General features: G+C 43.4%; 1 protein-coding gene and 1 pseudogene across 4 annotated transcripts; both read left to right on the top strand.

Annotated features, from left to right (window-relative positions):
* The first annotated feature begins 41,969 nt into the window (after window positions 1–41,969).
* Aplp2 (amyloid beta precursor like protein 2) lies at window positions 41,970–106,778 on the top strand. 4 transcript variants are annotated; one of them, XM_051156115.1, is made up of 18 exons: window positions 41,970–42,172; window positions 75,152–75,325; window positions 76,486–76,609; window positions 82,925–83,037; window positions 84,461–84,654; window positions 85,888–86,102; window positions 87,114–87,281; window positions 90,114–90,244; window positions 91,353–91,427; window positions 92,948–93,106; window positions 94,170–94,298; window positions 97,585–97,684; window positions 98,238–98,390; window positions 100,060–100,095; window positions 102,745–102,830; window positions 103,666–103,740; window positions 104,073–104,228; window positions 105,741–106,778. In XM_051156115.1, the coding sequence occupies exons 1-18, from the start codon at window positions 42,068–42,070 to the stop codon at window positions 105,840–105,842; spliced, it is 2,295 nt and encodes a 764-aa protein (XP_051012072.1). In that variant the 5' UTR covers window positions 41,970–42,067; the 3' UTR covers window positions 105,843–106,778. The 4 variants fall into 4 exon arrangements, with proteins under 4 accessions (XP_051012072.1, XP_051012074.1, XP_051012075.1 ...); XM_051156117.1 differs by lacking the exon at window positions 87,114–87,281; XM_051156116.1 differs by lacking the exon at window positions 100,060–100,095 and having other exon boundaries at window positions 41,971–42,172.
* Window positions 75,898–76,282, top strand: LOC127198254 (40S ribosomal protein S21-like; annotated as a pseudogene).
* Window positions 106,779–126,141: the final 19,363 nt, after the last annotated feature.

Below are 126,141 nucleotides of genomic sequence, written 5' to 3'. Positions count from 1 at the left end.
AGTGTGTGTGTGTGTGACACATGCGTCCTAGGCAAGCATTCTGCAGAGTCAGTTATACGTTCAGCTCTACTATTATTGTTTTCTTAAAACAATAACCAGCAGGATAGCCAGAGCTACACAGAGAGACCCCATCCTGAAAACCAAAAAACCACCAAAACAGCAAAAAACAACAACCAGCAGTTCAGCTTTCTTTTCTTTTCTTTTTTTGTTTTGTTTTGTTTTGATTTGATTTTCGAGACAGGGTTTCTCTGTGTAGCCTTGGCTCTCCTGGACTCACTTTGTAGACCAGGTTGGCCTCCAACTCACAATGATCTGCCTGCCTCTGCCTCCCAAGTGCTGGGATTATAGGCGTGCACCAACCACGTCTGGCTGCTCATTTTGTTAATTATTATTTTTCTTTTTTCTTAGCCTTTTCATTTATATTATTACACACAAATGCAATAAACTACATACAGCAAGAAGAACTATGAAACAATCAGGAATTATATAAATGTTACATTCATAATGTTTTGGCTGTATGAATTTGGCAACCTTGAAGAAAACATCTTTCCTATCTTGGTGTGTCTAAAATTCTGAATGTAAATCAATAACTAGCATATCTCATCTCTATCAACTTAAAATATCTATCTAGACCTAAAAACATCTTAACCCCTAAACAATTAAGCTTAATTGTAAAGCTAAACTATCTGGTCTTCAACCAGAAGAAGGAATAAAATTAATTACCTCAGTAAACAGAAAGTGCAGGTTAGTAGTTTCCAAAGTAAAAAACAAAAATGGCAGCGACAGTTTGCTGCCTGAACAGGTACCCAAAACTCTCTATGCCATCGGAGCATCATCTTCAGCCTTCTGGCCGAGTCTATCTGACAGATCTATTTGTGAGGCAGGAACTATTGAGGCCTTTCTTATCCTGTCTTGGCAGAGTTTGGCCATTGACTCTGCCTGCATCCAAGCTTGCCCGTTTTTAGGCAGAATTCTGCAGTTCAGCATTAAATGACTACAAAAGCCTTTCACATTAGGCTAGGCAAGTGGTGCCACAAGCAATCCCAGCATTTAAGAGGCAGAGGCAGGCAGATCTCTGTAAGTTTAGAGCCAGGCCAGCCTGGTATTCATAGCAAGTTCCACTATAGTCAGGACTACACAGAGAGACTCCGTCTCAAAAAAAACCAAACAGCAATAACAATAACAGCAAAATCTTTCAAATCACATTCATTGTACTGCTCACTATTATGAAAATTGGTACTCAGTTATTATTTTGCATTTTTTGTTGGTTTGGTTTGGTTGGGGGTTTGGTGTGGTTTGGTGTGGTTTGGTTGTTGTTTTGTTTTGTTTTTGAGAAAGGGTTTCTCTGTGCTAGCCTTAGCTGTCCTGGACTCACTTTGGAGACTAGGCTGGCCTCGAACTCACAGCAATCTGCCTGCCTCTGCCTCCCGAGTGCTGGAATGAAAGGCGTGCATCTTTGTTTTGCATTTATTTGTTTTTGATTTTTCGAGACAGGGTCTTTCTGTGTATCCCTGGCTGTCCTGGAACTCACTATGTAGACCAGGCTGGCCTCAAAGCTGGAGATACACTTGTCTTTGTCTCCTGAGTGCTGGGATTAAAGGCATGCATCACCACCACCCAGCTCGTTTCACTTTCTTTTCTTTCTTTCTTTCTTTCTTCTTTTTTGTTTGTTTGTTTGTTTGTTTGTTTGTTTTTCAAGACAGGGTTTCTCTGTGTAGCCTTGGCTGTCCTGGACTCACTTTGTAAACTAGACTGGCCTCGAACCCGCAGGGATCTGCCTGTCTCTGATTTCCTAGAGTGCTGGGATTAAAGGTGTGCACCACCATGCCCAGCTACTTAATTCACTTCCTTATTTATTATTATTTTTTTTTAAAACAAAACCAAAAACAAAACAGGGTCTTACTGTGTAGCACAGTCTAGTCTTGAACTTACGATCCTTCTCTTGAGCCCTCTGAAATGCTGGGGCTGTGGGCGTGCATCACCATAACCATTTCACTTGTTATTTCTCAATGAATTTCTTCTATTTTGAAGCATGGACACTTCTACAATCTTAAAATAACGATTGACCTTTAAAAAAAACGTCAAGATGTAAGCTGAATGAGTCAGTGATTCCACTTGGGGAAGAGTAAAAATAATCATTCACTTGCCATCCCTATACCTCCACCAGCAAGAAAAAAAGGCCGAAGAATTCGCTGACACCTCGCAAGCCTTATTGAATGAATATTGCTCTTGGCAGGTCAAAGCATCTGTCAATGCAACAGGAGGTCTGTGTTGAATGAACACTTACTTCCCACTCAGGCAGACACTCTCGAGTGCTAAGAATGAATAACCGGCCTTTCAAACAGAGGAGAAGGTGAAGAGTGAGACATCAAGCTACAGACTTTCTCAAGCTCAGGTCTCTTAGGATCTGCGGAAGGACAATGGCTTTCGTTGCACAGTAATGGACAGCCTTTAAACTTATTTGTTTCTTTGTCTTGGGTCAACTCATAAGTCAGTAGCCATGTTTAAAATACACAGAGAGGGCTGTAGTCCATTGGTAAAGCACTAGCCTACTATGCATGAAGCCTGGAATTTGAATCCTAACAATACAGATGTAGAAATAAAAATTAAAGAAGATGAATTTGCACCAGGCAGTGGTGGCCCACGCCTTTAATTCTAGCAACTGGGAGGCAGAGGCAGGTGGATCACTGTAAGGCCAAGGCCAGCCTGGTCTACTAAGTGAGTCCAGGACAGCCAAGGCTACACAGAGAAGCCCTGTCTCGAAAAACAACAACAACAAAAAGATGAATTTGGGGCCAGGCATAGTGGCACATTTTTATAATGCTGTTACTGAAGAGGCTGAGGCAGGAGGGTCAGGAGCTCCAGGACTGCTTGGGCTACATAGTGAGATCGTGTCTCAAAATACACACACACACACACACACACACACACACACACACACACACACACACACACGCGTTAGCTAATTACAATTATTATTTTTTTTTTCCAAGACTGGGTTTCTCTGTGTAGCAGAGCCCTGGCTGTTTTGGACACCCTTTGTAGACCAGGCTGGTCTCAAACTCACAGAGATCCACCTGCCTCTGCCTCCCAAGAGCTGGGCTTAAAAGTGTGTGCCACCACCGCCCACCTTACAATTATTTTTAAAAGACTGATTTGAGACAGGGATGTAGCTCAGTAACAGCACTTCCCTGTCTTATGCAGTGGTCCCTGAATTTGATCCATAGGCCTGCAAAAGTAAATAAACCATGCAGAAATGCCTTGTGTTGCTGCTGTCTCTTTGCAATGTAAATGGCAAAATGCCATTTTTCTTTAAGTTAAAAAACAAAACAGTGCATTAGATAGATATGTAAGGAGGCAGCCTAGGAACCAGGCTGGATCAAGGAAAGGTACGTAAAGAGCAGCCACTGAGAGGCTGATTGATTGATTGCCCTAGTTTAGGAAAGCTGTGAGGCAGGTCTGACGGTACAAGGCACCATGCCTTCCTCTGTGGGAAGATGAAGCTGAACAGTCGGCCCCTGGCGTACCTCCCCTAGGACAGTGGCACAGAGAGACATGGACACGAGAAGACGCGCTCTTATTAACAATCCCGCTACATATACAACTCCAGAAAGTAGACATTTTTTTCTCCATCTTTTCAATCTTTGGCATTTCCCGTGTCTTTATAGAATCATTCTGAGAACCTAGCCGCTGGTGTTTTGACAAATCAGACACCACAAGGTGACGTTGCCTGGACTTGTTAGCAGATGCAATTTCAGAAACTGCTCCATGACTCAGAGACAAGTAAAAAAATCTCCAGTTCTGCAGCTGCCCAAAAGAGCTGCAAGACTGTCAAAGTCAGCCCACCATGATGGGAGCCTCTTTATGCTAGCCGGCTTGCTCATGCACTGTGTTTGTTAAGTCTAGACTGAAGCCTCACCTCAAGTTTAAGAAGTGAACGAGTCATGTGAATCATTTCCGGGGCTTGATAATCCTGAACTGGGTGACAAAAAGACCAGACACTCTTTCTCTGGCCCGAGGCTCCATTGTTCACCTGATTTGTTTCAGGGACCACAGCCTGGGCTGGAGAAAAGCCACTGCATCATCCTCCCAGTGCCCCACATTGGGAAAGCAAATACTCAGCTACAGCTCATCCCAAGGCGGAAAGATGATGGGATGTGGGATCAGATTAGGCTGAATGCTGGCTTTGTCAGGGCAGAGTGGCTGCCTGCGAGTTAGTTAACCTCTTACAGACGCTGAGAGAAGCCAGACAAAGGAGATCACACACCTCCAGGTGTCTGTTTCCATAGGAAAGACAACATGACAGGGCTGGGGACAGCAAATGCACCGAGGGATCTTTCTGGGGCAATGAATGTAAATGTTTACCTTACTAAAAATGGTGAGTGCATACGGTATACAAATTATACCGAAATGACGTTGTTAAAGTGGGGTGGCAACAAGATGGCTCAGCGAGTGAATATTCTCCCCAGAATCTACATGGCATATGGAGAACTGACTCCTTGGAGCTATCCTCTGAGCCCCACATATATGCTGTGGAAATCAAAATAATAAAATGTTTTAAAAGAAAAAGAACCTGCTCAAACTATGGCACCAGTCAGGGACAATACGTGCAGTACACTTCAAACCCCTACCCAGATCTAGCCCATGAACAGGACATTCTCCACAGTTGAGTGGAGAATTAGGTCTGACTTTCACACGAACTCTGGTGCCCCATATTTGACCACGTCCCCTGGATGGGGAGACCTGGTGGCACTCAGAGGAAGGGTAGCCGGCTACCAACAAGAGACTTGATACCCTATGAGCATATACAGGGGGAGGACGTCCTCCTCAGTCACAGTCATAGGGGAGGGGAGTAAGGGGGAAATGGGAGGGAGGGAGGAATGGGAGGATACAAGGGATGGGATAACAATTGAGATGTAATATGAGTAAATTAATAAAATATAAAAAGAAAAAAGAAAAAGAAGGAAAAAAAAAAAACCCGCCAGTGTGTAGTAAACCCTCAATGCTATACTGAACAGCAGACATTCTAGAAGCATTTATTTGTGAACAAGCATTACTTTCCACATGACACATAAGTGCTGTGGTGGTTTGAATAGGAATGGGGCCTATAGATTCATATACTTGACTGCTTGGCCTTAGGAGTGGCACTGTTAGGAGGTGTGGCCTTGGAGGAAGTGTGAGGTGGGCTTTGAGGTCTCGGAAGCTCAAGTCACACCCAGTGTGACACACAGTCTCCTGCTGCCGCCTGTGGATCAAGATGTAGAACTCTCAGCTCCTTCCCCAGCACCATGTCTGTCTGCGTGCCACCATGCTCCCCACCATGACAACAGTAGCCTAAACCTCTGAAACTCTAAGCCAGCCCCAATGAATGTTCTCTTTCATAAGAGTTGCTGTAGTCATGGTGTCCCAAACCAAGACACACACCTTGGCTCAATTTCACCCCTCCTGCTGCTTTTTTTTTTTTTTTTTAAGATTTATTTATTATTGTGTATACAATGCTCTGCCTGTATGTACACTTGAAGGCCAGAAGGGCATCAGATCACATTATAGATGGTTGTGAGCCACCATGTGGTTGCTGGGAATTGAACTCATGACCTCTGGAAGAGCAAGTCAGTGTTCTTAACCGCTGAGCCATCTCTCTAGTCCAACCTGCTGCTTTTCTTCCTTTTCTCCCTCCCTCCTTCCCTCCCTTGTTTCCTGCGCTGGGACTTTGGGCATAATAAGGACAGGAGTTGCATGGATTCACACACACAACCCATATGCATGTGTCTATACATATGTACAATGCTAATATAAGTTAAATGTAAGTTTATATTATCATTTTTATTTTATGTGTATGAGTATTCCCCCCCCCCCAAGTATAAATGCACTCCTGCGCACCTAGATCCCGTGGAGACCCTGGAACTGGACAATTGTAAGCTACCATGTGGATGTTAGAAACCAAACCCAGGTCCTCTAGCAAGAGTGCAGCATGCCCCTAACCACTGAGCCGTCTTTCCAGCCCCTTATACTACTTCCCTCTTATTTTACTACTTTGGCTATACATTATTTTTAAGTATATGAAGAGCATAGATTTATTCCTACTTATTTAGTTTCAGATGCTGGAAAGTCCGTCCAAGATCATGGCACTGGCAAATTCAGCATCTCGCGAGGACTGCTCTCTACTTCCCTGTGTTGCCTTGAGAGCTGTGTCCTCATGTAGGAGAAGGGACGGGAAAAGGGGCCACTTACAAGGGGTCTTTTCCCTTACCCATTTGTTAGCTGTACAGATGTTTACCTATGATTTTGATCGAAATCACTGTGCTTATTCATGAACCCACTAAGTTCAATGTGCCGGAGGCAGGTACTCAGTCAACAGAGCTCATGGCGAGTCCTTAGGGTCTGATCCCCAGCACTGGAATCTGTGTCACCATGGTAATGAAAAAACAGTAACATTTGCTGTAAGTTACAGGCACTATAAAAGCTTGCTCAGAAGGCTAAAGGGTCTAGTCTGAAACTAGCTGTTGCCTTAGGAATGCCTGCTTCCTCTAAGTGGCAATTATAGAGATTAGGGAGCTGATTTCAACTGGCAACAAGGGACAAGCCCTCTTTGACATCGTCAGGACTTGAGGAAATCCAATCGCGCGCACTAGATAGTTTGCTGTTCTACTTGGCGGAGTGAGCCTTGGAGAGCGGGGCCTAAAAAACGAGACAGTCTAAAGTCTCATGCCATAGCCAACTTTATTGAGCGCATCAGACAATTTACACTGTGAGACTTAAGAGGAGTCACCTGAGTAAAGTGTGCAATTCCACACATGACAGAAACATGGTTTTCCATACAAGCGTATGAGTAGCAACAACTGAAGTAAACTCATTCCTATCTGCTACACCTGGGAGGAGCGTGAAAACACATTCCAAAAAGGATTCCATGTTTTGAAGAAATTGAGATCACAAGACTTTGGTCTCCCCCACCCCTTGGAGTTTTCTCACAAGCTCTGAGAATTCTCTTCACGCAGCTCCATTCTTGGACCCTGTTCCAACAGTGAATCTCTTGTAACCTCACCTTCCCCTCAGATGTGAAAACAACAGAGGAGGGTGCCTGCCTAAGGCATGCCACAAAAGCCTCAAGCTGCTTCTTCTGTCCTTCACCAGTACCACAAGTGTACTGCGCAGATGCTTAGAGTCTGCCTGCCGAGAGCACTTAGGGGTCTGGCTTATCAGACCTGGGCAGGAGTGAGGTAGCATGACTCGGGGGCACAGAGCCAAAACCAAAGACTGTAAGAGAGACTGCTATCTCGGGGAATAGAGTGGACAGAGTGTGCCCCTGAAGTACGGGTGACTAGAATATCATTCTAGTTGTGGGCCCTGGAAATGGGAACTTGGGACAGTTGATGTGGTCAGGCTGGGGTGACCCTCCCATGTCAAGGAATTACATGGGTTCCACTGAAAACCAGAAGGCATCAAGGGCCAATGAGAGGGGCTGGAGAGATCTCTCAGTGGTTAAGATCATTTGCGGCACTCACATGATGGCTCACAAACGCCTTTAAGTGCAGTTCCAGGAGGTTTGATACTCTCTTCTGACTTCCACAGGCAGTGGGCATGCATGTGGTCCACGTCCATGTATGCAGGCAAAACCCTCATACACAAATAAAAAGGCCAATGAGCGTGGGCGCGGGAAATATCTCACAGCATGAGGACCTCCGTATGAATCCCCGCCACCCTATGAAAAGCCGGGGGTTGTGACTTTGACCTGAAATCCTTTGGGAACACAGAGACTAGAGGATCCTTGATGCGTGCTCTTCAGCCAGTCCAGCCAATTGGTGAGCTCCAGGTTCATGGAGAAACCCTGTCTAAAAAAACAAAAACAAACACATTAAGGTAGAGAGTAGAAGATATGTAACACTGAATTCTGGCCTTCATAGGCACACACACATACATGCACATGGACCCACGTACACACATATGCACACATCCAAATAAATTGTGTGTGTGTGTGTGAGAGAGAGAGAGAGAGAGAGAGAGAGAGAGAGAGAGAGAGAGAGAGAGACAGAGAGAGACAGAGACAGAGAAAAAGAGAGAGAGAGAGAGACAGACAGACAGACAGAGACAGAGAGACAGAGAGAGACAGACAGAGAGAGAGAGACAGAGAGACAGAGAGAGAGAGGTTATGTAGCCAAGAAAGGCCATATGACACTTCTCTTATAAGATCAAATATTTAGGGAGGACACATTTGTCCCATTTCATAGAAAAGAAACTAGAAGAATAGAAAAAATCAGGAGGCAAACATTAATTTGGATATGAGAAGCTGAGAGCACAGATCAACGTAGAACACTTTCCTGGCACGTTGGCAACGCAGTGCTGGGTGGATCTCCAGCACTGCCAACAGTATCAGTAAGTTACACTGCACTTTTCTTCTTAAACATCTCTTTGTTTCATTTTATGTGTCTGAGATAAGGTCTCTCTCTCTAGCCTTGGCTGGCCTGGAGCTTGGTGTGTAGGTCATGTTGGCCTGAATCCACACCCTCATGCCTTTTCCTCCTGAGTGCTGGGACCAAAGGCATGCATCACCACACCTAGCAACCGGCTTTTCCTTTTGACGAAAAGTGTCCTGACATTTATGACTCTGCCCAAGGGGTGATTAAGGAAAATCTGCTTTTTCAAGTCAGTAACATCCCAGCAATAGGGGAAACATTAGGAAACAAAATAATCTTTCCTTCCTCAGATAAGGGAGAGAGACTGAGGGCTGCAGACGCAACAGGAGGGCACACAGGCTCATTTTGTTCCTGTGCTTGCTTCTGAATGTTCATTAAACTGGGTCAATAAGGATTAAACATTTTCAAAAGATCTCAGTCAATGACTATTGTCTTTGGTGGCTGCAGTGTTTGCAGCACTGTCCTAGGGGGTGTGAAGATCTGCTTGCAGCCCCATCCTCTAATCCTAGGGTTGCCAACTGGAGTAGGAAAGAGTACAGCATCCTGACATCCTGGCTTCCCATCAATCTCCATAAACTCTGGTCTGTCTTACCTAAGCAGTGAGCATCTGTATGTCCACATGCTTGGTCCAGATGGTCATTTCCTCTTCATTTGTTTTGTCCTCCCTCTCTTCCTTTTCTTTTCCTTCCTTCCTTCCTTCTTTCTCCTCCTCCTCATCCTCTTCTTCTTCTTCTTCTTCTTCTTCTTCTTCTTCTTCCTCTCAAGACAGCTATGCTGGAATTTGCTCTACAGATCAGGCTAGACTCAAACTCAGAAATCTGCCTGCCTCTGCTTCCCAAGTGCTTGGGACTAAAGGTGAGCACCACCACTACCTGGCTGTGCTTTTATATTTTCTTCTCTGGCTCTACTTTTCTTCTCTGTTATTCATTTCCTTCCTTCCTTCCTTTACTCCCTTGAGACAAGTTCTTGCTATGTTTCAGAGGCTGGCATCCTACCTCAGCCTCTCCAACAATTGGGACCATAAGTACATTGTTATGTCAGCCACCTCTTGCCCCCCTTCCCCCCATCTCTTTCTCACCTCCTTTTTAAAATTTTAAATTTTATTTATATTTAAACAAACAAATAAATTTTAAAAAACCCAAGAGGCTCATTATGTAGCCTTGGCTGGCCTTGAACTCACAGAGATCTGCCAGCCTCTGCCTCCAGAATGCTAGGCTTAAAAGTGTGCCACCATGCCTAGCTCCTAGCTCATTTCTTGACTCTCGCTTTGGTTCAGAAATGAGTCATTCTGCCTAGTGATTTTGCTCTCTACTGGAAGCAAAAGGGTAAAAGGAAAACTCACAAGGGGCTGGGAAGATAGCCCAGTCAGTAAAGGGTTTGCTTTGCAATCCTGAGGACCAGCCAGTTATAGAGGAGGGGTTTTAACCTAGCAACATGTCTACTCTGGCTGGAATACAGACATGGCCTTAGCACACACCTTTAATCCCAAACAGTGAAGGCAAAATTAGTTGGTAGAAGGAAGCATTCATATGTGAAAGTGATGTCTAGTAGTCAAGTGTGGTGGTGCACGCCTTTAATCTCAGCACTCAGGAGGCGGAGGCAGGTGGATCTCTGTGAGTTCGAGGCCAGCCTGGTCTACAAAGTGAGTCCAGGGCTCTGCTACATAGAGAAACCCTGCCTCAAAAGAAAGAAAGAAAGAAAGTGATGTTTAATTGAGAGGCAGATAAAGTGAGGAATCAGAGAAAGATTTGACAGAATAGGAGAACAGAGAGGAAGGAGAGCAGTGCAGAGAGAGGAAGAGAGGAAGCAATCTTTACCAGGACAGTTTTACAGAGTCAGGTCATAGCGTGAACAAACTAGATACAGGTGAAGACAGATGAGCCAGAGAATGAGGAGGAGCCAGAAGATTAGAACAGATTGCTAGAGTTAATCTGAGGCCAAGCAGAGCAAAAAGTCAGAAGCTGAGAGAGGCCAAATTGAATTAGTCAGCTTGAGTTTGAGCCATTTGTGTTAATGACTACTCCTGGGAGGAAGGAGCAGTGAAGATGGGCCGGAGACTTCAGCTATAGCTGAAGGAAGGAAGGAAGGGGCAGGAGGGGAGGAAGGAGGAAGAGATGGATGGAGTGAGGGAAAGAAAGAGAGAAGGAATGGAGGAAAGAGAAAAGGGAATGTTCAAAGCAAATAAAACAAACTAGGAAATATTATTCCAGTCTGAGTATGGTGAATGGTCACTGTATTAATCTCTTTTATGCTTTTCTTTATTGAAAAAAAAAATATTTTGCCCAGCAGTGGTAACAGGTGCCTTTAATCCCAGCACTGGACAAGCAAAGGCAGGCAGATCTATAAGTTCGAGGCTAGCCTCATCTACAGAGAGAGTTCTAGGATAGCCAGAGCTACACAGAAAAACCCTGCCTTGAAACCACCTACACACAAAGAAAAAATTATTTTATTTTTGTGTGTATGCTCATATGGAAGCCAGTCTGCTATTCTCCACTTTGTTTTTTTGAGATAGTGTCTCTCACTGGACACGGAGCTCACCAACTGCCTCGTCTCCCAAGCACTGGATTGTAGGCATGTGTCAGCATAACTGGATTTATGTATTCATTTATTTTATGTGGGTGCTGGGGGTTTGAACTCTGGCCCTCATATTTGGATAGCAAGCACGTTTACCCACTGAGCAATCTTTCCAGCCCAACCTCCAACTTACCTCCTCACCCCCACTCCCACACACAGCATCTCAGAGCCTGTAAACGTGGCCCTCTGGAGGGCAGAAACAACAGAATGTTCAAGGCTAGCTAGCATGGGATGCACGTACTGAAGCTCTGCCTCAACAAACCAAAACAAGACCAGCTTCAGCTCAGGACGGAAAATCTGGAGAGGGCACAAAGGGTTACCAATAGTAACAAGCGAGTCCCCGGCTTAACAGAAACGATCCACCAACAGTATGTTTGGCATATCCATTATTCATCTTTTTATTCACCCACACATATAAATGCAGCTTTAAAACAGCCGCCTGACTTTATTTTGTGACACTTGGGCTGCCTGCTGGCAGCTGGGTGAGACTGCCTTTGGCCCAGGTGTCAAACAGCAGGCTTCGTACAAACAAAACAATTTCCAACCCCTTTTATTATTGAAGCTTCCGGTTCGTAGACTTGCCCTTCACGAAAGATCTGCTGTGTAGTGTGTAAATATTTCATTTAATCCACATCCACTTAGGCCTTCTGGTGTTTGTTATTCATTTATATTTCACCACGCTACACAGTGCCAAATTTATCTGCCAATTCACTCCATTCCATTTATCTGAGGAAAGGAAGGAAGTGAAGGAGGGAGGGAGGAAGGGAGGGAGGGAGGAAGGAAGGGAGGGAGGGAGGGAGAGAATCAGAATAGTCTGTTGGTATCATATAGATACCAATATTTAGGCAGTCAACTACATTTTTCTTTATTATCTATTTGCCTTAAAATTATGTCTTTCCTCCTACCTAAATAATAAATGAAGATTTTTTTTCTTTTGATTCTTTGAGTTCTTAACGATCTATTTTCTTTGCATGCAAATTCAAAGTTACGGTTTGAATATTCAGTCTGGATTGGGTGCCTAACACGTGGGAACATAACCTTGTCTGTCTAGCAATAGTGACACTAGCTTCTTTGTGGCTGGCTGTGCAAATACAAGTTTATTAACACTACAGAGTTGATGGGGGCAGTGGCACTCAACTTTAATCCCCGCACTAGAGAGGTAGAGGCAGGCAGATCTCTGAGAGTTCGAGGGCAGCCAGAGCTACACATTATGAATCTGTCTCAAAAACTGTGGGACCCTGCTACTAAGGTTGAAGTCTGGGATTTCCAGATAGCCTCTGAGCTCTGTATAGGGCAGGGGCACCAGGAGTGGTGGCACGCGGGAGTGGTGGCACATGCCTTTAGTCCCAGCACTCAGGAGGCAGAGGCAGGAGGATTGATGTGAATTTGAGGTCAGCCTGGTCTACAAAGCAAGTCCAGGACAGCCAAGGCTAATCAGCTGGGTTTCCCCTTTACCTGATCTAGTGAACCCCAAATCTCCTACTGAGCATCACGTAACCCTCAGGAAGATTACAAGCCCAACCCTTTCCTGATAAGAAACCTGTTTAGCAAGCACCTGAGGATTCCTAGAGATACCCACCCTATGCTAATAAGATGTCTTGGTGTCTTGGCTTTCAACCAATGACCTTTGATTTTCCTGTAGATCTTTCCTCCACCCAGAGGATAATTAACTACCGTCCCCCCCCCCCCCCCCTCTTGTGGTAGGGTTGTTTGGTTACATGTAAATCAAGTATCCCTAGCATCCAGAGACCCAGCAAATCAAATACTTTAACCCTCAAAACCCCTCCCACTGCCCAAGGCTTATAATTCCCTGTTTCACGTGAAACAAAGAGGGCCACAACCATGTGAGATTCGTCATTTATTCTGGGGAGGGAAGGGCTCCCTTCTTCTGCTATTCACCAGCAAGTCAGCATGGATCCCTGATGCCATCTTTCTAGGGCAGTGCCCCGTCTGTGGGAGCAAGCGGCTGGCTGTTCCTGGGGCAGCCACTTTTGGGAATCCAACTTTGAACTCCCACCTCTGCCTCTCTTGGTTTCCGAGCTCTGAGTGTGCCTCCTTTACCAGCTGCTCACAAAGCGCCGTCGGCTTGTCCACATCAGGCTGAGCTCTGATGGCTTCCAGAGCCCTGAGCTCCTTTGACTCTGGTGTTTTACCCGTTTCTGCATGGAGCATGCACTTCCCACAGAATGGTAAAACAAAAACAATCCAAGCATAGTGGTGCACATCTTTAGTCCCAGCACTTGGGAGGCAGAGGCAGGCAGATTTACGAGAGTTCGAGGCCATCCTGGTCTAAAAAGTGAGTTTCAGGACAACCAGGGCTACCAAACATCCAACCAACCAAAACAACAGAGCTGAAAGTGCAGCTCAGTGGGTACGTTTCTTCCTCAGCATGCCCAAAGCCTTGCATGTGACCCCTAGCACTCCAAAAAGAGTGAATAGGTGGGTGGATTCATTAAAAGAAAAGAAAATTTAAAATTCAGCTCTTCAGTCACACTAGGCCTTCTGCATCTTTTCCTTTTTCTCTTCTCCCCTTGTGTCCGGGTTGGTGCTGTTCCCAGAGCCTTGTGTGTGCTACCCACAGGCTCTCCCTCTGAGCTACAGGCCCAGAGCATGCAACACACATCTCAAGTGTTCAGCAGTCACATGTGGTGTTGGGAGCAGACACAGAACACGTCTTCATCTCTACTGGGTGCATACGTTCACTTTCTGTCCTTCCCGGATCTCAAACTTTCATCTAGCTATGGAACCCTCTGCTGGTTTGTCGTGCTTGAAGAAGCTGTAATATGACAGATGGAGGCAGATGGACCAGAGGCCCCTCTCTTCAACCCTAGAGATGGTGATTCCTTTTTTGTTCTTATCTTTTTGGTGATACGGGACACCAAACCTAGGAGCTAGGGCCTTGAGCAAGGCAGGTCAGCGCTCTACCACTGCCCTATATCCTGGGCGTGTACTTTGAAATCCAAACTTTGATCTTTCCTCAAGCTAACAATTCACAGCATGGCTTCGTTTTTCTGAGTCTGAACAACAGCAGCACAGCGAAGCTGACGTCAGGAAACAGCCAAACTCTGTTGTTTACCCTGCTACTGTGTCTTGTCATACGTTACATGTGTTAAATGCATTTTTGAGACAAGTTCTCCTTATGCAGCACAGGGTGGGGCTGAACTTGACGTCTTCCTGCCTCAGTCTCCCAAATGATACAATTACAAGCACAATCCCACCATATCTGCCTTTTAATGTGTATTTTCACTTTTTTTTTTTTTAAACATTTATTTATTTAGAATGTGCATACACGCATGCAGACGACAGCTCCTGGGCGGAGGTCCGAGGACAAGGTTCAGTGATTAGCTCTCCCCTTCCAACATGGGAGCTCTGGGGATCATTCTGGAGTCCTGACTGGCCTGGTACATAGCCCACGCTAACCTTAAACAAGGTACTCCTTTCGCCTTGACCCCCTGAGTACTGGCCATATAGTAGTGTGCCATCACATGGGACCCTCAATGGATTTGCTGTTGCTGTTTTTCAAAACAGTCTCAAGTAGCTTGAATGACCAGGGTGGTCTTGAACTGGTTTTGTCTGTTTGTTTATTGGAGAAGGTCTCACTATGTAGCCCTGGCTGGCCTCAGATTCAAAGAGATCTACTTGCCAGTGCTGCAATTGAACTCTTTTTTTTTTTGTTTGTTTGCTTCTTTGTTTGTTTTTCAAGACAGGGTTTCTCTGTGTAGCCTTGGCTGTCCTGGACTTGCTTTGTAGACCAGGCTAGTCTCGAACTCACAGATATCCACCTGCCACTGCCTCCCCGAGTGTTGGGATCACAGGTGTGCACCACCATGTCCAGTTTGGTCTTGAACTCTTGCTCCTTTGCTTCTGCCTCCCAAGTATTGGGATTATGTATAGGTGTGCACTGCCACACCTAGCCCTCTACTTGTACTTTTCACCTATGAGTGATTTGTTTGTTTTCATTTTTGCAGTTCTGAGTATCAAATTCAGGGCCTGACAGATACTTGCAAGCACATCTCCATAAACAGTTACACCCCTGTCTCAGGTGATAGTGCCAATTTATGTTGGAGTTATAGGGGCTACACATTGTCAAAGCATATCTGAATTTCCTTTTCCAGAAGGTAAATTAATGATTCTCATCAATGCGGTGTATGGAAAGCGGGGATCGGCTAGTGAGTAGTGAGTGATCGTATGAGGCCATGAGAGGTTACAGCACTGAACCATTCCTACACCGGCCTTCTCTACTCAAAGACCGGACAAGCTAATAACATAACACCTGCTAGCCTTCACCTCAAGGAAAAACAATTAACAAATGAAATTTCCAGAGAAAATGTTTTTCTAAAATTCAGGAGGGGGTGTGGTTGTAGCTCAGTGGGACAAGATTTGCTTAGCTTGTGTGAGGTCCTGTGTTCCCATCGCTAATGTCTGCCAAAAACAAATCTTACCTAAACCACACTAAACTTCCAACATTTCCTGTGACTTCCTTGAGGTGCTGTTGAATTTTTTTTTTTTTTTTTATTCTCCTTCTGTATTTTTCCATTGGCTTTTACCAAGGTAGAGGGTATTGCTGTTATAGAATGACTCAATGTGCCGTTTAAGCATTAAATCACCTCATTTTATTAGAACACCTACAAAGTATTTATGATTTCAATTAATAAAAGTATGTCCTTTGCAATAATTGCCTTGGACCAAAAGCCCAAAGTTAAAAACACTCAGGAAGTTATGTAAAACTGTAAAAAAAAAAAAAAAAAAAAAAAAAAAAAAAAAAAAAAAACCTTCAGCAAATGACAAATGCGTGTGTTAGGCATTAAGCCATTTCAAACAATTTTGAAGTTGCCTTCACAAAATACTCTCAGTCAGAGAGGTCAACTGAAGAAAGGAAAAGTCCTGTGCCAAACTGTAGAAGAAGCCACACTGGGGCTTCACCAAGATCGGAAGAGAGATGCAGTTACATAAACAAGGTTGTCGAGAGTGAGGCCTCTGTAGGGGGAACTTGGGGACATAGGTGGCTGTACCCTTTCAAATCTCAGATGGCACAGGGCTGCAGGGGGGGGGGGTGGGGGAGGGAACAGCAATCACTGGGTAACCAAATCCCAAACCACCAAGGTCTCTAATTAGCACAGTCAAAATGTAACCAATGTCCTTCGAAGAGAACAGGCCACCGCTCCAGACCACCCACCACTACCCACCCGGTGCCCAGCACCTCCAAAGACAGTTTAGTGCACACTTGCAGTTTTGGGGTCAACGGCATATTCAGCTGTCATGGTCTATGTCTTTGCACTATAGACAAACACCAGCGTGGTGTGCCGTTACCATGCCTCTCCTCAGCCCTCGGGGGGGGGGGGCTAATCAGCGCTCGCTCCTCATCTTTGCCTCTTTGTATTAGCAATAATGAGCTCAGGGAGAGGTTCTGAGAAGCTGTGCTGATCTTAATCAGCCATGCAGAGTCACTAGCTGCAAACAATCTCAGTTGTTGAATGTTGTTTTAGGGCCGCACATACAAGAACAGTTGTGGGCTTATAAAAAGCACATTCCCAGGCCCCACACAGGACCCAGCCAATCAGAATCGTTAAAGAGAGAGAGGTCCTGGGAATCTGCACTTTAATAGGCTTTCTTTGTAATCCTTACGTTAAAATTTAAGCCTGAATAGATGGAAGATTTTGTCTTATTTTGTTTCTTTTTTTGTTTTTGTTTTTGTTTTTTTTTTTTTTTCTTTCTTTTTTTTTTTTTTTTTCAAGACAGGGTCTCTCTGTGTAGCCTTGGCTGTCCTGGACTAGCTTTGTAGACCAGGCTGGCCTCGAACTCACAGTGATCTGCCTGCCTCTGCCTCCCGAGTGCTGGGATTAAAGGCGTGCGCCACCACTGCCCGGCTTTATTTTGTTTCTTGAGATAAGCTTTCCCTAAGTAGCCCTGGCTGTCCTGGAACTAGCTTTGTAGAGCAGGCTGGCCTTGAACTCAGAGACTCACCTGCCTCTGTCCCCACCCCTCATCCCCAATCCCCAGTGCTAGAATTAAGGGCAACCATCACTCAGCTAGTTGGAGGTTTTTTTTTTTTTTTTTAAATATGCTTTTTACTGTGAAGAATCAAATTAGAAATTCAGCAAAATCTCTGCATCAGAATAAAGGAAAAAAAAATAATAATAATAATGCTTATGCAGTAACTCAGGGCCAGAACAGCAGCAGTGGGCACAGGGTAACAGGATACCGACTTCCAGGGTGTTCACTGATTGGCAAGCCCTCGGTGATGATGTATCTCTTATTTTCAAGCTAGTCTCCATTTCAAATATTGTCTTCTATGGACTGAGGGTGGTGCCCAGGGATGGAGAGTTTGTGTAGTGCGTAGAAGGCCTAGGATTCCATGGCTAGTACCACAGAACGAACTAAACTGGAGTGTAGTAGTTGGGGCCATCAGTGAGTTTTTATCTCTTATTTCCAGTGTGTGTGCTGTGTGTATGTGTTGTAGTGTATTCATGAGTGTGTAGGTGTGCATGCGTGTGCATGCAGAGGCCAGAAATTGACTTTGGGAGTTTCCCTCTATCTCTGTCTACCTTACAGCCTTGAGGCAGGGTCTCTCACTGAACTGGAAGCTCACCTATTTTGGCTAGACTGGCTGGCCAGTGAACTCTCAAGATCTGCACAGAACTTGTATGTAAGATGCTATCACTGCATTTAAAAAAAAAATGTAGGCCGGGCATGGTGGCTCACGCCTTTAATCCCTGTACCCTGGAGGCTGAGGCAGGTGGATCACTGAGAGTTCCAGGCCAGCCTAGCCTACCAAAAGAGTCCAGGACAGCCAGAGCTGTTACACAGAAGAAACCCCGTTTTGAAAAACCAATCAACCAACCAACAAATAGATAGATAAATAAATAAATAAATAAATAAATAAATGGGTGACAGTGAGCCAGCTCTGGGGGTACAAGACCCTTTTCAAGCCTGGCAACTTGAATTCCAAACTTAGAACCCACATGGTAGAAGGAGAGTATCAATTCTGAGAGGCTGGCCTCTGATCTCCACACACTTACATACACAACCAAAGTAAGTACAATACTTACTTTTAATTAAAAGGGGAGTTCCAGTGGCAAAGTCCATGTTTAGCATGTGAAAGGGGAAAAATAAAAATAGGAGAACATGTACATTTATATCTGTGTATAAAGGAAATTAAGTCTGAAAATATGCACATGAAGTCAATAATAGTGATTTTCTATGAAAGGGGGCGGGAATTAAATGAAGTGTAGGAGGAAGCGGTGTTTTATTTCATAGCTTTGCATACTTTTGACATTTCCTATTGTATTACTTGTTCTAAAAACCAAAAAAAAAAAAAAACATTAAGTGAACAGCAAAAAAGAAACAATATGAAGAAAAATGATGGGAGGGATAAGGGTTTAGATTGTGTCTGTACTTATGAATGGTTCTAAATAACTCATCTTATGAGAGTCTCCACAACCAGCGTACATTACCACATGGCTAACTCAATTGCAAAGACAGTGAATGGATTGTTCCACAGCAGAGTTCACTTGTGATTCAGACATGGTCCTAATTCACAGAGGAGAATATTGAATTAGTGGCTTTTTTTTTTTTTTTTTTTTTTTTTTTTTTTTAATGATAGAGCACTAGCCGTTGGAAGAATAATACAATTCTCTACTCCTTAGACTTAATAATTGTAAATTTATTGTTTATAAATGGCTTTCTTGTTTAATCTGCCTTTATAAAAATCCAGTCTGAAGTACATAGGACAGTATTTTCTGTCGTCTGGCCTACAAAGTGAGTTCCAGGACAGCCAGGGTTACACAGAGAAACCCTGTCTCAAAACACAAAATAAACTTTTTTTTTTAATGCAGTGGTAGCATCTTACATACAAGTTCTATGCCTTTCTTGCTTCATTTAACACTAAATCTTGGAGGCCTTTCCATAATAGCACCTTCCAGTGTTTTGAGGCAGGGTCTTGATATGCAGATCAGGCTGGCTTTGAACTCTGGGTCTCCTTGTCTTAGCCTCCGGACACTACCAGGAATGCAGAAGTGCACTGCTATGCCTCTACTCCTCAATCTTTTTCTTTTTTTTAATTATATCTGAGGTGATTTCATTATATAGACGTGCCATCATTCATGGATGGCTTCCAGTATTTTGCTTTTGCTCCAGTGCATGAGCTTTGTGCATTAGTACACATTTGAGTGAGTGTATCCATAGGACAAACTCCATGTGGCTTGTTTTCTAGCCTTTGAATGGTATGGTTGGTATTTTTGAGACTATTCCAAAGTCATGCACATCTTTATCCTATTAGGAACTAAAATTGTGCACAATACTCTATGTAAAATATTTACAGACCTGAATACACGAAGAGATTACATTCTTTTTTGTTCCTGCAAATCAATTCTGCTAGAACTGTATAGCAATTTTTAAACGGCCTAATAACTGCTCCAAAAACAAGGCTTATTAAAAATAATGGCCTACTGTTAATGGAAGAATATTAAATTTCTAAACACTGATTTTCAGTTATCTCGCACCATTAAAATTTAGACTTCTTTTATTCTTTAATACATGTTCTCTTTATTGATTCCCCTCTTAGTGGAAGTGTTTGATTAAGGCCAAAGTTGCTGAACACACAATAATAAAAGCAATTATAAACAAGGACCATAATGGGAAATATTATTTTAGCTGTCAAGAATGCATGGTGGCTAAATGCTCTAATTTAAAGCATTTTATCTCAGGCTGGAGAGATGGCTCAATAGTTAAGAGCACTGGACGATCTTCCAGAAAAGCTAGGTTCTATTCCCAGCACCAACATGGTTGCTTAGAACTATCTGTGACTCCAGTTCCAATAGATTTGAACTGCCTCAGGCTGCTGTAGGCACCAGGCATGCATAGTACACAGGCATGCATACAGCTAAAACATCCATACATATAACATTTTTAGTAGTCTTTTTATTTTATTTTTTTTTTAAGTTTATCTCAAGAGGCTGGAGAAATGGCTCAGTGGTGAAGAGCATTTGCTGATCTTGCAGAGGACCCAGGTTCTATTCCCTGCACCCACATGGCAGCTCACAAATATTTGTAACTCCAATTCCAGGGTATCTGATGACCTCTTCTTGCCTCCACATGCACCAGGCATGCACGTGGCACACACACATATTACATACAAACATAACACTCATACACGTACAACAGAAATAAATACATCTTCGAATATTTCATCTCCTTATCAGATCATATGTCCTAATTTTAAGCTTTAAGAAGTATAGCCACAATAAAAAATGCAGGGATTTTTTTTTTGTCTGTTTGTTTTTATTTTTATTTTTTGAGACGGGATTTCTCTGTGTAGACCAGGCTGGCCTCAAACTCACAGAGATCCACCTCCCTCTGCCTCCCTGAGTGTTGGGATTACAGGTGTGGGCCAGGATGCCACGCTAAAAATGTAGAATATTTGTTGTTATTTTTTGAAACAGAGTTTCCTTTAGTCCAGGCTAGCCTTGAAATTGTTGTGTAGTTGAGAAGATAACCCTGAACTCCTGATTCGCCTGGCTGCTACCTCCCAGGTGCTAGCATCGTAGGTGTGTAATGCTGTATTGAACAGCAAACAGAGAATTATTTTTTTTAAATTATTTTTATTTTTATTTTATTTATCATATATGCACAGTGTTTTGCCTGCATGCACACCAGAAGACGGCACCAGATCTCATGATAGATGGTTGTGAGCCACCATGTGGTTGACTGGGAATTGAACTCAAGACCTTTGGAAGAGCAGCCAGTGCTCTTAACCGCTGAGCCATCTCTCCAGCCCCCGGAGAATTATTTTTAAACTCTCAAAATAGTCTGGAATCTATCAGCATCTAAGGCAGTGGTTTTCAACCCATCTTTTGGGATCCCTTTGACAAATCTGTGTCTTCAAAAATGTTTACGTTATGATTCTTCACAATACCACAGTAGCAAAATTACAGTTACAAAGCAGCAATGAAAACAATTTTACCCAGGCTCGGTGGCCCACACCTGTAATCCCAGCACTTGTGAGGTAGAGGCAGGTGGATTACTGTGAGTTTGAGGCCAGCCTGGTCTACAAAGTGAATCCAGGATAGTCAAGGCTACACAGAGAAACTCTGTCCTGAAAAACCAAAAAGAAGGAGGAGGAGAGGGAGGAGGAGAAGGAGAAGAACTGTTTTAAAGGGAAACAGCATTAGGAAGGTTGAGAACCACTGCTCTAACATATAAGCAGCTGCTTGAAATTTTTCCAATTTTTCTTTAAAAACATTTTTTTTTTAGATGGTGTCTGGCTGTATTGTCCAGGCTTGGCCCAAATTTACAATCCTTTTGTTTTAGTCTCCTGAGTCCAGTACCATGTCTGGCCTTACTGCTGATTAATTCCCAAATGAGTGGAAGAGACTAAGTGGCAGGAGAAATAACCACTCACTCTAAGGCCATTTCCCAGGACTTGCTGGACCTTCTGAAAACAAGAGGCGCTGATTGCTTTGGTAAGAGATTATTAAGAGCCAGGTGTGTGTGTGGGGGGGGGGGGGCATGGCGGCTCCTGTAATCCCAGCACTCGGGAGGCAGAGGCAGGCAGATCTCTTGAGTTCCAGGCCACCCTGGTCTACAAAATGAGTTCCAGGACAGCCAGAGCTACCGAGAGAAACTCTGTCTTGAAAAATACAAAAATAGGGGCTGGAAAAATGGCTCAGTCGTTAAGAGTACTGCCTGCTCTTCCAGGGGTCCTGAGTTCAGTTCCCAGCAACCACATGGTGGCTCACAACCATCTATAATGTTATCTGATACCCTCTTCTGCAGATAAAGCACTCATATACAATAAATAAATGTTTTTCAAAAAAAGAAAAACACACACAAAAAAATAAATAAATAGGCAGAATTTCCTTAATGGAAAACCACAATGACCGTCCAAAGTCCACTTTCATTAACTGTCTCACTGTGAGGCCTTCAGCTGGAGCTCTGTATTTCTTCCTCTCATCTGGACCATATGACCTTTTACCAGGATTGTTCACACAGGAGTAAAATATACTGGGGGGTGGGGGGTGGGAGGCAGGGGATGGGGCGGGGAATGGTCTGGGCTGGCATTTCCTCAAGGAGATGCCTGAAAAGAAGGCTAGTAGGTTGAGAAACTAAGACAGAGGTCTTGGGCAGCACATAAAGCAGGTGGATAGTTGAATTTTCGTTGGTCAGTTACAATCAACACACAGCATCATTCACAGGAAACTGGAGCACTCAGGCCTGAACAGCAGAGAACAGTTTATCAGTGGTAAGCAGGCTGGCATGTAGATGAAGAGCCAGAAAGGAAGGCAGTCTTTATCAAATTTTAAAGACAAAAATCCTCACATCTGCTGCCACTGTCCTCACTGCAGAGTCAGCCTCCCAGATCCTGAGAGCTTTGGCCTTAAGCTCTGTAGGGAAGCAGCCAAGAGCTGGGGATCAAAACCAACACAGACGGATAGCTCCTCTTTGTACCGATAAACACATCAGCCTTTCTGACTCAAGTGCTAGCATCTTTTTTTTTTTTTTTTTATGTGCATTGGTGGCAGGGTGTCAGATCTTGGAGTTACAGACAGTTGTGAGCTGCCATGTGGGTGCTGGGAATTGGACCTGGGTCCTTTGGAAGAGCAGTCCGTGCTCTTAACCACTGAGCCATCTCTCCAGGCCATGTTAGCATCTTTTTATCTGGTGACACTGACTTGCTCTTGAGACATCCCGCCATCATTTATCCTCATCTTCATTTGTGTAGCTCTCCATACATAATGCTTCATAGTTGGCCTTGACTGCTCTCCATGCCAATAGTTTGCAAATAATTTCTATCAGATTTGAATGGTTCTTTTTTTAAATTTATTTGATTTATTTATTTTTATGTGTATTGGTATTTTGTCTGCATGTATGTCTATGTGAGTGTGTTGGATTGTCTGGAACTGGAGTTACAGACAGCTGTGAGCTGCCATGGGGGTCCTGCGAATTGAACCCTGGTCCTCTGGAAGAACAGTCAGGGCTCTTAACTGCTGAGCCGTCTCTCTAGCCCTGAATGGTTATTCTTAAATCAGCTGAGTGATTTAAGAAACAGCTATACACTTTAAACTGTTGTAACCTGCGTCACCTGCCTAAACTCTATAGCCCCTCTGATGAGACCTAATTTAGTTCTTAGCATAACTATGGCTCCATTGTGAACGCCAGCTAAGTTAAAAGTCTCAGGCCCTACATGCCTGAAAACTGGAAGGTTCAATGTTTGCTGCTTAGAATAAAGCAAAAGACGATAAATGCATGGTCTGCTTGGGTTAAAGATAAATGTATGTTCCATTAGAGTTAAGACCACAACAACCTGCTATGTTCCTTACTCCCAGAGAGCTGGAAAGCCCCCAAGAGCTCCCCTACCCTAAATTCTAACCAATCAGCTTAAAATGCTTTATCTAGCTACCTGGACATTGTGCTCAGAACAGAATCGATTCTTCTTGTGTTTAGCTAATCAAAATGATGTAATGCTGCCCTCCTCCTTGCTTCCCACCTGCTTGCCAGCTTGTTACCTGGTTACGGGTTTTCATCTAAAAAGCCGGCCTTAGAAGCAGACCAATGTCACAGTTTGGCTCCGGAGTCCACCGTGTCCCTGGCCATGGTCAGTCTTAGGGTGTGGCGTTCTAATAAACCATCTGTATCTCACTGAGATTGGCGCTCGAGTGGTTCCTGTGGCAGTTCCTGTTTTATAACAAAACTGTTTGTATTAGACATTCACTTGTCTCTCTTTCAAAGTCTCTCTCTCCCCCTATTTGCTTCTCCCTGGCCCCACCCTGTGCATATGTGAGAACAGTGTGTATGTACAGGCAAGTCCTCATGGAAGCCAGAGGAAATCAGGTGCCCCGCTCTATCAGTTTCCACCTCAGCCTTTTGAGTCAGGGTCTCACGTTGAACCTGGAGCTAGGCAGGCAGCCAGCAAGCCTCCCCTCTCTGCTCCCCACACCACTGGGGTTATAAGTACATACATCTATGCCCACCTTCTTTGTTCTGTTTCGCTATGTAGCCTTGCCTGGCCTAGAACTCGCTGTGTAGACCAGGCTGGCCTCCACTTCATAGAGATCTACCTTTCTTGAGTGGTGGGGTTAACAGCTTGTGTCACTATTGCAAGCACTTCATGCCCAGCATTGTATGTTGGGGTAGGCAGGTCCTCATGCTTGCATAATGGTTTCTAAACATGGCCATGCACCCAGACCATTTTATTTTTAATTTAAAAATGCCAGTGAGTGAGCCCTGCCTTGCTCCTAAATCTCATCTTTTTTTTTTTTTTTTTTTTTTTTTTTCAAGACAGGGTTTCTCTGTGTAGCCTTGGCTGTCCTGGACTCGCTTTGTAGAGCAGGCTGGCCTTGAACTCACAGCGATCCACCTGCCTCTGCCTCCCAAGTGCTAGGATTAAAGGTGTGTGTTACCACCGCCCGGCTCAGTCTCATCTTCTAAAGACAACCTTACTCTTTATTTTCACTCCAAATGCTTTTTTTTTCCCCCCAAATGCTTTTTAAAACACATCTCCAAAGGGAAAAGAGGTGTTTTGTTTTTGTTTTTGTTTTTGTTTTATCACATAACTATAATGCATTGTTTCAGCTAACAAAGTCCGAAAACATTCTCAAGGTGAGAGAGTTGGTGAGATGGCCCAGCAGTTCAGCGTCCTTGCTGTACTTTCAGGGGGCTAGACTTTATTTTCCAGCACCTCCATCAGGTGGCTCGCTGCCACCTGTAACTGCTGATCTGTCTGGGGGATCTGATCTGTTCCTCTGACTCCTGCAGGCACCTACACATGGGTGCACAGCCTTTCCCTCTACCACATAATAACTTTTTAAACTTCTCAAGGTGAGTCTGAGTCCCATGTTACTATGCCCACGTAACTAACCTAGATTTGAATATAAGCACAACACAGGCGCCAATCCTTCTGCTTTCCTGAGAATTTCTGACAGAAATCTAGACACCCCAGGATTAGTAATATCCCAAGGTGTGATGGCAGCGTTAGTCACTGACCAATGTCTTGTCTAGTCTACAGCTCTCCTCAGTTGGAGTGAAATCCATCTTACTGTAGTGGAACCGGAAACAACTCAAGCCTCCTGAAGCCCTTCATCGTGTACAACGTACCAGGAGATTTAAAAAGCTGATGCTGGAGTAAGTTTCTGGCCCAGTGGATACCAAACATTTTTTTTTTTTAATCTCAAAATAGTTCAGCCATCATTGAAGTCCCCGCAGCGCAGGCGTCCAGGAGCTGTTCTGAAGGCTGCTGACTGCGCGTTTGAGGGTGTGCCAGAAAGCATGGTGCTGAAGCACTTCTCCTCAGCAATCAGGACACAGAGAGCCACGTGAAGCCTTCCAGCGCTGGCAAACCAGGCCACTGTGTAAGAACAACACTACCTAGCTTTAGGATAGGCTTTTCTACCTGGTTAATCTTGGTTGTCAACTTGATACACCTGGGCAGAAGGAACCTCCGCTACAACATTGTTTCCGTCACATCGCTCTGTGGACACCGCTGTGGAATCTTTTGGTTGCTGGTTGACTTAGTGGTGCTTTGATGTGTCCTTCCGACTTCTGCAGGTACCTGCACACACATGGGACAGACAGGCCTGGGCTGCACTCTGGAAAAGCCAGCTGAGCAGCATTCCTTCATGATCCTAATTCAGTTCCTGCCTCTAGGGTCCTGCCTTGAGCTCTTGCCCTGCTTCCCTCGAAGATGCCTGAAACCTGTGAGCTGAAATAAACATTTCTCCCCCACGGCGTTTTTTACCTTGCTGTGTATCAGCACAACAGAAAGCACATTAGGATAAGCAGCACTGAAGAGGGGGGAGGGAGAGAGAGAGAGAGAGAGAAAACAAAACCAAAAAAGCAGGGAGTGGTGGTGCCTGCCTTTAATCCCAGCATTCAGGAGGCAGAGGCAGTCAGATCTCTGTGAATTCGAGGACAGCCAGGTATAAATGAGAAACCCTGTCTCCAGACGAGAGGAAAAAAAAAAAAAAAAGGATAAGCAATGCATGTCCAGTCTAATGCTTGGGAAGGAGTTCTGAAAGAGGCAGAACTGAGTTCAAATCCTGGGTTTCACTTACTTTCTATGTAAGGTAGGAGAAATAATTTTGTTTTGCTTTGTTTTGTTTTTTTAAAGCTTCAGAACATTTTGCAAGTATGGAGTTTGCCGTAGATATTTGGGCGATTAATCGGCTGGAGATGTGGCTTAGCAGATAAACTTGCATTGCAGAGGCTGAAGAGTCTGGGTCCTCACACTGGCTCCTAACTGCTTGTAACAGGAGTTCTGGCTATCTGCCACTCTCTTCTGGACCCCTTGGGCACCCACACTCACACATGAACATACTCCCTCAAACCAACCACAGACACTCAGTTACAAAATAAAAGTATGGGGCTGGAGAGATAGCTTGGGGGTAAGAGCACTTGCTGTTCTTGCAAAGGACCCAGGTCTAGTCCTTCCACCGACACGTGGCATACAGGCATCTGTAACCCCCCAGTTACAGAAAGTTCAACCCCCTGTTCTGTCTTCTACACGCACCAGGCATGCATGCAGTGCTCACACAACATGCAGTCAAAACACACACACACACACACACACACACACACACACACACACACACACACACTAAGAGCAAAATCCTTACTTTCCTTAAGTAAACTATTAAAAAAAGGAGTTGGCAAATTAATATTTCAGTTTCTCAGATATCTTAAGAAAGGGGTGTTCCCGTGTGGGCTATTATGAGCATTATGGCTCCCAAAATCTATAGTAGTTAGTTCACACGTGTCTTTTAATTCTTTGTAACAAATTTACCCATCTTGAGATGGTGCTTTTTATGTATGTGTGTGTGTGGTAATGGGATCAAACTGCATGCTACCACAACAGGTAAACCAGCAAATCAAACTTGTGTATACCAGGCAAGTGTTCTACATTCCTACTCTACGTATGTATGTAACATGTATGTCACTATGTTGCCCAGACTGGCACTGAATTTATGATTCCTGAATCAGCCAAAGTCCTGGCATTATAGGCATGTGCCAACACTCCCGGCCCCAAAGCATATTTAATAGCCCCAGTGATTGGAGGCTCACTGGAGTGGTAGAGCAGGATAATTGACACGTTCCTTTGTACAACAGACATATGCACATCCTTCTTTTTCTCTGTCTCTGTCTACACACACACACACACACACACACACACACACACACACACAAAATAAAATAACAATTGAGTTGGAAAGATGGCTAATTGGATAAGAGCACTGGCTGCTCTTCCCAAGGACGTGGCTTCAATTCTCAGCACCCACAATGGTGGCTCACAGCCATCTATAACTTCAGTTCCAGGGGACCCAACACCGTCTTCTGGCCTCCAAGGGCCATGCACATGGTGCACAGACATAAGAGTGTGCAGAACACCCATACCCATACAATCGCAATATTTTAACACTAAATATAATAAACAATAAAAAATATCTTAATAATATAGAAACAACTAAGAAATACCTGCTGAACATATAAGCCACTTTTAAAAAAAATGTGTTAACTATTGTACGCTTTATCTTCAAGTTGAGGATTTACTAAAGAAATTTAAAGCACAAGAATTTTATAAGCTCCACTTAAGAACGTACAGTCAATGATCACAGAATAAACTAAAAAATAAGGATTGCAGGAGTGATGTTAGTTAGACCAGTAAGTGGCAAATTAAAGGGAATATTGAGATAACATGAGGAATGTGGTCTTACTTGCTTTCCCAGTGCATCTTTCCTGTTTGATATTCATTTGTTTATCTACACCCCCCCCACCCCTGCCACTGTCTCCCTCAATTCCTGAGAGGGCCTAGATGGCTTAAGATACAGAGTACATTTTATTTCCACCTTCTCCTCCCACCTCAACCCCTGGCTATTGATTGGGGTGAGGATGTGACCTAAATTGTTCAGTCAGAAAAATCTCCGGACTTGTTTAGAAGGCTGTGAAGAAGCCATCTCTTCTGTGCAATTTCTGGTGAGGATACAGAAAAGGACGTGAAACTGCACATAGCCTGCCACACCAGGAGGTGCCACATGAGGAGGATCATAACAAAGATGCAAGTGGACTGGTGAGATGGCTCAGCGGGTGAAGGTGTTCCCTGCCAAGCCTAACCACCTGATTCAACTCCAGGGACTCACATGGTGGAAAGAGAGACCCCACTCCTGAAGTTGTTCTCTGACTGTCACATGACCACCATAAATGAATATGTCCTCTCATGTGCGTGCATGCATGCAAACTCTCTCTCTCTCTCTCTCTCTCTCTCTCTCTCTCTCTCTCTCTCTCTTTCTCTCTCTCTCTCTCTCAAGGTAATAAATATATTTATCTATTTATTTATTTGGTTATTTATTTGATGTGTATGAGTGTGCCTCAGTGTGCCTAGTGCCTGATGGGGCCAAAAAAGGGTGTCAGGTCCCCTGGATCTGGAGCTATAGACGGTTGTGAGCCACCATGTGAGTGCTGGGCACTGAATCTGGGTTCCCCGGAAGAGCAGCCAGAGCTCTTAACTACTGAGCCATTTCTCTAGTCCCTATAATAATTTTTATTTTATTTAGATGTGAACAAAAATTCTAATTGGAGTAAGGCCTGTTTTCTTCTTCAAGTAAGACTTTTCCAATAAGTGATTCTATGAATATTATTTCTTTTTATTTTTCCTTAATAGTAAGGATTGAGCCCAGGATTGAACCAATGAGTGTAACTGGGCTTCTTGGCTACTTTATTGGGTTCCTATATTTACCACCCTTCTCAACCCCAATCCCTTCCAAACCCCCAACATTAGGTAGGCAAGAAGGGCGGTTAGAGGGCAAAGGTTAGATTGCGTTCTGCTGATGAAGTGCATCAGGTTCCTAGGGGCAAGTCCAACTCCATCGTCAGAATATCCAGCAAACCAGCAATAGAAAATGCAGCAGCAGGGACCAGCAGTTGCCATCCCCCCACTCGTTCATGGCTCTCCCATTTATACCCTCTACAATGTCCCCAGGCTATCTGCCGCTGGCAAAAATCACACCCCTCCTGGAGCAGGTGACAATCATGGCTGTGGACAATCTGAAGCAGCCCCATATGTCACACCTGGGATTAAAACAAAAACATATTCAGAGAGAGGGAGGGGAACGGGAAGATACAACTAAGGGGATAACAATTGAGATGCAATCTGGAAAAATTACTTAAATAAAAATTTAAAACAAAAACAAAAAAAATTCAGATAACATAGCTAGGTTTTTTGTTTTTTTGGGGGGGCGGTGTTTTGTTTTGTTTGGTTGAGACAAGGTTTCTCTGTGTAGCCTTGGCTATCTTGGACAAGATTTATAGGCCAGATTGGCCTTGAATTTACAGTGAGACACCCCCTCTGCCTCCTGAGTGCTGGGATTAAAGGCATGGGCCACCACTTCCCGGCCAAAGCTAGGTTTTTGTTGCCTTTTTTTTTTTTTTTTTCGGTTTTTCAAGACAGGGTTTCTCTGTGTAGCCTTGGCTGTCCTCGACTCACTTTGTAGATCAGGCCAGCCTCGAACTCACAGTGATCCACTTGCCTCTGCCTCCCTAGGGCTGAGCCACCACCACCCAGCACATAGTTAGGTTTTTTTAAGAACCAAAATTCTCACTACAAATGAGCTACACCTCAGCATGCATTGTTGTTTAAGTCAGTTTGAGTAGACATGTTTATTATTTAGATAGACACATCTAATGAGACAGGGCTAGCTATGATTCTAAGGAATTCATTCCTAAAGAATTATAATGGCTGGCATGAGAAAGCTCTAAAAAGTGTTGTAGCTATTATATTGATGGAAGCATTAGTATTTTAAATGGAGATTATAGCAACTATCTTATCTACTTAACAACAGATTGTTAATAAAACAAAAACAAAATAGAAGGGATCCATTACTCCCCACATTATAAGAGTAATATATGTTTGCTATAGAAAATATATACAGCCAGGGTTGTATATTTTCGAAACCCTGTCTCAAAAAAAAAAAAAAAAAAAAAAAAAAAAAAAAAAATATATATATATATATATATATATATATATATATATATATATATATACACACACACACACACACACATATGGAGAAGACTAAAGCAACTGTTTATAATCCTACTATTCAGAAAAATTAATATATTGGCTTATTTCCTTCTAGTCTACTTTAAATGCATAATTAAAATTACTCTATGTATGCAATTTGCATTACATTTTAAAATAACTTATCATATCTTCCTGGGTATGGTGACTCACTCCTGTGATTCTAGCACTAGGAGGCAGAAGCAGGAGGACCAGGAGTTTGAGGACAGCCTGGGCTATTCAGTAAGCTCAAAGACAGCATGGTTACATAGCAGGCCTGTGTCTCAGCAAAACCAAGGTCTAGGGAGGGAGCTTACTTGCATAGTGCTTGCCCAGCCTACAAAAGACTCTGGGCTCTGTCTTCATCTTCAAACTAAGCAAGTAAAGAACTAATCTCTCAAATGCATTTTGAACATTTATTCTCATCTGACAGGATAGGAAACACCCAACTCTCACGAGAAGAGAGAAGAAAGGGAAGCTACTTAAGGGACAATGCAAAGAGAGAGAGAGAGACAGAGACAGAGAGAGAGAGAGAGAGACAGAGAGACACGGAAGAAGAGGAGGGGAGGGGGAGAGAGGGGAAAGGAGGAGGAGGCAAGGAGGGAAGGAGGGAGGGAGGGGGAGGGAGAGGAAGGAAGGAGGCAGTTTTACCAGGATTGTTTTGCTGAGAGAGGTCGAATGAGAGAACAAGCTGGACACAGGTGAAGGCAGAAAGAGACAGAGAATGAGGAGCCAGGAGATTAGAGCAGATTGCCTGAGGTTAGTTTCAGGCCAAGCAGGGCAGTTCAGAGGCTGAGAGAAAAGCCAGGTTGAATAAATCAGCTGGGAGAGACGTTTGAGCCAGAACAGCTGAGTTGAACCAGCCAGCCCAGAGCTCAGTTAGAACCAGAAAGGGTGAGGTTACTAAGCAGTAAGTCTCGGAGGCTGAGAACATTCTAGGCCCACAGTCTACATTGGATGGTATGAAGGCTAGAAGCCTCCCGGACTAGGCCTAGGTCAGCAGAAGCAGGCAAATAGCCGTTCTTTTTACACTCATCTTAGAATATTTTCTTTGGATGGGGTCCTAGAAATGAAGTAAGTGAGCTGCCCAGGGTGCACATAGGAAACTAGAGAATGTATACAAAAGAAATTTGAAAATTGAAAATCACCGTTCAAAATGAGCTATTATTGTTCTATTGCCGTCTCTGGTTCCTAGCTTTTTCCTTTTTCTTTTTGTTGTTTTTGTTTTGTTTTTTGTTTTGTTTTGTTTTTGTTTTGTTTTGTTTGTTTTGGGTTTCTTTGTATTAGCTTTGACTGTCTTGGACTTGCTTTGTAGACCAGGCTGGCCTCGAACTCACAGCGATCCACCTGCCTCTGCCTCCCAAGCGCTGGGATTAAAGGCATGCGCTACCACACCCTAGCTTTTTCAACTCTGCCAAACAGTGATCCAGGACTCTCTACCATCCTGTACCAAGCACTTACTAAGTACTGTGTACCGCGCTAAATACATGCTGCAATAATTCCTTTTCTTGGGTCTAGGTAAAACAAGATCTGCCCTCTCTTCCTAAAGTCTCAGTGACAACCTGAGGTATGATGCCAAAGTCCACTCTGGGGATTCAAGGAGGCTCTTACGCTTCCTTACAGAGTTTAGGGGAGGAGTTGCTAACGGGTGTGGATGCTCTTCCCTGCAGCTGGATGACAGGATGACGCTTTCACTGAAAAAGCTGTAGCAACATAGAGGGAGCCTCCCCTCCTGTAGGGTAACAGTTTCCTCCCAGATTGAAGCATTCTGTCCTTCCGGGAAGCTCCTTAAGCCGCTCAAAATAGCCTCAGGAAGTCCCTGAAAGTAACCAGGCCCCTCCCTGCCAGCATAAGAGAAAAAAGAAGAAAAAAAATCTGAGAGTCCCCCCCAGACAGAGAAGGAAGCTGGGCTGCAAAGACAGGTCTGAGAGTCAGCTCTGGGGAGGCAGAGGCAGCGGATCTCTGTGAGTTTGAGGGGAGCCTGGTTTAGAGAGTGAGTTCCAGGACAGCCAGGGTGTTTGTTATACAGAGAAACCAGTCTCGGGGTGGGGGTGGGGGGAATAAGGCCAATCTTCGTTGAAGATACAGTCAGGAACGGCAGAGAGGGGACAGGGATTCCGAATTGCCATTTAAAGTCCATCTGCTCTGCGTTGTGCATGGCTGTCAGCTCAGCCAAACCCTTAGCCCTTGCATTTCTTCTGCATCTCAGAAGACACAGAGCAGGGGCAGTTTGTAACTCCCGCCACTCACGGAATTACTGTCTCCATCCCAATTTGGATTCCTACTACGTGGCCTCTAGTTACTACAGTCTCTTGCGCGACCTCCCTAGCCTGTTCTCTAGCCCAGAGTGGTCTTTCTAAAATTCACAGCTGGCAGCCATTAATGGTTTTTTCTGTAGCTGTCGAGATACATGGCAACCTCTTTGTCCCGGAAGAATCCCCTTCTCCTTCTTCGTCCATAGATGTCATGCTGCTTTGTGTCCCATATCAGTGCCTATAGAGATGGTTTTGTCCCATTTTCAATTCCTCATTTCTGAGGACCTGATTATCAGTCTGTAGAGCTATAAGGATAACCAGAGTATCTGGAACCATCGGCACGCTTACAGCGAAGGAAGGACAGAGAGTGAGGAGGCCCAATGGAGAGTGGAGCAGTGCCTTCAGATGCATGAGCTCCGTAGACAAAGATCTGGAGGCTGGGCGTGCAGCTTAGTTGATAGAAGAGTTGCTCTAGGCTCAATCACCAGCACCTCATAAAGCAGGTGCGGTAGCACACGCCTGTAATTCCAGCACTGATATTGTGGAGACAGGAGAAGAAAAAAAGTCAGGGTTATTCTCAGCTACCCAGTACTAGCCAACAACTGAGGGCAAATGGGACCCTTTCTCTCTGCCTCTGTCTCTGTCTCTGTCTCTGTCTCTGTCTCTGTCTCTCTCTCTCTCTCTCTCTCTCTCTCTCTCTCTCTCTCTCTATATATATATATATATATATATATATATATATATATATGTATATGTATATATATATATATATCAGTAGAGCTGAGAGCTTTTCCATCTATTCATTACATTTGTGTAGCTTCATTGTTTTTGTTTTGATTGGGGTTTTTGTTTGTTTGTTTGTTTTTGTTTTTGTTTTTTGAGACAGGGTTTCTTTGTGTAGCCTTGGCTGCCCTGGCCTCACTTTGTAGACCAGGCTGGTCTTGAACTCACAGTGATCTGCCTGCCTCTGCCTCCCAAAGTGCTGGGGTTAAGGGCATGCGCCACCACCGCCTGTCCTTGATTGGGGCTTTAAGACGTTGCCCAGGATAGTCGCAAACTTCTGGGATGGAGAGGTTCTCATCCCTCAGTCTCTCTTCTGACAAGATTAGCAGTGTTCAGTTCTGAGCCCAGCTTCGTTATGAATACTGTAGAAAGGACTTCTGCACAGAATAGAAAGATGACCTAAAGGTATGCTTTCAAATTCTTTATCTGGACATCTCAGATTGAGTGACCTCACATTAGTATTTCCGAAAAGCAAGAAACGTACAGGGATCACAAACAATAAGAATTTGCAGTGGAGGCAGCTCCTGGCATCGGGATTTTCACCAGCATTTTACGTTTCTGCACTGGAAACTGAAGAGTCATTCTAAGAAGGACCAAAAAAAAAAAAAAAAAAAAAAAAAGAGCACTCAAAAAACCATGACATTATTATGGGCATCTGAGAAAAATAAGCACAGCAAGGAGGTAGAACAAATCAATTAAAGCACAAGCATGGCATAGCTTCTTTCAATGGAGACTTGGGAACAACAGTTGGTGAGGGAAACTCACCAGGCCAGCTAACCCACATGGGCCACTCCTCCCGCATCACTTGCAGCCAGAGACAGTTTTTCTGTAGTGCTAAGGAACATTTAGCTTCAAGGCGGCTGCTCTTTTGCCCACTAAAGCATCAGTGAGAGCCCTAGCAGTCTTGCCCAAGATGCCTTTAAAAAACCAAAAAGCCAAACCAAGCCTGTTTGTTTCAAGCCCACAAGCCAGTTTATTTATTAGTGGAACAAAACAACATATTCACAGCATGTTTGTTTTAAGTGTTCTTTTCAAGCATTTGATCTCAGACATACCTACATTGTACTCCAATTCTAAACAGTTCTAGCAATGTTATCAAACTGGGGGCTCTACCCTGAAAAAACGTATTTGATACTTGTCTCTTATTTGCCTTGTTTGACAAATCCTCGTTTTAGTTTAGACCAGCAGGGATTAGCGGTGGGGGGGGGAAGCTTTGTAAATTAAAATCTTCACTTCATAGTTATCCATTCATGTGGTAAATCTGTGACTCACATAAGGCCAAACCTGTTCGGCTTCAAGCAGCTTCTCTGTTTCCTTGAGAAGGATTTCCACCTGCTCAGCCTCAGTGGTAGACAGAACACGGAAGCCTTCCAAGCCTGAGAGAAAGAGAGGCTAGCTAGATAACTTTCCAATGCCTCCGGAGTCACACTTTTAATTAGCAGTAGTCACTCCTGGCAGAAAACTCATTGGCTGTGATACTGTCAATGTGCAAAGCTATGAGTCACCTTTATAGTGGCTTCTCTGTTTATTATTAGAAGTGTGATTCTACAGAATATCACAGAGCCATACTAAAACGCAAGTGAAAAGAAAGGCAAACCATTGATATATTTTCATGTGCCCACTGAAGAAGGGTTTATCAAAGTATTTTCTGACAAATCAAAACCAAGCAGGGAGCATGAGAGAGCATCTCTAAGAGATGACTGTGCTTGTTGGCTCTCCTCACTGAACAGCCACTTAGGACTTCTGTTCCTTTGAGTAGCTTTTATCCTTACAAAGAAATAGTTGAAGATCAAGTCCAAGGTCAATGGTCCTTTCCTAGTCTACACACTGCTTGACTTCGTCCAGTTGGCTATTCTCCGCTACCCTGCTTGATATTGATTGGATAGAAAAAAAAAAAGACATCTTTCTGACTTCTTTCTACTCTTTATGTTGGTGTGCCCATTAGCTATCTTTTATTTTATTTTTGGCTTGGTTTTTTGAGACTGGATTTCTTTGCGTAGCCTTGGCTGCCCTAGACTAACTTTGTAGACCAGGCTGGCCTCGAACTCACCGTGATCTGCCTGCCTCTGCCTCCCTGAGTGCTGGGATTACAGACATGCACCACCTGTGCCTGGCTTCCACTAGCTATTTTATGGGCTTAAGTTATAAACTTTGTGTGGGTAATTCTCACAAATGCTAACCCTGATTTTAACTTCCCTCTGAGCATTATTTCCCAAGTATTTTAGGCATCTTGTATAGGTACAGGTGCCATTCCTGGGATTTCACATCACACCCCCTGCCCCACCCCATCTCACAGTCATACTTTCTCTATTTCTGCTAATGGCAGCAGCAGCCGCACATTTTCCTAGCTACATGTTTAGATATTTAAAGTGTTTTATAAAAAAGATTTATTTATTATTAATTATTATGTATACAGTGCTCTGCCTGCATGTACACATTATAGATGGTTGTGAGCCACCATGTGGTTGCTGGGAATTGAACTCAGGACCTTTGGAAGAGCAGTCAGTGCTCTTAACCTCTGAGCCATTTTTCCAGCCCTTGAAGTTCTTTTTATCTCTCTTTGAAAATCTTCATTGTATACATGATTTCTCAGGCAGTTACTGGCTAAAACAAGAGATTTCCCCTTTGAACCTGGCGCCATCCAATCCCAGTGCGTCCCTATCAGCTCTTTGCCTACTTATTCCTTCCCCAGGATTACGGCAGATGTCTGCCTCTCCTTCTGCAGCCTCTACTTGATTGCTTATGTAGTTTTCACATTCATTCTGACTTAAAAACAAAACAAAACAAACAGCTTTAGGGGCTGGAGAGACAGCTCAGAGGTTTAGAGCACTGGCTGCTTTTCCAGAGGTCCTGGGTTCAGTTCCTAGCACTCACATGGCAGCTCACCACTGCCTATAATGGGATCTGATGCCCTCTTCTGATGTGTAGGCATGCATGCAGACAAAGCACATACATAGTATAATACATTAAATAAATAAATCTTTAAAAAAGCTCTTATTGAATTTTTATCTATACCTTCTTGGGTAAACTTATCAATTCTCCTGCCTTAACTATATTACAAACTCTCTTCCTGAACAGAGTGAACTGCCCACGTATTCCTGTGCACACTTCCCACAGGAAGTGCATTGTTTCTTCCACGTTCCTTGTTCTTCCCTGACATCGCTTATGTACATCCTGTGTACATGCTTGCTGAAACATGCCCAGGATATTTCATGCCTCATCTCCTTTACAATTTCTGGCTGTGCCGTTGAAAATATTTAGGCTACTTATGTGTACTATCAACCCATATAATTATTGTGGTGGATATTATTAGCCCGCTCTCATATCAGTAAAAGACACAAACACCTGACAGATTTTTAATAAACCCTGTTTCACCTAGGGCTGTGCAGATATTAACCTCCTAAACTACCTAGTTATCTCCCAGTCCCACATCTCATTCCGTTTGCTCTAATCAGAGCTATCTGGGCTATTTCCCATCCAAAATAATAGACTTGCACATGCTTTCCATCCGGGCTGCTTCTCTCCAGCCAGCTGATCCTCAGAGGCAGCCCCTCCCTGCCATGTGCATCTCTCCACACTAATTCATGTCTGATCACTTCTTGTTTCTCCCCTTCCCATGGCAAGCCCTCAAACCTTAGCTCCACCTCTCCAGTCCGCCCTACCCCGGTGTGTAGGCCTTTTATTGATCAAACAGGGATTATTTGGAGGCAAGGTTACACAGCAACATTTGGGGCACACTATAGTCTACTCCTAAAACAGCATGCAGACCTCGGGGAGCAAAATAATTAACAATCAAATCCAATGCACCAGACCATGCTGTAGCCAGCTGAGGTCCTCAGCACAGGTATGACTAACTTCCTCCTTCACACTCTTATCTTGAGAAACTGCAGTTTTCCTCTTCTGCCGGTTATGACTCCATCGGTACAATACTTATGTGTGCCTAGATTTTCTGCTCTCTGCCATACTTTGAAGCTCAGCTAGTTATACATCCATTTAACAATTTTACAAGAGTGTCTGGGATAGAGCCCAGGGCTTTGTGTACTATGAAGCTACGCCTGTGGCCTAACAAATATTCTTTGAATGCTTGTTAATAATCCCTATGCTAGGCTGTACAGGGCTTGTGCTATGAACAAATGGAAATATTCTGCCTACAAATAGTGTAGAGGGGTGTACATTGGCTCTTTGTGGGGACACAGAGGTGTTCTGAATTCTACAAGGAAAAAAGACAATTACCAAGTTACCCAAAAGGAAACAATACATGAACCAAGTCTTTTTGTTTGTTTGAAACAAGGTTTCTTTTGTGGTCCTGGCTGTTCTGGACTCACTTTGTAGAGTAGGCTGGCCTCGAACTCACAGAGATTTGCCTGCCTCTGCCTCCCAAATCCTGGGATTAAAGGATTAAAGGTGTGGGCCACTATGCCCAGCTGTGAACCAAGTCTTTTTTGTTGTTGTTGTTGTTGTTGTTTGGTTTTGTTTTTGTTTTTTTGTTGTTGTTTTTTGAGACTGGGTTTCCCTGTGTAGCCTTGGCTGTCCTCGACTCTCTTTGTAGACGAGGCTGGCCTTGAACTCACAGCGATCAGCCAGCCTCTGCCTCCCGAGTGCTGGGATTAAAGGCGTGCATCACCGCGCCCACCTGAACCAAGTCTTAAATACTGAGGTAGCCAAAGATCATCAGGAAAAAGACAATGTACAGAAAGAAGCAGGCGTGTGAAAGTGACCAGCATTAGCCGGACTATAACTCATTCGCATTTATTTCCCCTACTGCAATGGTTCCAACAGCTGATACACAGGAATATTTCATTAGAAGCATCCACAAGAGGGACTTTTAATGAGATAAGGGTATATAAACAGCAATTATCAGAAAGCACATTTTATCTAACCGTAAAAATTTAGAAGTCATTATCATTTTTACCTTTTTGTTGTTAGTTGCTCTATAATGAAAGTATGATGAGAATATAGCTATATCTCACTCATAAAAATATTTTTTCAAAGAAACAAAGTCTCTATGTTGCTCAAGTTACCCTGCAACTCCAGAACCAAAGGCCTCAGCCTTCTGCAAGTACAAAGTGATGACCCTGCCATGCTCAAGTTCTGTACGGTTCTTTAATGTTCATTTTAGAAAGCTAAAAACATTGGCAAATTTAAGTTTTCAACAACAAAAATTGTTTTTGTTTTGTTTTGTTTTGTTTTTGATGTTGGTAATAGAGGCCAGCAAACTCTCAGCGTTTGGGGAGTGAGGCATCAGAATCATAGTCTGAGCCTAGCCTGGGCCGCATAGGAAAGACGTCATCTCAACCCAACAGCCATGTTGCTCGCGTTTGTTGTGTTATTGCTGTTCACCATATCCAAGAATTGAGAAACCACTACACTATTTTCGAACACTGATTTCTTTCTTTCTTTCTTCCTTCCTTTCTTTCTCTTTTACCAATCTCCTCCTCCTTCTCTTCTTCCTCTTCTTCTTCTATTATTTTTATTATTATTACATTCTTTCTACTCTTACATTTATATTTTAAAGGATATTATTTATTTTATGTATACGAGTGCTCTATCTGCACGTATACCTGCATGCCAGAGGAGGGCATTAGAAGATACAGATGGTTGTGAGCCACCATCTGGTTGGTGGGAGTTGAACTCAGGACCTCTGGAAGAGCAGACAGTGCTCTTAATGGCTGACCCATCTGTCCGGCCTCTGCTCTTACATTTCTTATTGACGAACAAAAGTATAATCCATGATCCATAAAACCCAGACAAAACTAAAAACAGGGGAAAGCATATAAAACTAAATATGAATGCCAGCATTGACAGATGAACAGAGAATGTGATTTTTTTCCTTAAATTCTTAGCGGATGATAAAGTGTAGAAACTAAATACTTACACATTATTTAAAACCTGGAATCACTGACCAGAAAATTTACACGGTTGGATTATGGGAAAACAGCAGAAAGGGGTTGTGAGTGAACATACGGCAATGGACCGACACTGTTCCCATGGAGCACTGGTTCTTCAGAGGGTTAATGGGTTGGGATGCAGCTGAAGATAGAGTATGCTCAAGAGCTAATGTATGCCTACTATGCTAGAAGCCCTGTGTTCAGTTACCAGGGCTAAAATAAAGAAAATAAAACAAGTTCCTAGTGAATTAGGATGTACTAGGAAGCCTCATAAATGCATGCATATTCTGGTTCCCTTAGGTCATTTCAGCCTTAAAGAATCAGACTTTCTGGGCTTGTGGTCCTTTGCAGTAAAGATCTTAGCTGGTCCTGGAAAGCATCTTCATCCTGGAAAGCATCTTCATCCTGGAAAGCATCTTCATCATTTGGGGGCAACATAGACAGTCTGCATGCCCCATCTATGCAGGACACACACATCTGACAAGTGAGGACTTCTGCTTGAGTTAGAAATAGGACCCTGGGGGGCTGGAGAGATGGTTCAGTGGTTAAGAGCACTGCCTGCTCTTCTAAAGGTCCTGAGTTCAAGTCCCAGCAACCACATGTTGGCTTACAATCATCTATAATGTAACCTGGTGCTCTCTTCTGGCCTGCAGGTAAACAAGCAGACAACATTGTATACATAATAATAAAATAAATATTAAAAAAAAAAAAGAAATAGGACCCTGACCTTTGGGTCTTTTATTTAATTTTAAACAAAGAAATATTCTTGCTTTAAATGTATATGGAAGATAGCTGTTTCAGGAGAAAGTCTGATTCTTGTGAAAATACAACCAAAATATTATCTTAGGGCCTTTTACTTTTGTGCACAAAAGATAATAAAACATTAAGATATGTCACTCTTAAACCTTGAACACTGACATGAACATATTTGGGATGAATATTTATTATACAAGAGCTGCAAGACTAGGTACACACCAACACCATCAGTTAATAAAAACAGAGTACCGTTTCAGAGTCCAGAACATTGGCCACTGTGTCAGTCACTTCTCACAGACACTCTTTTTTTTTTTTAATATATTTTATTAATTTTAATTTATGTGCATTGGTCAGAGGGTGTCAAATCTTGGAGTTCCAGACAGTTGTGAGCTGCCATGTGGGTGCTGGGAATTGAACCTGAGTACTTTGGAAGAGCAGACAGTGCTCTTAACAGCTGAGCCATCTCTTCAGCCCACTCACGGACACTCTTTAGTGCCCTGAAAATGCAAATAAGCTTTTTTTTGCAGCACCAACTTGTTTTAGGCTGAAGACCACTTAAGTCATTTCCTATATTTCTTTTCTCCTCCCATACATTAGATGCCGTTTACTATGTCTTCATAAGGGCAGGGAGACAGGGAAGAGAGGGGAGGGTCCAGAAAAGGGAGGGCAAGCTCTTCAGTGGCTCTATCGCTTCATCCATGACCTCAGCTAAACCTAATTGCCTTCCAAAGGGCCCAATGACAAATGCCGAGACATTTGTTCAATGTATAAATGGCAAATTCAGCACATGCCAGTTCTATGGTCTTTGGATCGAATATCAACTTATATTGGATGAGGTTTCCATTTGGAGTCGAACTGGCCATCACACACACAAGTCTTGTCAATGATGTGAGACCTAGCCAGGGGAAAGTGCCACCGTGGGACACAGCCCCTTAGCATTTTGAGGTGGGTGAAATGATGTCTGTTTGAAGATGTTTCCTGTAGGTGGATAATGGAGGACTGTGGGAATGGAGCAGGAGCAGGAACTGTGCAATGGAAAGGAGCCTGGCATCTTTGGAGAATGAAGCAGAGCCAGTTTGACCACAGCAGGACGGCTCACCTTGGCGTGTAGTTGCGGAATGCTTTTGTAAAATACAGGGTTCTGACTGGCCCAGTCTGCCCACTAGGAGTTTCCTGCGGGGAGGAATCCGGTTCTCAATTTGGTTGACGCTAAAGAAATGAGTCCAGGTCTCTGCAGAGGGTGGTACATAAATTACCCGCTACGGAAAGGAAACAAAGCCAGCAGAGCCCTCGTGATGGGGAGGACAAGGTGCCAGTTGTGAACTGGGGCAGCAGGCCGCTTTCCCATGAGCCAAAATGCTGAGGGGCATGAAAAGAGAGAGAAAGCGAGTTTTTTGCTTTAGGGATCTTAAACTGAAGACAAGCGATGCCAGAATCCTATCCTGAAATACATTGTGTGAGTGAGTGTGTGTGTGTGTGTGTGTGTGTGTGTGTGTGTGTGTGTGTGTGTGTGTGTGTGTGTGTGGTGTGTGTGTACGCGCGCGCGCTGTGTTTTCAGTGGCCCCGGCCTTGGCCTTTCTGTGCAGCAGGGGATGCGGCGAGACAAGAGGGGCTGGGAAAGGACCTAAGGAGCAGAGGTCAGAGGCGTCCAGGTATTGCGGGGTTTAGGCATGAAACAAGGGCGCAGCGGTCTCAGGGAGGAGAGCGCCCCGTGCAGCGCTGGAAGAGCAGAACGCCTGCTTTCATCCATCCTCTCGGGCCTCGGGGACTATCCTCTGCAACCGGTACGGGACTCCCAACAATTCATCCTGTTTTTAATTAAAACATTTTCCAGAAGCCCCAAAGAGGGCGGTACCCAAAGGAATATGAAAAATATCCCGTAGGGGTGGGGGAGTGGGGCGTGCCTGGATCCTGACACTAAGGGCGGATGATGCAGAGCCACACGGATAGATAACCACACAGGCGCCTCCCGCCCTGGGAGCAGCAGCCCACAGTCGTCCGGGCGAATACTCTTGCGCCCCCCCAAGCCTCGGGGTCCGGGGCGGGGGCGGGGCTGGCCGCGGCTGGGGGCGGGGCCATGCGGGGGCGCGCGCTGGGCGGAGAGGGTAGCGGGTGCATCCATGCCCTGATTGGACCTGGACTAAGCAAGGGGCGGCATCTTAGGCCAGTTTTACCGGCTCGCATTGGATCCCGCCGAAGGAGGGCGTGGTTTTGTGAAGTCAGTTCCGGTCGGTGTAAAACCCCCGGGGCGGCGGCGAACGGGCTTCAGACGCTTCTGGGTCGCGTTGTGGAAAGCGCTCTAGTCCGGCTGTACGTTGAGAGCGGGAGAAGCCCAGCGCCACAGCGACCCGGAGAGGGATGGCGGCCACCGGGACCGCGGCCGCTGCGGCCACCGGCAAGCTTCTCGTCCTGCTGCTGCTCGGGCTCACGGTGCCCGCTGCGGCTCTGGCTGGCTACATCGAGGTGAGGACCGGGCGAGCGCCTGAACCGCATCTCCTTGGGCCGCCGGAGAGCGCGGCCTGCGGGCGGGGCGGGCGGGCGGGCGGGCGGGCGTGGGTCCGCGGCCGGGGGCGCGGCGCGAGGTTCGGCTCTGCGGCGGGTTGCTTTCCTCCCCCCCACCCCGCCCGCGCGCCTCAGCTCTGCGCAGAGCTTAGCGCCCCGAGGTCGGGCTGCCTCCGCCGCCGCAGAGGCCAAATGAAAGGCGTCGGGGCTGCGGGGCCGCCCCAGCCCCCCTACCCGCCGCCGTCGCCGCATCCTAGGGGACACCGCGCCGCGCGCGCACTCCCTCCCCCGGGACAGTGCGCGCCTCGGCCGTGCGTCCTGCGGCCCCGCGGTACTCTAAATGGGCCGGTAGGCGCAGGGTCCCTGGTGCCCGCAGCGGTCGGGAGGCCAGGGCTTCGGGCTCGCACCTGACGGACCGCGGGGCAGTCTTTGTTGGCCAGGTGGACCTGGCAGCGGGGATGCGGCTCCAGCCCTGGCGAGCGGCCGAGATGCCGAGGGAGCTGGGCGAGGAGGCGCCACCAGGGCAGCGGGGCGTTCTGCTCTCTCCGTTGCCTTCTAGCCGTGTGCCCAAGTCTGGCAAACTAGGGAGCCCCGGCTTTTCTGCTCCTGGGGACGTCGGAGCTTTCTTTAGGGAAAGTATCCACCACTACATTAGGAAAACCTTACAGAGGTTCCTTGCTTGGGTCAGGATCACAGTGGTTGCTCTGCACCAAACGTCACCCCCGATAACCTGGTCAAGTCGCCTGGGGTCCCCCGTGGTTAGCGGGAGTTCAGACCACTGGAAGAGGCAGGATGTCGGGTGTAGAACTTGTTCTGCGGAGTGGCACTTAGCCTCCCGGCAAGAAGCCCCCGTCGCCGAGGGAGACATGGGACTTTATTATTTACTTTCTCGAAATAGTGCTTGAACTGTTGGACTGGAATGTGTATTTCTGGTGTAGTTTATTTCTTCTTGTGCCTGTTTGTTGTATTTAAAAAAATCACCGTGGCTTTCTGCATGTTGATTAAATAGGCATTACCTGAGAACATTCTGATTAAAAACCTGGCTTAGAATGTATTCACGGCTACAGAATGTGTAAATATTCGGGTAAAAGAGAGCTAATGAGAAAAAAATTCTCCGGATGGAATAGTCCAGATAAACCTTTGCATTCGTCTTGCTTAAAACTTTTTGACTGAAGTGGGAGAAAGGATGTAAAGTCTTAAATAGAAATAGTTAATGTTTATATACACAAATTTTAGATTATTTTAGCCTCTACACACACATTAGGTAGGGTTGTTTCTGTGATACTCAAAAAGATGTCCCATAGAAAACAGCTACATTAAGCAGCATAAGAAGGGAAGGGGTTGGGGAGGGGGATTGTGTTTATGTATTAGGTGGGCCCTAAGGGGTCAAGGTGTCAAAAACCATCGTTTACACTCAGCCTCACTTCCCAGTGGTGTGAGGCACTTCTGGCACTAGTGAATTCACAACAAAGGATTGTCAGTTTTATAAAGAACCCATTTAACACATATGTCTGCACGGGAAAATAGCAATATTAGAATTAGTTGTTCTGAATTAATTTTGACCGTTAGCCACACTATTCAATTGAAAAGTTTGGCTAAACAAAGTAAGAAACATTTTTGCAAAATACTTTAAAAATAGTGTTTTGTGGAAACGTGGCTTCCTTGTAACTGTATTTTCCTTCACACTGTCAAGTTTCAAGTGGTCTTTCCTTTTGCTGACTGTCAGAATTTTATTCACATGTGTACTATTTGTTTATTTGCTGTCAGGCAAAGGATTGCCGAAGCCTTAATTTAGATGAGAAAGGCTTAAATCAGGATGTCTTTGAGAAGGCTTTTATTGAGATTAGCCAAAGAGATTCTGGCCAAATCCCTGATCAAGTTGCTTGGCACAGAATTATCGATTGGTGGATCTTTACTGTTGCTTGGTGTTGACTAAATTAATCTCTTACACCTGTTTTTTTTTTTTTAAACACCTCTCTGCTTTGGGCACTTCCTTTCTTAAATCCCAGGGCAAGTTCTCTTGTGTGCAAGTCCCACTTAGGAACCACAGGATAGTATTTGTGCCCAAACTGCTCTACTATGGATGGTTAGGCTCCTGAGAGCCAGAACTTGGATTTGCTCTGCTACATCTGAAAGAAATATTTTGATGGGCAGAAACTCCAACCGAGGTGGACAAGCTTTGTGAGGTTTTTGTGGAAGGTGGAGTTGTATCAGGGTAATATTTCTGTTAGAACTACGTTTTAAAGACTGGTAACTGAGGAACCAAATTAAATTTTACCAATCTGGTCCTCTTGTCAGAAGGACTTTATTTCATTCCCATGTAAAACTAAGCAGCCAACATAGTGTCGTCACCAGCGGTGTGTAGTCCTCCTTGCTGTGTGACTTTTATGGTTGAGGAACGAAATCTTCACTGAAGCTTATATTTGAAAGTTTTGGAGGAAAAACCCTTTAAAATGTTTTAGCAGTTGTATTTTATTATTTATGTGTATGTGTGTATCTGTGTTGAGTGTATGGCATGTCTGTGCCCTTGGAGGCCAAAACAAGTTGTTGGCTTCCCTGGAGCTGGAGTTACAGGCATTGTGGGCTACCTGACTGGGGTGCTGGGCTTCAGACAGAGGTCCTTTAGAAGAGTGGGAAGTGCTCCCAACCACTGAGCCATCTCTCTAGCCCCTTATTAAAATACTTCTAAGAATACATTCACTTACTTATTTTGTGTGTTGAGGCCCACGTGTGGTGGCCATAGAGCAAAGTGTGGAGTCACTTCTTTTCTTCCACTCTGTAGGTCCTGTAGAGCAAACTCAATCCATCTTCCATGACAGCAGTGCTTTTACCTACCCAGGCATCTCACTGGCTGGGAGAACATTCTGAAGCAAGTCCTTTTCCTTGGTCTCCTGAGTGCTGGGATCAAAGGCATGTGCCACCACAGCCTGGCCCTGAATCTACTTTTAAAAGCTCATTTAAGGGGGAGGGGGGGAATAAAGCTCATTTAAGGAAATGCCAATCAGGTATTTTCTATGAAAATGGAGCTTCTGGGTTGAGATGTGCTATCAAATATCACATACACACTGGGATGTGAAGACTTAGTATGAAAACATTAAAGTATTTCAATTTTCCTATTAGTGCATTGGGTAACTAAAATGCATTTACATTATTTTATTTTTTCAGTTTCTTTGTTCTCTGATGTGGCTGTTAGAAAACTGAATGCTACCTATGTAAGCTGCTTATTTCTCTTGCACAAATTTGCCCAATGCTGGTCCTACACATGTTGTTAGCACTTTTGAACATATTGCCATGTTTCCCTCAATGCTTCAAGATGCTGATATAAGTCCTAATTTTGTTTTTTGTTTGTTTTTTTTTCTTTGTTTTTTTTGAGTAGCCTTTTTAAAAAACACAATTATGAATGTTATTTTTTTCCCTTACTAACTTTATTTTTTTCAAATTGTATTAGAAATTATTTCAAGTTTACAAAAATGCAAAATTGTGCAAACAACTCTTGTGGAATTTACCTGAACTCAGCATCAACATTCTGCGTATTTAGAATTTGCTTTCACATGACCGGATGTAGCTCAGTGGCAGAATGCCCAGCACCCTGGAGTGGGGAAAGAATTTATCATTTGTTCTGTTACCATTATTTGATTTGTCGCTAATCTGCCTGAAAGTCAGTTGCATACATCGCCTTCTTTGCCCCTGAAAACCTAGAACAAAGGCATTCTCTTACATAACATCCGGACAGTTAGGAATCTGGGACATTTAATATTGATACAATATTTTATGTCCTGTCTGTATATCAGTTTGTCAGTTGACCTGGTCACTTTCTAAGACGCTAATATGCTTCTGAGCTATTGGCATTAGTATGTGAAAGGTTATATACTTTTCCAAATATAATGGTCAGATTTTTAACTTATCTGATAGTATTTTGACTTTGGAAAATCAAAATGTAACTTTGCAAGATTCTTTATTCACTATTACTGACTTATCAGGATTTTTGTTTGTTTGTTTGTTTGGTTTGTTTTGTTTATTTGAGATACAGAGTCTGTTACTATGTGTCCTAAGAGCCCATAAATGTCATAATCCTCCTCCTTCAGCCTGTTGAGTGCTGGGACTACCAGCATGTGCCACTGCAGCCAGCATGCATTTTTCCCCCTTGAAAGCAACAATGAAAATTTTGTATAGATGATGCATAGTCATTGTAAGATTAAAAAAAAATAACAGGAAATAAGTGAAAAAATAGCTTTGATATGTCATTCAGGGAAACCTGGAAACATTTTGGTATTGTTTATGTTTCCAGATATATGATGTGTAGAAGTTTTATAGAAGTGACAGACACTATGTATTGAAGCTGGTATCAGCACTGACTACTTTTGATTCTCTTAAAATGAACTTCTTACAGAAAATAACATTTCTGTGTGACTAAAATAGGGGCTAATTTTTGTTTAGCTTGCAGTCGCTCTGGAAGGGCCAGTTGAGAAGAGAATTCTAAATAGCCTCTAACTTGATTTTCATGTTGTTTTTTAGTGAGATAAACTAGATTACTTCAAAGCTTAATTGAGTTTAGTATACTGTACCTTGATTTATAGCTTAAATTGGAAAGTAGATCATGTAGGTGCAATCAGATAGAAGGGATTCCAGTCTTGTGTATAAAGTACAGCAAATAATTGCTTTTCTGTTCTTTGGTTTTGAGAATTGAGTCTTTTTTCCTCCCTTTGAGTCAGATTCTCACTATATAGCTTTGGCTGGCCTGGAGCCTTAAACCAATTTGGCCTCAAATTCACAGAGATCTGTCTGAAGGCATGTTATCACAGCCAGCTGAGAAGTGAATCTTCAGACTACATAGAGCATGCTAGATAAGCATTCTACTCCTCATGTGCATTTCCAGCTCAAGGTTTTTGTTTTTGTGTTTTTTTGGGGGTTTTTTTTTTTTTTGTTGTTGTTGTTGTTTGTTTTTTTCTGAGACAGAGTTTCTCTGTGTAGCCTTGCCTGTCCTGGATTTGCTTTGTAGACGAGGCTGGCTTTGAACTCACAGTGATCCACCTGCCTCTGCCTCCCTAAGTGATGGGATTAAAGGCGTGTGCCACCATGCCCAGTTCTGAAGTTTGTTTTTTTTAGTGAATTTGCCTTAAACACAGTTGTAATCTATTGTTTGTTTTAATTATTCTTACTATTACCATATGTGCATAGGTGTTTTGCCTGAATGTATGTCTGTACCTGAAGATGTGAGATTAGGGTGCCAGATCCTGGGAACTGGGTGGTTGTGAGTCATTCTGTGGGTGCTAGGGATTAAACCTGGGTTCTCCTGATGAGCAGCTAGTGCTCTTAACCACGAGCCATTTCTGCAGTCCCTGTAATCTGTTTATAAAATAGGAAGATTAGAAAGCTGACTGTTTGTTATTATTTGTCCAGGTAGTACTGACCTCTTAACTGGTTCTGAGGGGAATGCCAAATGGTGCAGCAGTGGCAGCTGAATCTGTTGCTTCCTGTGGTCCAGGTGCACTTGCATGTCATTTCAGGATTTCATTGGCAACATCAGGGATGCTGTTTTCTTTTCTTTAAAAAAAAAAAAAAAAAAAAAAAAATTAAATAATTTATTCAGATTACATCTCCATTGTTATCCCCTCACTTGTATTTTCCTGTTCCCTCCTCCCTCCCTCTTCTGCCCTATTCCCCTCCCCTAGACCTCTGACAGAAGATCACAGCCTATCAGGTATCTCCTGGTAGCCTGTTCCCCCTTCCTCTGAGTGCCACCAGGCCTCCCCACCAAAGGGGATGTGGTCAAATAAGGGGCACCAGAGTTCATGTCAGAGGTAGTCTCTGCTCTCCACACAGCTGTTAAGTATGCACTGTCCATTGGCTAGATCTGAATAGGGGCTATAGAGATGCTGTTTTCAAAAGCTCCTCAGGTAACTGAAATATAGACGGGGGAAAAACCTAACAAATGAGTGCTGCTCCCACCACCAGGTTCAGTATTTACTACCACCTAAAAAGTGAGTCCAGTAGATTCTAAGGTTTGAAGCTCATGTACTGTGGCCAGGGCTTGAATCTGTCTATTTAGTCTAAGTTCACTACTCTATTCCTTCCTCTCTGTCAGGGAGTTTCTGGTGTTTTTGGCTGTAGGTTTCTGTAAATTCATGTAGATTATATTATGAACTGATCTACACCAAACTTAACAACTCTTGAAGTCATTGTTATATTACTGAATACTTCCCATTTTACATTTCCACTGATTATAAAGACCTTTCAGTGGCGTTTCCTATAATGCCCAAGCTCTCTTTAATACTAAGCTTGTTTTATCTTTGTATTTTTAAGAGATATGTGTGTATGAGTTCTCTATTTGCATATATGCCTGCCTGCATGACATAAGAGGGCATCAGAGCCACCATGTGGGTGCTGGGAATTGAACTCAGGACTCTGGACCAGCAGCCAGTGCTCTTAACTGCTGGATCATCTCTCCAGCCTTTATCTTTGTATTCTGACAATGATGATAACAACAACAACCACCACCAAAAAAAAAAAAAAAGACATTATCTCCTGTAGGGGATTGTATCCGAGACAGGGGCATGTTATTATTCAAAGAAGAGGCTCCACATGTATTTTACAGATCTTCGTCATTGTGTTGTGTAATTAGTAGATTGAGGTTTAGAAAAAAGTTACTTGGGTTTTTGGCATGGGACAGCAGTAGTTAATTGAGCAACTCACCAATGACCTTTTACTTTGCCTTCCTGAGACTCGCTTCTCTAAAGATGGTAATGTCTAAAGGAAGAGGAAACTGCTTTGTATGTCTCCTTTTGTAGTGAAGAAACAGTTCCTAGTTTGGTGTCACAATACTTCTTAAATGTTGCTGGCCAAAATTAGTAATGTGTGCTTTTAACCAATGCAAGTAGAGCAGGGATAGTCCTATGTCAGTAGTCTCAGATTCCTAGGACCTGCTCTGGAGCAGAATGTAGCAGCCTTGAATCAAATTTGGCTTGGCTTAAAGATTTATTGATGGTAGCAGCCCATTGCCTGCCTATAATGAGGGCACTCTCCATTTGGGAAGCTCTGTGTATGATGAGTTGGCTTTCAGAGAAACAAGCAGTTCCTACCTACAGAATCATTCTGGGTTAGAAGTTAGCTGATGAGATTTGTCACATTGCTCCACTTCCTTTTTAAATACAAATGTATGTGCACATGGTGTGGAAGCCAGAGGTCAACATCAAGCTTTTCCCTCCTTTGTTTTTCACCTTATTTTTGAGATAAGGTCTCTGACTAAACCCAGAGCTCGACTTCCTGGTTGGCTTGCTAGCAAGCTTCAGGTACCCACCTTTCTCTGTCCTCCTCCCAGGCTGGGTTACAGATGTCACCACCATATGCCACTTCACATGGGTGCTGGGAAGGAGAGCTCAGGTCCTGGTGCTAGCATGGCAGACACTTTTACTGACCAAGCCAGTTCTCCAACCATTATACTTCATTTTTTATAGATGTCACCCCCAACAAGATGGCTTGAAGAATATAAACTGTGGATAAACTGTAAAGGGGACAGACCTCTACAAAGAAGAAAATGGAAGGTTTAGTAGTGTAGTAAGAGCATAGACATTTTCAACTCTTTTTCCTGGAATGCTAGATTTATGACTTGGTATGGCAGAAATAGGATTTTTATTTTGAGAGATGAAATGTTAGTGCAACATTTATTTTACCTCCTTTTATTATGAATACCACAGCAAAGAATCTTTTAAAAATGCGTATAGCCAACATCTGGCTTTGTTCGTCTTAACACTTACATTACTTGCTTTAGGCTTAAAACAAGGAGCCAGGCATGGTAGCATACTTTTGTAATGGCTGAGGGAGCAGGATAGAAGGTTAAAGACCAAAAGGTCAGACATACAGCACACCTCTGTGATTCCAGGACGTAGGGAATGGAAACAGGATAGGGGTGGGGGGACGGGGGATGGGCTCAGGGCCACCCTGGGCTACAAACAATAAGACGAAGACTAACACACAAATGAAGTAGCTGTTTGAACTTCTCAGTAGTGACTCCTCCCTTGGGTTTACTTGCTCAGCATACCTGTTCCTATTCATATCTTCATAAAATTTGCTGGGTATCTTATTGAACTGTAATATTTCTATCATTGATACAGGACTCATTATTTGAGCCTACAGTGAGGATTTCATGAGATAAGAATGTGAAAATTGCTTGTCAAGGTGCCTACCCACGTGCTGCCCTCCTTAACCAGGCTTTTCATAAGCCTTTTGTTATTTTAATAGTTTTTGAGAAGGACAGAGGATGTGTGTGAGTGAGTGCATGTGAGTGTGCACACGCGTGTGCAGGGCAGGAATCAGCTCTTTTTCAGTATGTGGATTCCTAAGATTATACTCAGCACAAAGTGCCTTTACCTTTCAACCATCTTGGTCCCGCATCCCACTCTCTCACCAAGACAGTGTCTCAGCTCAGGCTGGTCTTGAATTCCCTGGGTAGGAGAGGATAACCTTGATTTATTTTTTACTTTTAATTTAATTTATTTTATTTTTAAAGAAACCAAGTCTCACCAGATGCGGTGGCTCATGCCTGTAATCCCAGCACTTGGGGAGACAGGGGCAGGCAGATCTCTGAGTTTGAGGCCAGCCTGGACTACAAAGCAAGTCCAGGACAGCCAAGACTACACAGAGAAACCCTGTTTCTCAAAACAAACAAAAAAGAAAAAAACCAAGTCCCATTGTGTAGCACTGTCTTGGAACTCCCTTTGTACACCAGGCTGGCCTTGAACCACAAAGATCGACATGCCTCTGCCTCTGCCTCAAAGGTGTGCAGCACCATGCTCAGCTTTACCTTGACCTTTCTATCCTCTTGCTCTACTTCTTGGTTAGAATTACTGCTGTGTGCCTCCATGCCTGAGTTATACTGTGCTGGGGATGGAACCTGGCCTTGCCCACACTAGGCAAATCCTCTCCTTACTGAGATATGGCCCTAGCTGTCCCTTGCTTATTTTTCAGCTTTTACAAGTTACAAATACACAAAAGAAAGTAGCCAAGCATATTGTCATGAATCACTTCCAAGGTCAAAGGGAGGAGCAGCACCATGCCTTCTTTCTGTCCTCCAGAAGTAGCTGCGCCCCAGCTTTTCCATATTTATTCTTGCCTTTGTTTGTAGTCTTAGCAGACATCCTCATTAAAATTTCCTTTTTTGTTTTTTAAGATTCATGTAAATGGAATACTCAATAAATTCCTGAGTGTTTGGTATCTTTGAAGAAACTTTTTTGTTGTTGTTGTTGTTTGTTTGTTTGTTTTGAGACAGGGTTTCTCTGTGTAGCCTTGGCTGTCCTGGACTTGCTTTGTAGACCAGGCTGGCCTCGAACTCACAGTGATTCGCTTGCCTCTGTCTCCCGAGTGCTGGGATTAAAGGCATGCGCCACCATGCCTGGCTGAAGAAACATGTTTTAAAGTTATTTGTACTGAGTATAATTGTGACTCACAGGCTTCTGTTGATGTTTTGTATGAGTAAACCACAACTTACTTTGCCCTTGGACACTTGAGTTGTTTCCACTTGGAGTTAAGATGTGCTTTCTCCCCGTGGCTTTACTGAACATCTTTTTGTTTTCTTAGGCTCTGGGCATGGAACCCTGGGCCTCTAGCATGCTAAACATTTCCTGTTCTGACTCTAAACCCCCCCCCCCCCCCCATCTCCCAAAGGATTTATTTTTAAATTTTATGTATATGAATGTTTTTCCTGCGTCTGTGTATGTGTATCCTCTGTGTGCCTGGGGCCATCTGAGACCAGAAGAGGGTGTATAGCTAGTTAGGAGCTGCTATGTGGGAAACAAGTCGTCCTAACCACTGATCCATTCCTCCAATCTACCCCTTACTCTTTTAATAATGTCATTTAAGTACTGCCTTTTCCATCTAGACATCCAACACCTGTCACACAGCTAGTGAGTGCTGTTTACTGTTACAGTTGCCTTTTGTCCCATCTCTTTGCGGGGCTAGTACTGGTGGATATTGAGCCCAGGGCCTTGTGACTGAGAGTCTCAACCTTGCTGTTTTTTATTTTGAGGCCTGGTCTTGATGATAAGGAACCCCAGCCAGCCTTGAATTTGTGATTTTTCCTGCCTCATCCTTTTGAGTGCTAGAAGGCCTGTGCCCCCAGGAACTCCACTGTGCCACTTTTGTTAAATTTTCATTTGTAAATCTGTTTTTTAATATATTTTATTAATTTATTCATATTACATCTAAATTGTTATCCCATCCCTTGTATCCTCCTATTGCCTGGTGTTTTGTTTTTGTTTTTGTTTCTGTTTTGTTTTGTTTTCTAAACCCATTTCTTTCTTTGTTTACCACAGGTCACCAAAGCATACCTGTTGGAATTAATTTAGAATTGTACTGAATTTATATGATACATGTAAGTCCCACTGTGTAATAATAAGAGGCCTTTGGCTTACAAAGGTACTAAATAAGAATTTTTTTCACTAATTTTTTAATATGTATAGGTAGTTTGCCTCTGTGTGTGTCTGTGTACCACGTGTGTGCGCATTGCCTGCAGGGACCAGCAGAGGGTGTCATATTCCATGGGTTGATTTCTGGGAATCAAACCTTGGTCCTCTAGGGGAACAGCCAGTGCTTTTAACTGAGTTGACTCTGTGCCCCTGTGAATGTCCTTTCTTCTCCTACCTCCCCAAACCATTATGGTCTCATAGACTTCCTTTCTCCCCCTGCTTTGTTTCCTTTTTTGGGGGGGGGTGCTAAAATTTTGTTTAGAATTTTGCCTTCATGTCCCCAAAATGGGTTTGACATAGTCAGCCTTCTTATTCCTTAATTTCCAGCTATGTGTAGTTTTTTGGCTTTGTTATTTAAAGCTTGATTGTATTGTGGTCAGTATTTGGTTGGTTTGATTGTTGCCTTTGAAATTTCTTGAAACATGTATTAAAATTTTTTTTATGTGCATTGGTGTTTTGCCTGCATGTATGTATGTATGTCTGTAGGAGGGTGTTGGGTCCCCTGGAACTGGAGTTATAGATAGCTGTGAGCTGCCGTGTAGGTGCTGAGAATTGAACCCTGGTCCTCTGGAAGAACAGCTAGTACTCTTGACCACGGAGCCATTTCTCCAGCTCCAAAACATGCATTATTAATGATAGAATTTCTTTTCCTGTGTTCACAAAGAGAAGGTATACATTTTGTTTACACATGTTCTAATCTTGTTTTCATATTGTTTGGATTATTACTGTGTGTGACACATACACACACACACGTGCGCTCATGCTCATGTGTTATGTAACATTTTCTGTGACTGAAAAAGGCATGTTTTTAAAAATTCTCATTTTTTAAAGTTTTATTTTTGATTGATTTATTATTTTTTGCCTGCAGGCCAGAAGAGGGCATCAGATCACATTGTAGATGGTTGTGAGCCAAATGTGGTTGTTGGGAATTGAACTTATGACCTTTGGAAGAGTAGTCAGTGCTCTTAACCTCTAAGCCACCTATCCAGCCCCCAAATTCTCATTTAAGACTTATTTTTTTCTCTGTGTATTATGTGTCTGTCTTTCTGTCTGTGTTTGCCATGGGTGTGAGGTACCCAAGGAGGCCAGAAGATAGCATTAGATCCCCTGGAGCTATGAAGTACCTATAAGCTGCTGGACAAAGGTGCTGGGAACCAAACATGGGTCCTCTGGAAGAATACTAAGCAATCTTAGTCACCAAGGCATTTCTGTAGCCTCACCACTGCTGTGATTTATAGTTTTCCCTTCCCACTTAGTTGTAACAAGTTTTGCTTTCTCTTTCTCGAAGAAAAAACACCTTCATACTTTACTCTTTCTACCTAGTAATGTTTTTGCCTTTATCAGTTTTTAACAATATCTGTTGCACACATGTGTGCTTATGTGGATATGTGCATATATATTCATGTGTATGTGAGCACATGTGCCAGTGGTCAGCCTCAGGTGTCATTTCTTAGGAGCTGTCAACCTTGCCTTTTGAGATAGGCCTAGGGTTTACCTACACTTTAGGGTAGACTAGCGAGTTCTGCTGTCCCTGCTTCCCAGTGCTGGGACTAGCAGCATGTCTGCTGTGTTGTATGGGTTCTAGTGACTCGGCTTACAGAAAAATTACTGAAATCATGATGCAGCAAAAAAAGCTTAGAAATAACCAGGGAAAAGGGCCATAGATTCTCTTCAAAGAATTAATTATCCTAACAGCTAACCCCAGTAAGTGACTTAAAGCCTTCAATACACCAAAATGAAATATGATCTTTTTGTTTTGTTTTGTTTTTTCAAGACAGAGTTTCTTTGTGTAGCCTTGGCTGTCCTGGTACTGGTAGCTCTGTAGACCAGGCTAGCCTCAAACTCACATGTTCACAGAGATCTGTGAACTTGCTCTTTAAGTTGTGCTTTACTGGAGGACAGATGGCCCTTGAGGACAGGGTGGCTCAGAGCAGCATGACTACCAAGACATTTGGGTGAGCCTTGCCATTAGGCACTCATCATATAGGCAGTCATTAGTCATACAAAGTGACAGGAGAATGCTGCTTTCAGTGTTTCCTTCTCTCAGAATCCCTAGCACGATCAGGTTTCCCGTAGTTGCACAAGTACTCCTTAGACATATGGAGTACCTTACTAACTTACACTTGCTTCTTAGAGTGTGTTGTTAGAAACACCTACCAGGGACTGGTGGCTGTAGCCCCGTGCCTGAGTGTGCATTTAGCATGCTTAAACTTACCTCGTGGTACTTGGGCGCACACGCCTGTCACACACATGAAAAACGTTTTAAAATAGACTCTTCACAAGTGACATTTATTTATTTATTTATTTATTTATTTATTTGTGGTGACTGGTATAAATTCCATTAAGAAAGAATTATATCGTGAACAATGCAGGTACTGATAAGCAAAACAAAAACAGAAAAAGTAATTTACCATCCAGACCAATACCTGCTTTGTTTTTTCCATCAGTTGTTTCTCTCTTTTTTTTTTTTCCCATCAGTTGTTTCTCAAAGTGTAGAGGCCCCCTTAGTGTTTACAACCCATTTTCCCAGTTAACATTTGAGTAACTTTTTTTTTTTTAAAGCATCATTTTCAATTGAACCACCCTCCTGGTTAAGAAATTTTGGACTTGCTGAGCTTTTAGGTGGACAGTACTCACTCTCTGAAGGAGCCTTTCACACCCTGAATTTGGACTTGGACACATGCACTGTTGCATAAATGTTTTGAGTACATTTTTAGGGAAGGGGCTTGCCACTATTAAGTAGTTAGGTATTAGTGGCAATATTGGAACCACTGTTTAAATATTTTGATGTATTTTACACACATCTTAATAAGAATATGTGAGAAAATGACAGGAGTGCTTTCAAAATACATATATCAATGAAAGCAGTTGATTTGGTAAATTGTTGCTTTTTTGGTGCTTTCTAGTTGGAAACCTTTTGAATTTTGGTGATTACACTCAGTGGGCACCTTATATAGGGATATATTAAATGCTGTAAATAAGTCTTCAAGAATGATTTCCCCCCAAACACTGGAAGTAATTGAGGTTTGATTAACTACCAGCGTGCTAGAAGACCTGACGGATGTGCATCTCTTTGACCAGGGGGTGGGGATGGAGACCAGAAGTTGATGCCTTCCTGCGTTAGCAATTCATCACCATATTTTTGAGGCAGGGTTTCTTACTGAGCCTGGAGCTCTCAGGTTCAGCTAGACTGGCTGGCCAGTGAGCTCCAAGGGTCACCCCCCTTTCTCCTGACACCCAGATTACATACAGATAGCTGCCACTGTGCCCAGTTTCATAGGGATTCCAAGGAACCAAACTCTAGTCTTCATGATTATGCAGCAGGTGCTCTCAGCTGCTGCCTCATCTCTCATCTCCTTGTATTTCTAAAATCTGTCTAATGAAAATAGCATGCAGTGGAGTTAAACAAATTTTTAAAGCTATAACCTAAGTTGATATTTAAGAGAATGTCTGGAGGGCTGGAAAGATGGCCCAGTGGTGATGAGCATTTGATGCTCCAGCAGAGCCCCAAGTTCCATTCCCATCACCCACGTTGGGAGGCTCACAACCACTTTGCAACTCCAGTTCTCAGGGCTTTGACGCCCTCTTTTAGTCTCTGAAGGCACCTGCATACACATGTGCACATACAAAGAAGCAAGTGCACCCAAATTTAAAAATAATACACTTAAAACTTCTTTTTAAAGAACCTCTGGATATAACTTTTTCAAAAGCTGAAGGTGTTGGCATGGTGATTGGTTCATTTGAAGTTCTTCATAGTTAATCATATTAATGAACCTCAGTCGAATTGCTGTGCTAGGTATTATGACAGTGTAGCTGAAGGCACTATAAGTCCCTGAGAAGAGTGACAAATACGCTTCTGTTAGGCAAATGATAGTCAGTGCTTGTTCAGTGTTTCAGTATAGGAGATTCCAATCTATACCCCCCTTTACTATTATATAGGTTTATTTCATAGTACTTAACATGTCAGCTAAAAGATACAAAAATTCTCTAAATCACACAATTCAAAATCCACATCTTTTTGAGATTGTAGTAAAATATATATAACAGAAAATTTATCATTTTAAAAGCTAACTTTATTGTTGGCAAGAACATTTAATGTAAGATTGGGTCTCATATTGTTTCGTGTATGGCTGTATATTCATATGTTGGTGCATGTGTGTGTGAGTGCACATGTGCGCAGTTGTCAGCCTTATTTCTCAGGCACCTTTCACCTTGGTTTCTGAAACCAAGTCTCATTGGCTTGCCAAGTAGGCTAACTTGGCTTGCCAGTGAGCTCCAGAGATCTGCCTGTTCCTACTCTGCTCTGTGGGATTTATAAAGTATGCTAACCATACCTGGTGTTTTTTATATGAGTTCTGGTATCAAACTCAGGTCTGTATTCTTGTGCAATATGTACTTTGCCTACCAAGCTCTCTCACCAAACCTCTTAAAAATGTAAGCACACAACACACTGTTAAGTATTGGTCAGTGTTGTATAGTGGATCTCTAGAAGTTATGAATAGTCTATAAGGAAGCTTAGCACCTGTTGAATAGCAACTTTTTCTCACTCTCTTAGCCTCTGGTTGCAGAAATTCTGATCTCTGTTTTTATTAATTTTAGTATTTCAGATGCATATGCGGCTGGACTCATTCCTTATCTGCTCTCTGACTGGTTTGTTTTTTTCCTAACAGTGTCTCCCCTGCTCATTAGTGTCAGTGTGTAGGTGCTTTCTTCCCTCCCTTCTCATCTTCCCCTCTCCTCCTTTTGGTTGTTTTACTTCTGGTCCTCCAGCCACCACTAACCTAGTTCTGGGGTTACAGGCCTAAATTTATAATTATCCCTTGTTCACTTTTCTGTGCTGGGCATTGAAAAGGGGCCTGTGGGTATAGGATAGTGGCGTCTGCTGCCTTCATGTTAGCTCTGCAGTGAGCTGTGTCTCCTCCACACCATGTTCCAGTTCCTTTGGCTATGTAGCCATATGTGAGACTGCTGGGTCTTTGGCAAGTCTGTGTTTTCATTTTTGAGAAATTGCTAAACAGTTTTACACAGTGACTGTGTCTGCGCATTCCCATTAGCGCTGGGCAAGGGTTCCCAGGTTCTCCATATCCTTGATAATAATCTTTAACCCTCAGAATTATTAGTTTCAGTAACAGATGTCTCAGTTGTATGGAGCAGCACCTTGCTTATGGTGTGGGTTTGCGTTAGTCTGATAGCTAGTGGTGTTGGATGTCCTTTCATGCTGGCTTTTCTTTGAAGAAATGCCCTCTCGAAATGTTCGTTCTCGAACTAGACAGTTTGATGCTGTTGAAGTGTAGGAGTTCCTTTTATTTTTCTAGATGTGAATCAGAGGAGTGACTTGCAGATACACTATCATTCTTGATAGTGTCCTTTGATGCACAAAATTTTCAAATTTGATAAAGTATATTTCTTCCCTGTAGTTAGTTACCTGTTTCAAATGTCATATCTGAGAAATTATGTCATGAAGCTTTTCCCTTAAGATTTCTGAGAGTTGTAACTTCAAGCTTAGATGTTCCGTAGTTTTCAGTTAGGTTGTGTGAGAGTGTGTGTGCATATGTGCCTGAAGAAACCAAAGGAAGATGTCTAGCCCCTTCCTCTGAGACAAGGTCTCTCTGAATCTTAGACTGTTCAGTTAAACTGGCTGGCAGGCAGGCTCCTGAGATCCACCTGCCTCATCCTCCCAAAGCTGGATTACAGGTGTGCATGGCCCTGCCTGGCTTTGTGTAGATGCTGGGGTTTAGATTGCAAGTGTTTTGCTTTACCTGTTGACTCATCTCCTCCCTAGGCCTTGAACTCATTTTTATATGTACTTTCAGGTAGGGATCCACCTCATTCTTAGAAGACCATTTGTTTGAAAGGATCTGTCCTTTTCCTATTATATGGTCTTGGCAATCTTGTCAAAAATCAGTTGGCCTTATATGAGGGTTTATTTTTGAACTGTTTCTTTTCGAGATGGTGAGATTCCACAGTGACTCGTATGGTGGCCTTTCTATTTCTTTAAAAAGCCCCATCAAGGTTTTTGGTAAGCGATTGCATGAAGGTTGCTTTGGGTCATGGTGTTACCTTAACAATATTAAGTCTTCCCATCCTCAAATGCCAAAATTACCTTTTCCATCTTGAGGATGAGAGTAGGGCCTTGTGTGTTCTTAACACACACACACTGCCATGGAGTTACACCCTGTACCAAAATGCCAAGGTCTTTAGAGTTAATATTATAGTAATTTTGTAATTGACAGCATCAGTCAGATTTTAGCTTGTACTTTACCTTCTGGGCTTGCCGAGTATTGTTCTTTTAGATTGTCAGCTCTCTTTACTCTGAAGTCTGGTATGTTAAATTTAGGCTTACAAAAGAAAATATAAGGAAAAAAATGTAGCCTGTAAATAGAGTGTGGCCTCTTCCCATTTTATTTTGTCCTCACCTTAGACTTAATTGGACTTAAATTCTAGGTACACACTTCCACTTTCAATTAATAAAAAGTACTACCAGGTTTTGAAGAAATGAGGACATCTGACAGCAGGGACCAAGTAGTGGGTGTTTTCCATTTGTTTCTATCCTGTTTTCTATTTGTTATGCATAGGCATCTGGTTTTTCAACCCATGGTAAAAAAGGAAGAAGGCTTGGAAATGATCTCTTGACATTTTAACAGCCCCCTCACCTAGGAGAAGTCTGTTCCAGTGAGCCCTGAACTCTGAATCACTGTTTTTCTTTTCTTTTTCCTGAGCATTATAGCTCTATATATCTACATCTATGGTAAAGCTTAGTAAGTTAGGCACAGTAAGCTATACTAGGAAGTAATGAGCATGGCAGTGTTAACAATGCTGTATTTAAGACCGCGTAAAGATGTCTTACTGAACTGAACTTGCCCCATGTGATAGCGTAATATGGCATATGCGTTTTATGGTGTACATGTCTAGCATGCACAAGGGCCTAGGTTTAAATGTGCACCCCAAAATGAATGAATAGATAAAGGGAGGAAGCAAGAAAAAGTGGGCTTGAGTTGCCACCATCACCAGTTTTGTGTCTAGGTGGAGTAAAGGTTACTTGAACACACAGGCAGTGCTGCTGCCACAGTTTGATAACTGAGACAGTTACTAAATGACTTAGGTAGTAGGGACATAGGACAAAGGAATGATTTGTGCCCTACATGGGACAAAGTGAAATCTTATTTTAAATCAGAATGGTAAGCAATTCAGAAATTATGAGTTGTTTATTTCTAGAATTTTCCCATTCAATATTTTTAGGCCACGGTTCTGGATAATGGGAACCATGAAAAATGAAACTTTGAGTAATGAGCTGCTGGTAAGTTTTCTCATTCTGTGGTGCACTGAGTTGTTGAATACGCTAGGCATGTGCCCTATGCTGAGCCCTAATTTATAACAGAGCCTTGATGTTATATTTTTGTTGTTCTTTTTCCTTAGAACAAACTTGTAGTTAGCTTTAAGTGTCAACACAGCCTACTGTCATCTGAGAAGCCAGTCTGTTGAGGGATTGCCCAGATCGGATTGCCTTGTGGGCATGTTTGTGGAGGATAGTCTCGATTGCTAATGGATGTGGGAGGGCCCAGCCCTTTATGGACAGCAGTATCCAGGCTTTGTAAAAAGCTAGCCAAGCTTGTGCCTGTGAGTAACCGTAGTTTCCTCTGTACTTCTAGGCTGTGAGTGAGTTTAGAGGTTAGAGGTAATTCTGCATAGAATAGCAAGCAGGTCTGCTTTCAGCTTCTTGCTTTGTATTCCTGCCTTGATTTCCCTCAGTGATGGGCTGTGATCTGGAAGTGAGAGCCAAATAAATCCTTGACTCCCCTAAGTTGCGTTGGTCAGAGTGTTTTTTTATCGTAACAGAAGGAAACTGGAACAAATCTTCCCCCTTCTGTCTTTTGGAAAACTGATGGAAAAATGGTTATTTGAGGTTTTGATAGCACCCTCAGGATCTACAGTAATAAATATCCTGTTGGGTATTATTTTGGACAATGATTAATCTTATGAATTGATATAAGTCATAGAAAGTGAGTGGTGTTTGTGTTTTTTAAAGCAATAGAAGTAATGCTTAGGACAGATCACAGTATCTTTAGTAGTGGTCCTAGGAGCATGGACTCAAGCCTGACAAGGGCCTCACCAAGCAGAGCCACTGCTTGTGCATGTGATATATGGGTGAAGAAGCTGGACCTGCCGTAGGGTATGTACTAATGAGGCAGCCATCATAGACTATCAGTGCCAACTTTGGCTGGAAGGGTTAGAAACGAGTTACCAGCACTTTTTAAATTTTTATTGTTTGTGATGCTGGGGATAGAACCTAGGTCCTTATACTGATCAGTCATGCACTATATATACCACGGAGAAGAAAACCAGTAGGAATGCACTGGAAGAAGAGAGAACGAAAAGAAACTAGAGGCTTGGTCTGGGAAATCCAGGGAGTGGAAACCACAGACTCCAGACGGGAAATTGTACAGATCTGGTGATGGACGCAAAGGCTGAAGGTAAAGACCACCCAACACTGGGAGGGTGAGGAGGAACAGTCTGTACAGAAGGATCGGATTTTGGTTTCTCAGCAGCAGTGCCAGAAGACCTCAGATTTTGAGGGACAATGTAATTTCCAGACACAATTTAGTGTTTATGTACACGACCCATAAAGTGTGTACATAAAGTAAAAGCTTGTCTCAGCTGGCTGTTATGTTTGAAATTTTCTATTTTTAGATGTCTCTGAGGAAGCTGTGAGCTCCTAAAACGGAAGTCAGTCAGGAAAGACAAATAGTGAGGAGGCTAAAGGAAAGAGGAAGGGCTGACTCTTCAGGACTGACAGCCTCAGGCTGAGAGAGTAGTGGGTCCAGGTGGAGTGGGAGGACTGTTGGTGTCAGGAAGGAAAGAACTGAAAGTAGCACACCTCAGTACGTGCACTGCAGGACATTCATGGACCTTTCTGATAGTTTCAGGTCTGTGTATGTGGTGGTATAATAAGAACAGCCCTCATGGGCTCTATAGTTGAATATTTGAATGTCTAGTCATCAGGGAGTAGCACTACTTGAGAAGGATTAGGATATATATCTCAACTACTGTTCCAACACCGTATCTGCGTGCTTTCTGCTCTGTTCGCTGCCATGGTGATAATGGATTAAGTCTCTGAAACTATAAACCAGCCCCCAACTGCCTTGGTCATGGTGTCTCTTCACAGCAATACAACAGTAAGACATCTCGGGAGAAACAGATACGTAGGTATGGGCTGTAGAAATGTCAGCCTTTCCGATCATTGGCTGTTAGCACACCCAGGTTCAGTTCCCAATACCTACAAGGTGGCTTACAATCAATCATCTGTAATTCCAGGCTAGGCGATTTGATGCCTTGTTCTTTCTGACCTCTGTCGGTACCAGGCATGTATGTTGTACACAAAATACGTGCAGGCAAATCATCCATACACTGAATAAAAATAAATCTTAAAAAAAAAATACAATCTGCAGAACACGTCTGTTATGGAAGTAAGTACTGCTTTAGCCAAGGGCAAGAGGGTGAATTTAAGAGGGTGATGGCTTAAGAGTTAAAAACTTGGTGAGATCTGACTCTCACACGAACTCTGGTGTCCCTTTTCTGACCACGTCCCCTGAATGGGGAGGCCTGGCGGCACTCAGAGGAAGGATAGCAAGTTACCAAGAAGAGACTCGATATTCTAAGAGCATATATAGGGGGAGGAGGTCTCCCTCAATCACAGACATAGGGGAGGGGAGAAGGGGGAAAGTGGGAGGGAGGGAAGAATGGGAGGAAACAGGGGAAGGGCTAACAATCGAGATGTAGTATAAATAAATTAATAAAAAATGTAAAAAAAAAAAACAAAAAAAACTTGGGCTGGAGAGATGGTTCAGCTGTTAAGAGCCCTCTGTTCTTCCAGAGGTCCTGAGTTCAGTTTCCAGCAACCACATGGTGGTCAACCATCTACACTGGGATCTGATGCCCTCTTCTGGCATGCAGGCATATATGCAGATAGAATACTCGTATATATAAAATAAAATTTAAGAATCTAAAAAAGAAAAAATATTTAGCCATTGATTTTTTTTTTTTTTTTTTGCATAGATTTCCTTTGTGTGCATGCCTGCATTTATGCCACATACACACAAGTGCCTGTGGAGGTAAGAAGAGGGTGCCAGATCCTCTGGAATTGGGTTTGCAGTGGTTGTGAACTGCCTTATGTGGGTGCTAGAGCTCTGCATGAGCAGCAAGTGCTTTTAAACGTCTTTTCAACACACATTTCTTATTTGTAGATATGCGTATGTACAGGCTAATCCTGTGTTGACTTAGAAATCACTGTCGACTGTAGTTTAGGGAAAATATAAAGCAAAATCTAAGAGCTCTGAATTTAGAGCCTGCTTCTCTTCTGGGAATAATTGATTACCTGCTATATTCTACGTACTATTGCTAGATAGAGGTTAGGAAAAGAATTACTTAAATTCTAGTGCTCTCACGTGGCAAGCACATGAGCAAGGCTGGGATAGGACTGGAGCAGTCTTTGAGGGTGTCTGCTGAGCAGAATCCTGAAAGGTGAGAACATGTCTGCTTTGGGAAGACCAGGGAAAGGGATTCTTGGGTGGAGGACTTGGGATGAGGCACCTTGGCTTGGGCCTAACACTAAGAATGGTCTAGAGCGTGTGGGAAGATGTTCTCAATCAGAGACTGCTCCACTGGGCCTTGTAGGCTATACCAACCACGTTGTTGATCTCTTGGAACAAACTAGTGTTTCCAGGACCCAGAGTTGGATCGAGATAGGATCTTTGGGGGCAAAGACTGATTCAGCTCCCTGGTGGCCACCTGAGTAGTAAAACTAAAGTGCTGTTGTATTTTCTGCTGCGTATGGGGTGTTCACTGTGTCTTCATCCTTACTTATTCCTTTTAATATTGCTTGTAACTTTTCATGTTCCCCTTTATGCATTTATTTAGTAGTTACGTGGATTGCACCAAGAAAGGGTAATTAATGACCCATTCGGCAAGCAGTAAACATACTGACTTATGGAGTGTATTAGCTTTATTACTTTATTTTTTTAATTGCTGATAATTACAGTAATGCACATGGGCATTGGTCCAAGGCAGGAAGAATTATTGCTTGAAAGCAGATCTGGTGCATGCTGATTGTGCAGTCTATTTACTTTTAAATTTACATGCTACATAAATCACAAGAAAGATGTCTTTTGACTTGCTCTGAACTTGAGCGTGGAACACTTTCATATTTTTTCTATTCTCTCAGTTTCAATTTAAAAGTTAAAATTTATTAATCAAGATTGATAAGTCATACTGCTTGCATTTAGAAAAAGACAACAAAACTGCTTAAACATTTCATTTCTTTTTTTAAAAGTGAAGTTCTCCCTGCCCTATGAAAATCATTTAAGTCATTAAAAAAAAAAAATAACCTTTTTCAGTTATGGAGAAAGATTATTCACCTGAGACCTTTTTGCCATTCAGTACCTTAGACTCTTAGAAATAGTTAGGTCCATGGCTTCCAGTATTTGTTTTTTATAATTTTTTTAAATATTTATTTTGTTGATAACAGTATGCATGTGGCAACCAGAGACACTTGAGAGAGCCTGTTCTATCCTTTCATCATGTGGGCCTCGGATCAAATTCAGCTTGGCAGCAAGTGACTTTACCTCTGAGCCACTTCACAAGTCTCCAAGGAAGACTGGGTAGAGAAGGTTGTGGTTACTTCACTTTTTTTTTTTTTAAAGGCCTACCCACTAACCAATTCTGTTATGAAAGGAGATATCTCAGAATTCATGACACTTCTTTCTCAAGAGAAGACAGTGTTTCTATAGCCTTACATATTATATGCACACAGTAATACAAAATGTTGTGTCCAACCCCCCACCTCCAGACTTTTGTCATGAGGCAGTGCTGAAGTTTGAACCCAGAACCTCATGAGGTCTAGGCAAACGTCCTGCCACCTAGCTACACCACCACTCCATCTTCCTCATTCTTCAGGGTGTCACCAGACATATTGTAGCCCTTATGCTCTCTAATAGGTGTCTGTGGAACGTAGGCTTAAAAGCATCAGTAGAAATGATCTAGGGCTGGAGAGATGGCTTCTCTTGCAGAAGGCCATACTCAATTCTCAGCATGCACATGGCAGCTGAAAATGGTCCTTAATTCCAGTTCTAAGGGGCTCTGACACCCTTTTTCTTGCTTCTGTAGTCATATGTACACGGTGCACAGACATACATAGAAGCAAAAGGCCCATACACATGAAAATAAATATTAAAATATGATCCTGTGTATGAAATTATCAGTGTTTCCTGTTACATGGATTGGCCTTCTTACCTTTCCCAGCTATATTAAAGGGAAAGTGAACCAGTGTGGAATCAGTTTCAAAGCTCTTAACACACTCATTCAGATTTGAAGTCCTGACATTGTGTAATAATGTGTGTTTTGGCTAAACCTGAATGTTGGATAGTTTCTCAACTTGGGTAGAACCTCCAAGTTAAATGCTTATTTTAGTAGAATTATCTACTAAGTGGAATATTTTAAGAAATATGATTTATAAGAACTTAAAAGATACCAGGTGTAGTGGTGCACGCCTTTAATCCCAGCAGTTGGGAGGCAGAGGCAGGTGAATCTTTATGAGTTTGAGGCCAGCCTTGTCTACAAAGGGAGTCCAGGACAGCCAAGGCTACATAGAGAAACCCCGTCCCGAAAAATAAAAAAAAAAAAACAAACAAAAACAAAAAAGATGCTTACAGTTATTTGATTGATAGTGATTTGATTCATACAAAACCAAAACATTTTAGAGTATCAGATCAGCCAGAGGCTGCTTATAACTTAAGAGGATTGCCAGGCCTGTGTTTGGATATTCTGTAGAAAACCATCATTTCTATTATGTTTCTCACTAAGAATAATTTAGATTGAACATATTTTATTATGAAATATTTAATCCATAGCACTTCCTAGGTGCTCATTACTTGAAATCATTCCTGTACATTCTCCTAACCCTGTAGATGCAGCTCTTGGTAACAGCCTAAATGATGCTAGAGTTCACGAGTGAGCCTGAGTGCGCACGGTTTAGGTCATATATGAATACAGAAGCCCCTGGCACCCTGGTCTCTGCAGTTAGCTGGCAGCCTCGCAGAGCTTGGCAATTGGCTGCTGCTTCATCATAGGGAAATGTGATCCAGTGAGTTTCCAAGTGGTATTCCTTGGGAAAGTAGACTTTTATCTGTTACAGTGGGGGGCCGGGAGCCTCACCCTTTGAATTGTAGGTTTCTTATCTGTTGTAGAAACTAAAATTCATTTATGTTGCACCAAAGTAAAAAATACTAGAAGATCAAGAAGGATTAACTTCCTGTAAGATTTTGTAGCTAAAAAGTGATATAATGATATCAAGAAAACAAATTAGGGGATCAAATAATCATGCATATGTGTGAAGTTCACAAAGAAGGCAGACAAGACCAACAAAACTGCTAATATTTTTATGTGTGTGCATGTGTATGTTGTGTATATGGAGGCACAGCCATAGTGCTTTTGTGGAGGTCAGAGAACAACTTGGTGAATTTACTCCACCTTTATGTGGGCCTGGGGTATTGAACTTGGATCATGTGGCTTGCGTTTCTCGCCTGCCCCTATAAAACCTCACGTCTTGGCTGTGCTGCGGTAGTAGGAGCAGGTTCCTCTTTACCTCACTTCTGATTCAGGGCGAAAGTGGTTCAGGGCCAGGAAACCAGCAGCTTCCAGTAGTTTTCTTTAAAAATGGCAGGGCTAGTCATATAAATATTTGATGGCTGAGTTCCCACAACATAAAGTATGGAGCAGAAATGCAACTGGTTTTTATTTTTTGTTTTTAATCCATTTCCAAACTTAATAACATAAGAAAATGCAGTCTCTTAATCCTGTTTCGTGCCAGCCTATGCTTTGGAAAGATGGATAATCACGTGAGGTCCTCATGTGTTCTTCACTTGAGTGCCTCTAATTTAAGCCCAGTTCTGTGTAATTGCAGCCAGAGAGAACTAAATCTTGAGGAGCAAGCACAGTGATAATGACGCTTGTTCTGCAGTAGGAATTGCATGTAGTGCTTCTGTGCATTATCGTAATTTAATCCCCACAGCAGGCCTGAGAGGAGTAGGTATATTAGTAGCCCTGTTCTACAGACACAGAAATGCAAATCCTGATGATTTCCATAAGCACTCCAGCTCCTTTAGTGTGATAAGCAATATTTTAAGCACTTTGTTTTAAAATTTATTTTAAAACCATTATTTATCAAAGGTCTGTTATGTTTCTTTGGTAAATGTACAAATAAACTTGTCTAATATAAAAGATTTTTGTTTTGTTTTATATACTGTATGTGTTTGTGGGAGTAGGGGCAGGCTTGCAGATAGGCTCGAATACTCACTCTTAAGGAAACCAGAGCTCCACCTTGGGTGTTAATTCTCAGGAGTTAATGTGCCTTCTTCCCTTTTGAGACAGAGCCTCTCACTAAAACCTGGGCTCAGGTTGGCAGGAACCCAGTCTACCTCACCACCACTGGGGTCATGGACCCCTGCCCTTGTGTTGCCTTTTTCATGCTGGCTGTTAAGTTCAGCTCCTCACGCTTAACACAGCGGTCAGTTTACCAACTAAGCCGTCCTCTCAGAGTGGCCTACCCCCCACAAAGCCTCACACTGTAGCCTGTGCTGGCCTTGAATTTGTAGTAATCCTCCTTATTCAGCCCTGCCCCTCTCCTGCCCCAAGTGCTAGGACTTCAGCTATGAGTTATCATGCCTGGCTTATCTTTGAAAAGTTATATTTTAAATCTTTTTATTTTATGTGTATGGATATATGTCTTTGCACCATGTGTGCATGCTGTCTGAGGAGGCCAGAAGAAGGCATGGGATTATCTGGAGTCACAGCCATGAGCTACCACGGGAGTGCTGGGAATCCCACCCAGGTCCTCTGGAAGAACAACTGTCACACAAGTTTTTAATAGAAAAAGTAGGCTTAGGGGCCAAGATCACCTTGAGCAGTAAGTAGTACAGGTAGTTGGTGATGGAGTTGGGCTTACAGTCATATTCTTAGCCACCGCCTCACGTACTACTTCTGAGGCAGAGTGCAGCGAGAAGGCTGTTTATCTAAGACGTCCCTAGTGACTTTGTACACCTGGAAGTAGTTGCTTAGACTTTCCGTGTTATGGTAGCAGCTGGGCAGGTACAGGAGCCAATTGTAAGCAGCAGTATTTTTTTCTACAATTTTCTTTATGAAAGACTCAGTTTCCATCTTGCATAAAGCAAAAGTCAGCCTTCTATTTAATTATGATGCTTGGATTTTTACCAATATAATCCAGTTGGACGAGTTACCATGTTCCTATAAAAAGCCCTGGAGACAGTCTAAACCATTTTCAGTCTTGGAAATGATACTTCATTTCTGCTTTAATATTTAAAGCTCTTAATAACAGTGAGGTTATTTGTATAAACTATTGTTTCTGAAAATAATACATAATAGCTGATATACATCAGTGTAAGAACATTAGCTTTTAATGTTTAAATTTTTTCCTATACCTAGTTTACCTATTTCTATTTAGAGTTAAGTTGGAGTATAATAAGTAAAGGCCAAGAACTTTGGAGTGTAGCCTGGAGAAATGGCTCAATATGTGCTGTGAAGACTATGACCCCAGTTCCAGTCTCGGTTCCATTTGGTAGGGGGTGAGAATCAGCTCCTCTAACCTCCACATATGTGCCACAGCACGTGGTACGTGCACACACACACCCCACAATGAATAAATGTAAGAAATTTCAATTGGAGTGCCATCATTAAAAATTTTTTTCTATGTCTATAAATGTTTGCCTGCTTGTACATGTATACACCATATGCATACAGAAGCCAGAAGAGGGCACTGGATCACCTAAAGTTACAGGCAGTTATAAGCAACCGTATGGGTGTTGGGAGCTGAACCCAGGTCCTTTACAAGAGCAGCAAGTGCTCTTAACCACTGAGCCATCTCTCTTAACCTTTAAGCCGTCTCTCTGGCATCATCAAATGTTACTTTTAAGAACAAGTTTTGTTTTCATATTGTGTAAGAGTTTTGCATTTTGTCAAATAGTGAGTTGAAATGTTGAAAGGTTGAACTTAGCCTCTTATGCTGTTGCAGGTGCTGTGGAGGTAGGTTCTCAACCTGTGAGTCGTGATCCCTTGGTGTGGGCTTTGAATAACCCTTTCACTTGTGTGGCATATCAGATATTTACATTATGATGCATAACAGTAGCAATTTTTTAAAAAACAAATTTTAATTATGAAGCATCAACAAAATAATTTTGTGGTTGGAGTGGTCACAACATGAAGATTTGTATTAAAGGGTAATAACATTAGGAAGGTTGAGAACTGCTGTTCTAAACCATAGTATATTGGTTACTCTTCTTGTTGCTCTTGCAAAGTGCCTAACAAAGACAACTTAAGGCGTAATTTTTGGCTAATGTGTTGGGGGCACAGAATGTTATGGTGGGCACCATGTGGTGGTAAGGGTAGCTCTAGTTAAGCTGTAGAGATGGTTCAGTGGTTAAGAGCACTGACTGCTCTCCCAGCAGTCCTGAGTTCAATTCTTAGCAGCCACATGGTAGCACACAACCATCTATATTATGGAATCTGATACCCTCTACTTGCTTTAGGTGTACATGCAGACAGAGCAGTCATACAAATAAATAAATACATCTTTCTTTTCTTTCCTTTTCTTATTAACAAAAAGAGTAACTCTAGGCGTGACAGCAGAAGAAGTTTGGAGCTTCGTATTACATTGTCCTCTGTCAGGAAGCAGAGGTGAACGCTCTGTTATGCCATCTCCTTTGTTTTTCCTCCAAGACTCCTGTCCATGAAATGTGCACATTGTAGGTATTACCTCACAGACATGCCTGGGGGGGGGGGGTGTCAGCTAAGTGATTCTAAATGTCAAATCGACAGGTTTAGCCATCATACATTCACCCCTTTAACAGTAACCAAAGCGCTTAATACGTAATATTTCTTATGTGCTATATTAGGGCATTTGATTTTCAGGTGTTGAGTGAGGTCTGATAATCCTTACTAGTTGCCTGATCTAAAAGTGTATCTTTTCCTTCCCCCTCCCTTCCTCTCCCTTCCTTTTGTGGCAGGCTCTTGCTGTGTTGCCCACTCTTGCCTCAAACTTTGGGGCTCAAACAGTCCTCCCACTCCAGCCTTCCCAGTAGCTGGGCTATAAGTACCAAACCCAGCTTGTCTTGTCTTTTTGACAGATTGGATTTATGACCTAGAAACTAGGCCCCCTAAAGTGGCATCTAGGCAGTTTGATCAGGATTAAAACAAAACAACTTTGTTGTTCTGGTGGTGCTAGGAGCTAACCCACTTGTCCCGCATGCAGAATGGGTGCTATTTTGGTAAGCTACGTCAGCTCTCAAATAGTTTAAATTTGAATGTTGTAGGCCTTAAGTAAAAGTTGGCAATATGCAGAATTCTCCTCTGCCTGGCTGTGGGATTTATGTCTTACATCACCTATAAAGCTGGACAGGAGCTTGTGTTGGCACAGCTTATGCAAATGGTTGCTGTGGTTCCCCCACCCAGGGCCTTGTTCTGTTCCAGGATTCTGTTCATGCTCCCACATTGCATTCATTTGTTGTTTGTGCCTGTCTTTCCTGATTTGTAACAGTTGTGTTTTTCTCCTCACCTGTTTCCTTAAATGTCTTGTTGCTGGTGAAACTCACACTAGTGTTGGATTAGAGTTCTTACTATAATTGTCATCCTTTTTGTAGTTAATAATAGCTTGAGAGAGCTTTTCTCCTAATTATTATTATTATTATTTTTTATTTCATTCAGTATTGTTTGATCATGTCCTTTCCTATTCCTCAGCTCCTTCCAGATTCTCCCCAACCTAACTTCATGTCTTTTTGTTTTGGTTTGCTTTGGTTTGGTTTTGGTTTTTTTGAGACAGGGTTTCTCTGTGTAACCTTGGCTGTCCTGGACTTGATTTGTAGACCAGGCTGACCTCGAACTTACAGCAATCCACCTGCCTCTGCCTCCTGAGTGCTGGGATTAAAGGCATGCACAACCTCACCCAGCACATTTCACTTTCTTTTGATAAGTAAGTCTTTGGTGAAAAGCTTGTGGACATATATTTAAACTGTTAAATTTATATTTAGAGACTGAGTTTTACTATGTAGCCCTGGCTGTCCTGCAACTAACTCTCTATGTAGATCGGACTAGCCTCCAGAGATCTGCCTTCCTCTGCCTAAGGCGTGTACCACCACTGCCTGGTGTTCATGTAGTTTTATTCAACATTGAACAGGAATGAAGTAGGATCTTCAGACTTTGATTGTTATTAAATTTTTCTTTTTAAAGGGTGTAAGAATATTTGAATAAGAGTGCCTTTGATCACTAGCCTGAAAGTCTAGCTAGATGCGAAGATGTGCTTCACCGTTGATGAAAACTGAGCTGCTGACTTGCCTTCAGTGGGTGGAGTGCGGCTCTAAGCAATCCCGTCTGCCTAAGTAAACCCCATTTCCCCGGCTAGGAGAAAACCCTGCCTTTGAGAAGATGCTACTAGTTCAGTAGGCTCTGTACCAAACTGTAGGACCAGATTTGATTTGGGAGCTGTAGCTGTAGCGAGGAAAGAAATAACTGCTATGTACCTGTATTGGCCCAGCAGCTTTGAGAAGGGAGGCAGCTTGTGAACTCTGCCCAGGGGTTGGGCTCTTGAAGTGATACTAAGGACGGACTTGTTGCAGGCCCAAACTTATGTTTTGTACATTGACTGAAAATGCCTTAAGCTTCTTCAGATTGTTAGGAGCACCTTCTATTAAGTTGAATTCCTTTCCTTGGATAGCTTAATTCTTTCTGAGCCAAATTAATAAAATGACATTTCTTACTAAGAATGAATTATTAAGTAAAGTGCAGGCACTGGCTAGGAAAGCAATTGATGCAGTTTGTTTTCAAAGCCTTGAAAGTGCTGCCGTGTGCATAGATCACAGGGACTGGCTTAAGTGCCAACATGTGAGGCATTAATTTTCTTTTGCAGAGGATTCCAAGTTCACAGGATATTAGAAGTGCTGACTTGGCAGTGAAGTCCCATTTGTAACATGTTAGATTAGGAAGTGGATTGATTTATATGTTGAAGTAATGGATCAAGGCACAGTCGGTGCTTAAGAAAATGGAGAGCACATTAAATAAGAGCATTTCCAAGTAAAGAAGTACAAGCATCATAGAACAGTGACCCTGTCACACTCTAGGTGAGGTCGGGGTATGTTTGATTAGTTGATTCCTAGATGTGGCCCACAGAGGCCTTTTATATTTCAGAGGATGCTGTCTTGAGAGTCTCTCATGACCACAAGGATTAATCTTTCTGAACTCAGAAGTGAATCACTGTATCCTATTAGCTGTCTGGATTGATTCCAGTTACTCTTTTTCTCGGTGGTAACCGATATGAAGATCTGACTGTTTTGCTCTCCTTCCTGTTGCTTTAACCTCTGATACTTAGACTCTTTAGGGAAGATAACACTGACCATCTCACTGCAAAAATCAGATGCACTTACACTGATGTATTGAACTCCGTGGTTGACCCATTAACTGAGCATTTATACAGTTGAAGCCCTTGTGGTCTTTTAGCCAACAACCGTAATGAGTAACATGTGGGACATAGAATCGACCATTTCAATGTTGTGGCTCAGTGAGCTTATGAAACTAATCAACACTTTCTTATCTGTGTTCATTCTGAGGACTTAAGGGTCAAATGCTGTCCCCTCTCCTTCCATCTTCTGAATGATTAGATATGGTACCCTAAGTCGTATTTGTTTGGAAGGTGCCTTCAATGTTAAAGGATTCATACAAGAGCCTGTGTAGTTGAAACATTGCTAAGATTCCCTTATCATTAGTTCATTTGTCGATTGAGGAAACAAATTATTTCAAGTTTGTTGTTTTTTCTTTTAAGTTTTAATTTGATTTATGTGGATGGGCGTTTTGCTTGCGTGTATGTCTCTGCAGTACATACATGTCTAGTGCTTGCAGAGGCCAGAAAAGGATGCTCATTTCCCTAGAGCTGGAGTTACAAACGAGCCACTGTATGGGTGCTACGAGTTGAACCTTGGTCCTCTTTAACTGTTTACCCATCTCTCCAGCCCCTTGGAGCTTATTTCTTTCTTACTGTGCTTGATTTATACATTAAACTTTTTCACAGTATGGAAGAAGCATGCATGTAGCTCAGCGTACTCCATCATTTTAGGATCCATTGTGGGGGGGGGGGCCTGGGACATAGCTCCATGGGTAAAGGAGGACTGCTCTAACACTAACTGCATAGATGCTTGTGTTCTTTAAGGACACATTGCTCGAGGAGCCTTGCCTTTTTTTTTTTTTTTTTTTTGGTTTTTTGAGACAGGGTTTCTCTGTGTAGCCTTGGCCATCCTGGACTCACTTTGTAGACCAGGCTGGCCTCGAACTCACAGCGATCCGCCTGCCTCTGCCTCCCGAGTGCTGGGATTAAAGGCGTGTGCCACCACGCCCGGCTCAAAATGTTATCTCTTGCCTGTTTCTGAGCTGTTACCAGTTAAGGTCTGGCCATAAAACACAGATGTTGCCAAAGAATGGTTGGAATATTTTTGCAGTGGTGGTGCACGCCTTTAAGCCCAGCACTTGGGAGGCAGAGGCAGGTGGATTGCTGTGAGTTCAAGGCCAGCCTGGACTCCAGAGTGAATCCAGGACAGCCAAGGCTACACAGAGAAACCCTGTCTCAAAACCCAGTGCTCCCCTCCCCCTTCTCCTCCCCCGCCGCCAGAAAGAAAGAAAGAAAGAAAAGGGTAGGATCTTGCTTTGTTGAGCAGACTGGTTCCAAACTGATAGACTTCTCTTGCCTTGGGCTTTTGATGAGTGGGGACAATAGGCACCTGTCTAACTTAAATTCTTTTCCGTGTTCTGTTTCTATGGTCTGAGGCTTGCACATCTTTGTATTATTACACTGTGACAAAGTGCCTGAGATAATCAACTTCAAGAGAAGAAATGATTCTATTGTTTGACAAGTTTGGTTTATGTTCTGTTCTGCTAGCGTTGTGGTTTTTGAACATTATTATATGAATGCACATGAGAAATTGTGGTGTTCCAGAATCCCCTTCAAGGGCATACTGCAGATAACCCAACCTGATGACCTCTTCCTCATTCTCCATATCTGGTCCATCACCATGTCTTGCCGAGTCTCTTCTTACTGTGCCTCACCTTAGTTCAAGCAACCACTAACTACCCTTCCATTGGGTCATGTGCATCTATCTGTTGTTCCGAGCCCTGCCCTTGCTTACCAGAACAGGCACCAGAAGCCATGCCTTTGTGCTTAGCATCTCTCAACACTTTCAGTGATGAAGACTGAGATCCTTTTAAGAACAAGTTTGGTTTTGGTTTTTTGTTTTGTTTTGTTTTTGCTCATGCTTGCATACTGAGCCTTTAGCACTTTGTTAAATATACTTCCTTGACGAACATATTTTTGTTGTATGAGTGAATTAAGGAAATTATTTGGAGTTGTAGCTGTTCTTAACTTTTCGTATACACTTTATCGTATACACTGGAAGGTCATTTTTAAGTTCTGGCATACTTCCTGGGACACAGGCTTTTTATATAAAGTACCACAAGCCTATCAACAGCCACTGAGGAAGCTGAGGCAGGAAGGGTTCAAGATCTGTCTGGGCAAATTGAGTTTCAAGACAAGCCTGAGTAACTTAGCAAGACCCTATCTCACAATTAAAAAAAAAATCTAAAAAGAGGTTTAGATAATAGCTCAGTGGGAGAGTTCAGGCCTAGCATGTATTTGTAGTACCAGAAGGGGAGAAAGACAAATATCTGAGATTATATTTTTAAAAAGAAATACCCCCCAAAAGAAAGTTGATACGGAACCATAGCTAGTCCTACCAAATTCAACCTGAGACAGAGCAGTAGAGGCACTGTTAGACCGTGGCTATCTTGCTATTCAGACACTCTAATTTACAGTAGTTTGTCATGGGTCCCGTGAATCAGTCAGTGTAAACCTAATCATACTTAAGGATTAGTTTGAACAAATACAAAATTGAATTTCCTCTTGTTTGTCTTGAAATGGCTGACTTTCAAAATAAAAGGGACTTCTGTGTAGTTTTTGGCAGTTCTTTTGTTATGACCCAGCCCCCTGTCCCCCAGGAGTGAGTGGTGGTTGAGTGCTTGCAAGAGCCTCGACACATGGAAGTCTGAGGACAACTTGCAGGAGTCAGTTCTCTCCTTCCACCATGTAGGTCCTGGAGACCACACTCAGGTTGTCAGGCTTGAATAAGTGCTTTTACCTGCTAAGCCATCATGCCATCTTGTGATTCTTAATGTCCACCCCACCACATCGGAATATTCCTACAGCATTCTTAAGCACCTTCCATCCACCCTTCGGTTGTTTTTTAGCCTTTAGATCTTGAAGTATAATAAAAAGAACTGTACTGCGTTGTAGTTGTAAGATATTGATCCTGTATGAACGTTAAATGACTGTGTCTATCTGCAGATCTTTTGAATAACTCTGAAACTCTGGTTTGTCTTTTGATAGGCTCTTGCAGCCAATGCTGGAACGGGCTTTGCTGTTGCTGAGCCTCAGATTGCGATGTTCTGTGGGAAGCTGAATATGCATGTGAACATTCAGACTGGGAAATGGGAGCCTGACCCAACAGGCACCAAGAGCTGCCTTGGAACAAAGGAAGAAGTTCTTCAGTACTGCCAGGAGGTAAGAGCATTGCCAGAAAGCCCACCTCCTCCCTGCCCCCTTCTGGATCAGGGTTGCATGTGTTCCCCTGCGCAAGATCTGCACAAGCCAGAGCTCTGGCCCCTTTTGTTTCTAAGTATCTAGTATGATTTAGACATTGCAGAGGTTTTGTTTGTTTGTGTTGTGAGTTCAGTTCTTTGCAGAAGTTTGGTAGGTACCTAGTTTTGTTGAGGAAAGCAAAAATTTGTCATGTGTATGTTTGTGGGTTTTGCATGTTCATAGAAAGCTGCCAGTGTTGTGAAGGATCCTCTAGATAGGATTGGACTTAACCCTTTGCTTCAGTAATGAAATAATGCGAGGTAGTTTAAGTTTTTTATGAAGACTCCCATATAGGACCAGGGAGGGATGAAGTGTAGTTTTAATTCCATCAGCAGGCACTTCATAGACTTGGCTCTAAAATGTTTTACTTCAGGAGCTCAGCAGTGTGTACACATCCTGCGTATGAAATTGGTACCCAGTCAGATTGGTTTTGGGTCGAAAGCCTGCTGCATTGGCCTTGCATACAGATCTCCCTTTAAAATGTAATCCCTGGGAGGAGTCAGGAATACAAGCTATCAAAAGAAAACCAGCCTTTGTCTTATCTCCAGTGGAACCTGGAGGGAGGGAGCAGGTGCAGCTTTCACATACAGAATGACAATGGCGAGTTTGTGGACCTGTACATGCTGTGGAAGTGCTCAGGGAGCAACTGCATCATTGGTGCCAAGGGACCTCATGTTCAGCCAGATGAATGGCTAAGGTTGACAAGGTCACAGGCAGGTTTAATGACGAGTTTAAAACCTGTGCTATCACAGTGTGGGCAAGCCAGATGATTCTGTTCTTCATTTGGTGAAGGCTGATGGTAGTTTCTCAAAAAACTTTTGACTAGAGGAAATTGGGTAATACCTGTTATAAACAAACAGTGAGAAACACCGCCCCCCCACCCACCCAAAAAAAAAGAAGAAAAAGAAGGAGATGGAAAGAAAGAAAACTAACAGTTCAGTGTATTTTTATTCTGTGGCTAGAATGTGTAGTATAGCAGAACTAAGTAGAACTAGAGGCTGATGTCACATGTGGCTGTAGGTGGAGGAATGTACCATCTGCAGCAGGGTCACTGTGTGGATTTTGTTGTTGTTCTTAAATAGATATACCCAGAGCTGCAGATCACAAATGTGATGGAAGCCAACCAGCCAGTCAGTGTTGATAGTTGGTGCCGAAGGGACAAAAAACAGTGCAAGAGTCACATCGTTATACCATTCAAGTGTCTTGGTAAGTGTTTTTGGTTGCCTTTTAGAAAAGGAGTTCCTCCCCACCGCTGAAACTCTGCTCTTGGCTCACAGTAGAGTATCTGCGTCTGTTAAAATGAAGTTAATGGAGGAATTTCTCATGGGTTCTTGTTTCTTCCTTGTGTTGGAGGTAGACTTCTTTGGGACTGACTGTCTCTCCCATTGTAAACCTTTTTGTCTCTGGAGGATAAGCCTTTCCCAGGACACCAAACAGAAGCATTACCTGAAACGCAGCGCAGATTTGCCCTTAACATTAACCATTTGAAATCATTGTTAACAAAGATAGTTAAGGGATCATCTGCCCCTGCAGTTCTTCTGTCCAGATGTGACCAGCTGGCAGGATTCACATCAGGTCCGGGGTTGTACTGTATGTAGGTGTATGTTCGCTGCATCCAGTGTGACTAGTTTAGATGCTATGTGGTGTATTTAGTAGGAAGGTACAGTTCAATCTTTCCCTGCCTCACAATGAGCATATAAATAGTGACCCAAGTGAGGCAGATTGGTGATGAATAGAGAAAGTAAAACTTAGGCTATCTGGGAGGGACAAATTTAGTCATGTCTGACACTATATGGCTTGTGCATCATTACAAGTGTTCCTTTTTAGCTTTTGAATTTACCATATCCACTAACATTCTTCCTGTTGCCAGATGCTAGGTCAGTGTTTCTGTAGTGAGAATCTGGAGTCAACTCCACAGAGCCCTGTTAATCTCAAAGATGTCTACCAAGGGTAGCTACCAGACAGATCTCAGTGTGCTGTCTTTCTGTTACCTGGCCATAGCCTCCAGGAGCCCCATGAATGATTTCTATTTGTAGCTGGCAGAACCTCTGCTGTAGATATATTTACATGTGTAGACGTGTTGGGGTCTTACCCAAGTAAGCAGTCTTTGTTATTCTAAAGAGATTTCAGCACCTTGGGAAAGGGCTTAAAACCTGGATGGCTGCCATAGCTTTGCTTGACTGGACTGACATCATAAGAAAGGAAAGCTGAGTTGGAGGCAACTCAGAACTGCTGCAGCTTATCTGAAATCAGGATAGGATTTGTGTATGGCTTTGTTTGTTGGGGGGGGGCACCCCAACCAGTCTGTTTCTGTGTTTGTGCAAGGATTTAGGAAATTACATGACTATATTGTACTGAAAGTGGTTAAATTGATCATCACTGTTACAATCTTGGGTATAAACTTAGTAAGATATTTTCAGTGTTTGTTAAACTTGACAAGTAATGATGTCCTTAGGTAAGTTTTCTCCATAGCCTTCTAGCAAATTACTGTACAAGAGGCAAAATGCAACAGTGAACTGATAGAACTGGGGTGAAATTTAGATGCACTTCCTTCAAGTTCACTGTTGGAAAAGGTTTGTTTGATTGATTGATTGTTTGTTTGTTTTTAATAAAAGCTTGCAAGGGATCACGAATTAAAACGATCAATTCTAGTTTCTGTGTTTAGTTAGCCATGATGAACATTTTCTTCCAGTACATACATACACATATACGTAAATCTTTTTTCTTTCTTTCTTTCTTTCTTTTTTTTTTTTTTTTTGAGATTTATTTATTTATTATTCATACAGTGTTCTGCCTGCATGTGTGCCTGCACCCCAGAAGAGGGCACCAGATCTCATTGTAGATGGTTTTGAGCCGCCATATGGTTGCTGGGAATTGAACTCAGGACCTTTGGAATAGCAGACAGTGCTCTTAACCTCTGAGCCATCTCTCCAGCCCCGTAAATCTTTTTTCTAAATGGAATAAGATTGCATAGGTTCTTTTTGAAATGACCTTGGACAGCTGTTATATGCTACTTTTAGGGTTATAACATGTCATTGCCTGAGAAAGGCCTCACTGTCTATACCTGGCCAGCCTCCCACCCCCTACCCTCCACAGTGCTAGGATTAAAGATGTATGCTGCCATGTCTAACATTTGCTTACTTGATTTTTTTTTTTAACAAAAATTTACCAACTCTGGTAGAAACTCCATGTTGAATCCAACTGTATTTCTTATGATGATAGTGTTCTCACCATCATTTAGTTCCTTCTTGATGGCTATTTTATGTTAATAGCACTGGGATTGTTATTAATGTAAAACATTGGTTTTATTACTTGGGGTAAAATTTTAACTTGGAATTACTGAATCAGTCAGTATTTTTCCATTTCTAAGAGTTCAATTTGTAGTAGAGTACACACCTTTGATGCCGGCGTTCAGGAGGCAGAGGCAGGTGAACTATTATGAATTCAAGGCAACCTAGGGCTACATAGTGAGGCCTTGTCTAAATTCCCAGACTCCCTAAAATAGGAGTTTAGTGTATTTTCAAATTTAACTTCACTCTTTTTTTCCCTTTAAAGAGATGATTCATTTATTGAATAGCTAAAGAGTGGTGGTATTTAATATATAGCACCATAAAATGATATTTATAAACACTTTATTTTACAATTTAATACTGAAATATTTCAAGCATCCTGAAAAGTTAAAACTATATTCAGACTTGCCATTGCTGTTTAAGGTCTTTAATATTTGCCATGCTTTCTCTCCCCCACTCTCATATCCTTCATTTGTTTTACCCCTTCCCTGGCAAGTAGCCAGTACCAGAGTGCATTTGACACCATTTTGGAGTTTATCCAAAATGTTATATAAATAGATAAAGTTAACTCAGTTAAACCTTATTATGTAATATTCCATTATATGGGTATTATTTGTTTAGGGTTTCTATAGAATATATACAAAGTGGTGAAATTACTGATTTAATTGTTTCTGATTTTGCAGTTGTATAAAACGGTAGAGGTTACAAATTAAAGTGCATTAACTCATACTGTATACAGGTTCTACCTTGCATAAACCTTGATGACCCAGAAAAGACAGCACCATTATCTAACTTACATTGACATTTCTACTTTCCTGTCTAATAATTTAATAGTGATGTGAAACCCACTTGTCATGTATAACAAGGAGACTTCTTACTGCTGAAATGTATGATAAAGACATACTCCACCCCTATTCTATTGCTGTGAAGAGACACCCATAACCAAGGCATTTAATTGGGGGCCTTACTTATAGTTTCAGAGCTTTAGTCCATTATCATTATGGCGGAAAACATGGGGCACACAGGCAGACATGATGCTGGAGAGGATCTGAGAATTCTACATCTGGATCTGCAGGCAGCAGGAAGAAAGGGCCTGGCGTGGGTTTTTGAAACATCAAAGCCTACCTTCAGTGACACACTTTCTCCAACAAGGCCACAGTTCCTAATCCTTCTCAAGTAGTGCCATTCCCTAATGACTAAACATTCAAATACATGGGGCCATTCTTAGTCATACCACCAGAACCCCCTTGGTAAGATTAGTGACTCCCCTTTTTTTAACTGAGACACAGGCATGCTGTCAGACCTGGCTATGGCTTTGCCTAGTCTTTCTCAGAGCTGGGCTAGAAATCTTTTCTTAGCATACTGTGTCTGCGTTCTCTCACTCTCCCCTTTTTCTGTTTTTGAGACAAGGTTTCTGTGTGTGGCTGTGACTATCTTGGAACTCCCTCTGTAGACCAGAGTGGCCTCTTAGCCTGCCTCTGCCTCCGGAGAGCTGGGATTAAAGGCGAGTGCCACCACACCTGGCCTCCCTTTTCTTCCTTGTTTCACTCCCTGCACCTAACTTGAGGCTAACTTGTTTGCTCTCCCGTAGTTTTTTCCTTACATCTTTGCACTAGCAAAGAAAGCACACATAGCCCTTCTTTATTTCTTTCTATTTAGACCCTGTATGGGCACGTGGATGCATCAAGTTCACCTGGAAAAGCAATTTACTGAGTCCACCTGTACACAGCTCCATCAGAATCTCTGAACAGTAATCCAATTATAAACACACACTTTTTTTTTAGTATAGAAAATTAACAAATATCTAAATATTTGAATTAGTAATGATATTAATCTTCACATCCATCTTTCCCATGTGTGTAACGGTCAGTGCAGGGGAAGCAGGCCAGACTTCCTTTCATTCCTCCAAGTTGAGACCTACAGAGAAAAAAAAAAGAATAGCAGTGAACATCTCTGCCCTTTTTTTTTTTAAATAGAAACATACAATTTATTTGTCTCTTGGGAAACATCATTTAGTACAGTTAGAATTTTAGCATATGTGAAATACAAGTATTTCATTTATTTTTCATTTATAGAACATGTGTACACTAAACTGTTTATTAACTAGTTAAAAAATTGACAAATGGAATTACTAGCTAATGGCTGGGTTGTTAAAGAACACTTGATTATTAATTTCCAAAGCAGTGACTCACACTGGTAGCACACAGCACAAAGATATAATAAACTAACATCTTTAAGCTGCCATTGATGTGTATAAAGCGCCACTGCTTTCATGAGGCGCTAAGTCAGTATCAACAGAATGTGGACAGTGGTCCAGCAGTACTTTTGAGAGCTGTGAGGACTAACAGTGCCACCAGACATCCTGGGCTTTGCATAACACCTCTGCTCTTTACTGAGACTTTAAAACTTTCCCCTGAAACAAAACAAAACAAACAAACAAAAACCTTTCCCCTGACTTCTCCCAGCCCCTCAGCATCTCCCACACACACTTCTGGCTGCTGACTTATTTGAAAGTCAATTGGGACATTGAAAATCTCACTTCTAAACACCTTAAGCTTCTCAACGCAGGGATAATCTACTGTATACTGATGATACGGTCACCACACTTAATAATCTCCTTTATAGTCTCCTTTTCAAAAAGAATCACACTATTTTTCACTCAGGGGAGTTTCTCAGTCTTTTAAATGTTCAGTGACAATAATATATTTTGAGTCCAGACCATTTGTTTAATAATCTGTTCCTGGAGACTAGGGAGATGGTTCACTCAGCAGTTAAGAACTTGTTGCTTGTGGTAGAAGACCAGAGTTTGGTACCCATGTTGGGTAACTCAAAACCTCCTGTAACCTAATTCCAGAGGTCCTATGTTCACCTACACATTTGTACATATACACATACTTCCTACAGGGTCTTTAATCTCATTGTGATCCTTGAGATTGTGAATTGGTTTTGTTTGTTTTTTGTTTTTCGAGACAGAGTTTCTTTCTCTGTGTAGCGTTGGGCTGTCCTAGACTCACTTTGTAGACCAGGCTGGCCTCGAACTCACAGTGATCTCCCTGCCTCTGCATCCCAAGTGCTAAGCTTAAAGGCACGCACCACCACACCTGGTTGAGATCCTGAATTGTAAAAACTTATCTTGATCCCAGTGTAATCGTTGAGATTATGAGCTGTAAAAATCAGTCTTTGATCCTATTGTGATCCCTGAGATTAAACTGCAAATCCCTTTTTCTTGTGGTTGAGCCTTAACACACCTTTAATCCAAGAGCTTTCTGTTTATTATAAACAGGTGATTCTGGTGTGGTTCAGCCAGCCTTACACACACTTTTAATCTAAGAGCTCTCTGTACACAGGAGTTAATAAAGTTAACCCGAGGTCAAGAGGCAGCGATTAGAGAGTAGGAGGACTTGAGGAGTGTTTAAGACAGGTGTAGCAGTAGAAGGGGTGCTCGAGCTCTTCGACTCATAGCTTTCTAGCTCCTCAGTTTCTTGGTCTTTGACTTTTTGGGCTTTGAGCTAGCAAGCCTTGGCGTTGAGTTTTTTAGCCTTTTCTTCCTGGGCTGCCAGCTGAGCTAGTGAGTTTTTTGGGGCCTTCTCCATTGGAAGTTCAGCTGGGTCCTTTCTGTACCTCTTCAAGCTAGCAGATTTTTCACCACAACATCTGGCTCCTGAGTCTTTTGGTAAAATAGAACCATCTGGCATTGGGATTTTCATTTAAAACAACACAAACCCATACACACAGATTTAAAAAAAAACACACACACACAAAAACAAAAAAAACCTTTAAACTGTAGAATATCTTGGAATTTGAATTTGTTTTGTTAGGATTACATTCAAAAAATTAATTTTGGCAGGCATACTGTAGGTGATACTGATACTGTTAGGGCATTGTACGTGTCAGCTTGTCCTGAGTGGGAGCATTGTTGTGGTCACCAGGTTTTGGTTGTTTCCCATTGTGAAGGTTCCTCTCTCTTTTGTGAATAATTTGTACCTATATCACTTGTTCTAATGGGTGTGTAAAGAAAGACACACTGGTCATGAGGAATGCTTGTGTATCTACTTGACATAGTCGTGGAGGGGATCCTGTTTACATCTCCCCAGAAACAGGGATCTGGTGTCCACGTGTGCTCATTGTGCGCCTGGCTGTGCAGACCTTATCAGGAGGGTCTGCACTGAAGGCTGCTTTTACCCGGAATCATAACTAGATTTGCTTCTGACAAAGCCTTTTTTCCCCACAGTAGGCGAATTTGTAAGTGATGTTCTGCTAGTTCCAGAAAACTGCCAGTTTTTCCACCAAGAGCGAATGGAGGTGTGTGAGAAGCACCAGCGCTGGCACACTGTAGTCAAGGAGGTAAGAGCTAGTGTGGAACAGGCAGTCGCCATTTGTCAGAAGAGAGTGGATTTCTTTTCCACCAACACCATGCTTTTCAATTTCTTTCTTTCTTACTTTACTTTAAACAGAGTCTTGTTTTGTAGCTCAGGCTGACCTAGAACTCATCACAATCCTCCAACTTTAGCCTCCCTCATGCTAGGTTTAAGAGTGACATGTAACACCACACCTAGGTATTTCTGTGTTAAATTATAAATACCTAGGAGGCTGGAGAGAGGGTTCAATGGTTAAAAGTGCTTCCTGCCCTCTCGGTGGACTGAGTTAGGTTCCCAGCACCCACATCAGGTGACTCAGAACCACCTGTAGTTCCAGGTCCCTGGGGTCTCATGTCCTCATCTGGCCTCTACAGGCACCTGCATATATGTGGCAGACATATAAATAAAAATAAAAATAAACAGTTGGGAGAAGACTAGATATTTTTCATACAGAGATAGAGCATGACAAGTCTGGTTCCTAGACTTGAAAGTGTTGGGGAGCCAAGGATATAAGCTGGTAGTGGAGCTCTTGCATAGCATTTGAAGCCTTGGCTTCCATTTATTCCTGGCACTGACAGAAAAAGAACAGAAAACACTTTAGTGGCATTTCCTCCTTCATTTGAGCTGGGATATAGTTTAGTAAAAGAGCAGTTATTCAGTATGTACAAGCCTTGGATTTGATCCCTGGCACCACCGAGTGGGGTGGGAGTTATTAAAAGACAGTTGCTCCTAAGAAGTCATCCTAGCCCCTCAGGTCAGTGCAGAACTAGCCAACTCTAGAGAACCTAGGTGTGTGCGTGCATAAAAGCACAGAAGGCAAGCTTGGGCACCATTCACTCCTCTGGTAAGGAGGAACACCCTTGCTTACTCTGATCCCGCAGTTAGATGCGTTCTCCAAGTCACTTGTCTTTAGTCAGATTTTCAAGTGGTACCTAGGGCAGAAATAATGGCATTGGATAGCCTGAACTGGTATTCCTAAAACTTTTTTTTTTCCTTAAATCTTTTGTTTTGTTTTGGTGTTTTTTGAGACAAGGTTTCTCTGTGTAGCCTTGGCTGTCCTGGGCTTGCTCTATACACCAGGCTGGCCTTGAACTCACAGAGATTTGCCTGCCTCTGCCTTTTTGAGTGCAGGGATTACAGGCATGGGCCACCATGGCCAGCTGTTCCTTGATCTTAGGTTTGGTCTTTATTTGTTTTTGGCTCAGATGAGATTATAAATTAAGCAAGAATTTCAAGTCTTCTTAAAATACTAGCATGATAACTTTCTGAAAGAATAGACAATGTGTTCAGAAGAGAACGCATTAGCACCTAGTGTTCTGATAAGGTGTTTTGTTTGTTTGTTTTTAATGAAGCTAGGGATCAAGGGAGCTTACAAAAACATCCTGATGTGGCTTATGGATCTCTTGTAGGCATGTCTGACACAGGGGATGACCTTATATAGCTATGGCATGCTGCTGCCCTGTGGGGTAGACCAGTTCCATGGCACCGAGTATGTGTGCTGCCCTCAGACAAAGATTGTTGACTCTGACTCTACTATGTCCAAAGAGGAGGAAGAAGAGGAAGAGGAGGAGGAGGAGGAGGAAGACTATGATCTTGAGAAAAGGTAAACTTGCTTAGAGTATTGGACTCATTTTGCCTGGTTTTGTTTGATTTGGGGGGGGGGGGGTAAGGGCATTTAAGTGTGTGTTTGTGAGGTAGGGGTCTGGAACTCTTTATACAGACTAAGCTGCTCTTGAACTAGAGACCTGCCAGCCTCTGCTTCCAGAGTTCTGGAATTAAAAGTTTTGTTTGTTTGTTTTGTTTTGTTTTTCAGACAAAGTTTCTCTGTGTAGCCATGGCTGTCATGGGCTCACTTTGTAACCCAGGCTGGCCTTGAACTCATAGCTTGACTTGAACTCATAACTCTACCTCCCTGAGTGCTGGGATTAAAGGCATGTACCATCATGCCCGATTTCTGGGATTAAAGTTATCTGGGGTTAAATGACTTGGTTTTTAGCCATTTTGTAAAAGTGTCTGTAGGTCCCTCATTGCTGGCTAAGGCAAGGCCTATGTTTTATTAGGTTTATATTACTATGATAAAACACTGACCAAAACCAACCTGGGAAGGAAAGGGCTTATTTCTCCTTACAGTGCACAGTGCTTCATGACGGGCAAGTTAGGAACCTGGAGGCAGGAATTAAAACAAAGCCCATGAAGGAGTACTGCTTACTTTTTGCTGGCTTGCTTGGTTTGTTTTCTTATGCATCCCAGGACCACCTGACTAAGCCCTTTGAAAAATCAATCATTAATCAAGAGAATGCCCTACAGACTTGCGTGTGGGCAAGCTTGATGAGGCACTATTTTAGCCATACTTGAATATAACCTGTAGCTTTTCCCTTGCCATTGATTTGGACCACAGTTTTAATTCTTTTAATTTATTTTATTATTTTACATATATCAATTTTTGCTTGCATACATGAATGTGCACCGCTTGTGTGCCTTGGTACTCTTGAAGTTTGAAGAGGGCACTGGATCCCTTGGGACTTGAGGTAGAGATGACTGTGAACCTCCATGATGGTGATGGGAATTGAGTCCAGGTCTTCTGCAAGAACAGCAAAAGCTCTGAACTGATGAACCCTCAGAACTCCGAGCCACATTTTTTTTTAACAGGTTGACGCAGTCTGTATTCACGGACTTCCTTTTTGCCAATAAAGCTAAGCCGGGGGCTCTGGTGCACACTTCCATGTGGGATGAGCTTATCTCTTGCATCTGTTTTTGTGTTTTAGAACTGGGAAGGGAGTCCTGCTCTGTGTGTAGAAGTCACTGTTAACCTTCCTTTTTGCCTTCCGGCCTCTAGTGAGTTTCCTACTGAAGCAGATTTGGAAGACTTCACAGAAGCAGCTGTGGATGAGGAGGAGGAGGAGGAGGAAGAGGAAGAAGGGGAGGAAGTGGTGGAAGACCGTGATTACTACTATGACTCTTTTAAAGGAGACGATTACAATGAGGAGAACCCAACTGAACCCAGCAGCGATGGCACCATTTCAGACAAAGAAATTGCTCACGATGTTAAAGGTAACTCAGTATGACGCCACAGCTTTAAAACCCACATGCTTCTTGGAGCTTGTATTGCATTCATAATACTCAGCTTGGGTAAGTCTCAGAAGGCGAAGCAGCGTCTGCACCATCAGGAATGCAGCTTTGTCTAGTGTGGCAGTGGAGGTGTCAGCATGGCGGGGGGGCACGTCCAGGGTCAGAGTAGAACCAGAAAGCATAGTTTGGCGCTGTGTGGATCTAATTAGAAAATGAGCAGCGGCAACTCTTGAGGATTCTTCCACATCCAGCTGAAGATGTGCTGTCCTCTCAGGGCCAGTTCCCACTTCAGTGCTGCTCAGAATCTCCTTCTAGAGTGGAATGACTTGCTTGGTTTTTCTTGCCTATGTGCTTTCCTGTCTATAGCCTACCCTCTGGTCACGCATTTGTAGTGGATAAGATGAAACTGAAAAAGAAAAGGCTGTGATAGTTCCAGAGACATTACATATAATCGCTGCTGGTTGTATGTTTGAAACCTCGTCAGACCTGAAGCGTTAGTTGGGACTCGGCTGAAGGAAAATGCTTGACTGGTTTAGCAGTGTTCAGTTTATGTGGAGATTATGACAGTGGAAGCACTGATCTTTCCACGAGCTTTAGTCCCTGCTGCAGGTATTAGTACTTAAAATGGCCGCCTTCTTACATTGGCTTCTTTGATCTTAGGAGCCATCAGAACAAACAGCGCAGGCTCCTGTCACCACTGCGCAGATCAGAAGTGTGAGGCTCACAAGGAGATCCTTTATGTCAGCCTGTGGTATTAATCTAGACTTAGTGAAAAAAAGAAAGAAAAATGAAAAGAAAAAAATAAAGTTATCTTTCTCCCTAAAGCGTCTCCATCACATGGACAGTGGCTCTGTCTGCCTGTACTGGTGAGTGAGGTTAGTCAGGGCCTTCCGAGCCACTGTGGCTCCCGCCTTGCCCCAGCTGGCCTGCAGCACTGTGAAGCATTTCAAGCACTGCCTCTGCCCTGCTGACACTCTGACCATTTTCACACAGCTGTCTGCTCCCAGGAGGCCATGACGGGGCCCTGCCGGGCTGTGATGCCTCGTTGGTACTTCGACCTCTCCAAGGGAAAGTGCATACGCTTTATATATGGCGGCTGCGGCGGCAACAGGAACAATTTTGAGTCTGAGGATTATTGTATGGCTGTGTGTAAAGCGATGAGTAAGTCCCGCCTTGTGCTGGCCCTGCACAGCAGTGCCATCCTGTCCAGCCTTCTGTCTCTCCCGGCCGTCCTTGTGACTGCATCTGTCATGTTTATGCTCAACGCAGGTGTTTGCTGTCAGTTGTTTTCCCCTCATCTTTGTGCTTTCTAGACCAAGGCTTGCTTTTCTGTTGGCAGTTGTGAGCTCAGTTCTCAGTGTCCCGTGTTCCCTGTGTGTCTACTGATGGTTGTTGTTGGTAGTATGACCACCCTGGTACGGTGGGTAGCACAACCAGGGTTTGTTCTTGGAGTTCATAGGCTGTGGGGGTGTGGGTTAGTGTCAGTAGGGAAGGCAGCCTTGTCCTCCGGCATCTGTTGTTGAGAGGTACCACAGAGCAGTTAACATGGTAGCACTGGGGTCTGCTCAAATGCGTGCCTTGGGCCTTGCCTCTTGTTCCGTTTTTGACCTAAGCTGTTGCTGACCCTTGTGCTGCATGCTACCTGTTAGGACCCCCACCATCAAAAGGAGTGACAGCAGGAATACTTGTGGGATTCCAGAATATTGAAACACCTGGCTTTGTGCACTCCAGTGGGAAGAAGTCTGTGCTCCAAACCTTAGCGCAGCTTTGCCTGTGTTGTGGCCATGCGGGCTGTGCAGGGCTTCAGGAAGTGAGTGTATTTCTGTCTGTGTTTGGTTTTGGTTTCAGAGGAAGGGCAGTGATTCAGTTTGAGTTGGGCTTCTGTTGAACATAGGGAGAGTTTTCCTTTTCTCACAGTTACTGCTTTCTTTGTTAAGACCCCATCTTGTACTGTTAATTCATGTGCTAGGAAAATGCTCAGATCGGGCAGCTTGCCTTGGCTTCTGCTCTGGAACTCATCAGAATGAGTGGATGCCTCTCCCTTGTGTTTGCTATAGCTTCTGATGGTTTTTCATTTGGGTATCTTCACCCCTCTTCTTCTCTTCACAAAGGTTTAAGATCTTAATCTAGGAGCTGGAGAGATGGCTCAGAGGTTAAGAGAACTGTCTACGCTCCCAGAGGTTCTAAGTTCAATACCCAGCAGCCACATGGTGGCTCACAACCATCTAAAATGGGATATAACGCCCTCTTCTGTTGTGCAGGAGTATATGGAGGCAGAACACTATATACATAATAAATAAATAAATCTTAGGGGGGGAAAGATCTTAATCTAGTGTAGTGTATTTTTATTGCTTCCCTTCCAGCTACACTAGGGGAAGGCTAGTTCATTTAATAGTCTTAAAAAGGTAAAGAAGAATGAGCCATGGGAATTTTCATCCGTAAGCTTAGATTACTTAGGACAGATTTCGAAATAAGAATTTTTGTGGTTTACTGCTTTTAAAAATGGCCCAGCTAAAATATAACAAAACATTGTATTGGGCTAATGCTTAGGGAATTGAGACCCTTTAGTGGTCTCACTGAATATGGCCATATTGTCTGTGCCCAAAGCTCAGGCAGTGCTTTGAAACAAGATGAAGTTTCCTTGTGCACCAGGAGAGCCCTGTTGAGGAGAAGCACTTGTATATGTACTTGCAGGGCCCTCAGCTGGAGAGCCCTGAAGACCCATGGATACCAGGTTTTCTGTAATGACATCGTGTCTCTTAAGAGGCCTGAGGTGAAGGGGTAGGCCGAGCCTGTCTTGATTCTGACCTGTACTTCATATCTTTAGAAGTGAGTCTCCTGAATGCTGTGCATTTCCTTTTTAGTTTCCAGGAGTGTTTAGACCTGCTGTTTTGCATTTTTTCAGCCCGGTGATTGGCACCATCCTCGCAACATGAAAGCCTTTATACTTCTGATATGCGTTGCTGATGGCTAGTATAGAATAGATTTGAAGTTTACTATGCTTTCTTTCCTAAGAAACATACTGTAATTTAGTTCATCTGTCAGTTACTGAGATTCTTTTTAAGTTACAGAGAGACAAAATATCACACAATTACAGTTGTAAGGCTTACTAAATAAAGGGAAACAAGGAAAGCTGCTTCTAATAAATTTTGTGGAGTTGCTGGCTAATTTCTAGCCTTTTTTTTTTTTTTTTTAAATCAGTTGTACACTTACTCAAATGGGTTAAAACTATGCAATACAGCAAAGTGAACATGCCCACCCAGCCCATTGTGCACATAATCACTTGCTTTGGGGCCATAACAGCTTATGCCTCACAGCAGTGAGGTAAGAGATTTCTGTTTGAATGCGTCTGTGCTCTGGAGGACACCTGAAAGCGTCGTCAGTCAGTGTCACGAATCAGATAAGACCAAGGCATCCTCCCATCCACGGAAAGTGTCCTTATCAAGTAGAGAAACCAGCCTTGTTACTGGACAGTCCTAAGAGTCCTTCAGTGATCCTGAACTAGAGTGCTCTGCACTGTGTCCACTCAACACTTGAACCAGTTTCCTTGAATGAAAGCCTGAAGATTGCCATAAGAGAGACAGGAGCCTGCTCCTTAAAAATGGAGGTCTCCATGGGAATGCCTCCATGAGGTCTGATTTCAGCAATAAACAGTAGGGTAGTGGTTTTTTATGTTTTCAGGTTTCAAGCTCTAAGCTCTGAAGGGAAGATTGTAGAAACAGCCTCTCTCCTCTCTCTCTCCTCTCTTTTATTTATTTTTTTGTCCTGCAGTCATAGGTAAATGCCTCATGAGTGATGTATTAGCATGGACTGACATGGTTAGTTAATATTTTGCAAAAAAGATTGCCCACTGCAATCTAACAGTGGACTCTTGGCAGATAGCAGCACCCTGCACTTTGTTGCAAAGCCCCACAACCAATTGAGTCCATCCTTTGGCCCTGTGCTTGATTATCTGCCTGACTCCCAAAGAGAACTTCTGTGACTTTGTTTCAGTTCCCCCAACTCCCCTGCCAACCAATGATGTTGATGTGTATTTTGAGACCTCAGCGGATGATAATGAACACGCCCGCTTCCAGAAGGCTAAGGAACAGCTGGAAATTCGGCATCGCAACAGAATGGACAGGGTAAACCTCACTAGTTCCCTTATCTTCATGGTGTTTTGTACTGTTTTTCACTTGTAGTGGTAGGGATTGGATCCAGGACCCTGGTGCACACTCGGCAAGCATTCTGCAAGGCAGGTGTTTATAGTTGAAGAAAGGGACCTGGCCGGCTAAAGTGCCACAAGGTTCTGGGGAGCTACCTCCTGGGTGGATGAATCCTTTTTCTTTATCCTTTTTCTATCATATGTTGAAGTGACTTTCAGTGGCATTACAAACATTTCTGAACACTTTCCATACTTGCACCTGCTTGTTACTCTTTTTTGCTATTGCAAGTTTTAAATTTTTTAAAAATCTAAATTTTTTTGTCACTGTCAAAATTAAACACTTGGGTTATGAAACTGCAAAAGTAAACTAGGTAAAGTAAAATAGTTATTGCAGAGAGAAGAGTGTAGGTCTAAAAGCAAAAGCAGGGAGATCTCATAGCACAGCCTTGTCAGAATCATGCTAGTCTACCCAGGCTAGCCTTGTCTGGGGTCTTAGGTTGCAGCTTATTTCAAGAGTACTTGCCTAGCATGCATAAAGTCCTGTGCTCAGTCACAAGCACCAAATACACCAGGTTAGAGGGGCACAGCTGTTTTCCCAGCACTTGGGAGGAAGCCGCAGCAGTATCAAAACTTAAAGGTTGTCCTCAGATACGCATGGCCTGAGGTCAGTTTGAGCTACATAAGACTGTCTCAAAAACAGCAACAACAGAAGGAATTGCTTGTTGGGTTTACCACCCTCCACCTCACCCTCCACACTTGTACTTTATACACTAGACTTACTCTTAGTGAAAGGCTCATTATTTTATGTTCACCTCAGTTCCAATAAAAACCTTAGTTTTTAGTGAAGGGAGAGTCAGGGTAAAGAGTAACTTGCCCAAGTTAACAACAAGGTCATGGGAGTGAAGGGATCTGGGAATGGCCGAGCTCTAGAAATTTCTGAGTAACAATCTGAACTCAGGGATCATATGATATGGTTTCCTTTTGCACAATTTCCGGCATTGGATTCAGTACCCAGTAGTATTTTTAGAAAATGGGGAAGTTGTTTCAGAGGATTATTCTTTGATGAATGTTTTTGATCTTTGTTCTAGGTAAAGAAGGAATGGGAAGAGGCAGAGCTTCAAGCCAAGAACCTCCCCAAAGCAGAGAGACAGACCCTCATTCAGGTAGGGTCCTTTTTCCAGCGACAAAGGGCCAGCTTGGCCTTTTGAAAATACAGTCGGAGCCAAATTCTCCTCCTAGTCAAGGACCTAAATTACATGGAAGCTCGTTCTCTCATATTCTCTCTCATTCATATTCTCTCTCTCTCTCCCTCTCTCTCTCCCCCCTCCTGTCCTTGCCTCTTCTCTTCCCTCCCCTCCCCTTCTTCTCTTCTCTCTTCCCCTCTCCTTCCTCTCTCCCCTCTTCTCTCCCTTTCCGTTCCTCTCCCATCTCTCTCCCTTCCTCCCCCTCCTTCTCCTTCCTCATTTCGTTTTCACCACTAGTATTCTTTGTCTGTGGTAGAGAGAAACTAAGCCCTCTCCCAGAGCATACCTGACTTGTGCAGGATATAGTCTTGGCTTCGCTGTTGGTTAACTCTCCTTTCTTGGCAATGGCCCTCTGTCAACTTGTTCATGGGCTGTGACTTGATTTTCAACACTACTGGTTTAAAAAGAAAGTGGAAGACTCACTGACAAGCCAAAAGGCAGAAAACACAGATCTTTAGTGCAAGTTTATCCCTAACTTTATATCATAGCAACAGATTGTACTCCTTCAGTAGAGAGGAGGGACAGCAATAGAAAATGAGTGGTTTTGAAAAAAATGGATCATGTTCATTGCTTTAATTTGTTATGGTTGGGGACAGTTTTGGGAGCTGAGCAAAGAACCCCGCCCAGATGAAGCACACATTTTAAAATCAGAATGTATCAAGTTAGCGCTCTTTCATCACTGGTGCCTTTCCTGTAGGACCTTGGCTTTTTAATCAGTTACTCAGAATCGCAGAGCTTTAAATCTCAAACAAGCAATTTCAGCTTCTATAGAGATATTTGCCTAAGCAACCTTAAGCTGCTAGTAAACATGGCCAGGCAGGTCACAGTTAGCGTTCTGTCACAGTGCTAGCAGGTCTGACTCAAGTGAGCCAGCACATTACGGAACTGTTTCATTTCAAACCCCATGACCTGCTGTTGGTTACTGGCTTCAGGATTTATAAGTTGGTGTCCTGTTAGAACATGGAAAAGATGATGATAGTGAACATTGAAAAACCAGATGTTGAAATTGCAAACCTAGTAATACCAGCTACAGAAACGTGAGAGCCTCTCTAACATGGAAATATAATTTGTTTTTTGTGGTTTTTTGGGGGGGGGTGCGGGGGGAACAGGCCTCAAGACGGGGTTGCTCTGTGTAACCGTGGCTGTCCTGGACTCTTTTTTGTAGACCAGGCTGACCTCAAACTCACAGGGATCCCCTGCCTCTGCTTCCCAAATACTGGAACTAAAGGCGTGCACCACCACCACCCAGCATAATTTGTTTTTTTAAGAATGGAAGCATCCTAATTGAAATCAGAGTGTGCCTAGCCTTTGTGTCACTGTGAATCTGTTACTGTCTTACAGCAGCACTAGACCAAGAGACGCACTGGGTCCTCGGGCTGCGTGCTTAGACTTCCTTCAGGTGCCATGGATTATGTGTTGTTCATTCTTTCTTGGCTTAGCATTTCCAAGCTATGGTTAAAGCTTTAGAGAAGGAAGCGGCCAGTGAGAAACAGCAGCTTGTGGAAACCCACTTGGCCAGAGTGGAAGCCATGCTGAATGACCGGCGGCGCATAGCTCTGGAGAACTACCTGGCTGCCCTGCAGTCTGACCCACCTCGGGTGAGTTGGGGTCAGAGTGCAATTATAGACAAGTCGTGTTCTTAGTGTTTCTGCTTAAAGCATGTACTTAATGGGCCTCCAATGTACTGCATATAGCTTGCTAAAAATTATATTTTTATGACAAGTTTTGACATAATTGGAGGTAAAGATTAGAACAGAAAAGGAACCGAATCAAGTGGCTAGATGGCTGAGCCTAGTACCATTTACTTGACGGTGTGCCTGCAGATGCCACCTGTGACACGCAAGTGGACAAGCGTAATCTCCGAGGATTTACCATTTGCACAGTTCTGGATTTTCTGTGGTAGGCTTACTTTCAATGAAAGAAAGCATGCCTTCTTTGAATAAAAGCTTTTGAATCAGTTCCATTCAAAACAATATTATGAAGAAAACTGGAAAGGTGTGGACAATAGTAGTGCGGACTTGTAACTTCAGTCCTTCGCAGAGTCTCAAGCCTGTGTCCAGCCTTGTAAGCATAGGAAAGGGGTAAACTAGTCATAGTGGAACCCTTGAGTGAGTGGCCTCAAGCTTTGTCTAATGCTTTAATTGAAGCCGCCTTGATTTGAAGGCCCTAGAAAGTATTGGACAGGAAGCTGGTGCGATGACACAGAGGATAAAGGCACTTGCTGCACAAACCTGACAACCAGACTTCAATCTCCAGAACCCACATAATGGTGGGAGAGGAGAACCAGCTCCACAGACTGGCCTGCTGACCTCTACGTGCATGCTGTGGTCTGTCCTTCCACACTCATGCACTCAGATATACACATACTAAACAGTATTTTTAAATTAAAAATATTTGACAGAAGAATATTTGTGTTTTTCTTGATTAGCCATTGAGGTCTCTCTCTAGAGTGACTCAGAAAACCACCTAGCTCACAATTTAGATGTTAAGGCACACCAGGAAAAGTTCACGGGAGGGCTGTGGGCTGGAGAGCCGGGCGCACAGTTTGTTTGTTTTTAAGAATGATAATTCTTTACTTGTTTCCATGCCATTGCTTTTATTCTTTATTCAATTTTGAAGCTTTTGTTTTCCTTCGCTATTTTGAATCTTCTGGTCTTGTAGCCACATCGCATTCTGCAAGCTCTGCGTCGTTACGTCCGTGCTGAGAACAAAGATCGCCTGCACACCATTCGCCATTACCAACATGTGTTGGCTGTTGACCCAGAAAAGGCTGCGCAGATGAAATCCCAGGTAAACCAGACAGATCGCCAGCAGGTGCTGAGACACGCTACTGGTTGTGCTTGTTAGTACATGAGTTGGGTTTTGCCCTCCCTCCCAAAAGCCAGTTTCCAAATCAGATTTTCATGTCAGTTTGTTTGACTCCACTTACCACTTACTTGAATTAGTGTGTGAGGCCCTTTTCTACTCAAATATATTGTACAGGTCTTAAAAACTGATCTTGGCTCACTGGTAAGGTCACTTGCCCATTGCGCAGCCATAGAAAATGAACTATGGACAGTGCATAGGACTGAAATGGCTAATAGGCTTTTCAGAGGGCTGTGTAATAGCATCACCATCCTTATTTTATTTTCCTGTTTTAAATATAAAGCCAAACAGATTGTAAGTGCTCTATGCATGGAATGTTTTGGGGGTTTTTTGAGACAGGGTTTCTCTGTGTAGCCTTGGCTATCCTGGACTCTGTTTGTAGACCAGGCTGGCCTCAAACTCACAGCGACCCACCTGCCTCTGCCTCCTGAGTGCTGGTATTAAAGGCGTGTGCCACCACCGCCCAGCGGGATCTACTTATAATAGGGCCCTTCCAGAACCTTTTTAACTTATAGTAAGATCATAAAATAATTTACCCAGAAGTCTTAGTAGTACTGCAGCTAAGTTTCACTCCTTTGTTGGGCAGGAGTTTATGTGCTACTATCTACATGCTAAAATTGCACACACGGCCTGGAGAGATGGCTCAGAGGCTAAGAGTACTGCCTGCTCTTCCAAAGGTCCTGAGTTCAATTCCCAGCAACCACATGGTGGCTCACAACCGCATATAATGAGATCTGGTGCCCGCTTGTGTCCTGCAGGCATACATGCGAGCAGAATACTATATACATAATAAATAAACAAATCTCAAAAATAAAATAAAATTGCACATGTTGGCTCTCTTGAGTACAGTTCAAAGACTAGTACAAAATTAATTTTGTTGGCTATGAAGATGAAAAATTACTTTCTTCCAAGATACAGAGTTCACACTAGAAGTTGGATGTTTGAGAAAATTAAAGAACTTTGGTGCCTAAAAAGTGGGACCTCAAGAAGTTCCTAGTGTGGGCCTGGAGTCAATGTTTCATCTTGCACTGTGGCGTGAAAGAGTTCTGGACAGGCTCTGGAAGATAGGTAGAAAAATGAGTCTTATCAGGATTGGATTGGTTTGACTCAAATCTTTTATTATATTTATGTTGTATCTTTATATATTGATATAATACATATTATATAATTGTATGATAGCATGATGGAGAGAGGACTTTGTTTTGTTTTGTTTGGTGCTGAAGGTAGACTCTGGCCCTTACCCATGCCTTGCTACTGCTGAGCTACACATCCCTGCTCCTGATCAGTATAGAAACATCTTTTTAGCAAATTCTTAAGACGAAGATCCACAGCAGGTAGACCGAGAAAGAGAACCATCCCATCCTAGCAATTGTGTGGAGAGACTAGCTTCCTGTGCTGTAAACCTTCTCAGCTTGTGACTCCAGTGAGATGAGGCCACTGAATTACATTGTTCTGTCTGTCCCTCTGCTACCTGAGCACTCACAATGTAAGCACTCAGCTTGTTACATGCTCAGTATCCCTTCGTCCAAATAGCTAGGGCTGGAAGTATTTCTGATTAGGAATTTAAAAGAATACGTGCTACAGCCAGGTTTGCTATCTAGTACCCACATGGCAGCTTATCACCATTTGTAACTCTAGTTCCAGGGGCTCTGATGCCCTCTGCTCGCCTCTGGAGGCACCAGGAACAAATTGGAGGTAAACATGCATGTTGGCAGACATATTAAAAAATACATGTTAAAAAATAAATAAATGAGTCTCCAAAATTTTTTTGTTGTGACCCAAGTTTAAACCTGAGGTTGCTTTATGTTTCATATATACCTTATATTCTGAAATTAATGTTGTGTAATATTATTAGTGCTCCTATATTTTGAACCTACCACTCAGGCTCTTTTGGTTCTAAGGTTGCTGCAGTGACTAATTCCCACTATGGTACCCTGTGGTTCCTGTACTCTCAAAGGCTCCTTAATTCATCAGAGGCAGTGTAACGGTATCTACTCGTGCTGGACTCTGGGCAGCACATTGCAATTCCACTTGCATTTTTTGCCAAGCCACTTATACTTGTGCTTTCCCATCAGTTTATTTGATTGGCAGAATGGCAAATATAAAATTAAATTGCTTTCATCTTGCTTTTAAAGGTCAGAAGCACATCAGTCTACAGTAAAAGCATTTTTAATTTTTTTCCATGTCAACCCTTCATGTTAATGACTTCAGGGCCGCAGAGTTCACTGGTTTTGAGCACCACCTTCAGTAGAAGCCCCGCACATGCTGGCCTAGGCTGGGGGTATATGGAGGGGCCGCAGATGCTGAGCTGCTGCCATAGAACGCCACCTTTCCTTTCTACCTTGAATGCTTTTGTTATCATTAGATTAACAACCTTTGCATTCAGAAAAGTAGCAAGTTAGCATGATAAATCTTTCTCCAACACTTCCTAAAAAATGGACTATTTACTGTTTATCATGAATTTCTTAAAGAACCATAATTTAAAAGGGAATAAATTAGTCCTGGTTTTAACCATTATAATTTTAAGTAGTTCCTTCACTAAACCAAGTGCACGAGCAGCCCTGCCTTCCCACCAATAGTTTCAGTGTATGTTTTCCTGTGCTAATCTTACTAGTTGAAAAAAGTGACTGTCATTTCTCCTCTTTCTCAGATCAGCACAATGATATCAAAGTTTAGCACCTACACACCAAGGCAGGACTCAGCATACAATATATTTACTGACTGACAGTTGTCTTCTATAAAAACCAAATTGACTGACGAGTGAGCTTTTTTGGTTTTAGTGTTTTAATTTATTTGTTTTATGTGGATGAGTGTTTTGACTGCATGTGTGCCTGGTAGAGGCCACTAGAGGATGGTTAGGGTCCCCTGGAGTTAGAGGTAACAGCAGTTGTGAGCTCCCATGTGGGTGTTGCACAAGTCCTCGGCAAGAGCAGCAAATGCTGGTAACACTGAGGATCTCTCCAGCCCCTCGAGCCAATAGTGTGAAAGGGACTTTTCTCTTAACTTGTATTCCTGTCTACAAAAAAGTGACTGCATCACTTACACGGTGTCCTGGCTTGTGCTTTAGAATGTAGCAAGTCTGGCAAAGGACATAGTAGACTTCTCCTTTGTGCTCTGCTGTGTTGAGTAGGAAGGAGAACATTTGGGTCTCAGGAACTGTATGTGGGGGTTTTCCTCCTGTCGTAGTTTTCAGTGACAAGGTCTCTTCTAGGTGATGACACACCTCCATGTGATTGAAGAAAGAAGGAACCAAAGCCTTTCTCTGCTGTACAAAGTTCCTTATGTGGCTCAAGAGATTCAAGAGGAAATTGGTGGGTACTAATTATATCAAAGCCAGACTGGACATTCTTGCTGAGGCTCAGGAGTGATAGCTGGGTAGGATGAAATATATAAGGAGGAAGCAAGGCTGATAAGGTGGGCATTAGCATGCCATGGTTTCAGAAAGCCTAGACTTGACTGGAGGTTTACGTGACAAGGCTGAGGAGTCTCCAAAGACAGATGCACTGGCTTGGAGCCATAGAGCCTTGAATTTCATTGACCTTCACTCTTATTAGCGGAAGAAACTCTAGGGTGTGAAATTGCTGGGGCCTGGGAAGTTTCCTGTTCGCAATTTACCCTGTAGTTGCCATTCTATATTATACTGCCTTCTGCTGTGTGCTCCAGGGTAGGATGGCCCTGTTCCTGTGGTAGAGATACAGACTCAGAAATAATGCAAAGGCTGTGAAGGCACAGTTATGTACGACGAGCCGTCTAGAGATGGACCACGCATGCTGTAAAGTCAGGCAGTAGGCAGGAGAGTCCTGGTTCTGTGCCTAGACCTGCTTCTAGAAGCTGCTTATCTGTTCCTTGTTGTGCCTTTGTTAGATGAACTCCTTCAGGAACAGCGAGCAGATATGGACCAGTTTACCTCCTCCATCTCAGAGAGCCCTGTGGATGTCCGGGTGAGCTCTGAGGAGAGTGAGGAGATCCCGCCGTTCCACCCTTTCCATCCCTTCCCATCCTTGTCTGAGAATGAAGGTATGTATGGTCCTCAGAGCCATCCCTAGGAGCAGAAGAGAGGAGCATAAAATTAGAAAATTGGGATACATTTTTTTTTAAAAACCTGGTTGTGGTGTTGTAGAGGCGGGGAAAGAGAAGTCATGGATTCCCCAAGCACCCACGATGTGCGGGGACTGTGCAGGGCTCCAAGAGGGAGCAATGATCTTTAGTGTCATCAGAAAATCAGGAATATGTCTCACATTTACAGCAAGCCTTCTGCTTGTGTGATGTCCCTTACATGTGGGCATCCTTTTGGGTTGAACAGAGCCTTTGTGTAAGTTCTGTTAGATCGTTATTTTTGCCTAGCGTAACAGTCTTGGGAGGCAGATTATGGGGTGAAGCTGAAGAGATGCCCTGACTGGCTTGGGGCACATCTCTAAGATGAGTTGGATGAGAAGCTGTATCCTTTGATTCACAGGCATGTTTTTCTCTATTCTCTTGCTGGGTCTCAGTATCTAAAAGTATCCCTGAAAATCATGAGTCTGTACCAAAAATAAACAAGCTGCTGAGCCTTGTGCCCTAAGACTAGTTTGTATAATCAGATTCTATTTCCTGCTACTGCTGATGGTGAGGGTGGTAATGATAAAAATGGCCCATGGCTCTGGAGTCCTAGTTATGTGCCAGCTTTAGGTAAGCACTGGGCTTGGGTGCCTTTCACTCAGTGCTCAAAACACTCTTTGAAGTAGACACTGAGTGCCCCATTTGGACAGACTAAGGTTGGAACAGATTTAGAGTGCCGTGGAGCTTAGCTTGTAGGTGGATTGAATCCACACTGACAGTTCAGTTCCCACAGCTTCTGGGTAGTTACATGACTCTGATTAGATGTAGTGAAGTAGCTCATGAAAGTTCCAGACAGCAAACCTCGCCTTTAGACTTCAGCAGAAACCCTTTCATAGCTATTAGCCCAGAGGTTCAGACTCAGTGCACCTGACCTTCCCGTACCAAATACTTAAGAATCTAGTGGGTAAAGTGATATCACCCTGGGCTAGAGAAAGGTGGCTTAGAGGTTTAGAGCACTGGCTGCTCTTCCAAGGGTTCTGAGTTCAATTGTCAGCACCCACGTGCTCACTCACAACCATCTATAATGCGATATGGTGCCATCTTCTGGTATGCATGTGGACAGAGCTCTCATACATTAAAAATACATACATAAATAATTTTTTTAAAAAGGTGGTGTTACCCCATTACTAATTCTCACTCTGCAGATCCCAAACTTCCTTGAGGCTGTGGGGTGGCCGTACATGTACAGCTTCTCTATGTTTTGTTTGGGGTTGAGGCATAGCAGGATGTAGCTCAGAGTACCTTGTCTCTTTGTAGCAAACCATAGTCAATACTAACTTCAATTTTTGCTGTTTAATGATGATGATGATGATATTAATAGTTTTATGGAGTAAGCAAAATGATATGGGACTCTTCTAAAATTCTAAACGGCCCGGTCCTGGCTTCTTGCTTTTCTCTCTCATCAGGGATACATCTGGCCATTTGCTATTTAGATTACTATTAGTTTGTTTATGGGATATTTCAGGCATAATTTTTAAGGAAAAATGCCTTTTGTTCACATTATAGGAGAGGAACTTAGAAGGAAACCATTTTCTTTCTTAATCTCCTTTTGTGCTATTTTGTTTTTTATTGTTTTCCTTTCTGCTAGACACTCAGCCGGAGTTGTACCACCCAATGAAAAAAGGTTGGTTTGTCACAGATGTTCCTGTAAGACCTCCATTCCTTTTCACTTCCCCAGTGTGTTGGAAGTTCCATTTTATGTCTCATACCTCCATCTGACTTTCCCCGCCTCATGTTCAGCCATGGCTGTGAGTGGAGCTAGAGTAGCCCTGCCTCCGTGTTACTAACAAGCCCCTGGCTGTCCTAGCGTGCAGAGTCTAGTCATTGCGTCATCACCCCAAGCTTGGCTTTGGGGTTGCCTGAGAAACAGACACAAAAGCATGTTTAGTCTAACAAAACTGTTGTGTACAGCTAGCCTATCATAAGAACATGCTTAACTCTTGCAGTCGGATAGACTTTAAATTTCCCCTTCTTTTTTCTCCATTATTACCAGTTACCTCTCCCCCTTTTAGCTGTCTTTACCTTCCATCCGTGCCCCATGTCTTACAGTCCTGAGTTGTGGCATTCCTAACACACAAGGTGTTGTGTGGAAGAGAGAGAAGCAAGTGAACTCTAGGTGCAGTGAGTCCCCAGTCTCTAAAGACAGTTGTGTGCTGTGGTAAGCACTGTCCCAGCTGCATTGTCGTCTTGTTTACCCACTGCACCTCCCTCTTGGACAGGGTTTTTGGCTCAGTTTTGTAGATTGGGCAGTTGTAAAGGCCTCTGAGATTATATGCGTCACTTCCCAAATGTGCAAATTTAAGAAGTTAGAGGCTCAAGGTCTGGACCCAAGGCTATCTTTGTGGCCCATGTGATTGCCGCTGTGTGAATTGCTAATGACAGCTACAGATTCCCCGAAGTGGTTGGTCAGTACCTTCCCAAGCCAGTGACAGTCGTGCAGTTCTTACTGTCCTTTATGAGCTTGCTCTCTTGGCTCTGGTCACGGGTGGACAGAGTGAGGTTCCCTGGTTCAGAATTTGGTGTACTAGTTTATGCCATATTTTATTCTTAGAACCAAAAAATATGATTTAACTCTTATGAAAATCCTTTGCCTGTTAGTATTATTCAGCTGTGCCTCCTCTTCTTGCAAGTCACAGTGCTAATATTCATCTCAACTGTATGTTTTAGGTGCTAAGCTTGCTTGGCTTTAGCTTTCTTAAGAAAAATGCATTAGGACAAAATAGATACTAACTCTGGTCTCTTAAAGTCATTTCTTGTATGCTTTACGAAACCAAAGTAAGCTTCGTCAGTGTTTAAGAAACATGGGTTACAGCACTGAAAAGCCTTGGGACAGCCTGGACCAAGGCAAGCCTTTAGGTGAGTTGATTCAGTATCGTTTTCTAGTCTAAAAATCTTGCCCTTGTGACTTTTAAAACTATGAGGAGAGTGTGAGGAACAGCTCAAAATTAGACTTTAGTAGTCTTGATTACAAGCATCCATGCTAAATAATACCCTTCTAGATTCCTCTTTCTGAATGACAGGCAGGCAGTGCTGTGTTGGTTTAAAACACAAAAGCCAACCCTGATTTAACTGATATCAAGTTACGCTTTTTCTTTTGAAGTGAATGCTGTACCACCCCCCAAAAAATTGCATCACCTTGGCTATAGTGCAGTGAGTTAATAAATTAACTAGGCTGCAAGCTCAGCAGCCACATGGCTATTATTAATCACTCCTGTTGGTCTGTCTTAAGAAAACAAGTCTAGTTGTGAAATGGAACGTTTCACTATGGCTGGGCTTTGTATCATTGCCTGCCTTTGCCTGCTCCAGGACAGCAGCTACCTTAGCATGTCAGCTTGGTTACCAAATCTCTTTATAAATCATAGGTATATACAAACTAAACATATTGCTATTAATAAGAAACTTGTGATCGCTAGGAATCAAATGCTTGAAGCTAAAAATAAAAAGGATTTTTCCCCCTCTGCTCCTGTCCAGACATGCTGTATATTTGGATACTGTCATTCTATGTGCCGCACATGAGTGACGTTGGCTCAAGCCATTACTGCCCTTGGAAGAAGGACAGTTTCTATTCTTGTTCCTTCCACCTTGGTTAAAATTCTCTCTGTTGATGAACTGCTCTCTTTCTCGTCATCTGGGCTTAACCATTTAGGAATGTAACTCTGAAGAATCCAAGCCTTATGGATAAAACAGCCAGTGGGAGACATAGTAGGAGGTAGATAATTACAAGTGGATTCTAAGTGCTACAACCCAGAAACATCTCCCTAGAGAGCTTGAAGCTTGAAAGGCAAATAGGAGGACTTGAGGGTGGAAGGTGGCAAGGGTTTGAGGCAGAGACAGTTTCTTGTGGAGTAAACTATTGTGCTGAAAGCACACGTGCAGGTAGCAGTCATTCGTCCATTCAGTGGAATCTGGTACCAAAGAATTGTGCTGTTGGGTAACAAATGCTATTACAGTCATACATAAGGGCTGGAACATGGTCTCTTCTGGAACACACCGAGGCTCAGCTTCTCTCCCGAGGCTTACACTCCATTCCTTCAGATGGGAGGCAGTGAGCACTTCTCTCCCTTCATTATGCACATCAGCCCTGTGAAGATGCTTGTACCATTCACTCTCGCACAGCACAGTGCATCCTCAGACATGCCAACGCAGGGACGTACGGAGTCCTGCGGGTGTGTGGTAAGAAGCTTCTCTGGCCACCAGGCAGGGATTTGCTGTTTCGGAGAGACTGGCCTGACACGGCTGCCTAGAAACTCAGCTGTGAACATTTTCTACACAGGATCTGGAGTGGCAGAGCAAGACGGAGGATTGATTGGTGCAGAAGAAAAAGTGATTAACAGTAAGAATAAAATGGACGAAAATATGGTGAGCCACCTGTCTTTTGCATAGCACATTTCCTTTTGTACATAGGAGCAAGAAACACAATGTCACAATGTGTGTGACAGGATTCCACTAGTAGAAGATAGGGGGCCAGCTGTTTAGTATCTGCAGATGAGGAGACCAGCAAAACTGCTTTTTTTTTTTAACTATATGATAGAAAAACATATCTGTAACTAAAGGTATAAATAACATATACCAGAGACTATTTTTAAGCAAGTAAAGATTTATTAAGTGGAAAATTGAATAAAATTGACCTTTGTGTTGCTTTTCTTACACTGTTGTTCATACACCTTTCATTCCTCTGGTGTTTTTTATCTGTTTTTTTTGGGGGGAGGGGTTCTCTGCTGAATTTGATTTTTTTTTTTTTTTTTTTTTTTTTTGATTCTTATTGGGGGAGTCTATCATATATACATATATACATGCTTGGGTGTATAGGCAGAAGTCAGAGGATGATTAGGAGGAATCATTCTTTCCATCTGTGTATCCCAAGGACCAAACTGAAAGTGTCATGCTTGGTGACGAGCACTTTGACTGCTGAGCTGTTTGCTGGACCCAAGTTCAGTACTTACATGCCATTTGTTAGTTGTCTTCCCTGAGCTTTGTCCTCCACACTTATTTCAAGGGAAGCTGAGGTGAAGAGCCTCACTAGAGCAGCCACTACACAGCACCTTTGCCTACTCTGACCCTCCTTTTGGAGGTTTGTGAGTGGATTTGCTTCAGTGTGACAGAAGAAATAGCTTCCCAATGCCACATGAAGAAGGAGGGAAGTAGCATTTATGTTCGTTTGCCTTCCATTCACTGACACTTGTGACTGTTTCAGGTCATTGACGAGACTTTGGATGTTAAGGAAATGATCTTCAATGCTGAGCGAGTTGGGGGCCTTGAGGAAGAGCCGGTATGTGCTTGCTCCAGAATGGAAGAGCAGTCTTCATGTCTTTTCCTTTCAGATCTCCATTCCTGCAAGCAGAAATAAAAGATCCCTAGTATTTTCAGTTAAAAAGGGACTGCTGTTCCAGTGTCCCATACTTCTGAGTAAAAATGCAAAAATGAAACTTTCCGTGGAGCTGGTAAAGTGGGCACCCTCCCTGATGTGGTTAATGATGTGGGCAAAGCAAGATCTTTGCCCTGAGATTTTTAACAAGCTGAGAGGCACGTGGCCCTCTTTGGGTTTCCTGACTCGTTGCTGGGTAATCACTGGGACTTTGTCTCCTCTGTGCTTTGACTCAGGAGTCTGTGGGACCTTTAAGGGAGGACTTCAGTTTGAGCAGCAGTGCTCTTATTGGCTTGCTGGTTATTGCCGTGGCCATTGCTACAGTCATCGTTATCAGCTTGGTGATGCTGAGGAAGAGGCAATACGGCACCATCAGCCATGGCATTGTGGAGGTAAGGACTGGACTGCCTGCTCCCTTGCCCTAAGCTGATGAGCATTTGCTTTGCGCTGTCAACAGGGGTGAGTGGTTAGGACTGGGATTCTATGGAATTAAAAATCTGACTTCCTGAGAGCTGGACATGCTGCTGCCATCCATTGTATTACTAATTGGGCTATTAGGTCACATTTTGGAAATGAGCCATTACTGAGTTATGTTGCTCTTGTCTCAAGGGACTGTCAACAACTTTGAGCATCCATCTGGCTTTTAATTAGTTAAATAGGCCAATATCAGGTCATAACAGTTTATGCTTCAGAAAGTAAGAATAACTTTTTCACTATTTTCTTGGTGTGTTTTTTTTTTCAAAGAAGGGCTTGTGTGTGTGTGTGTGTGTCTGTCTGTCTGTCTGTCTGTCTTCATTTGGTTTATGTTGCTGGGGGTGGAACCAGGAGCCTTCAGTGTGCTAGGTATGTTGTCTATTAGACTGTCAGCCTCTCGTGTTTCTGCTCTGCCTCTGCTGATACATATGTGCAGTAATTTGCTGCTCATTTTGTAGTGGATGGTGGAAAATGTTTGGTTCCTTTTTCATTTTAGAAGTACTCTCTTTTAAATTTACTGTTATTTTTATGTGCATTGGCGTTTTGCCTGCATGTATGTCTATGTGAGAATGTCAAATCTCGGAGTTACAGGCAGTTGTGAGCTGCCATGTGGGTGCTGGGATCTGAACCCTGGTCCTCTGGAAGAACAGTCAGTGCCCTTAAACACTGAGCCATCTCTGCAGCCCATGTTTAATTTCTTGCTTCTAGATTATATAAATACACTAAGGAACCTAATACACTATGGGACAGTTTTGTTGATATGCAAGTTTTAGTGCCAGAGCCTGGCCTCCACTGTAGAGTTTTAGCTGAAAAGCGTGAGACCATCTGGCCCCTTTCCTTACCTCATCACTGAGCATGACATGACTTGCCTCCACTATTCCAAAAACCAGTTGGTTGGAAGCCACTCATTACTGGGGCTTCCAGGAAACTGGTCCTTTAAAATAGTTCAGTAAGTATATCACAGTGTGCTTCAATTTCTCTTAGTTTCTTGGCAACTTGAAAAAGATTATACTGCCTTCTTATGTTAAAACAAAAACAGAAAAACAGGACAGCAGGCGAGCCTAAAGAACTGGCTTACATAATGAAGATAGCCTATGTATTAGTCTGTCATTTTAAGTTACTCTTTTCAGGGGTGGAGGTCAGAGGACAATTAGGAGTCACTCTCCTTCCATGTGGGTCCCAAGGACCAATCCGAAATCGCCAACTTTGTCAATGGGCTTCTTCTCTCACTTAGACCAAGCTTTCAGAGCTCCATGTTCAGAGAGACGCATTGCCTTTCCAACCTTTTCCTTTCTTCCCTTCCGGATGTCCTTGATACCAGCTCTTTTTTGGTCTGTCCGGTAAAAAAAGAATGCTGGGCTGCTTTGAGTCCTGACGCTCTGCAGGCTTCTTCAGTATACCACAGTGACCTTAAGTTTTTGTTCCTGCAGGTTGACCCAATGCTCACTCCAGAAGAGCGTCACCTGAACAAGATGCAGAACCATGGTTATGAAAACCCCACCTACAAGTACCTGGAGCAGATGCAGATTTAAGGACAAGATATGTGTGACACCCTGGCTGGAGGCTGGTGCAGGTGGGCTAGAAGAGGTTCAGCGTTTGTGCTTGACTGCTGACCACCAGTGGTGCCAGAAGGCCTCATGGTACATCCTGCTCTCCTGGATTGTTAGGACTATAAAGTACTACTGTAGGATTGCTATTTCCATTCTTTTAAATGGGTTTTAAAAATGTTAATATAACAATATATGATATATAAACCTTAAGTGAAATGAAAAAAATGATCTATTGCAGATAACTGATGGATGTAGTTTTCTTTTTTAAATTAGAAATACCACTTCTATTGTATTGTCTCACACATGCTCTATATAAATGGAAAATTGATTTTTTGATGATAGACTATATAAACAGGCTGTTCCCGTAATGTAAGTCAGTTCTTTAGGCTCATTTGCTGTGCTGGTTTTATTATTATTTGTTTTTTAATGTAAAAAGGCAGTATTCCCCTATTCAGGTTGCTGAGAAACTTAAGTGGAACTGGAGTGCATTGTATACAGTTACTGAACTACTTTAAAGTCATCGTTTCCTTGGAAGCCTAGTGTTTCCAGTGCTGGGTGTCTGGGTGCTCCTGTGCCAGCTGTCACCAAGCAGGGCTAAGGCACCTTGAGCTAGCCCAATGCATACAGAGATCCACTGTGCTTTCCTTCAAATCTAGTTCTTCCACAGCAACTAGCCTGTAGTTGGTATGTGTTCTTCCACTATTGTTTACTGTAGCTTTTTTATTACCCACTTTTCCTTACCAAGTGCATCCAAATGTGCAACCACCTCCTCTTTGGACATCTCTCTCCAATGCACTGACCTCTGCCCTCCTTTGTACCTCACTCCCACTCCCAGCACTCTCGCCAGCCCTTTTGCTGTTCACTCAGAGAATACCATAATGAATATGTGGCTGAGGACCCAGGAGAGTTCCCTGCAGGCTTTATGATGTGACAGGAGAATGTTCTGGGTTGTACATCAAACTGGACCTGTGGACACTGTGGAAATCTTTGGAACTTTCTGTTTCCTTCACATGAACCTGTAATGCTTGTATTGCTGAAGTTGATGCTCACAGCCTTTAGAGCTTTGTTGCTTGTTTTGTTTTAATCTGAAGGTTCTGGTAACCTGTTGTGGGTTTTGTTTGTTTGTTTATTTGTTTGGGGTTTTTTTGGTTTTGTTCTTTTGTATTTTTCTGTGATTTTCCCTCCCCTTTCCTTCCTCCCCTTTGACCCTAGCCATGCCTCTTCCCACTATGCACAGGTTGAAATTTCACCTACAGACTCCTTAATATGATCTGTGGAGAATGTACAGAACTTAAACACATCAATAAACACTTTAACTTTCCCTGAGCACTGTGTTTTACTGACCATGGCATTGATCTGTGATGATGGGGCTTTCTGGCCCTGATTTTGGGCATGGTGGACATTTCCCTTGAGTGAAGAATGACTAGCCTGTATTGCAGATGCTATAGTAATAAGTTAAGCCAAGCACTCCATTTTCTTTTAAAAAGAAGAAGAAAGTGACTGGAGTAATGGCTCAATGGCTGAGAGCACTGGCTGCTCTTCGAGAGGTCCCAGAATGGGGTCTCAGGTCCATCAGTAATTCTAGTTCCGGGGGACCTGACACCCTCTTCTGGCCTCCGTGGGCATCAGGTGCACACACGGTGTATTTACATGCATACAGGCAAAACATGCACACACATAAAAAGACTTATTTTCTTCAGTCAAGAAGCTTGATGTGTGGCTTTAATCTTAGCACTTGGGCTGATACAGGAAGACTGTTGAGTTGCAGTCCAGCCTTGGCCACATAGCGTGGTATTTTGCAAAATTTAAATCAAGACTTCTTCCCCATACCAAGAATATGAATCTATTTCTGAATTTAAGTGACTTGCCACTAGGAGGCCCCCTGTGCTCATTGACTTAAGTTTTTTAGCTGCTCATAGGACTTTGTGCCTTAGCATTATTAACACCCAGTCTTTAGTGCTCTGCTATGTAAAGAGTCAATACATGTCATACATGAAGTTGTTCGGGTCATACTGCATATGTCTGCATGCAGGCATATATATGAGTGGTCTTTCTCATGGCACTGGGATAGTGAGCAACTGTTACCAAGAAGCACTTGAGTGAGTCTGTCAGCACTCTAGTTAGTTGTCACAGACAACACTTAGCTTCTTCTATGCTGTCCCCTCAGGTTGCTACCCAAGAGTCAAGAAGAGGCAAGTGTGTGTGCATGTTACATATATTTGTTTTTGTTTTTCAAGATAGGGTTTCTCTGTGTAGCCATGGTTGTCCTGGGCTCACTTTGTAGATCAGGCTGGCTTCAAACTCACAGCCTGCCTCTGCCTCCCGAGTGCTGGGATTGCAGGCTTGCATCACTGAGCCCTGCTCTGGGAACTTTATATTTGACATGAGTTCCTTTCAGAGCGCTCTACAGGGGTGTCACCGAACCCTCCTGCTGACTGGGAAACTGCTTTTTCATTCATTGTCTAATTCCAACTATAGCAAGACCAGCTTCGTTTATTTGATGCCTATTTTCTCCTCATCTGTTCTCAGGGAGTATGTGGCTTGGTCATCTTTGCAATGCAACCTCTGTCCAAATTCTATCCAACTGGTCAGTGCTCAGAACTTCTCACCAGCACTCTTGATAACAATGGAGTAGTCCTGGGAGAAGTTCAAATTGGCACAGCTACAGTGGAGGTTGGATCAGAACACAAAAACCATTACAGCCAGGCCTGTGTGTCTCTTACCCTGTACAGATTTGCTTTGCACTCAGCAGGGCGTTGACTCATTTAATTGAATTCTCCTTAAACTGTAGAGGTAGCTGTGTTTATGGTAGCCATATAGTGATTACTTTTGTAAGGAAACACCCACAGAAATGTAAAGCAGGAACTGCCCTTTGACCTCCCCCTAGTAGTACGGCTCCCTCATGGGCACAGAAAGAAACTTACTCATCTGCTGGTTTCTGCTTGGATGACTAAGCTGTGACCTTTGGGGAATGTGGCCCTACCCACCTTGCAGTGAGCCTCAGGTGCTGGCTGCTGCATAGGTGTGAAGGTCCTATCTGCCTGTCTGCTCTCAATTGCAAAGCCAAGCCCGACACCTGAGACCCGGGCCAGACCCAGGCATGTGGACAGTCTGCTGTGGTTTCGGTCACTGTGACAACTGATGCTCTGGTTTTAGAAGACACAGATTAGAATGCAATGAATTCCTAAGAGTCTAGAGGGTCCAGGGGGGCACATTCATAGGAACATACTGTCAAATTCCTAGGAGAAGTCATGGACAAAGACAGAGCAGAAAAGTAAAGGGGACATGACGATTTTGATTGAAACATGACCACAGGATCTCCTGCACCTAGTGACAGAACCGGAGTCTGATTATGAACAATGGGCCTTTCTTTTCCAGGACAAAGAGCAAAGTGGTCTGTAAAACGAGGAGACCAGCGTCTCTTGCCTTGTTGCTTATGGAATAAGGTTGTCTTTTGTGTTCTTTCTGTGTTCTTGGTCATAAACTTCATTAGTCAGTTCTATGGTATTAGACATAAATTACACTTTCCCTAAACTCTTTGAAGTGGATTAGAGACGACTTGAGAAGTCTGTAGTTTTCTGGCCAAGAAAATCTAGATCTGGATAACAATTTTGAAGTCAGATGTTGGATCACGGTGGCACACACCGATAGAGCTAGCACTTGGGAGGCTGAGGCATGAGGACCACTTGAGGTTCAACACCAGTCTGGCTTACATCATGAGCACAAGACCAACTTGGACTACATAGGAGACCCAGCCTCAAAAACAGTATGTGTGTATGTTCAAGTACAGATGGGTGTATGCATGTATATATCCATCTGCAAATGGAGGTCATCAGTTGATGTCAGCTCTCTTCCTCAATTGCTCTCTCCATCTTAAAAGAGTCTCTATATGCTGTATTTGTGTATATGTTTGCAGAGACATGAAGAGAACACCAGATCCTCAGGAGCAAAAGTTACAGGGTTTGTGAGCTGCCCAACAGGGATGACAGGATCTAAATTCTAGTGTCTTGGAAGAACAAGTGCTCGAATGACTGCTGAGCTGCCTCAGCCCAATCCACCTTTTTTTTTTTTTGAGACATCATCTCTCACTGAACCTGCATCTCTCCTTTTGCCTAGACAGGTCAGCAAGGCCTGAAAATCCCTTACCTCCCAGGGCTGGGGTTACAAATGTGTGCTGCTCCACCCAGCCTTTGTGTGAATGCTGGGGACTAAAGTCAGATGCTCACGTTCACACAGAAAGCACTTTGGCAACCATTTTCCCACTCCGACCTCCTCTTAAGACAGCCACTCTGAATAGGCCTACATCCAGCATCAATAGCAGCACCATGTGGGTATTTGGGTTTTTTGGGTTTTGGGTTTTTTTTTGTTTTTTTTTTTTTGGTTTTGTTTTTTAAGACCGGTTTCTCTGTGTAGCCTTGGCTGTCCTAGACTCACTTTGTAGACCAGGCAGGCCTCAAACTCATAGCAATCTGCCTGCCTCTGCCTCTCAAGTGCTGGCTAGCATTAAAGGCGTGCACCACCACACCTGTCTTACCATGTGGATATTTAAATTATGTATATACCATATCCAAAATGGAAATCTGGGAGGCAGAAAAAAAAATGAAGTAAATTTACTTAATAAGGATATAAAAACCTCTTGGGGCCTAGAGAGATGACTAAGAGCACTGGTTGGTCTACCAGAGGTCCTGAGTTCAAGTCGCAGAAACCACTCCTCACAACCATCTGTAATGTGATGTGATACCCTCTCGGGCCTGCAGGTGTATATGTAGATAGCGCATTCATACATTAAATAAATCGTTAAAAAACAAAACAAAACCACCTTTTGGACCCAGTAAAATATGGAGGCTTGCTCTTGTTTGTATGAGGTAGTGCACACTCCTGAAGTATATGCCCTCTCCCTGTCTCTCCGGTCCATTGTTGATAGAGCTTTCCTTGGTTTATATCTGCTGCCCCCATTTTGTTCTAGGATGTAGCCGTCCTTGTTTTCGTGGTCTTGACCAGTCAGCTGTTACTGTTAGAACATGGAACTGTGTCTGATGGTTTTCTTGTAAAAGCCTCCTTAAGGAGTTATGGTTTTTACTTTAATTTCTTTGTTTGGGATCAAACCCGATACCTTGTACTCTTTAAGTAAGTGCTGCTCTCTGAGCTAGAGTCACACTGCTAGATGACCACAGACAAAAGTAGCAAAGAACACAACCAAACAAAAAAACATATTGTCCACATGACACTATTGCTAGTAACCCTGGGTAGCCTGGTGGTGTCAGATTTACCTGATTTAAAGTTTCCTTACCCCTCCCCCACAGTGTTGTTGTTGGAAAGATAAATGTTACTTGTAGCGCTCTTTGGAAAAGGTTATGGGGGCAGGGGCATGGAGGCAGCCAGCCTATAGCTCAGGCTGACCTCGGATTTGTTAGGCAGCCTAGAGGAATGCTTAGCTAGATGTTTCACTCTGAGCCTCTTGCCTCTGTTTCCCAGGTTGCAGAATTACAGGCATGTGGCGGATACAGACAGAACTGGGGCTCCACCTTGAAGCTTTATGCTTGACTGGCACACTCTGTCAGGTTTGCACCTTGACTGTCTCCCTGAAGGCCTGTTGGTCAGGATTGATCTCCAGCATGTGATAACTGTTGAAAGCTAGAATGAGGAAGTTAGGTCATGGGGGAAGTGCCCTTGGGAACTATATTGGGGCTCTAGCCCCTTCCCTTCCCACTCTGCTGTGTTGTGGCCTCTAGGAGGTGAGCAGATGACCTTGCTGCATGCTTTCCAGTGTGGTGGGCTGTCTCACCACAAGGCCCTGTGACCAGGGACTGAAACTATAAGCAAAAATAGTTCTTCTTCCTCCCAAGCTGTTCAGTCGACATTTTGTCACAATGATGGCATGCTGGCTGATGTACTCTCCTACCATTTTTTAACTTGTGTTTTGACAGCCTGAAATAGAGCAATTGGAAAGCCTAGTTCTGAGGTCAGTTTGTTGCAGTGCTGTACTTAATGATCATCAAAACGGAAAACATTCTAGATCGTGGTAGTAGTTCCACAAGTGTCTTATGTGTCAGAGCTTAGACACATACACATTTTACTGTGTTATCAGTGGCCGCGCAATGTACTAGTTGCTTTTCTGTGGCTGTGAATAAAGCACCCAGATAGACAGCAACTGTAAGCAGAAAGGGTTTGTTCTGGCTCGCAGCTCCAGATGTGGCGGGAAGGCATGGCAGTCAGGAAGTAGAGAGTGAACAGAAATAGAAGTCAGGCTGTGAAACCTCAAAGGCTCAGCCAGGTATGGTGCTCCATGCCTTTAATTCTGACACCTTGGAGGCAGAGGCAGGTGCATCTCTGGGAAATCCAGGCCAGCCGGAGCTACATTAGTGAGTCTGTGTATCAAAAATAAGTCCTCAAAGCTTGACCCCAGTAACATCTTCCTCCAGCAGGGCTCCTGGTCTTGAAGTTCCCCTAACAGTCCCACACAACAGCACTAGCTGGGAGCCAAAGTGTTCTAGCACACGACCCCATGGGGGCATTTCATATTTAAACTGCCACACTCAGTAAAGCTATCTTTTTGTTTTCTTTTTAAGGCAGAAGAGTGCTGGTAATAGAACACAATTGGTGGAGTGCCTCATTAGCATGCATGACACCCTGGGATCCACCGCTTAGGTCAGGCACATTCCTGTATTCCCAGCACTCATGGTGGGGATGGGGAGATCAGAGGTTTAAGGTCATCCTTGGCTATGTAAGGGGCTTGAGGCCAGCCTGGGCTAGAGACCCTGTCTCCAAAAAGAGAAAAGAGAGAAAAGAAAAGGTACATCACAAAGGTAGACTAGAATGATGGCTCAGTGGTTAATATCACAAACTGCTCCTGCAGAGGACCCATGTCCAGTTCCCAGGACCAGTAGAAAGCAGCTGACAACTGCTGCTAATTCCAGCCTGGGGGACCCAGCATTTTTAGCTTCTGTAAGCACTCAAGGCTTGAGATTTCAGAAGACTCATGCCATTCCCAGTGTCCTCTCTGCCTCCTGCTTGAAGATCAAGGTGTGAGCTCTCAGCAGTCCCTGCTGCCATGCTTTTAAAGCTCTGCCATCACAGACTCTCGCTCTCTGAAAGCGGAAGCCCAATTAAATGCTCTCTTTTGTAAGCTGCCTTGGTCATGGTGTTTTATCACAGCGATAGAAAAGTAACTAAGCTGAGCACCTGGAAACTCAACCTTAAACCCTTTACCACAGGTGACTCTAATGTATAAAGTGTTTTCTTGGTCAAGTCTAATCTATGTATAAAAAATATAGTGAAGTTCCCCAGGAGCAGATCTCTGTGAGTTGGAGGGCATCCTGATCTCCATAGAGAATTCCAGGCCAGCCAGGACTACCAATGAGATCCTGCCTCAAATTGTCTGTCTGTCTGTCTGTTTCTGTCTCTGTCTCTGTCTCTGTCTCTGTCTCTGTCTCTGTCTCTGTCTCTGTCTCTGTCTCTCTCTCTGTCTCTCTCTCTCTCTCTCTCTCTCTCTCTCTCTCTCCCTCTCTCTCTCTGTGTGTGTGTGTGTGTGTGTGTGTTTAAAAATACAATAAAGCTGACCTCTGTAGTGTGACTTGTCCCAGCCACTTAGGACACTGGGGCAGAAGGATTGCTTGGGCCTAGGAATTGGAGGCCATCATGGCCTTTATGTAAACACAATGATAGTAAAGATTCTATACTTGTTTTTGTGTTTTGTAACTTTTTGGGAAAAGTCCCTAGCTGGCCTGGATCCCTATGTAGACCAGGCTAGCCTGGAACCCACCAAGAACTGTGTACCTCTGTTTCGGAGTACAGGCATCAAAGGTGTGGTCATTACACCCTGAGGCTTTTACTTTTTAAGCCTTATTAGTGACATTAGCCTAGTTAGTTATACCTCCTGGTCCAATTTACACTCTCATGTACACAGGAGCATGTACTCTTTTACCTATGAGGAATAAGTTTCAAGACCCCCAGTGGCTGCCTGAAACCACAGATAGTACTAGCTCCTTTCGAAAAAGCAGCCCCCGCCCCATACCTGTTGCTGTGCTCTGGGTCCCTGTATCTCTCCAAGCCTTGGCAGTATTGGGAGGTGACGGTAGCAGCGGGAGGTCCTGAGGTCACCAGGGGGTGCCCCTGAAGACGGTGGAGCCTCAGCTTCCTCACTTTGCTCTCCCTGGTTTGTCATGGGTGATCATCCATTTTGCTACCTTTGTTCCTTATAAGTTGATACTCAGATATTTACAACAGCACCAGAATGCCGCCCACCATACGTATAATAAAGCTCAACTTATTACGTACAGTAAGTTATGCTAGTGCTCTCTCATTACTGTGTTTGCCCTTTCTCGTGAGATGTGAGGTAATGTGGCGCCCATGTGGTCAGGTGAAGTGAAGTCAGTGGTGCAGGCACCGTGACACAGTGGCTAAGGGTTACTTCAACACAGCACTGTGATACAGTGACGATTGCAATAGCTACTAAGGAACTTGATGGGAAAGTGCTACATACAGCATTGGTACCCTGGGCAGTTGGATGATTCACGGGCTGGGAATGTAGCTAGGTTGGTAGAGTGCTTGCCTAGTGTGTAGGAAGTCCTGGATTCAAGTCCCAGCCCCACTACACCAGGTATGGTGGAATGCATCTGTAACTACAGCTCTGTGTGATAGGGAGGATCTGATCACTTTCAGCTAGATAGCAGATTGGAAGCCAGCCCAGGCCATATGAAAACCCCACGTGAATAAATTAAATTTTAAAACAAATAAAATAGTTCATATCCCAGGTGGGATGGAGTAGAATGACTTGAAATTTCATTAGGCTACTCAAAATAGTATATAGTTGAAAATGTTTTTGCTGTTGTTGTTTATGTAGTTTTTTCATTTTGTAATTTCAGATTGAAGTTGACCGATGATTACAGAAACAGCAGGAAGTGAAACCGAGGATAGGGTGAGACGGCTGTAAAGATAGCTCCATGGCTAAGAGCACTGCTGCTCTTCCAGAGGCGCTAACAGCTACACAGTAGCTTAGAACTATAACTCTAGACTCAGAGTATCCAACATGCTCTTCTGGCCTCTGCGGGGCTCCAGACATGTGTGTGATGCACAGACATAATCTGTAGACAAAACATCTATAAATGTGTATGTGGGGTGTGTGTGTGTGTGTTTGATAAATAAAAAAATGTTTTAATTTTTTGGACGAGGTGTGGTGGCATACACCTTTAATCCCAGCACTTGGGAGGCAGAGGCAGGAAGATCTTTGTGAGTTTGAAGACAGCCAAGACTACACAGCGGAAACCCTGACTCAAAAAACAAAAACAAGAATTATTTGGCTGTTTTTATCAAATGATGGAGCATTTTCACCTAAGCACTGACCAAGGCGTGTGTACGCATAACTCAATGGACTCTGATTTTGAAAGCCCAGCATGGAGGTGCACGGCTGTAATCCCAGCACTCACAGGGGCAGAGGCAGGCAGAGCTTTGTGAGTTCAAGGCCAGCTTGGTCTACAAAGTGAGTCCAGGACAGCCAAGGCTACACAATAAAAGGTGACACACACACACACACACATAGAGAGAGAGAGAAAGAGAGAGAGAGAGAGAGAGAGAGAGAGAGAGAGAGAGAGAGAGAGAGAGAGAGAGAGAGAGAGAGAACAAAACAAAAAAACATGAAGCCCATGTGAGCCGTGAGCCAGGAGGTGATGGCGAACTTCAGAGGCAGAGGCAGGTGGATTTCTGAGTTCAAGGGCAGCCTGAGTCCAGGACAGCCAAGGCTACACAGAGGAACCCTGCCTCCAGAGGTGGGGTAGGGGGTGGGGAATGAAAGCCCATGTGGCTGTGGACCAGGCAGTAGGTTAGGCCAGAGCCACACATGCTGCACTGAAAGGGGGATGAGCCCTCAGCATGCTGATGAAGTGGACTGCGCAGAAGTCCAGATAGCCCCAGGTGAGATGCATTTGCAGATAGGCTCTGAATGGGTTCCAGGCAAACATTTCAGTCATGGTCAGTCTCTCTGCTGTGGCAAATAGTTGAGGGAAGCAGCTTTGGAAGAGGAAAGGCTTGCTTTTAGTTCACGGTTTCAGAACTTCTAGCCCAGTGGTCCTCAACCTTCCTAATGCTGCCACCCTTTAATGCAGTTCCTCGGGCGGTGACCACCAACCATAGAGTCATTTCGTTGCTACTTCATAACTACAATTTTGCTACTGTTACGAATTGTAATGCAAGCTACTGTTACGAATTGTAATGCAAAAATCTGATATGTGACCTCCAAAGGGGTTGAGCCCCCCAGGTGGAGAACCACTGTTCAAGAACTCTGGGCCTGTGGCTGTGTAATCCCAGGTGTGATTAAGGAAGCCTGTTCATCATAAAATGGAAGACGGAGCCGGGCCAGAGTCCCAGGATCCCCTTCAGGGTCATTTCTCCAATGGCCTAACTTGTACTATGCTGCACCTCCCAAGGTCCAGCCCTCCTAATAGCACCACCACAGGCTGGAAACACACCTCAGTGCAGGGGCCTTGGCGGGCATTTGCAATCCAAGCCAGGGGTCAATGCATCTGCATTCGTACAGCTTTGGACTGGACTCTGGATTTCGAGTTGCTCCCTTCTATTTGGGGAATTTGTACCAACTGAATCCTTGACTAGACAAAAATCTTGGCTTACCTATACGTAGGTCACAGGAGAGACCTTCCAGAGAGAGCAAAGTGAGGGTACAGGTGCGCAGGTGATCTGCTCTCTGAGACTCGAGGAAGAAACACCTGATTTTGTGGGCAGCCATGGCATCCTGGCTGATGGGCAGATTCTGGGCGCTGCACGAGGAATTGTACGGGGAAGAGCTGGAGGGCTTTCAATGCAGCTCTCAAGACACCGCGTGACTCTCTCAGGCTCATTTAAGAAGCCCGTCCCTGAAAAGTAAAACAAGAATAATTGAGGTGTGGGATGGGAAGGCAGGTGGGGGAGGGATAGCTAACACCAAAGACTCCTGAAAAAGCCATGTGGAGACCTCTTACCGTAAAAGCATCCTAAGATGCATAATACGTGTGTGTGTGTGTGTGTTTTATTATATTATTTTTATTATTATTATTTTGGCTTTTTAAGACAGGGTTTCTCTTGTAGCCCTGGCTGTCCTGTACTCACTTTGTAGACCAGGCTGGCCTTAAACTCACAGAGATCCACCTGCATCTGCCTCCCAAGTGCTGGAATTCAAGGCATGTGCCGCCATGCCTGGCTGTGTGTGTGTGTGTGTGTGTGTGTGTGTGTGCGCGCGCGCGCGCACTCGCGCGCACATTTTAAAGGAGTTACCCTATAACAGAAAAGTGATCCTCTCCTAGATACCATAGGCTACCAAATGAAAGACATGGTGCTAGTCTTGGTGACAACATACCTTGAATCACAGCACTTGGGAGGCAGAGGCAGAGGCAGATGGAGCTCTGTGTTAGTTTGAGGCCAGCCTGATCTATATAGTGAGCTTCAGGCCAACCAAGGGTACTTAGTGAGACCCTGTGTCAAAAACAAAATAAAGGTCAAGAGCCAGGTATAGGTTAACATATTTTCCAGTTGTTGGCCAATATGGTTCTTTAGACCCCTCCAAACATTATAGAGTATGGCCATCCTCTTGTTTACCTTCCAGAACTTGATGGTGAGACCCTATTTTTGAAGGTACTAAATACTTGCATCATAGGACATTGAGAAATCAAACTGGGACTGACCTAGAAGCTTCATCCCTTTTGGCTTGCTTTCAAAGATACTACCTATGTACACCACTGGAGGAGAAGAGTAATCAACAGTCTCACCCAGATGTGCATCCTGTGAGCTATAAAAATGAATGACCCGTATATGCCCACTGGTGCCATAGTGGCATGGTCCTTATGAGACTAACCAACTACTTTCTGATTTGGATTTAAGACCTACTCCATAAGATGAAATACCCATCAGCATTAACAAGGTAGCTCATAGGCCCTGGAAGAGAGCTACTACTACTGCTGCTACTGATTGCTAAAGGCACATCATATTAAGCCAATACCTAATGGCTTATTGCTACACCCACAGATTATTGAATCTCCCAACTATCATCACAGAAGCTTCTTTCTTGTAAAGTAGATGGTAATTAACATGGAGATGCACAACTGGTCATTATGTCCAGAATAAGATGCTTCAGAGTGCTCAGCTCTAAATGGGACATCCATATCCTACATACAGAGACCCCTCCCAAGGCTCTGGGGTCATTGTAGAAGATGGGTGTGAAGATTGTTGGAGCCAGAGGCAGTGGATGGCTATTACAAAAATTGCTCTCTGGACACAACAGGGCAATTGCAGGTGTGAATTCACAATAGTTGTGACAAGCGTGCACAAGTCCTCAAGATGAAACCAGTCAAGAATTGAGTATGGATGAGGGAGGTCATGAAGTTCCAGCCATAGCTGAGGAGTTGGCTGGCAGTGGATGGTACTTGGAGAATGAGACTCAGTTCTTTTCATTGATGCAGCCCGAGAGTCTGCCCATGCTCAGTAGATGGCCCTACACCTGTGCACATATTAGCCGCGTGGAATGGACTCATGGCTTAGAAAGGCACACACAGGGCTGGAGAGATGGCTCAGTGGTTAAGAGCACTGCTTGCTCTTCCATAGGACCCAGGTTCAATTCCCAGCACCCACATGGCAGCTCACAACTGTCTGTAACTCCAAGATCTGACCCCCTCACACCAGCACACGTAAATTAAATAAAATATTTAAATTAAAAAAAAAAAAAAAGAAAGGCACACACATGGCATTTGTAGGGGTGGATACTAGAAGGGAGAGAGAGGGAAGGGAGAAGAGAGACTTGGCTGTAACACATTATATGCATTTAAGAAATTCTCAGCTGGGTGCCAAGGCAGAGGCAGGTGGATCGATGTGAGTTCAAGGCCAGCCTGGTTTACAAAGCGAGCCCAGGACAGCCAGGGCTACACAGAGAAATCCCTTCTCAAAAAAACAAAAGAAAAAAAGAAATCCTTTGGTTTTTTTTTTTTTTTTTTTTTTTTAAATGCTGCCTCTCCCATTTTCTTTGTTCATTTCAGCGTATTCTGTTGTTTGTGAACTGGTTAATAGGCAAAACTCCACTAAGGACAAGTTCTCTAACCTCTCCTGGAAGAAATTACCTGTTGACTTTATTTTTAAAAACTAGGGTCAAGTGAGATGGAAAGATGGCTCAGCATTAAGAGGACTTACTGTTCTTGCAGAGGACCCAGGTCCTACATCATAGCTCATAACCTTTGGGAACTGCAGTTCCTGGGCATCTGATGATCCCATCTGATGTCCGTGGTCACCAGGCACACACGTGGTGCACATACATACATGCAGGCAAAACACTCAGAAAATCTAAAAATAAAAATAAATAAATAAATAAATAAAAATGTTTAAAAAGTAAAATTGAAAAGCTAAGGTTAAAAGCTGAAGTGAGGGCTGGGACTGTACCTGCCCAGCATACATGAGACCTAGGGTTTAGTCCTCAGTACTGCTAGAGCAGCAAAAGTCGTGTGAGTGGAGAGAAAAAAAGTTACAGATAGAATAAGTTGATATTGTGTGGTCCTAGATTCTAAGTGCAAATCTCAGTTAAAACATGTGGAGTGCTTTATTGCTTCCAAAGGTGCCTGCTTTCTGAGACCAAGGCTGCAGTTCTGAGTTAGAGCGCATGCCTCAGTGTGAGTGTTGCCCTGGGTTTGGCACCAATATAAAAACAAATAGATAAGGGGCTGGAGCAATGGCCCAGTGGTTTAAAGCACTGACTGTTCTCCCAGAGGACCCAGGTTCAAGTCCCAGCACCTGCACGGTAGCTCACAACTGTCTGTAACTCCATTTTCAAGGGATCTGACACCCTCACACCAATACACATAAAATAATAAGTTACTTTAAATAAATAAACAAACAAATAACCTCTACCATCCTAACAAAAAGTGTAAGAAACAATGACCAAGGGACTGCGGCACGTGCCTTGTGCCCAGATGGAGATTTTAGCATTTCGTTCTTTAAGCGACATCAGGATGTATATTAGGGAAATGGCTGGTGGGTAGTGTGAGCAACGTATACGGTGGACATGGAATGTTGCACCAGGAAGAAAAGATGCCTAGGATTGAGTCAAAGGACCCGCAGCAGCTGGCGGGGACTCCCACTGGTCAGGGGGGTTACCTGAAACATGCACATGCTCAAGAGTGTCAGTGAACCTCAGGACTTGTTAAAAATTCCCAGAATCCTAGCCTATAAACGCAACAGATTGGGTTGGGAGGGTAGCTCAGTGGCACAGCATTTGTCCCTTGCATAGGAAGCTCTGGGCTCAAGCCCCTACACTGAAAAAACCAGCAAAGCAAAGCCAATTAGTCTGCAATAGATTGTATATAAAGAGCCCTCCCATAAGCCGCGTGTTAAAGGCTAGGTCTCTTGTTGGTGCTGTTGAGAGGTGTTGGAGCTGGTTGGTGGTGGTACACGCCTTTAAATCTAGCACTCCGGAGGCAGAAGCAGGTGGATCTCTGAGTTCAAGGCCAGCCTTGGTCTACAGAGCGAGTTCCAGAACAGCCAAGGTTACGCAGAGAAATCCAATCTCAAGAAAAGAAAGAAAAAGAGAGGCCATGGAAATTTTAAGAGGTGGGGCCCACCAGGAAGTCTTCCAGTCTCCGGGGGGCGGGGGCATGCCCTTGAAAAGGACTGTGGGATTCTGGTCCTTTTCTCTCTTTCTCTTTCTTGCCTTGAGATGAGCTGTTCTGCCCACTACCATGCCTTGCCACCTCAGGCCCCAAAGCAATGCAACCAACTGACCATGTGCTGGAACAAGTCAAAAATAGTGTTCTTTGTAAGTTGATTGTGTCAGGTACTTTGTCTCAGTGCCAAAAAGCTGCTAAAGACCCTTGGAAGATAGAAAGGAATCAACCTTTAAAACAAGCTAATGAGGGGCTGGAAAGATAGCTCAGTGGTTAAGAGCACCGACTGCTCTTCCAGAGGACCCGGGTTCAGTTCCCAGCACCCACATGATGGCTCTCAACTGTCTGTAACTCCAGTCCCAGAGGGCCTGACACCCTCACAGACAGACATGCAGGCAAAACAACGCACATAAAAATAAATAAATTATTTTTTTTTAACCAGGTTAATGAAGGAAAAGATGCACAGAGGTTTTCTTCCTGTCTCCCTGCCTTCTGCGTGTCACGGGGTAACGAAGCAGGTGTTGTGAAGTGTTATTTTCTAAGCATTCTGACAAGGCAGTGAACGGAATGATGGGTTCAATATTGCTGTTCCCACTTCCTAGTGAGTTTAGAATTGAAGCATAGGGCTTACAGTAGGAGACAAGAGGCAACCAGATAGGAGCCCCGTATTAAATAAAAACAAAAACAAAACCCACTCCCTGTAAAATCAATTCCCTCTTTAAAAAAAAAGGAAGCAACCCTTCCGGCCTGCAAGATGGCTCATCAGGTGAGGGTGCTTGCAGCCACGCCTGACGGCCTGAATTTGGTCCCTCAAACCCACATGGTGGGAGGAGAGGATTTCAGTAGCCTGTCCTCTGCCCTTTAACACACATGCCACTGAGGCAGAGCATGCCCACACGTGCACGCAAAAATAAATAAACAAACGACAGAACGAGAAGAAGCCTTTAGTGAGTTTCTGGACAGAATGGTTTTTAGGGAAAACGAAAGTGCCTGGGATCCCAGCCCATGAGTAGACTCCGCCTGACATACAAGCCATGAGTAAGATGCGACTGCAGCAGAGTCCGCATAAAAAGCCCCGGGGGACTGTCAGTAAACACACTGTAAAGGGAAGGCTAGAAAAGCAACATGAAAGAGGGCCATTGTGGTGGTGCACACCTGCAGTCCCAGTACTTGGGACATGGGGTCGGGAGGAGGACGAATTTGAGGACAGCCTGTCTAGAAATAATAATGAAAAATAATAAGACTCTATCTTCAAAAGATAAAAAGCCAGAAGTAGATGTTAGCACACAGATGTTCAGGTCCAGATTGCTAAATTAAGTGAGACCAAAGAAATAACCAGCAAAGTGGTACAGCGGTTGGCTTCCCCTAACGGTGAGAGAAAAGATTACTTTGGGGACAGGTGTGTGGCTCGAGGGGCAGCTGATGACGTTCTACAGGTTCTCAGGCATGTGACACATGTCTTTAATCCCATCATGCAAGAGAGGAAGGCAGGTGGGTCTCTGTGAATTCCAAGGCAGCCTGGACTACACAGTGAGACTGTCTCAAACAAACTAGCTAACTAGCTAACTCTATAGATAGAGCCCAATCCTATTCTAACAAAGGAAAATAGGAAAAAATTTTAAGCATCAGTATGCCACAGTTGGAAGATTCCATACCTGGGATGGACTGCACACACATGAAAAATGGTGTATAAGATTATACTTAGTTACACATATAAAGTATATATGAAAAGTAAAAGAAATCTGTGGTTAGAGTTTGGGTCCTATCCCACAGATATGAATACACACACACACACACACACATATATATTATATATAGATAGATATAGATATAGATCGATATATAGATATAGATATTTTCAAGTCCCAGAAAATTCTGGGCACAAGTATTTGAGATGAGGGAGAGAGGTGACCTGTACTCTCTCAAGCCGCGGACCATCACAGGACTGCTTCCTTACAATTAGCCAGTGGGGTGTAGACAATATCCATCTTATGTTGTCTTCTGCATTTCCACCACAGTTATTACTGAAAAATTGGGTGATAGCAGAAGACTGGAAAATGTCTATTGTCATTATTTTTACATTCTCACCTTTTAATAACTATGACTCATTGCCTGTGCTGGGGGGCGGGGAGGAGACAGATGCTAATCCCTGCCTTTGGGAGAATGGTGTTTTGAGAAGTGAGTGACCAGACACACTCTGTCTTTGACTGTGATCCCAGTAGATTAGAGTTGGGTTGAAGAATACAGCTCTGCTGATGGTGCACTCGCCTAGAATACAAGAGAAGCTGAGATTCCCAGCATCACAAACGAAGCGACGGGTTAGAGTGGAGCATTGGATGAAGGAAAGCCTTCTCGGAGCAATATACAGTTTATGGAGGAGATGACAGTAGCTTGGGGGCGGGGGGTGGGGTGGCAGAAGACAGAGCAGATAAATTGCAATCCTATACTGGAAGTGGAACTTTCAGCCTAGCGATTTGTGCATTTGTTGTTTGGGGGTGGGTGGGATAAGGAAAGAAAGAAGTGAGCAATGCTTCTAGAATGGGCTGACTGAATAAAGACTGCTTACTGAGATAGCCATCCAAAGTTACACGCGTGAGACAATGCTCAGAAGTGCTATTCTGATGTAAGCAGAGCAGCTCTATAGCCCATCTCGTTTCTAGAGTTTTCTCTCGTAGGGTAGGTGTCTTACCCATGGAAGGCACTCATGTGGCCATTCGGACACAATGCGTTCATTACAAATCCTGACCAAGAGAGACGTCAGCCAAGATCCTTCCATGTGGGCTCAAGATTGAGTACACTCTGTGCATGGCACTTTAGCCCTATGCTAATTAAGTTCAATCCATTTGGCTTAAGCTCCATAGAAACTACAGTATGCTTTTGTTTCCAAACTATGTGTAAAAAAAAAAAAAAAAAAAAAAGCTCAACCACAGCGTGAGGAGCAAGGGCTCCAAATATACACTGCTGTTTAGCTCTATGACCTGCCATTGCTCATTCCGTTTTGCAACAGCATTTTGAGAGTCCTTACGTAAGGGAGGAAGATAAAACTATTCTATAATGTGTGTGTCTGCAGCAGTTTCGGAAAGGAGAGATTGGTTAGGCTTGGGGAAAGTGTCACAAATGCTATGCGCTAGATGAAGTTGGGTCTCACCAGGAGTAGTCAAGGCGGTTGTAGCAAGCAGCGGGAGGGCTGGGGACAAATGGGGTGGTTTGTCAAAGCTATGAAGGGGACAAGCCGACTTAGCGTGGAGATACTTACACAGTTGGTGCTTAGAAAGTCCAGTTCTAACATACAAAGCCACTTCCACAGATAAACGCAATGGCAGTGTGTGGAATAGATGACCCTTCTTACACCAGGAGACGGGAAGACCTTCACCAATGAGGGGTCCTTAACGGACGAATTCTGCGGCAGGGTTTTCCTCTTCCTTGAGGGAGTGGCCCTCAGACTTCCTGGTCCTACTGTCTTGGTGACTTTAAACTTGAACCATGGCTCCACCTTCCTATAGGATCACCTTCTAAGTGACTTGCCCTAAGGACATGAGTGAGCAGGAAAAACCCTCAAAAGTTCCCAGGAACAGGAACTTGACTTTCTGGCCGGCCGACCGACAGAGTGTTCTGAGAAGTCCAGGAGAGATGGTAGGGCAACTTTGGACTAAGCTGGTCTGGGATAGGGAGGGGCACGGCAGTGCGGTGAGGAAGGCATGTGGTAAAGGCTGGCTAATTTGGTTGTGAGTTAGCTTGGCACAGTTTGAGATGACAGGGACTGAACACCCCCCCTCGTGTGTGTGTGTGTGTGTGTGTGTGTGTGTGTGTGTGTGATGCTGAGTATCAAATGCATTAACACTCATATAATATGTACTCTGTTGCTGAGCTACATCTTAGGTTTCGAGGCTTTAGACTGGCTGTTCTTATTGACAATTTAGAGATAAAAGTACTTAATATCATGTGTTTACTCATTCATTCATTCATTCATTTTATTTATTTATTGAGACAGGGTTTTATTACGTAACCTGGCTGGCTTGGAACTCACTATGTAGCCCTGTATATGCATACATACTTTATAAAGATTAAATTAGGCACATTTAAGGTGTTCACTTGGCTTTGTCCTGTTGTAGGTCATGGCGATGTCATAGGCATGCATATAGGGGTGCGCATGACACAAGAAGGTGACTCTTTGCCTGGATTTGCAACAAGATTTATGACACCGCCTTACATTCGGATGACCACGCAGATGCCTCTCACAGACAAGATGCACATGCAGCTTTTTGAGATAAAGGATGAAACTGTAGGAATTTGGAAGAGAATATGAGTCATTCCTTTCGCAACAGCAAAGCAGGTTCTGTACCACGAGAACCTTCCCGTCTTTGCTGCCTCCGGTCTGGCTAACTTTCAGTCAGTCACTAAGTTGTTTTTAAGTTAAATTGTTTTATTTGAGCAAAGAAGACACACGAACCCTGCCATTCTCACAAGAGAAGCTGCGACCGCCTCCTGATCCAGTGGAACTTGAACCGGAGAGTAGCAACATACGCTGGTGGACACTAATTAAACGGTTTTGTGCCAGTAGTAATTCAAAGCAGAGAGTTATTTTTCAGTATGTTCCATTTGGCTCCGGGATGCTTTGTACGTTGTATGGTGGCAGATTTAGTTTCCTGTGCATTAAGTTGACATAACTTAGACTTGGAGGACTCTGGTCAGTGAGACACAGTAGTGTGACCATAGAGGTACCAGAACAACCTAGCCCTGGCTCACAGTGGAAGCTGCCTGTCCATCAAGACTCAACAGGTCTATGTCAGTAGACACAACCATCAACTCTTACTAGTGTAATGTCACCTGGGTTGTCACATCACTTCTATCCAGATTATGTCACAGGGGGCTTGCTTACTGTGGCCCCTGATGGACTCGGACCCATACAGATTATATATGTTCAGAAGAGGGGATGGGTTCTGGCTGGAACCCAGCTCTTTGTTCGCTCTTGTGTCCCAGTATATGGGACAGTGTTTAATGCACACTGTGAGCTTAGTAGTTACCAGGATCTGGGTAGACTTGGTTCACTGTGCAAGACTGCAGAATGCCAGGGGAAAAATACCCAGGTAGCTGAGCGTGGTGGCACACGCCTTTAATCCCAGCACTTGGGAAGCAGAGGCAGGAAGATTGCTGTGAGTTCGAGGCCAGCCTGGTCTACAAAGCAAGTCCAGGACAGCCAAGGCTACACAGAGAAACCCTGTCTCGAAAAACAAAACAAAACAAAACAAAAAAAAGAAAAAGAAAAAGAAAAAGAAAAGAAAAACCCAGGTGGTTGCTACAGGACCTTTGATGTCTGAGCTAGGACAGCAGGTTCCCTTATCAGAGGCGAGTTGTCAAGAAGGAAAGTGTAGGGGCCTGCAGGCTGACTAAGCCTGATGACTCGCCGTTGCTTAGAACCCACATAGTAGGAGAGACCCCACGCCTGCAAGTTGCTCTCTAACATAACAACAAAATCAAAGGAAGGGAAAATCAAAGAGGGAGGAGGCTGATCAGTGAATGTTGGGGTCCATGTGTCTAGGGTCAGAAAGGATTACAAAAGCACAGTAGAGGCGCTTTTCAAGAAAGGATCTGCAGTGTCTGATGCTGCAAACAGTTGGAGGATGACTCTGAAGACCTGCTGTCATTTTTCTGGG

This window comes from Acomys russatus, chromosome 14, assembly GCF_903995435.1.
Source record: "Acomys russatus chromosome 14, mAcoRus1.1, whole genome shotgun sequence".
Classification (NCBI taxonomy): Eukaryota; Metazoa; Chordata; class Mammalia; order Rodentia; family Muridae; genus Acomys; species Acomys russatus.
Note: the sequence above shows the minus strand (reverse complement) of the source record. Positions and strands in the feature narration are given on the sequence as shown.

Excerpts from the sequence above, each read along its gene's own strand:
- Aplp2 (XM_051156115.1), top strand. The coding sequence starts at position 42,068 with ATGGCGGCCACCGGGACCGCGGCCGCTGCGGCCACCGGCAAGCTTCTC. Across the intron at positions 87,282-90,113 it reads GGCTGTGTGTAAAGCGATGA|TTCCCCCAACTCCCCTGCCA; the intron begins GTAAGTCCCGCC and ends ACTTTGTTTCAG. Across the intron at positions 104,229-105,740 it reads TCAGCCATGGCATTGTGGAG|GTTGACCCAATGCTCACTCC; the intron begins GTAAGGACTGGA and ends TTGTTCCTGCAG.